This window comes from Notechis scutatus, chromosome Z, assembly GCF_049901735.1.
Source record: "Notechis scutatus isolate UNSWTSFEM ecotype Mainland chromosome Z, rNotScu1.2, whole genome shotgun sequence".
Taxonomy (NCBI): Eukaryota; Metazoa; Chordata; class Lepidosauria; order Squamata; family Elapidae; genus Notechis; species Notechis scutatus.
Genome location: NC_142025.1, coordinates 135,664,408 through 135,769,368, shown reverse-complemented (window position 1 = coordinate 135,769,368; position 104,961 = coordinate 135,664,408). Strand labels below are relative to the sequence as shown.

Genomic DNA, 104,961 nt, shown 5'->3' with positions numbered 1-104,961 from the left:
TGGAATGTATTACTAGACACAACAAAAAGCTTTCTTGTAAGAACCAAGGTTATCTCTACTGGCAACATACAAGGATGGGGAAGGAGTGCCTGGAAAGCTTGCCAATTAATTGGCCAGTGTGACCTGTGAGATTTGGGGATGGGGTTATTTCCTAGTTTAATTATACTGTAACCATGGGAAAGATTGCTGATATGATGTACTTATTAAAGAAGAACGTTGAGAAGGAGCCCAGTCTGAGAGTTTTGATTTGCTTGAGTTCATTAGTCGGAGTCTTGACAGAAGGGCCTTTTTTTTGGTCAGTCTTCCAAAGTACATTCCTCTAGAGTTTCGATCTGACTTTAATTAAATTGTAATTGTAAAGCAGAATCCTGAGGTTGTGGAATCAGGATGATAAGGAAGATCAATTCTATTTGAAATTTTACAGTTTGTAATACAGCAGCTTTCAGGGCATCCAGTCTTATTGGCATTGGTGTAACTCATGGTGTTGTTATCTTTGTTTATATAATACATCTTCTTCTTAAATGCATTGCTACACTCTAACTAATTTTTCATTACAAAAAGGATTAATTTACCAAATTACTGATGGAACCAGGCCTAATTTACATACATAATACCTCTAAGTCTCCAAGACAGATCCCTGATCAGACCCCAACCTCCCTCCCTGCTCCTCCATGTTGAAATTTGCTTGTGTTTATCTCCTATTGCTCAGGTTGATTTTGAATGGTTTAGTACTTTTCTAGCATAAACATGGAACCAAGATACATGACTCAAAGCAAGGGTGGACAACTTGACAATGTTAAGATTTGTGGACTTCAACTCCAAGAATTCCCTAGCCACCATGGCCGGCTGGGGAATTCTGGGAGTTGATGTCCACAACTCTTAACATTACCATGGGTGGAAACCCCCATTCCAAACTAATAATCAAGCCTTGTTCCAATGTTTATTTGACGGCAGATATTGGAAGAGGTCTCCTCCAAAGGAATGAGATATATCCCGCAGACAAAGAGATCTCTCATATATTTCCAGAAGGAGGGGGAAATGATGCACGCATACCGTGTTTCCCCAAAAATAAGACCCATCCTGAAAATAATCCCTAGCCTGATATTTTGGGGGGGGGGTTGGGCCTAATATAAGTCCTACCCCAAAAATAAGCCTGGGAGATGGGCATGGCCATCAGAAGAATGGTGAGCATGCAAAGGCTGCCAGCAGCAGCAGCCTGCCAGCCCCTTGGCACAGTGCAGATAAGTCTGAGGGTGGAGGCAGAGGCAGGGTGGAGACAGGCGATCCAGAGGTGCTATGTGGCTACCTGGCTCACTGGAGGCTTGCAGAAGACTTGCACGGTGGCACTGGCAGCAGACAGAGGTATGGGGGAGGCAAGCAATCTCGATGCCCTCCACGGGTGCCTGCCCTGGCATGGCCGTGAGCAAGCCAAGAGACAGTGGGACAGAGTCACTGTGTAGGGATTGCCTGCCTCCTTCCCCACTTCCATGCCTCTGCCTTCACCTGGCGCCACCATGCACTTTTTACCCAGAGGGAAATGAAGCTTCATCTGCTTGCAAACGGGGCACTTTGAACTGGAGCTAATCACTCCATTTTGAAGCGCCCCATTTGCAAGCTGATGAAGCTTCCAATCTCCATCATTTCTCCATCCAGGCAAAAAGTATGATTGCCCTGGGAAGCCCTGTTAATTGTTGCAGTCGTGGGCAAGCAGATGTGGGAGGGAGCAGGAGGTGGATCTTTGGTTATTCGGGTTTTCTCCCACATAAGATTGGAAGTATCTAGGCAACGTTTCAATGAAGTCTCATTCATCATCTTCAGGCTTGTGTCTTCGGCTCTGTGCTTCTCAGAGTAAAGCACAGAGCTGAAGACATAAGCCTGAAGATGATGAATCATCAGTCATCTGCCATCATCAGGCTTCTGTATAGTGTTCGTCTGTGAGTCAGAAATGGCACAGCAGTAGGCTAGCACCAAATTTAAAATAGAAACGGCTGTGAAAGTCTGACTCACAGACGAACACTATACAGAAGCCTGATGATGGCAGATGAGATTCTGCCGAAACGTTGCTACAACTTTAAAAGCACAACTACAATGACGTGGGAAAATACCCGAACAAAGCTGAATACCATACATGCATACACACACACACACACACACATATGACCCAGTCTTATTTTCGGGGAAACAAGGTATATGTTCACAACTAATAATGTAACAGAAGTCAGGTTACTTCCTGCTCTTCTGTTATCTACAAAGAACAATGGTCTCAGAAGAAACATTTGCATCTTGAGATTCAGGAGTTGCTATGGAAATGTTCTGATAAAACTTACCATGGGCCATTGTGAGCAGCAAGGCCGTTCCTTATGTCTCAATTTTCCCACCTTTAATTTTACAAATAATTCAGGGCAAACACATCTGATACACCTTCTTTTTCCTATTATCTCTACAACAACCCTATGAGGTGGGTTGGGATGAGAGAGAGTGGCCGGCCCAAAGTCACCCAACTGGTTTGTATGGCTTACGTGGGACTTGAATTCATGGTCACCTACTTTCTAGCCTAACGCCTTAACCACTAGACCAAACTGGATATTACATAGTCCCATTCTGTGGGATTCTGGGAGTTGAAATCTATATATCTTAAAGTAGCTAAATCTGACAAGCACTGCCACAGACAATCATAATAAAAGCCATTTTAATCTTCCTGCAGAGTTGATTTCTTAGTCTGGTCTACATAGTAGGGCTAACAGTACCCCAAAAACTGAATTATATTCAATTATGATCCTGTTCTACCTGTCAGAACTTTCCTTGAAAAACAGGAAATCTCTTATTCTGCGATTACTTACTCACTTCCACCTTTAAGGATTTCTTCCCCCCAGGGAAATGAGAGAAGATACAAGAATGCCCAGCTGTCTCCCTGTAGATCCAGCAGTTGGTGACTAGAATGTGAATGTCGAACCATTGCAGATAGAGTGATGTCACAGGCAGAAAAAATTTCCTCCCTTTTACCCATTCAGCCTGAACATCTGGATGAAAATAACCACAGAAACTACAGGCGGTCATAGAGAGATTATTGAAAGGGAGGAAGGAGGGGACATGTCTCAGTCAAAATGCAGAACAAGATACATGCCAACATGTACATAAACATACTATCTTCATTTATATAACAGAAAACCAGCCTCCTGTATTTGAGATGAGCTCTGGCTAATGTTGCATCTAACTACAAGCATTGCTCTGGTGAACTGTCTTTGCTTTAACTATGACTTATGATACAAATACACACGAGCACACGTGTGATGCAGAGTATGTATCAGTATTAATATACTGCACCCATTTAGTATGTTCCTAAGCATTTTTCACTTAATTTAAACAATAGTTTAATGGAGATTTTCTCTCTCTCTCAGCTCATTGATGTAGGCAGGATCAGGAAATACAAATAGTCTTCAACTTACAACTGGTCGCTTAGCAACCCCTCCTGGGGAGTACTTAGGGTCACATGACCACATGTGAACTGCTCAGCAACTGGACTGCCTTTATAGTTACCTTCAGTGCTTCCGGGTTTTAGCAAAACCAACCCCAAGTAAACCATTGGTTCTGTTTACAACTGCCCTGTCCACTTAACAAATGCTGCAGGGGGGGAAAGGTTGTAAAATTGGGGTCTGTCACCTAGGTCACCTGCTTTATGACCATCAAGATTTATGACCATGATGGGTGGGCTCATTGTAAATCAAGGGCCACCTATAATGTGGGAATAGATTGGACTGTGTTTTAACATGGTAAAGGAATCGTAACCAAATCTTGAAAGTCTATTATATTCCACCTCTTACATAACACAATCAAGGAGTTGTGTTAAGTTTCTTTCTCACACTTTCTCTGTTCCTAAGACTCAAAGAGCTTTTCTTTACCAGCTCACCATTCTCTTCCTTCTCTGAGCCAAAATTCAGCAAATTCTATCACATTTTCCCTGAAACTCAGCATAAAACTGCAGCCATGTTATTTCTTTTTCCAAATATGCCAAACATTTTCCAAGCTCTGGGTACTGTAGCACAATCCCTATAGTTATATTTAGTCCATGAAATTTAAAAGCTACTGGTAGCAAAACATACTTTTCCACGTAACAAACATACTTTTCCACGTCTAGCAGAAACAGGCAATAAATCTGTGTCTGGTACTTGCAATAAACAGTTTTGGGGAGGAGGGTGGTATCTACTGTACCTGTGGTAATGATGTAGGGTGGAAACAGGAACATAACATACTAAAAATGGAAGGGCCCAACTGAGGCTATCAAGCTCATCCCTGCTCAGTGCAAAAATCAAAAGTAAAGTATCCCAGAGAATTAGTTATCCAATCTCTATTTGAGCATGCAGTAAAGAGGAACCCACACCATCTAGTTAGAGGTAGACCTTGCTTAATGGCCATTTGCTTACTCTGCCTGCCACCTAGGTACTTACAACTCAATTTTGAAGTAGTGATGGCCACACCCCATTTCTGTGATCACGTGATCACATTGTGAGTGCTTGGCAACCCACTAACCTTTACAGCCATTTGCAGAGTCCTGCAGTCATATGACCATTACTTTTGACATTTTTTCCTGTTTTCCTGTGTTCCAGCAAAAAATACCCAATGATTCACTTAGCAACCATGGTGTTCACTTAACAATCATGGTACTTGTTTAATAACTGCAGTATTAGCTTAATGACCACTAGAGAAAAAGTCATAAAATTAGGAGTTGTCACATGGTGACTCACTACATGACAGCAAATATGACTGTTAATTCCAGCTCAATTAAAGTTACAAGTCAAGGAGTAACTATAACTGATCATATTACACAGAATGTTTTTTTCTTTCTCTTTTAGGGAAAGGGACCTTTGTAAAACCTATTCTGAAGATTAAAATACGGTTCTCCCATATTCCCTGCCTGAAAATGGCATGACATTGGGTCAGCAATTTCCAGCTATTGTGGTTACAAGACAGAGGCTACCTTAAAAGGATTTGGTGATCATATATAGTTGCTCACTCCTCACACAGTGATGCAACACATAATTGTACTCCCAAATGCCTGTCCAAAGAAGTTTGCAAAAATTGCACCCAGGTTGAAGATTTTAAGATTGCCTCATCAATCTTACCTAAGATTATGTTATCTAATAAAAATTATCTAATCTAAGACTGTATTACTATTATTCTTCTCATCATTCCTATTCCCTATCTCTTCCAACTTATGATTATAACCGTGTCACTTGTATTTTTACAATTTATAGTGTTTATTTGTTCTCTTGTGTGATTTGACTGCTTATTAGTAACCTATGACTATCACTAAGTATTGTACTTATGATTCTTGATGAATGCATTTTATTTTATTTTTTCTTATGTACACTGAGATTTTATGCACCAAAGACAAATTCCTTGTGTATCCAGTCACATTTGGCCAATAAAGAATTCTATTCTATTCTGTTCTATCAAAGAATAAGAACCTGATTGGCTGAGGAGGCTCAACAACACAACCCTACAGAATTTCACAACTCTCTTGTTTCTCTTCTCAACTTTACTCTTATAGTTATGGCTGTGGTGGAAGGATTTAGAGGATGAACAGCATCAAGTGCTAAAATTGTAAAGAAATGGGAGTTACAGGTATACTGTAGTGAATCCCAGATCTTCACATGCTGGTTCAACATCTCCCAGCACAATAGACCATGTCGTGGCCAACATAACCAAGGATCAAGAATCCTCCTGAGCTCTTTTTGTCTGTTGTGCTTGTTGTTTTGCCTTCTTCGGTTTCCTGGCCCTTCCAAGCCAAGATCAGAATCCACAATACATAAATTTATGAATGTTTGAAGAGAACGATTCTTAAAAAGAGCAGTGAGGAAATCCTCACCTGTTTGATTCTGTTATGTAGCTGTTCTGAAAGCTAGTCTTTTCAGAGGTGGAAAGACCCAGAAGGGATTAATTCTTCCCAAATAAGTGGGGGGAGAGGGGTGGAGGGAATACTGTTTTTATCCTGCAGTACCCTCTAGTGTTCATAAGCCCTAATTACACCTGTTCCAGGAGGAAAGAATTCCATTCCTGACTAATGCAAACTATATATTTTTGTTCAAGAGTTAAGAAAAAATAAAAAACCTTGGATTCCAACCTCCAAAATTACTAGAAACTGTAAAATCAAACAAACTTGTTTTTTCCCCACTTGAGTCTTTTTTTCCCCATCATCTTTTCAGAGACACACCAAGTATTTATTATGCTGTGATACTACAGCAGTCTCATACACAGAATAAAGATGGTAGTCCAGACATTCCACCATCTTGGATTGTCCTTGGCATAACTAACCAGACATGATGTCCACCCAAATTTTACTGCTCTTATCTTCCTCATGTAACTAATACAAGCCAATGCCTTTTATCCCTTACTGTGCACATGGGAGTAACAGATAAATTCTTTCACTTAGAACTACAATTGTAATTTCTATTATTAGGCAAAGGTGTTGTTCAGTGAGATGTGCCCAATTTTATGACCTTTCTGGACACAATTATTAAATGAATCACTGCAGTTAAGTGACTCATGTGGTCATTAAGCAAATCTGACTTCCTCCATTGACTTTGCTTTATAACACTGCAACATTTGTGAATACATGCCAAGTTGCCAAGTGCCAAACACCCAAACTTTGATCGTGTGATTATAGGGGTGCTGAAATACTCATAAGTGTGAGGACCAGTTGTCACTTTTTTTCCAGTCCCATTGTGTGAATCATTGTTAAATGTGATAGAAGAAAATATTCGTAGCTCAAGGCTGAACTGTGGGGGTTCAGCCTTGAGCTACAACTATTGCTCTCTGAGCTTGGTGGGCTCAGAGGAGCCACAGCAGGGACCCCACGGCTGCCAAATGAATGGTTATTAACCCTAGAACTACCTTTATATATTATTTTGTATTGTAAAATGACTCAAAACAAGGTACCCTAGGTAAGGAATAAAATGGAGCCTGGGGTGATGTTAAAACCCATTTATATTGGGCTGTGTTCACAGTCAGACGTATGACTGGCTGCCCTTCCTCTTTGAAAATGCTTTAAAATAAATTAAGAGCCTCGCCTTGAACCCCGTATGGCTGTGGTATCCCACATCATTTGCTGTCAAGTTATTAATGGGGAGAGCAGAATAACAGAATTGGAAATGACTTTGGAGATCTTCTAGTCCACCCACCTGCTCAGCCTTCTACCTCTCCTTCCAACTCTGTCCCATTAAGAGTTTGTTGATGAATGCAAAGGTCCTTTTTCCAAAACTTTTTCTTCCTACCCAAGCCCTCAGGAGCATTTCCAAGACTTCTAAGGCATAATTTTCAAGATATAATTTTCTCCCCCCTCCAGCAGCCATGAAAATCCAGTGCAGGTAGTCCTTCACCTTCAACTCTTCATTTTGTAGGTTGTGGGTGGCTTCTATTTTAAAAGAAACCTTAAAAAAATACAGGTAGTCCTTGACTTACCACCATTCATTTAGTGACTATTCAAAATTACAATGGCAGTATAAGATGACACCTGGAATACTACATCCAGTTTGGGTCACACCACCTTATAAACAAGATGTAGCAGCTTTGAAAAGAGCACAAAGGAGAACAACAAAAATGATTAAGGGACTGGAGGCTAAAACATATGAAGAATGGTTACAAGAACTGGGCATGGCTAGTCTAGGGAAGAGAAGGACCAGGGGAGACATGATAGCAGCCTTCCAATATCTGAGGGGCTGTCACAGAGAGGAAAGGATCAAACTATTTTCCAACCTGAAGACCAGACAAGAAACAATGGGTGGAAACTGATCAAGGAGATTCAACCTAGAAATAAGGAGAAATTTTCTGATAGTGAGAATAATCAACCAATGGAACCAAAAGCAATGGGTGCTCCATCACTGGAGGTTTTCAAGAATATTGCCACTTGTCACTGGAAGAAATGCTTGGCCAAAAAATAGAGTTCAGACCAGAATTGTTCCTACTGGGAATTACTGAAGGAAAATATAGCAAAGGAATGATATACTTAATGTTGCATGTTATAATCGCAGCAAGATTGGTTTATGCCCAAAACTGGATTAAGGTAGATATCCCCGAGCAAAGTGAAATAATAAAGAAAATTTGTACAGAGATGGACAGGCTAACACTGGAAATTAAAGATAAGGACAAAACAGAATAATATGAAGTCTGGAACAAACTCTGTTTATGGTTAGATTCGAAAAAAAGAAGTCGGAACAAAGGGGGGGAAATTGTGACGCTATATAAGATGGAAGGTGGATGAACTTTAAGCTAAAGACAATGTAATATAGTGGATATGACTATGTAAAAAGAATGTGAAAGGAAATTAGGGTTGTAATTAGGAAATTATATACATTTATAGCACCAACTTAGTAATGTAAAATAAGGAAAAGACTAACTGTTATAAGTGATTATATGTTATAGCATGTATGGCAAAATAACTGCCAGGAAAGTCACGCTATGTTCAATTGTTTTTAGTGCTTATTCAATAAAACTTTTCTATTAAAAAAAATATAGCCACTTGTCACAAACGGTATTGGGCAGTAGTGAATAACCTTTTTCAGGTCCTGTGCTGATAATTGTGCATGTGCTCACGCTCGCGTATGCCAGCACCCAGAAGGCAATGCATGCTGGGGGGGCCCACACCCCCTGCGCATGCACGCACGATCCCCCATGCGCCATGCATATCTATGCATGTGCACACGATTTCCCCTGCGTGTCCTGCATATGCACATGCATATGCGCTCCCCCTGCACACCATGCATCTCTGTGCATGCGCAGACGAGTCCCATCTGTGCATGCATGCACGATCCCCACGCGCACCACGCATCTCTGCACATGCACACACAATCCCCATGCACACCATGCATCTGTGCATGCGTGTCTCCCATGCATGCCCACACCCACGCGTATGCGCGCCAGTTACCCAACAATTGGCTGTCAGGTGGCAACACATATGCATGCACAGTGGGGCTCTTCCAGGTGAGCTCTCACGTGCCAGAAGTGGCTCAGCATGCCACTTCCGGCATGCTTGCCATAGGTTCGCCAACACAGGTATAGGGTGTCCTGCTTGAGGAGGAGGTTGGACTAGAAGACTTCTAAGGTCCCTTCCGTTATTCTGTTATATAGGCTTATGACTTTTTCACACAACCATTGTAGCATCCCCATGGTCACATGATCAAAATTTGGATGCTTGGCAACTGGCTCATATTTACAACAGTTGTGGCAACTGATTCATATTTACGACAGTTGCAGTATCCCGGGGTCATCGGGTCCTCTTTTGTAACCTTCTGACAAGCACGGTCAATGGGGAATCCCAATTCACTTAACAATGGTGTTACTAACAACTGCAGTTAGTAACTCGCTTAACCACTGTGGCAAGAAGTCGTAAAATGGAGCAAAACTCACTTAACAACTTTCACTTAGCAATATAAACTTTGGGCTTAATTGTGGTTTGTAAGTTGAGGATTACTTGTAAGACAACATTGGGTATACCTCAACTCCCAGAATTCCCCAGCCAGCATACAATTTGGGCCTTAAGGTTGCCATGTTTGAAAAACATTACAGTAAGGCTTCCAGCTTCTTCCAGCTTCTTCCAGTGGAGTAAAATAGTAATGACAACAAAAACTACCCAGCCAATGCCCCTTTGCATAAACAATGTGCTCGCTTGTCAAAACCCACCGCCATAGTCAGGGAAAGCTGCTACAGCCTCATTCTTTCCTCAGAGCTCCTGCCAATTAAAAAAAAAAAACCCACCCACCCACCAGCTCTGCAGAGCTCTAACGTTTCAGCTGGAAAACTAAACTCACTGTGAATTTGGAGGCATGACTGCTGAGCTGGAAATAAATGGGCTCAGCTGCTAAGCAGAGACATTATGGCATCCCAGAGCTGAGGCAATGATTAGAGAACGGTGCAGAGGCAGCTGTAGAAATGCCCTGTGTGTATGCTTACATGTTCTACTGCCAGCATTAGCAGCCAGGAAAAATTGCTGTTGCCATCAAAAGGGCAGAATTCCTGCAGGACCTTTAGGTCTACAATCTAAAATTATTCAGTTGAAGCCATTGCACGAAAATGAAGTTCTCGGAATTTAAGGGGTTTTTCCATCTAGGAAGCATATTTCAAAATGCACATCAGGAATCCCCTTATCAGCCACCCCCCAAAATCTGTAGTCTTGTCACCCGAAATATGGTCAGAAAAACAAACACAAACTGAGCATTGGATAAATATCTTTTATGTTGAAATGCATAGGTGAGTCCATTCGATTATGATATTGGCTACAGAGAATCACAAGCCAAAGAGAAGGTAGGAGTCGTGTGGGGTGTCTGATTATCCCCAAATTGGTGTTGGCGGTGATGGGGAAAGGCAAGATAATTAGCAGAGGGGGGGGGGAACGAGGCAGGAAACTGATGGAAGACTTATGCATTGTAAGGGTTGAAGGAAGAAAACCTCTAGAAATATTTGGAAAAGAACAAATTGGCACCCTCTAGAGCAGGGGTGGGGAACTATGGCCCCTTTATGACCTGTGGACTTCTGACTCCCAGAATTCCTGAGCCAGCAACTGAGCCAACCAGTTGAAGTCCACAGGTCATAAACGGGCTATAGTTCCCCTGCCCCTCTCTAGATCTTGCTCACTGCTCATGCACCCAGAACTCTGGATTCTATAACCACATATTCATTATGTACATATAAATAAATTCATTATATAATAGTTAATGCATGAAAGAGAAGACAACGTTTCCATCTCAACATCTGGTACTATATAAAGCTTGGGAATTCTCCCTTCCAGTAACTAGCTCAATATAGTGGAATCCTATGATATTTTTAAAATGTTCTATCTGCCAGAGAGGGAGAACATGAAAGGGTACCAAGCTTCAGTTGTATTGGTTTATATTTTTCCTCAATCATTGATAAGGAAAATGAAGGGGGCACAAAATTGTAGACCAGTATGCAGAAGGTTGTTATAAAGTGATGGGTTTCAACTAATGTAAAGGAGAGAAAAAACTGCCAGAAGTTGCTTCTAGGGTATAAGAGGAATTAACATGTTAATATTTCATCTTTCCTAAATATGTCCTGCCGTCAGCAGAATAAGTCATCTTTTGACCTCACCCCACCTGCCAATTAAATTCAGTTCTCTTTCATCTGTAGCACAAATTCATATGAGTAAATACTTCAAGAGTGTGAATAAACATTGCACTTTCAATGTGCCGTCTCATGACAATTCAGTAGCTGACACAGGCCACAGCAGGAAAATTTTAGTTTCCAGTAGAGTTCTATCATCAGCTAAATAAATACCAGGATGTTGTTGTTTTTTTTGCACCAAAAAAATAATTGGGAAGAATCACGAGGGGATGTTTACATTCCAATCATTAGTGATGCTCTCAAAATAGAGAGTGAGATCTCAGTTTACCATACCTCAGTTTTAAAGCTGTAAAGACAGTCAGGTGTAGCTTGGAAGAGATGGATGTTCCTTTAGAAAGATGGAAACATGGAAGGTACACATATTCATTATGTACATATAAATCAGTCCATTATATAATAGTTAATGCATGAAAGAAAAGACAAAGTTTCCATCTCAACATGCTGTTCTGTGGAAGAAGACACATATTTGACCCAAAGTCTAATACCATATTTGCCATCATCATTGCTCTCTTTCAAGGTTTTATTTACAGCTGTGGTGTTGGTGATGGGAAGCCTTGTTAGAGGGAGGTGTTAATGTTGGAAATTAAGGGCCAGGAGGTTGTGCCACATACGATGTGATGCAGCATTTCTCAACTATGGCAATTTTAAGATGTAGACTTCAACTTCCAGAATCCCCTAGCCTGCCAAGGTTGGGAAACACTAATGGCGATGCCTAGGAAGGAGAAGCAGGACTGGTGAGGTTTTCACAAGATTTTGGGAAGGAAAGTTTACTAGCAACGTGTGAGGTGCAAGTAATCAAGGTTTTAAGAAGACAAATACATCAAATATTATAATATTTCACTGTAGCAGATAAGACTAGGAAAAGCACCATGGAGGTAAAGCTGAAGATTACAATTTGCAAATGGATATTAATTGAAATGAATATCAGAAATTGTTTCAACCACTAATTAATGGAGAGAGAAGGCAGTCATTCTTTCTTGATAGCTTCCCAATTTAAAAGGCATTTCAAGAGAGAATCATTTAATGTAAACTAGATAGCCTTTGAGATAGGGTTTCCCAGCTTGGCATCCTTCAGATCAGAGGTGGTATTCAGCAGGTTCTGACCAGTTCTGGGGAACTGGTAGTGGAAATTTTGAATAGTTCAGAGAGCCACAAATACCACCTCTGACTGGCCCCGCTCCCATCTATTCTCTGCCTCCCGAGTCCCAGCTGATCTGCTGGGTCTTCTTTTGTTGCCCTGCACAGGAGAACGGAGCTGGAAAGAGGGTTAGTGAGATGCGGAGAGAAGGGGGATTTGGCAGTAACCTTTCCCTAGGAGTGGGGAGGGAATGGAGATTTTACAGTATCTTTCCCCTACCATGCCCACCAAGCCACACCACAGAACCAGTAGTAAAAAAAAATTTGAATCCCACCACTGCCCCAGATGTGCTAAAATCCGTACTTCTGGAACCACAGTTTCGAAGGAGTGTAGGAGACTCAAATGTTTTAAGCCTATGAAGAAATATCTCCTCTATACACTAAAATAGTAGCAACTAAAGAGTAAGTTATCTTCCCCCAACACTTTCTATATCAATGTAGCATTCTAAGATTGCTCTTTCTCCATTCATTACATATCCTGCTTTACGGTAGTTCTTTAAATATGGGGTTCTCTAATTTAATAAATCCATGCCACAGCATTCTCCTCCTGGAGCCCAACTCTCAGGCCGAGTTAAGCAGAGGGGGTATTGAGCAGGTTCTGAGCACTTCTGGAGAACCGGTAGCGGAAATTTTGAGTAGTTCGGAGAACTGGCAAATGCCACCTCTGATAGGCCCCGCCCCCCATCTATTCTCTGCCTCCCAAGTCCCAGCTGATTGGCTGGGTCTTCTTTTGTTGTCCTGCACAGAAGAAAGGAGCTGGAAAGCAGGTTAGTGGGGTGGGGAGGGAATGGGGATTTTGCAGTAACCTTCCCCCAGGAGTGGGGAGGGAATGGAGATTTTACAGTATCCTTCCCCTGCCATGCCAAGAGGTGGTATTCAGCAGGTTCTGACCAGTTCTGGAGAACCAGTAGCGGAAATTTTGAGTAGTTCAGAGAACTGGCAAATGGAGCCCACTGACTGGAGATTTTATAGTATCCTTCCCCTGTCACGCCCACCAAGCCACGCCCACAGAACCGGTAGTAGAAAAATTTGAATCCCACTACTGGAGTTAAGTGATTCAGTGTGCACTTCATATTTAGGTCTCCGTTTTCATTGCACAACTACATTTTACTATATAGCTGTCATTTTACTGCATTATCGATCGGGATATTTTCTAAAGCTTGGCAGCCATTTTATAGTCCTGAAATAAGAGCAGAAGATATAGTCTGGATAACTCCGAGTTAAATTTCATGATACCCCTCTCACAAAATACAGCCGTTACCCTTTGGCCAGTTATTTTTATATGCAAAATATGCATGACATAAAATTAGCTAGGTGATCCATGGTTTAACCATTTCTAATCAGATGAGTCATCCGATATCCTCACTACCTGGGGGAAATTAGGGCCACTTTATTGGAACCAGTCTTTTACTCTTTCATTCACCATTTTTTAGTCAAATCATGGTACCCAACCTGCATCATTTGAAGGACCATCACAAAAGACACAGAGAAGCTGAATTCCGGTGAAAAAATTACAAGGCAGAAGGTATTTTTACAAAATTCCTCGCATCAGTAGTCTGATAATGTGAGAGGACAATCTTGATCAAATTTCGGGACCTGCCAAAGGTTGATTGTAACAAGAGGAATTTCTCTCTTATCTAGGCTCTTAAACTTTCTTTCCCTTAATGTAGCTATATATCTATATTTATTTACCTATCTATCTATCTATCTATATAGTCTGTGGGTGTGTACATGCTTCTGAGTCAGAGGTCCCCAATGCTTGGGCCATAGTCTACTACCGGCCCTGGAGCCGTTTGGAACCGGACCGCAGAAAAGGCATGAGAGTGCAGCGCATCCCCACTTGCCCAAGCAGTGGGTGAGCATGTGCTTGCCACCCACACAGAAATATCCCCTCCCCTCCCCACCAGTCCACAAAGCCAGAAAGGTTGCGGAATTCTGGTCTGAATATTTCTCTCTCCCTCTCCCTTTCTCCCTCTCTCTCTCTCTCTCTCTCTCTCTCCCTGTCCCTCTCTCTCCCTCCCTCTCTCTCTCCACATGCACGCGCACACTTTCTCATTCTTAACCTCACCAGTTTGATTGCACCTAAGCGGGGGAAGGAAGGAGGGAAGCGACACACCAGAGAATGCAATTAACAAAATATTTCTGGGGATCACAGTTGGGATTGGGTTTTAACTTGGACTCATGCTCTCGGGAGCAGAGTCCAACAGCCAAGGTGTTGGGGAAGTCGGGTGGTTATGGATCATTCTCACACTAAAGAAGTAGGAGAAGGGATTATTGCCGCTGGGGAGAGAGGCATTCCAGTTGGGGAGAGAGGCATTCCAGTTGGGGAGAGAGGCATTCCAGTTGGGGAAAGAGGCATGCCAGTTGGGGAGAGGCTTCCCTGCCGCAGGGTGGATGGATGCACGAAGTCAGGGTTGATGTAGGTAAATCCTTGGAATTCACTCTGATCAAGGCTGGCCAGAACCAGCTGGTCTGGGGGTGTCAGCGCTGGTGGTGCCCGTGTAAAGAACTTGTCAAAGTTTTCACCGCTGCGACCACACTAGAGCAGGTGTAGAAAGAGAAAAAGAAAAGGACAGAAGAGATATTGAGGGAAGAAGTTGAATAAGAAAAATGTTATTTTTTCAGTCAATACAACCATCTCTTTCCTTGTTAACTAGCTAAGGCTTAGACTACCTAATGATATTTATGAAATTAATGATGAACACACATTCCAAATTTTATACTTATAGATTTTGAGGAAGGAAAAAACAAACAAGCTTCTGCAAAGAGTTCTTTGTCCAGAACTATATGAACTCATATAGATAGTCCTCGACTTACAAGCATTTGTTTAGCAACTGTTCAAAGTTAAAACGGCACTGAAAAAAGTGACTTACAATCGCTGAAGTATCCCCACGATCATGTGATCAAAATTTGATTGTTTGGCATCTGACATGTACAGTATTTATATTTTGCAAATACAATTGCCATTTGCAACCTTCCCAGTCAGCTTCCGACAAGCAAAATCAATGAGAAAGGGTAGATTTGTTTAACAACCTCGTGATTCACTTAATAATTGCAGTTATTCACTTAACAACTGTGGCAAAAAAGGTCATAAAATCAGGTGTAACTCACTTGACGATTGCCTTACATAGCAATGGAAATTCTGAATCCCACTTGTGGTTGTAAGTTGAGGACTGCCTGTATAACCTTCCTTTGTGATTCCTCTCTTAGTTTTCTATTCTAAAAACATGGCAGATAGCAGAATAATATAAACTCTACTTGGCGGGATAATTGGTGAGCCTGTTATCTGGCAACCAACAACTACTCACGGGCCTAGGTGTGAAAGGTGGAGCAATTTCCAGCTGTTCCAGTTTCTCCCAGTCCATCCAACGGAAAAATCCATGCTCCCGAATATCCCGTTCCCCTTCTGGTCCTGACCCCAGGCGCTTCAGGGGATGTTTGGTCAAGAACTAAGGAACAGGGAGAACTTTGCTAGCTCTGCATCTTTACTTTAAGGAATCTGATCCAATCTGGCACCAGATGGGAAGATATAGTCGCAATGCAGAACACCACTGTTATTTCAAGGAGTTGGTTAACGTATTTTGGTTTATCCTTCATATTAAGAAAAGTCTAGAAGTTTAGAACTCATTCTGAGCTAACCTGTTTGTTTGTTTTTACTCTTAATAAAGGAGAAGGAGGGGGGAATCATCATCCAGCTGCAGAGTTTTTCTTACTGTGAAAGCCTCCGTCTTTTAATTCCCATCCCAGAGGCATGTGCCACACAGTCAAGGTCAGGTCCTGCAGTCTGATCACCATAGCAAGGTCAGGTCCTGCAGTCTGATCACCACAGCCACGAAGTTGTGGTGTCAGGTTTTGGTAAAAACCTTGCGAGCTTTGCTGTTGGGAGCTTTGGCAGAGTCCCTAGCATTGGGTACTGTGGAATTTGGCCTCTTGAAGACATATTCAGAACTGCTAACAGGCTGTAAGAAGTTTGAGTATCATTTTGCTTGGTACGTTATGCTTTTAAATCTGTTTGCTTGAGCTAATAATAAATCTTAAAAATCCCTTTATTCACTGGTGTGCTTACCGTCACTGGATCCAAAAGAACCAATTGCCTGGGCATCCGATACAGTACTTGCTCTGACACTTGGCAAAACAGAAGGAGACACTGAACCAAGCAAACAAGAGTTCCCACATTCACACTGGAAACAGAGGAACACCCACGGAGCAAAGAGATGAAATAAATACTTAACTACATCCAACCATACTGATTTTCCCCTGGCAGTGTTTAATGTAAATTTGGATTACTTTTTGGTTTTAAAACCAAGCAGGGAACAAATCCATATAAGTTTCAAAGGCCAGATTTTTTTCAAAAGACAATCCATCAGTTTGGCATTCCTCATATAGTCCAAATGTGTTGGACATGATGCTGAGAATTATTTGAACTGAAGTTCAGTACATCTAGAAACCCCTGGGGAATTCTGTATCAATTGTCACTTCCCTGCAAAACTGTACAAATTAGAAATGGTTCTTGTAGCATTAGATACGTAATGGTGTGTGGGAATGACCTTGGGACATAGGAGCTAGAAGAAAAGCTGCCTAGGGAACTATCAGATAAGAGGGGGCGTAGCCTGTAGTTGCATAACAGGAAGAGAAAGGGATAGAAAAGAACCACCCTAACTTATCAGGTGGTTAAAAAAAACAGCGGGAGATCTGTACTTTGAAACTTGAGAGATTTTGTAAGTGTAGCCTTACAATGAAGTTGAATTAGCTGAACTAGTCATGTTTCTCTTCTGGACTACCTAGGAAGGCTGACAGAGCTCAATGTTTCATGTTGTCTCAGGAAATATGACAAGGGGCCCCTTCCACCTAGGTGTGACAGTTCTGAAACAAGACTCACTCCTTTGCAGATGGAGACAGCCTCCCGTGAAAGAGATTTAGGATAGGATACTGTGTGTTCCATGATCGACTGGAAGAGTTCATCCTCATCCTCCCCATCAAATGGTGGCTGCAGACCAAGAAAACACAGGGAAAATAAGCAACAATGATTCTATGCCCCCCCAGAAAGCATAGCATGTGTGTGTGTGAAATGTTTGCTCTGTTAAACACATTCTCCTACTTGGAAGTCTCAGTAGTGTAAAAAACTGCTGTACACATAACACAGATAAACGACACACGTAATCTTACATCTTTGAACCATATTTCCAGGTTTTTGTGCAAAAGGAAGTTGCAGAGTGGCACTTGGATTCATACAGAGAACAAAAGTATGCATGGCAATCAAAATATACAAAGCCCTCTGGAAGAACGAAAAGAATCTTTCCTTGTTTCTACTTTACATTTCTGAAATCGCGTGAATGCATTTATTTTCAAAATGTCTACTAAGCCCTTTCTCCAATTGTTTCTGCCCTCCCCACCAGATCTAGCAGAGAAGGTACGTTCCAGGTACCTTTTATTAAACAATGTCTTTTTGTTAGAACAGCATCGGCCCAGAAATTCAGATGGCCCCAATGACTGTTCCCCCAGGCCTTTGGGTCAGGGTAGGGGTGGGCTCTGCTGCTATGGCTAATCATTTCTCCTTGGACCCCGAGGGGGTGGTTATGTTTGGAGGGGTTGTTTGTTTTAATCTCATCAGCTGCCCAAAGTCACTTGTGTGAGGTGGGCAGCTATATAAATGACATAATTAATAAATGGAGAATTGTTCATCTAACACTAAATTCAGCGGAAACATATATTTCAGCTTTAATGCAACCTCTTTTTCTCAGCCTCAATTCTTAAGGTTTCCACTAGGCTAAGAGCCACTAAGTATCTTCTTCCCCTGGTGACTCCTAGTTTCTCATATGAGACTGGTGCACCTTAGCATCCAGGAAGGAATGCCAGTTTATTATCAGTGATTCAATGAGCAACAAATTCCCTACGCCCAAAGATCTCAACCCCACTTGAAAATTATGAAAATTCTCTGAAGCACACCCAGGAGATGGTAATGACTGAGTTTAATCCCTAATAGCCTTTGTTTCCTGATCTCATAGCTTCATGGCTATCAATCATTTCTCCAGATAATGTAAAGACATTTTTGAAGTGGGATAAATGGTAAGGAATTCTTGCATATACGTACCTGAATCCTTGCATATACATACCTGTCCAGCTAACATTTCATATAGGAGAACACCAAATGACCACCAATCCACAGACTTCCCATAGGGCTGGTAGGCTATGATCTTAAGAGAGGGGGAAATGAGAATTTCAGCCCCTTGAGATATATCTCATTTCACATTTTGATCAGGGCAGCTCCAGCTAAGCAGCTAACAAAATTAAAGATATAATTATCTACAATCAAGCCAAACATAACCAAGAAAGCCCAAAAAAAAATCAAAGAGAAAAAAAACAACAAATATCTCCATTGAGGCCAAATACTTAACCAAAAGAATAATATCTTTTCAAAGTTTGCAAAGTAGGAATCATATTTAATATAAACAAATGAATAAAGTAAGCTAGCAAGTACAGATAGTGTCAACTATAAACGTTTTTCCTTGGATGATACACCAGAGGGGTGGGGGGGAAAAGCAGGATCAAGGGTGACAGTGAATTACGTATCTCAGAATTGGCGTAGGCCCAGATAAATGCCGGACATAGAATGTTACCTTCAAATAAATCTTTTTTAGTTTTGGAAGTGCGGCTCGAGGCTCATGATTTAATTGGAGTAACTGCCGGAATCTTGACAGATAGTCCTCGACTTACAACAATTTGTTTGACAACTGTTCAAAATTACAATGGACTTGGAAAAAGTGACTTACTACCTGTACTTACACTTATGACTGTCCTACTACTCCCATGGTCATGTCATCACAATTCAGGTGCTTGGCAACCAGCTTGGATTTACGACTGGTTGTGGCATCCTGCAGTCACGTGATCACAATTTGTGACCTTTATTTTGCCAGTTTCCAGCAAAAAACACCCACTGGGAAAGCTGGATTTGCTTAAAAACTGTGATTTGCTTAATGGCACCATAAAAATCAAGTCTGTTTCAACTTACAGCCGCAACAACTTAGAAATTACAACCCCAAATTGAGGTTGTAAGTCAAAGACTGCTTGTATGAGGAACAGAGTATGCCCTGTAGAGAATGAATTCAATCCTCCGAGAATTACCACCAAAAAAAGATTTTGTCTTATATTTCTACTGTTTATACTTCCAGTGGAAATTTTGGAGCAAAGTTTCCATTGATAAATAAAATATGTATGCTGGTTATTACAAAAGAAGGTGGCTCATGAAATACTTAGATCATAGAGCATTTAAGCAGTGATAGTTGCATTTTGAACTGATAAATAAAACAGTAATTTTTAAATGGGACAGATACATTCCATGCAGTTTGACCTTGATAAAAGCCTGCTATCCTACTCTTGACATTGTAATTTTATTTTTCAAGGCTGGTTTGAAGCAAAGAGCATTGCTTTGATTCAACCTCAAAACCATGGCCACAACACAGTTAGGATCCTGGGCTTTTCAACCAATTAAAATTGAAATGCAATAAAAGGACAGAGTTTTCATTTATTCACTGTCCCCTCCATCCAAAATATTCTGAGAGTCAAACTAGACACGATGGAGCATTTCAAAACTTAAAACTGAAATGGCCTAGGGAGAACATAGCGCCTAAGAGGGAAAAAAGCAAGGCTGAGTTCCTGAATTGAAATAATTCACATGTTTAATTGTAAAAACTGGATTTCAGATGCAAAAATACACTGGCTATAATAGATATAGTCAGTTTGTATGTATGTAAGCATATGGTGTAGGAATTTGAAACCCTGAAATTTTAAAGAGCAGTAGGCTTTATGTTTATACAGAGACCAAAAAGAGATCCAGTTTTTTCCTTGTTTTGCAATTACATTTGGGCTCCACTTATCTCTTTATTTGTAGGAAAATGATATTTTATGAAACAATACAATAACACCAAACTATTACAGATTTTAAAACAAATAAAAGCAATTAAAACTAGCCAACTAGCTAAAGTGTTAGACATTTAAACTTATGACCCAAAGCCTGGTCACAGAAAGTAATTTAAGATTAATCCCCAGATGTCTGTAGAGAGATGATTTATTTAAAAAATTCAATTGCAAATAAAACAATCAAAAATAATTAAGCCTTTTTAAAAACCTGCTTTTTAAAAAATAAATACAAGCAAAACTATCCAACCAGCTAAAACCATTGATTAGCTTGACCACAAAAAGGAATTTAAGATGAGACTTCTCCCTAAACATAGGAATTGCAGAGAAGACTTGACCTAAAATCCTAACCAACTACAACCCAAAAATTAGGAACCTGCAATTGAAGATGTTTCTTTAAGTGACTTATCCATAAGTCATTGTGGACTTTGAGATCAGTAGTCTTGCCTTACATCCTGCCCAGAAACAAACTGGAAATAGAAGATGAAAGTAGAAGGAACCTGGGTGCATTATGTTTTTAAGTATCAATACTGGAGATCTGTACCTCTGGAGCAATGTAGTCAGGTGTTCCGCAAAATGTCCTGGTGGTGATGCCAGGGAAAATGTTTTCTTTACACATCCCAAAATCTGTGATCTTAATGTGGCCATCAGCATCCAACATGACATTGTCCAATTTCAAATCCCTAGAGACAATAGTATGAAGAATTGCAACCAAGTCTGTCCAATGGAGGGTTCCAATTATATGACTCCAGAATCTCTAGACCTCGCTTAACAACTTGTCATTTAGTGACTGTTTGAAGTTACAATGGATCTACTTATGATGCAGTTTGAGTTCGGAGCCCTCCCCCCCGTCACGTGATTGCATTTGGACACTTGGCAATCAACTTTACAACCATTTGCAGCATCCCATGGTCACATGACTGCAATTTTGAGCATTTTTTTGCCAATTTCCAATAAAAATCACCCATTGGGAAAACCAGGTCAACAACCACCACGTTCACTTAATGAGGGTGGCATTTGCTTAACAGTCACAGAGTTCAATTAACAACTACTGCAAAAAAAGTTGTAAAATCAATGCAGCCATGTAGTAACCCTCTTGATGAGCACCATGACTTATGACCATAATTCCAGGCTTAATTATGGTCATAAATTGAGAATTAAACTGACTCTGCCAGGAGTTCGATCCTGACTCAGGTTGACTCAGCCTTCCATCCTTCCAAGGGAGGTAAAATGATACTCAGATTGTTGGGGGCAATATGCTGACTCTGTAAACTGTTCTGAGAGTGCTGTAAAACATTACGAAGCAGTATATGTATGTTGGTATTATCTGTATTCATAGTTTGACATGGGGCAGGGGAGGGGAGAAGAAGGCTGGAGAGCTCACGGGAGGGAAAGAAAGGATTGGAGCTGTATCTTCTCAATTCTTAGAAAAACATTGGGATTTTGTAGTTAGGCCCAAAGAGTTGTAATCAAGACCTCCTTCTCTAAGCTTGGGTGGACATGGAGAAGGGACAGCAACCAGTCTCACCTGTAAATAATCCCCTTGTTATGCAAAAAGAACAGGCCAATTGCAATTTCAGCTGCATAAAACCTATAGAAGGACAGAGGAAAAGAGGGTGATTAGAAAGAGGGTGGCAAATAGCTCACTGCTACCATTTTCAGAGTGTGTTTTATGGCAGTTTCAATGGTCACATTTTCTAGCTCTGTTGGATGGTTATGACTAAGACTATTCTTAAACCAAGGCAGTCCATGTTGGGATGTTCAAATCATCCCAACATTTTCCCCAGAGAATCTTTCTTTTTTTAACCCAGTGATGAAGATCTGGCCCTAGTTGCCCTGCCAGGTGGGAAAACGTTTGCCGGGGGCAGAGCAAGAGCGTCTCCTTTCCACCAGAGGACAGTAATCACTTGCTGAGAATTATTTGTTTGTCTATGGCTGCCTTCAAGTTTTTGAGTCCTGGCCAAGATCCTTCAGTTTTCTTAGCAAGATTTGTAAAATGTGGTTTGCACTCTCTCATTCCTAGGGCTGCGAGAAAATGATTGGCTCAAGATTACCTACTTGGCTTTGTACCTAAGGCAGGAGTAAAAGTCATTACCTCCTGGTTTCTAGTCTGGCACCTTAACCACAAACTTCATTTTTTGCAAGAATGTTCTCTTTTTGTCTTTTTTTTAAATAAAAGCATTGTTCTACCTCCAGTCTGAAATTATGCAATCATCTTACTTCACAATCTCATAAATTATTGCTTTCCCACCTAACTTCATTATACATGCCAAGGATGGGAAATGATGGCTCTTTTATGACTTGTGGACTTCAACTCCCAGTAGTCTGAAAGTTGGAAGTCCACAAGTCATAAAGGGGACATTGTTCCCCACCTCTGGTATGTGAACATCAGTTTTTACCATATTTCTGACTTGGATGCTGGAATGAATCTTTACCCATGATTCTCAAAATCAAACAAAGTTTCAACCAGTGTTACTTCTTGGTTTCTGGTGGGGGAAATGCCCCATAACAATGGGTTCACTTAACAATTGCCATTAAAAAGTCATAAAATTGAGCACAATGACATGATGACCTGTTTAATTACTGACACAACTTATAACCACAATTATAGGATCAACTGTAGTTATAAGCCGAGGACTACTTATAACCTGAGAAGTGGGAGATAACTTTCCTCATATCTCTAATTTTCTTAAGTCAAACAAGGAACGGTGCTGTTTTTTGCTGATAGTACATTGCCGGACTAGACTAGGATATTAAACCAGGTGAGCAAATGATCAGCCTACTACTCTTGGGAGCTGATCATGATTGTTAAATCTTCATTTAACTTTTTCAGAGCAACTTTTCTTTGGGTTTGATGGTGGTTGACATACAGATAGCCAACTTCCCCCCAAAAAACTCACGTACATAGCATGGGGTTCCTTGAATTTCCCAACCTGCTGGATGTGATACATTAGGTCTCCTCCATTGACATACTCCATAACAAAATACAGCCGGTCCTTAAAGGAAAAGAGCAGAATATGTCCCCAGACAAATAAATTCATCTATAAGTATTCCCTAAATCAGTGTTTCTCCACCTCAGCCATTTTAAGATGTGTGGACTTCCAGAATTCCCTAATACCTTGTTTTCTCATTTCCCTAACCATCCTTTTATGTAATGGGACTAAAACCTCTAGCATCAGTTCGTCAGTTCACCAAATAAAACATACTTTGATTATATAAATAAGCCCTCGTTAATTAAAAAAAAAGTAGTGTTTTTTTATTGTTCGAATTATTTTGAACAAAATTATAAAATATAATAAAATAAAAAATATATAATATAAAAACAATTGGCATTGTCTTAAAAGCAGCCTTTCTTACAAGCATAATTTTAAAAACTTCAAGGACACGTGGTGTTTTTCAGTGCAGAACTATTGATTTCTCCTGTGTCCAAATGTAAATGGCAGGAAGAAATTATTTTTTCCAATTAAAGAGTTTATTTCAGGGGTATCCATCCTTGGCAACTTTAAGACTTGTGGATTTTAACTCCCAGAATTCCCCAGCTAGCATGGCTGGCTGGAGAATTTATGAAGATGAAGTTCACAAGTCTTAAAAGTTGCCAAGGTTGGGCACTCCCGATCTATTTAATTAAAAGGCTAATATTTGTTTAATGAAATAACTCTGGAAGACAAGGATTACCGCTGTTTGAAAGGTAGAGTGCAACTGAGTTAGGAAATGTGGACGTTCCCCCATGGCCAAGACCCGCTTTTCCACCATAGTACATTCTACATCATCATCTTGGATTATCACGTCTTTCTTTAGGATCTTGATGGCATAGAGCTCATCTGTCCCCCGACGTTCGGCCAGCATCACCTGTGGAGAAAGAATTCCAGTGTCTTGAGTCTTATTCCCACCTAACTTAAGGAAATTCTGCCTTTGCAAGGGCCCACAATTTGGCACTGCCAGTACTTGTATTTCCAGGGGTGGGATTCAAAAATCCCAACAACTGGTTCTCTGCCCAGTTGCTGGGTGGGCGTGACTGTGGTTGGTGTGGCCTACTGGAACTTCCGGGAGGGCCATTTTCTGCCTCCTCCAGAGTCCAGAGGCTTCCCTTGGGCTTCTGGGAGAGTAAAACCTGCCTCCCCCAGGCTCCAGAGGCCTTCCGGAAGCTGGAAATAGGCCTGGTTCTCGACTTTTGGAACTTCCAGGAGGGCTGTTTTTCACCTTCCCCAGAGTCTGGAGGCTTCCCTCAGGCCTCTGAGAGGGCAAAAACTGCCTCCCCCCAGGCTCCAGAGGCCCTCTGGAAACTGGAAAGAGGCCCATTTCCGAAATTCTGGAACTTCTGTTTTTCGCCCTTCCAGAGCCTCCACACAGACCGCGTGGAGACTCATGGGAGGGGAGGGGGTGGGCGGAGCCAGCCGGTCAGTTCAACTACCGGTTCAGATGTAAATTTAACATCCGGTTCACCCAAACCAGCCCACACCGGCTGAATCCCACTCCTGTGTACCTCCCTCTGTTGTGTACCTCTGACCTACTGCCTAATGGCAGACCCACCTTGCCAAAACTTCCTTTGCCCAGAACCATGAGAAAGTTGAAGTCCGAGATGTGGAAGCGGTTGATGCCAAAGAATCCGCCACGCTTAGAGTCTGTGGGACTTGGAGATGGAGATGGGATAGGACCATGGCGAACCTTCTGCAGAACAAAAGGAGGAAATGCAGGCATGGAAGTTTCTGCAGATTCAGAAGTAAGGGCATCGCAACCAGAGTTACATTAAAACTTCAGCAATCTCTGCCATTTTGAAGAGGGTGCCATGGGTGTTCACCTGCTTCTTCATACCTTTAAAATGGAAGCTGGTACAAGCTACATTTAGTACAAATGGTAAAATTCTTAGATATTACAGAATGTTTGAGAATGAACAATGAAGTGTCCCAAAGATGCTTTTTCAAAAGGCAAGTAGACTACCTTGTTTTTCTTCGAAGATGTTTCACTTCTCATCCAAGAAGTTTCTTCAGCTCTGACTGGATGGTGGGGAATGGAATGGATTTATATTCCTTGCAGACAGCTGGTCATTTGCATTTTTTCTGTGCTTTCCTGCAGAAAACACAGCTCCAACTTCTTAATGACAACACAGTCCTTTCAGCAGTTCCAAGAAGACTCCATACCCATTTGCACTACTCAGACGACCCTGAGGAAACCTCCAAGTGGCCTTAACAACTCTCTGAAAGAATGCAAATGACCATCTGACTGCAAGGAATATAAATCCTTCCTTTCCCCACCATTCAGTCAGAGCTGAAGAAGCTTCTTGGATGGGAAGAAAAAGAAGAAAGTCCAGTCACCTCTTGAAAAAGTACCTTTGGGACAATCTCGACCTGGATGACTGAGAATCTTCCATGAACAATGGAGTAACTTTGATACATAATCAGTTGCAAATCAACTTTCTTCACAAAATGATCTGTGGAGTCATTACAAAAACATGGCAGATCCACAGTAAATTAAGAAAGTTGCTAAGATTCCTGACCCAGATTTTTTAGGCAGAAAATCCTAGCAGTAATACCCAGTTATCTTTCCTTCTCTGATACTTTTGCTTCAAAAGTATTTACCACCTCCATTTTTCTCCTTCCAGCTTATGGACAGATCTAAGGATGTTTTTTCTCCAGAATTAAACACTGAGATTCAGCCAACAAAGCTCCCAAGGAGAGACATATCTGTGACTGTTAAGCACGTTAGCTAAGCACATGTTACCAAGTTCAGTAGGAGCATATCAATGGCGGCTAGAAGGGGTCAAAGATGGGCAATTTACTGCGAGCAGCCAAAAAGCAACATAATTGGTCCTAAAAGGAAAGGGCTGCATGAACATCAGTAGACTCAAGGGATCAAGCGCGCTCTTTCTCTGTTCTTGTGTCCCGCACTACCCTCTTTCTCTAAGTGAGTTTTGATGGCTGCTTTTATGGCAGCCCAAGGATCCCTCCTTCGCTCCTTCTCAAAATAAAAGGAACAGAAGAAAATATTATACCTCATAGAGTTCCAGAGGGAAGTTGCAAGCCTGGAAAACAGAACATCAAGATGTAAGAAGCTGCCTATACGGCCTCGGTTCCATCCTGCCTCTTCATTAAAATGTAATTTCTGCTGGACTACCCACCCACCCACCATTTTATAGGACCATCTCAATACATTTAGTTGTTTAAGGCAAAGGCTAAGATGCTTCTCTCCATTCAGAGAAGACAGTTGAGATTGTCTAATGGCGGGATACTGAATGCCATTTCAGCAGACTCAGGTCAAAATAAAACGCACAGATCTCCCCCCAAAAAATAGCTAGAGAGGGTTGCTAAAGCCCTCTTTCTCTGAACCATCTATCATTTGGGCTCATATTAGAGCTGATCGTATAGATCAGGGGTAGGGAAACTTGGCTCTTTTATCACTTATGGACTTCAACTCCCAGAATTCCTGAGTGAACCATAAAAGGTTCCCATCCCTGGCCTACTGGTTTTTCAGTTGTGGGGGAAATCGATTTTTGACTTGAATGGGACTGTTTAATGTACAGTACAAATGTAGTATATGTCCTACATTTGTATATTAAACAGTCCCATTCAAGTCAAAAATTGATTTCCCCCACAACTGAAAAACTAGTAGGCCAGGGTGGGGAACCTTTTATGGCTCACTCAGGAATTCTGGGAGTTGAAGTCTATAAGTGATAGAAGAGCCAAGTTTCCCTACCTCTGATATAGATCAACAGGCCTGCCCTTCAATAACACTGTGTTTGTCACAGTAGATTGTAGAGCTGTGACATACATGCTTTATGATTAGGCTAGATACAACACAGTGAGTGTAGCATACATAGCCCAAACTGCCTTTAAAAGGTAACATTAATGGGGTTGTTTGTTTAGCATATGGCAATATTACATTAGCCAGGAGAATACAATGCTAATGCAGAATAGTAGTTTGGCTACCTAAGATTGCAAGCCCTGTTTGATTCATGGTCACACACTTTTCAAAGTGCACCACAGGGGGATAGCTAGTTCCACACCAGAAAGAAAGACAAGCGACTTTCCTGCAGCGTCATCCGGGGCCCTTTTTCTCCTCCAAAGCTGTCACTCAGCTTGTAAACGGGCGTTGCAATTGGGAAGGTCCAGTGCCAGCAGTATTCTAACCATCTGTATGAAGTGCTGTCTCGTCTCACCAACAAAGTGGTACCTATTTATCTAGCTGCGTATAACATGCTTTCAAACTGCTAGGTGGGCAGAAGCTAAGTCGAGTGATGGGAGCTCGCCCCACCAAGTGGTGCTAGGATTCAAACCCGCTGAAGCAAAGACCATCTCCAGCATCATTAAACCACTGAGGCACGCACCTCATTTATGGGATAACAGTGAAATACAAAAAACATTGCAAGTGGCTCTATTGAAAAACTAGATTCTTTTTTTAGGCCCTATACCCCAGAGTGCTGTTTCTAGTTTTTGTTTGCTGACTGGAAGAGCTCTTGCCATCTCACCCATCACATCCCTTCTTCCAGTGAGCTCCTTGCACTGGGTAAAACTGCCCCAGGGGAAGAGTTCTGCTGGTGTTGTATGGCAGAGCTCAGGGTACGGCTCAGTGTAGGCATATGGGGTACCAATCCAAACATTGTCATGGAGCCACATGGTTACCTCAAATTTCTGCAGCAGCCCACAGTTTTCTGCATCCGCCACAGGGACACTATAATATTCGCCCTCCTCCTGATTGAGCAATTTGTACCTGGGACAGCAACGCAGACAGGGACATTGGGCAGGGCGGAAGTGGACAAAAGAGGGAGCGAATGAGCAAGAGGGATGATGGGGAAGAAAATGGAAGGAAACAGGAAGAGGAGAACAGAATGAATGGATGGAAGCCAAAAATGGGAGATATTTGTAGGGTTAAATTAAAAGAGAGGAGAGTGAGAGACAGAGAAAGAGGATGGTGCCAATCAAGCAACAGATAAAATCCAAAAAGACGCCAAGACGGAGAAAGAGAGAGAATATGAGCACTGGTGGCCCGCTGAGTTGCTCCATTGTTCTCTTCCATTTTTTCCTACCCAACAGATTTCCCCTTACCAGCCTTCCACGGGACCCTTGAACAGCTCAGAGACTCCAAAGGACATGGCGCCCATGAAGTCATTGCGGGTTGTCCGGTCCCAGTCCCAAACCTCAATGGAAAGGCGCCGGTCCATGTCACCTGGCTGCAAGGTGCTGGTGGGTGATAAAGGGAAAGGAGGAGATTAAAAAAAAAACTGAATAAACCATTTTTTTTATAAATTATTATTTCATGTTGTGCATCCTTTCCTGGAAAGAAAGGCTCTCCACTCAGTCACTCAAGTCTTGATCATCTCCCAACTGGATTACTGCAATGAACAGTATCCAGAAGCTTCAGCGGGTACGGAATGAGGCTGCGCAATCAATCTTGGGAGCCAAAGAATGATGCATGAAACCCCTCTGCAGCACAAGTTGCACTCGGTGCTGGAGTTGCTTCGAGGTCCAATTCAAGTGTTGGTTGTGACCTTTGAAGCCCCACCTGGCGTAGGGACAGGTTACCTATTGGATCATCTTTGTCCCATTACACCTCAGCCTTTCCCACTTGGTCCCGCTGCAACACCTTCTGTTAAAGCATGGCTGGCGGGAGAATTCTGGGAGTTGAAGTCCACAAGCCTTAAAATTGCTACGTTTGGAGACTCCTGGGTTAAAGAATTCCGATCAGCGGGGGTCAGGAAAAGAGCCTTCTGTGCTGTTGCTCCCACCCTTTAGAACATTCTCCCCCTGATGGCTTGTCTCTGCCATCCTGCTTGGAGTTCCCAGAAGAGCATACGGCCATGGGGCTGGTTAGCACCATGAAGCTCCTCCTCCTGCCATTTCTAAATTTGATAAATAAAATACATAGCTCCCTGAGACCTCTCCTCCCTGTACTTACAAAACAAAGGTTTCATTCCAGACAGGATTAAGGGTGGACCTGACGGTTCTGGTCTTTTGCTTTGTGAGATTCTTTGGGTCAGGAATCAGCTTGATTTTCACATAAGGATCAGAGAGGCCATTGGGATCCATCGGGATCAAGTTCAGTGCTTCTCCAACTGATACGGAAAGAAGGGAGGGAAATAGAAACAGTGATATCGGCTTCTAAAAAAGATTATTAACTTCCAACGGAGTCCTTGTACCAGAGGGAAGAGTGAGTGGGTAGGAAGGCAGACCTCCTGTGTTTGCTGGTGGGCTGAGGGAGGAGGAACTTCTGGCATCTGTCCCAGGCCACCTGCTGTGGGCCACGAAAATTGCTGCGGCAGCAACTTGTGTGCGTTTGTGTGTGTGTGTGTGCATGGGGGTGAAGGGGATGGTAGGGTGGGTGAGGAAATCCCCTTCTGTCAAGAAGAATGAAGCAATGGCTTTCTTCTCACCACCTACGTGCTGGTGTTCCAGAATGCGGGAGAAAGACAGCAAGAAAGTCTGCAGGGGAAGGTGTGAAAAGCAGAGGCGGGGGGGAATGTCAAGTTTTGCAGCTAGGAATAGAACCCAGGTGCCCAGCCTTCACCACCCCAATCAGATCCCGGCCTATCAAAACTGCAACTGTCTTGTTGTCATTGCCGCAATATTCTTCTGTTCTGAAAGCCCAAGTCATTCTTCAACCCTCCAATCGCATCATCTGGGCTGCCTCTGTTTTTCATTATTCTTTAATATTTTTAGTATGCATTATGCATTATTTTCATCTATTTTTCATGACAATAAGTTAATCCCTCTTCAAACGAAAAGGGGAGGTTTTGTGACTTCCAGGTCCAGCTTTAGTCTACCATAACTAAACTGAATCCTTTAAGGAGAAAGAGGGGGGGGGGGGAGAAGGAACTGCAGAAATTAATATGCATATTTCCCCAGGAAATTTCACTGGGATTTTACATCTGATATCAGAATCAAATAAAAAACTGAATATTGGATCCTAAATAAATTGTTGCATGTTTAAAAATGCAAAATGAGCAAACATGCCCATATTTATATAATTTATTCTGGCCCCCTCTGAAACAAGTGGAGGAGAAAAGCAGATTTGTGGATGTCTGCTACGTTTCATTTTGTTGCCTATATTCTGAAATTTTTATCACAGAAATATTTATAAGATGGATTAGTTAGTCTACTCATGGATTAAAGCTTGCAAAGGCATATTCATCAATGTTTTAAAATGAGGCCTTTTAATTTGTGACATTAAAAATCAAGAGTAGTTTTTAAGTGCTACACCACCATGTTGAAAGTAGTTCGTCATCTGATTGAGTTGGACAGCTATAGAAATGGAATAAAGAAGTAAAATAAAGAAATAAATTTGAAATGCTTAGGGCTCTTTCACCAGAAGACTTGTGTCTAACTGATCGATTTAATGAAATCTATGTTACTCCCAGGTAGACTTTTCAAAATATCTGTCAAGCTCCTTTCAGGTACGATAGTCACAAGCATGTTAATAAACTAAGTGATCTTATCTTGAGACAAAAAAAGAACTTATAATTTATATAGAAACTGCAAGTTCAGAAGCTATCTCTGCATATTGAAAGATGGCAAAACAATGAAAACTATTACCCAGAAATAATTTGTTTGCCTTGGGTATTTTAGTAAAGTCCTGAGATTTTCCCAAGGGCTGCCATTAGCAAAAGTGTGCTTGCCCTCATGAGTATACACCCCAAATTTGCAAATTTTATTCCTTAGAAAGAATAAATTATGTTGGGCAAACAATACTGTATCCCCACTTCTGTGCCTTCTCCCACTTTTTCAAGCTAGCTTAGCCCCAAAGAGATGACAGCCATATAAATTTGATTCATAAACAAAATAGGAGTCCCAGTTTCTTCAGCTTGCTTTCTTTTTATAAAGTTTCTAATCCTCATATTCTATCACTTTCTATTTGACGTTTAATTATAAGAGGCAGTTAATACCGGTAGTAGCATTAAAGGAATATTAGAATTATTTGAGCTCATCAAAAATCTGGGTAAATCAAATTACTGTAACTTACCATCTAAAAGACAGAAGAGCAAAGCAAATTGTTTTTGGAAGACTACCACCAAAAAGGCCCAGTTCCTGATGATGCCACCAATATAAGTTTCAACATTGAAATGTTGACATCAGGATATCTATCTAATAAGATATTAATAAGTGAGTAGACACATGTGTCCAATTTCATTACACCTCAATGCCACTCTTTCCTTACCAGTCACCCGGATCTCATCGCTCCCAAATGTCTCAATGTTAAGTTGGAGGCGTCCACGGCGTTCTGTATGGTCAACACCACACAAACTGGGAACACAATGGACACAGCGTTTGTGTACATTCATCTCACAGCCTGCAGGGGGCAACAGAGGTTGGCAAATCAGCCCAAAGCTGATAGACATAAAGAATAGATTTCCATACTCAGACACAGGTTCAATTTATTGCTTATATTGAAAGGTTTTTCTAAATATTAGTAAATAAATCTTAGGGTTTTAATTTTCAAAACCTTTTAACTTAAACATGGTTAGTTGAATGTTCTGAGCAAGGGTTTTGTTCTGAAGCCAGAACAAATAGCAATCAGAACAAATTTTACCTATTTCAAAAATTAAACAATATTTCAGAATTTCTACAGTTCAGGTCACAGGAAGCAACGTCACATCCAACCAATTCAACCTTCTGAATGTTGTAAGCCTGATATAAAATGTGTGTGTTTTAAGAGTTTATTCCAAGATTGTATAAAGGAGATTGTATGAATTTGGTATGAAACAACTGTCCTGGAGGGGCTTGTAGAAGCATTTACATTGCCCAGAGTATGAAGAAAGCATAAGAAAGAAACTAAGAAAACTACTTTGGTTTTATTAGTATAATAAAAGATAGAGAGCAGTGCAGGACATGTTTATAGTGTTTTTCGATCAGAGGAATTTTAAGATGGGTGGACTTCATGCTGGCTAGAGAATTCTGGAAGATGAAGTGAGATTGAGAAACACTAGGATAGGATTTCAAGATTCTGTTAATATATTCTACTATTATAAAGTAGCATTATTGGAATGTCAATGTTTCTTGACCTTGCCTACTTCAAAGAGCTGACACGCTAGAACAAAACATTCAATCTAGGATATTTCAAGTGGGTCTGTTTGTTCCAAGTTCAAAAGAAAACACATTTCTGCTTCAAGCACATCCCTACTTCTAATTTTATAATATGCCTTCAGTTAGTGAAATCACATTTGTTTCCCTGTAAGTTAAATATTTTAGTGCAGGAAGTTATAAATGCCCTAGATAAAAGGTATCTTTTAAAAAAAAGAGGCATTTCTTTTTCATTCATTTATACAGGAGGGAGTCCCGTTTAGGAGAATGCCAGCTTACAGCTTATGGCTGGCTGTATCATATATACTGTATCAACGTATACTTCGTTTTTTTAAAAAAAGATTAATCACTGCAAATCCATATCATTAATTAACTAAGATGCTTCTAATGAGATAACAGTCTTCTTTGCTACATGCAAACATCTTGCTGATATTGCTCTTGAAATGGAGAAGCCATTTGGCTGTGTTTGCAAGCCTAACTCAGAAAAAGCATAGGTCAGATTCAGCAAATTAGCTGAAGGCTGTTCACCATCTGTTCTATAACTGATTGCAGGGATCCACTCTAAATCTTAGGGAGAAAGCAAAATCATAATATTGGCCACATCTTCCATTAAAGAAACCAATTACTGCCCTTTAACATAATTACACATTCAGGCACCCACATTTGATGCAATGGCTTCTCAGTTATAATTCCGAAATTCTTAAGACACTGGCTGCACTAGATTACAGAAAATTTCTTTTTTAATTTATGTATTTTGATGTTTCTACATCCCTCGGGGTGCAATTTCAGATGATTCTACTTCTATACCCCAGAATTTATAGAGCTGCCTTGCTGTAATGAAGTTACAAAATTGAATCATATTTTCTTTGTATGCAGATATAAATAGTGTCATGTATCCAGCTAATGGTTATTTGACTATCACTGAATTCCACAAGGCTTATAATTTTAAAATCGCTTAATCTATACTTTCAAAAGCCTATGATAGTAAGATTAAATAACAGGCTGCAAATACTGAAATCATAGATGGAGGGTCACCGTTTAATATTTTCAAGAAACCTGAGAAGCTCTGTTCATGTAAAAAAAAAAAAAGTTGCCAATAAGCAGATAGGCTCAATATCAATACAAGAAAAGTACTAGAATCTTTCTCCCTTCTAGTTTACTTGATCACATTGTTTACTTGAGGCAGCACACCAAAGTTGTATCTCTTTCCTATCTAAGGTGCAATAGTCTACTTTACAAACTCATTTTGACACACAAAAGGGAACAACAGGAAGAAAGTAAATACTTCTTCATCACTTTTTAAAGCGTGTATCAAGTGTAGAAGAATAAAAGAATACGGCTTTGATAAAATAAATAAATAAATAAATAAATAAGGTAGTCACTGAACTAAAATTGATTATTGAAAGCATGCAGTTCTTCTAGCATATGCTATGTACAGCATTTTAGATGAATGCTATGTGAATGTCACATATGAATGCAGACTCTCTTGCAATTATATTGCTGCATTACATGTGTTATTACACACAGATAAACACACACAAACTACTAGTACTATAATAATATTGGAAGTATATTTGAAGGACTATTAAATACCAGAAAGATCAAATTGGCCTATAAGAAAGACCAAATAGGAATAGAAAAGAGACATGGCAAGGCAAGGCCTACATAGCCAGTACATTAAAAAATAATAGTAAGCAAAGCAAATAACAAGTCCTATCAATGAATAAAACCAGGAAAGCTGAAGAAAGAAACAAAGGGGCTACAAATGCATACAAAGCCATTGTTGAGAAGACAGCAACAGATAGCAAGTGCCGTCTCTGTAAAGAAGCTGAACCAACAGTGGATTACCTGCTTAGCTGCTGTAAGAAGATGGTACAGACTGACTACCAACAACAGCATGACAAAGTAGAACAATGGCACAATAGGAATGTCTGCAAGAAATACCACTTGCTTGCAAGCAAGAATTGGTGGGGCCACAAAGTAAAACAATTGTAATAGTAAATGGACAAGCTAAGGTGCTCTGGGACTTTTAAAGTCAAACAGACTATCACCTGCCATCCAGAATTAACACATATCAATAAAAAAGAAAATAGTCTGAATAGTGGGCTCTGCAGTAGCAATGGAGACAACAGAAGAGAAGAGAAAGGAATGGGAGGAAATCACAAAATACAAAGACCTGCAAACATTAAGTAGAACAACTGTGGCAAAAGAAAGCAATGATAGTAACCATAGTCATAGGCACTTTTGGGTGCAATCCCAAAATATCTGGAGAACTTCTAGGACGGCTTTACTTGGAACAGCTTACAACCTGTGACAATACCTTTAATACCATTGAATAATATTTGCTTATCCTAGATCTATGGGAAGGACTCGAGAGAGGAATAAAAAAGCAAAATCCAATCTAACCATTTGACTGATTGTGCAACCAACCATACTATTAACAATAAAAATATGATTTATCTGCTTGCCTTGTGTATTCAGGAGGGATATAATATTAGAAGCTGGAACTTTTTCCATGCCACAGCAGCCCTTAGTTGAAAGAAGCTTTTTGTGACAATCATTTCTGCTGTTTAGCTAACAGCATTTTAATTCTCCTTTTTATAACAATTCACACAATCCTAGAGAAAAATTAATGGTTACTCACAGGTGCATTTCATCCCCTGGTGCACTAATCCGTACAGAAGTGAGCCACAATGATCACAGAAAGTGGGGCTGCTGTAGCTATGGATTTTGAACTTATGCTTATTCCGGGGATCCTGCAAAAGAGAAAATTTATGAACACATGTAATTAGCAAAGACAATTATCCATTATTGTGTGACAGCCAGAAAGCCACAGTTTTATCTGAATTCTTACCATCATCTCTAAAAAGTCTACATGCACTTTTCTCACCATTCAGAAAAAAACCATTCGTTATAGTGGTTAAGATATTGGCCTAGAAACCAGGAGACAGTGAGTTCTAGTTCTGCCTTCAGTTCCTCTCTCTCAGCCCACCCCACCCCACAGGGTTGTTGTGAGGAAAGTAGGACAAAGAAGTATTAGGTATGTTCATTGGCTTGAGTTACTTAGAAAAAAGTAATAAAAGCAGGATAAAACAATCTAATAATAATATAAATACAGAAGAGACAATGAAATGGTTCATGGCAGATAACATCAAAAGTTGCGCTCTACCCATTACACTATCCAACCAGTCTATGTATGTGTGTGTGTATACGTGCTTGTGTATTTTCTCCACAGTAGAACAAGTGATGTACATAGAGAAATATGTCTGCATCTGTACAACATAAGTTTGCCTTTGCACAGAATGGCTGAATATAATCCCAAATTTTATTCAAGAAAAAAAGTTGGCAAATTTTGTTCTTTTGAAAGAGAAGAGGCTAATTTTTCTAGTTTATTCCCTAATATTTCAGGCCAAGGGCAACAGAAATAGGACCATGCCAGCTGCTGAAAGTATCCCTCTGTCAGCAGTATAAATAGCAAGGAAACCAGGACGTTCACCTGGAATGGAGAGACCCACTGTCCAAGTTTTTAAATATCTCCAAAGTATTTTTTTTTTCTCACCACAATCTGACATCTCTCAAAAGATACTGAATTCTGTAATGAAAAAGGCACTTACATCCGTCTGGGGCCCTTTTCCAGCTCCTGGACACTCAAAAGTGACAAATTCATGACATCTTTTATGTACGACAAAGCTGCATACTGAGAAAGGGGACACAGAAGAAAAGTGTTTAATGAAAAATATAGGTCTGATGTGGAAAAAAGCAATTGGGCAAAGGAATTAATAAAAGAAAGAAACAATGGAAAAGCCCAAGATATACTGTATTAGGGTCAAAAACATTATTTGTAAGAAGAATGCTACTGTAAGATTACAGAACCTAACAACAGAGAAAAGGAACATGTGAAGTTGTGTTATCTTAGTTCATTACTATCTGCTTTGAAGGCAGTGGGTCTCTAATATCTTCAGCCACACAAAACTGAAGATGATAGAACTGCAAATATTTACAATAAAAGATATGCCCTGCTCTCTTCACCTTACAGTATAATCTTTTCGTCCGTAATATAATATGTTCTTTCCATGTTACATGTCCTTTTTTCACTCATAAGACAGGGTGGATGGACATTATTTTCAAAACCTAATCAAAGATGTGCCAGACATGAAAAAGAAATTAAGTCGTAATTCATAGTCCTTAACTTACAACCATTCATTTAGTGACCGTTCAAAGTTATAACATCACTGGAAAAAAAGGGGATTTACGACCAGTTCTCGGGCTTACGACCATTACAGCACCCCCACATTCCGATAATCACAGTTCGGGCTCTTGGTATGGATTTACAATGATTGCAGCATCCCAGGGTCATGGGATCACCATCTGTGACCTTCCTAGCCACCTTCTGCCAAGCAGTCAATGTGAAAAACCAGACTCAATCACAACTGCAGTGATTCACTTAACAACTATGGCAAAAATATTTTGTAAAATCATATGCGACTCACTTAGCAACAATCTTGCTCAGCAACAGAAAGTCTGATTCCAACTCTGGTTGTAAGTCAGGGACTACCTGTACTATAGTCACAAGACAGATTGGTCTGTGCTCTACACGCATGTATAAAAATCCTGTTTTTCAACTTCCAGGTTAGTCTTACTCAAGAATGCATCAATTTTTGCTACATGTCAAAAAAAAAAAAAGAAATCAAGTTTAAAAAGTATTCCAAGAACACAGGGCTGCATCTGAGGTGTTATTTTGGTAGATGAAACTTTAAAAAAAGGCCTAAAGACATTCTGAGCAACATACCAAATTGCTCAGAAAGCATGAATTCTGAGCCAACATGCAAGGCATGACATTTTAAAACGACACCTGCAGTTGTTTGTCTGCAAGTCAGCAAATATTTTACAGTATTGATCTTGAGTCTCCTGCTCAATGCAAGCAACTGGAACCTATTGAGAGAAAGCCAAGATGCTAATCCAGGAAGGCAAGTGTGGGGCGAGAGAGTGACTTTCTTCTCACCTACAACCCCCCTCCCTCCCCACCTCTTCTTCCTTCTGCAGCTTTAGGCCTGAGATTTGGAAGAGGGTCTCTATGGAAACAAGCAGGGACAATCTCTGAGTATCCAGCTCAGCGGGGGAAGAGATTGGACCACATTGGAGGCAGGAGGAGAGAAGATGTTTGCAAAAGCGTGGTTCCAGATGGAGAGTTCCTTGCTGTCTAATCAAAAGATACTTTGCAGTTACCCAAACCTCGCCCCTTAACAGATTTTGTGTGGTATATTAAAAAAAAAAAAGGTGGGGAGCACTAGAAGGTTACAAACATAAGACAATTTGCTGCAGGACCTCAAAAAGTTCCAGGAACAAGGCAAAGCAGCTGCAGATTAAAAGCTTTATCCGGAAAACAATAGGAAACTTTAGCTACGGAGCTCTCACTCCAACTTTAACTCCATCTCTTTGGGCTGAGGCAACTTATTCTTTTAATATTTTTACATTCATGATTTTTAATTGTAAGCCGCTCAGAGTCGCTCTGCAGTGAGAGCATATAACTCTAGTGAGGGGTCCTCGGTGCTCTCTGAGCTTGGTTGTTTTCTTACAGACTTTTCATGACCCAAACTAATATCATCAGTGCTAGTGATTATGATGTAACCTAGTTTGGGTAATAAGACATCTGCAAGAAAACAACCAAGCTCAGAGAGCACTATGAAGCCCTCATTGCAACCCTGAGCTACAAATATTCTGCTTTATTCATACAACTGTAACATATATTAGTTTTCCTCTGTTGTTCTCACTAGCTTATACACACACACACAGCCCCAAACAAATATATTTGTAGTTAGACCAATTCATCAGAGATTTGACAAGGGGCCATGATATATCCCTTTATTGTGAGGTTTGGGTTTTTAAAGAGCTGCAAAACAAAACTGACCCTCATAGCTCTTTCTTGTGTATGAAGTTGTGGAAAGATACCTCAGAAACAAGACAGCATCAGGATCCCCTCACCAGCAGTCCGCCTTATCCTCAATCCCTATCTTTGGCTGAGCCATTTCTGTAAACATCTCTGGGTTGCCATAGTAACAGAGATCCTAGCTGAAGCCCCTCCATAGGTGGGTCTCCAGCCTCCGTAAGGTAAGCATAATGTGTAAGTAATGTGGTGGTGGGGGGATATATGTGCTGGTCTAGAAGAGCTGGGAGGGGGAATTGCTCAGGGTGTCTACCGTGGATCTTCTCCAGGAAGTTAGAAGACAAATTTTGGGGGCACGAACATTTGGGTGCTCAGATGCTGATGGCAGATTTGAGTCAGGCACATTCAGAATGAGACGGGACCGCAGTTGATTGGCAGGTGTGATGTAACTGGCAAGTGAGGAGTGGGGGGTCGCTTAGCGATCTCCCTGAAAGCCCTAGGGTGGTTTCTTAGCAACCATCAAATCTAGGAAGTGATTTCTAAAACGTCATCCCAGTTCAGGGGAGGGGGCAACGGGAGATGCCTCACACACACACACAAACAGCAGTGCCTGTTTGAGAGGGAGGGAACCCAAACCTGAGGAACATGATAAGAGCCAAATATCTCAACTAATACAATTTTGAAAGGTGAAGATTTTTTTAAATACTCAGGTGGAACTATACAAGGGAACCTCTCAGTGAATCTGTTCACCATGAGTGCAATGGGCAAAGAAAGGAATGGGCAGAAGATGCCAGGCCTGAGATAAGAAGCATGCCCCTCGCCCTGAGGTATATAGCGGGACAGATGGCATAAAAATATTTGTGAGGATTTTTTTTCACCTGTTTGTATGCAAGATGCTGAACGTATGAAATATGGAGCTGCTTTGTATACATTAGACACACAAAAGCGGAGATGTTAGCAATGCTGAGTGCAGAACATACAATATCTCATGAGTCAAGGGCAACATTTGTGCACAAAGAGGGAAGGTTCCTTTATAATCTCACCTTCCTCGTCAAAATATATAATAAAATTTCAGTGGATTTCTGCCTTATGTACAAAGAAACCTTAGTTTGTGTGTCTCCAAGGTGCATACAATTCCCAACCCATGAATCATTCGCCCGCCTTTCCTTTATGAAATGCAGATGGGAAGCTATAATTTTTCATGGGAAACTGGTGCAGGGAAAATGCTTCTTAAACAGCTTCACCCTGTCTGCAATGGAAGAAAATATATAGGTTTCTATCCCAACCCCCAGCGTGGGATGAAAAACAGCTCAGCAGGAAAATCTCTGAAAAGATAATAATGACGGGGACTCTTCCTCTGGTCCTCCACAAGGAATTAGAAAATTTGCATGTAAATGATTGTAAAAAAAAAAAACACATATTGGTAGAAACGACTTTTGATTCACTTTAATCTGCAGGGATTCTAAAAATTAGGATCCTTTTTCGGCCTGGGAAATGGTATACATAAAATAACATACTACATAAAATCAGGGCTTTGAGGTCATCTAGTCCAACTCAATTGAAGAATCCTACATAGGTAATCTTTGATTTATGACCCCAATTGAGCCCAACATCTCTGTTGCTAAGCAGTTGTTAAGTGAATTTTGCCCCATTTTACAGCTTTTCTTGCCACAATTGTTAAGTGAATCCCTGCAGTTGTTTAGTAACCTGCTGTTAAATGAATCTGGCTTCCGCATTAACTCTGCTTGTAAAAAGGTCTCAAAAAGGGATCACGTAACCCTGGGGCACTGCAACCGTCACAGATATGAGTCAATTGCCATGCATCTGAATTTTGATCACGACTATGGAGATGATGCAACAGTGAAAAACAGACATAAATCAGTTTTTTAGTGCCATCGTAACTTCAAATGGTCACTAAATGAACTGTTGTAAGTCAAGGACAACCTGTGCCTACAACACCATTTAGCCTTTCCTTAAACATCTTCAGTAAAGGGAATCTGCTCACCTGCTAAGGTCTCACTGTCTCACAGTTCTTATCAGCTTTATGAACAAGAAATAATATTTGCATAAATATTTACCTGAAATTTACCATCCGCAATTTCCTAATTCTGAAAATAGCTACCCTGCTAGGAACAATATAATCAAATTGTTTCATGCTGGATTCACACATTGTGCTAAACCCAAGTTCAATCACACTGTTGAATAAGCTATTGTAATTTGATTCACATATAATACTAACACATAAATAATGGGTTAGAAATTACAATAGCAGCTTTTCACATTGCATTAATCCCAAACCAAATAACTACATTATAGCTCAATTCAATTCAATCCGTAAATATAGAGTAGGATAAAATAGAATTCTTTATTGTCATCCATCTAGGGCTCGTCTTGGGATAACTGTTAAAGTTATCAGCCCTATTCCAGGATCTTTTCCTGCCAATCAAATTTCATTTCTCTCACTATTCTTATTCTTCTACTTTAGCACTAGTCAAATGAGTCTTACTTTTCCAATTTTAAATGTTCCAGCATGTACCCAAATATATATGCCTAATTAAACCATCTAATTAGTTATAGTGCTGCATCCCCTTCCAGTTTTATTCTCTGATGGATAGCTAGACTATGCAGAGTCTCTGGCTCCTCAAACTGTTGAAATTTATTTATGAAGAAGCAAAGAATCAATGGTAGCCGAGAACAAGAAAACAGAAAGGCACCAAACAGGAAAAAAAAGTGTGTTGGCACCACACCAAAGTTCAGTAGGAGAAGTGGTCACTCATATTGGCCAAGAGAAAGAAGGTAGAGCAGCTAGTGACACATTACCCAAAGCGAATCTACATATGGACAAATTCATCCACACTGCATCTGCATAGTTACCTTGTACATAGTATGAAAATAGGGCATGAAAAAGTGTGTATCACAGTTGGAGAATTTATTCTATTATCAATGGTCTTTTGGGGTGAAAAAAGAACTGCATGAAATATGTTAAAAGCAGATTGCTGGAGTGGCAGCAATCGATACGTGCAAAAGATTAAACTTTCCTAAATTCTCCTGATACACTCCCATTATCTCCAATCAGCATGCATTGGGCGGGGCATATTAATTGCTAGTCTTGGTGGGATAAAACGGCCCCTGTAAATGAACAAAGAGTGAATGAAATAAATGAAACAAATTAAATGTAAAAGTAAAAAAGTGTTTTATCCTTGGGGTGAGCACAAACACAGACACAAACTAAGCAACATATGTGCAGTACAAAGCAGTGAGCGGTGTGTAGATCTGTACATTGGAAAAACAAAACAACTACTTCATAAATGCATAGCACTATATAGGAGAACAAACCCATCAGGACAAGATTCAGCCGTCCATCTGCATTTAAAAGACAAAAGCCACTCTTTGATGACAGCTAAGTCCACATTTTGGACAGAGGACCACTGCTTTGAACGAGGGGTCAAAGAGGCCATCTATGTCAAAATGGAACAGCCTTCTCTCAAGAGAGGGGGAGGGATAGGACATCATCTATCTCCAGTCTACCACACAGTCCCTTCAGCAGTTCCAAAAAAAAACTCCACACCCATTTGCACTGCTCAAGTGACCCTGAGGACACAGACAAACCTCCAAGTGGCCTCAGTGACTCTCTAAAAGAATGCAAGTGACCAACTGTCTGAAAGGAATATAAATCCTTCCATTCCCCACCTTCCAGTCAGAGCTGAAGAAGCTTCTTGGATGAAAAATGAAAAGTCTTCAAAGAAAAACAAGAAAGTCCAGTTGCCTCTTGAAAAACAACCTTTGGAACAACTATAATCTGTTTGACTGAGAATTTCCATTGATGATAAAAATAAGTAAATGAACAGTAAATGAACAAATATCTATCAGGGAGATGGATGGTTTAGAAATATGAAATATAAATAAATAAATAACAAAATGTAAACAGGAATATCTGGCCACATCAGAGGTGGTATTCAACAGATTCTGACCAGTTCTGGAGAACCGGTAGAGGAAATTTTGAGTAGTTCGGAGAATCGGCAAATACCAACTCTAGCTGGAGATTTTACAGTATCTTTCCCCTGTCATGCCACACCCACAGAACTGGTAGTAAAAAAATTTGAATCCCACCACTGGACCACATGTTATATGAATACAAAGGGATCTCAAGCCAACAGGAGAAGTGAAAAAATGAAGGTAGATTTCGACAGAAAAGTCAGGCACGAGGGTAGTGTGGTAGATGTGTATATAAAATATACAAGAAAGAGACATTTCACAGTCCTAAAATAGCCCAAAGGAATGTAGTTCAGAGAAACAATAAAACTGATCAGGGACTCTTCTGTGTGTGCAAAAATTGCTTGATTAAAATGGGAATTGGGGAAATTAGAGGCAGCATGGCCCTGCCCCCACACCCTTTGCTCTTCCCTTGCCATCACAGCATCTAGCACTCCTCAGTCCCAGCTATCTCTGAATAAGATGTTAACTTGATATACAGTATATCCCAACGTTTCTCAACTTTGGCAACTTTTAAGACATCTGGACTTCAACTCCCAGAATTCCCCAGCCAGCATATGGTTAAGTCCCAAAACCAAGAATTAACCAAACCATTGTCTCCTACTCTTCCCACAGCTTGTGGTAGTCTTTTCTACTCAAACAAGAGAACCTATTCAGCTTTTTCCCCAGTAACTCGTATCTGTTAAGTTGCAAACCCTCAACATAAGGCTGTCATTTCCAAAAATTACAAATCCTGCTTACAAACCCTCTTTTAATCAAGAGCAAGCTGTGAGCCAACCAAACTGACCAGGAGAGCTTCTGAGCATGTGCAGAGCACAGTTCTCCTTGTAAACAACGGCCCCATGTTTTGGGGACTCAAGGAGAAAGGAGTGTGGCTGCAGCGCCCACATCTTCTCCTTCCCCTCCAAAAACCCTGCTGCTCTGTTCCATAAGGCTGATTGTGCTTTCACACCATGTGGCACTCTAATGGGGAAAAGAGCACCATGCCAAGAGCATTGTCAAAAGAAAGGTCTTACCTAAGCACTGAAGTCCCTGCTTTCCAATCCCCCTGCAGGAAAGAAAAAGGAAAAGAAATGGTTAGTTTACACAAAGCGTAGGATGCCTGTTTAAAGAGCTCTGAGCTAACAAATGTCTTAAATGTGGCTTTAATAAATACACATGTATGCTGTAAAAGAGAAGGAAGATAAAGAAAAGATTTTGCTAAATTCTGGAGAAGATATTAATACTCGGGGAGTTAGAATGCCTGGGAAAATATATGGCATCAGTCTCCAATCTTATCCTCCAGATGTATCGGATGTTAGCTCCTTGCATTCCCCAAAACAGTCATTTCTTATATTTTCAGAAAATTCATCAAACATAGAATGCTAGAGTTGGAAGGGACCTTGGAGGTCTTCTAGTCCAACCCCCTGCTCAAGCAGGAGTGCAACGCCACTAAAGAGCACCAGTTGGGGAGATGGAATTCAGAAATGCCAAAATCTGAGAGGGGGGAAATAAAGATTTATATACCTTTTATCCGTTTAAGACGATGCTTGTTCATCTTTAATAAAACCTGCCTAAGGTTCTATACGCTCAATTAAGCAAAAGGACCGAACCAACCAGTTCATTACTTCGTGATTGATGTTGCAGCTATGAATGCTTAGTTAGTCATCCCACTGTGGTCAATGTGGCATGCTTAGAGCTATATAGCAACCAGGGTGAGAAGATAGGTCTCATCGATGGCTTGTCATCTCCAAGGCTAAATATCTCCTCCAACAGTGCATGGTTCTTAAGAGACTGGAGTTGAAGGTCATCGGCAGGAAGGTGAGCCACTGATCACATACTCTTTGTGGATTTTCCAGACACCACTGATCACTGTAGGAACAGAATGCTAGATCTTGGTTGATCTAACATAGCTTTTCCTGTTGCAGGAGGAGAGGCAGAGCGTGGGAGCGGGGTCAAGAGAGGAATCAGCCTAGAGTTAGATTGCCACAAGTGGTCCAAGTCCAGCCCCACTTGAATTCCATTACCTTATCTAGTGCTAATTTAGTACTATCAGTTGAATAGATTGTTGTGTATAGAGGCGAGCAATAAATCAGTTTAACTGGAACTTAATGAATGGTCCTGATTCTTCACGCCTGACATCTATGTTGCTATGAACTGCAAAGATCCCAGCATTCTGAGCTACATAAGAAATCAGCTAGTCAAATTCATCTCCCTGTCACCATCTTTGGCAACTAGAAGTCGGTTCTTTTAATATTTTGCTAGTGAGATCAATTAATACCTAGAGAGGCAGACTGGTGAATGATAAATTGGAAAAACTTATGTCAACTCACAAGGAGAAATCCATCTCTCTATCTTTGTCTCTATGGACTTATCAATATGCAGTATTTACTCGCTTCTCCCATCTTAAATTTCAGCACTTGGATTTATATTTAGAAATGCACAGAAGGAATAAGCAAGCCAAATAGGTTATGACAGAAACAATTCCACCAAGGAAAGCAGACAAAAAAACACAGGCTAGAAGAACGAGGTTTCAAGCATTTAAAAATCACACACAAAGAACCTCACATGATACCTTGCGGTGCATTTTTAAATGGTTATGTCCTTCAGAGGGACAACATCTGAGCTGTCAAAGGAGGTGGAACTCACGTTTAGAAATAACAAGATATTAAAACATGTTGGGAAGAATTAAGATGACAGGGTCTTGGATTCTAACAAAATTTGTATGGGCTGTATGTCTTAAACCCACAAAGCAAGTTCTCCCAGCTTCTTCTCCTGTATGTAATATGCCCCGCTTACCTGATTTGCCAGAGCTCTGAACAGGTATGAATTCTTGCCCTGTACCCTAATTCTACATTTTCTTGCAGCTTCCTAATTTTTAAAGAAAGAAACACTGTTCCGTGTATAAGTGCTTATCTTGATCTCTCCTGATAGAGACCTTCAGAAACTGGGTGACACTATCGACATTCAACAAGTCAATTTCGTTCATCATCTCACCTTAAGATTTAGCTATTCAATGTCTGCAAACAGTAAAGCAGGAATGGGGAACCTCTGACTTGCAGATTTAACCCAGCCCATTTGCTCTGGGGAAGCCCCCTCCTCAGCAGCTGGGCTGCTAATGCTGTGCACTGCCTCCCGCCAGCTTTCTCAGGAAGAAGGGGACATGTTGGCCATTTCATAGACAGTGTCTTCCCAAAGGTGCTTTTTCAAGAGGCAATTGGACTTTCTTGTTTTTCTTTGAAGAAAACAAAGGACTGAAAGAATTGTGTTGTGGAGCTGTGCTTTCTGCAGGATGTTTTCTGCCCTGTGTCCCTTCCCTGTTGAACATAGACGCAGGCCGTTAGAGATGAGTGTGTTGTCTGCATCTCACTACACACTTTGAGATGAACACCCTTCAAATAGTGCAGCAGTATGAATGGGTTTTAGAAAAATTGCAGACTACAGGAACCATGTGCATTTCAATTTGAGATGCAGACAACACAAACCAATCCAAAACAGACTGTGCCTGTCTTCAACAGTGAAGGGACACAGGGCAGAAAACATCCTGCAGAAAGCACAGCTTCACAACATAGTTGGCTCCACACCTATTTGCACTACTCAGGCGACCCTGAGGAAGGATTTATATTCCTTCCATTCCCCACCATCCGGTCAGAGCAGAAGAAGCTTCTTGGATGAAAAGCGAAACATCTTCAAAGAAAAAGAGGAAAGTCCACTTGCCTCTTGAAAAAGCATCTTTGGGACAACAACTATCTAGATGATTGAGAATCTCCATGGACATTACAGAGAGCAAATCCAGGAATTTTCAATTTGTCCTGAAAAGTCTGCCTTTTTATGATTTAAGACAAGTGTTTTTCAATTTTGGCAACTTTCAGATGTGTGGACTTCAGTTCCCAGAATTTCCCAGCCAGCTATGGGTTATCCAGTGAATTCCTGGTTTAACTTTCTATGATGTGATTTCAGTGCCCAACATGTCTCCTCTTCTCTGAGAAAGCTATGCTGGCTGGGGAAGTCTAGGAATTGAAGTCCACACATCTGAAAGTTGCCAAGCTTGGAAAACACTGATTTAAAGCATAGAGTTCTTTTATGAAGGAACAGCAGCATAAAGATTCCCACCTATCAGGAGGTACAGTGGGAGAGGAGCTTGTGTGTAGGAGCAACCCTATAAAAGTAGCTTGCCTCCTGAGAGAATAATCTAATTTTTCATGGCCTTCCAGAAGCTAATAAAAACCTATTCTTTTGGAGGCTTTTGGGATTGAGTTATGGAGCTACTGGTGGTCTGTATAAACTAATGCATTAATGGGATTATAAACCATGGCTATTATTACCATAATTTATTAGTGTTTCCTCCTGTTGTTTTATTACGTTTTTCATTATCTGTACATTACTTAGCCTCTTTCTGGACTGAGGTGGGGAAAACAGCGTAAATAAATAAGGCTGCAAATGTGAGGGATAAGATTTCTATGACAAAGAGGTAGCTGGCCCTCCTTTTAATTAAAAGTACAATCCTATATGAATTTTCCTGGAAGAAAGTTCCACTGAATTAAGACATAAAATGGATTGTACGATGAATCAAAATTAAGTACCATCTCCTTGGGTTAATCATTACCAGCAAAGATTTGAAACGGTAACTGTGTTATGCCATGAAGTAATTCAATTAAATAATTATAGCCTTCCCATTGGCTAAAACTGCCCATATGCTACAGGAGTTTGCTCATTTGTCTCTGGATGAGTCACTGCTCTTACTATATCATTTCTTGTCACTTTCTGCTAGAATTGCATTCCAGATCAGATCAACATGTCTCTAAATACTTGATCAGGGACAGCCAGTCCATCTCCAGAAACCCCACAGGTTCTGGGCAGTATTCTTCAGAAAATGGAATGGAGCAATTAAAATAAGGCTAATTTCTGCAGATTTGACAAACATTTGAAAGAGACAGATTTGAAACCCATTTTCTCTTAAGGAAGGAAAGATCAGTGGAAAAAAGATTTGACTTTCTCATTTCTGTTAGCAATCTTCCTAAAAACTCCAGAGTGTTTTTATGGTTTAGTATGGCTTGATACTCTAGGGCAGTGTTTCTCAATCTTGACAATGTTAAGATGTGTGGACTTCAATTTCCAGAATTCCCTAGCCAGCATGGGAATTCTGGGAAATTGAAATCCCCATATATCTTTGTTGCTGAGGTTGAGAAAAATTGTCTTAGGGTATCCCACCTCACAGACAGCCCTCTTAGATTTCCAAAAAGCAAAAAGACCTGATGTTGGTCTCAGGCCTGAGGTGATATGTATGCAGGGCCCGTGGTTTGGGTTGGGTTGGGTTGGGTTGGGTTAGGTTGGGTTGGGTTGCTGGTGTTTAATTATTTTTGTCTGGGTTGCCTGTTAGGTTGTATGTTCCAATGTTTTTCAACTTTAAGCTATATGGACTTCAACTCCCAGAATTCTCGGAGTTGAAGTCTATACATCTTGAAGTTGCCAAGAAAACTGAAGCTGTTTTATTGTACAGTATTGTATTTGTAACCTGCCCATTGAGGTGGGTGGCTGTAATAAATTTAAAATCATTATTATTGGATTATGATCCATTGGTTTATTATTCTCCAAAAACATATTGCAGACAATCTACTCCACTTCACCCAGCCCTCCTAACAATAGTTTCCCTCTCAAAAATCTATTTTCTCTCTAGCTTAGGTTATGAAAGTTCTTTCACCCAATTGCAGTCTTCATGTACTGCCATATGCACTACTTTTAAAACCAGGTAAAATCAAACCGGGGAATTTTCTAAAAAGTGGAAAAACTAAACAATTGCACACTGAACATCGGTTTCATGCATGAGAGTTAGAGGAATAAGAATGGCATGAAAAATGAAATTTGACTGGGAGGTAAAAAATCCAGGAATAGGGCTGATCACTTTAACAGCTATCCTAAAGCTATTTTCGTACAGATGGAGGTGCCTGCCAAACGATAGAAAGTGCATGGTTAGTTCACACATTGAATTGAGCTATAATGTAGTTATTTAGTTTGGGATTAATGCAATGTGAAAAGACACTATAGCAGTTTGTAATCCATGGTTTATGTCTTACATTATAAGTGAATCAAGCCACTACAATTTGTTCAACTGTGTGGTTAAATCAGGATGTAAAATTGATAAATGGCAAATCCTCAAGAGAATGATGGGATAGCTATGCGCACTGCTTCCACAGGAGATTACTGAATTAGATAAGTGTTATTTATACATTTATTTTGGCATTGTTTTTAAAAAATCCAGGCTTCTGTACATTTACAAACTGCAAATCTGATTTAAAAGCAAACATGACATCAACATGAATCTGCAGTTGTAGCACTACAGTATTGGAACTGATGTTTTTTTTTAAAACAAAACAAAACATGGCTTTTATAATATTTCCTACTCCCGTGGTTGCAAGATGTGAATTTTAGCAAAATGTGGAATGAATGTGAATCTCACTCCACATTTCAAGTGGAGTATTTCCCATTTCCCATTCTCTCCTTAAGCAGCTATATTTTAGATCAAACTGCCACTGCAGAATTGTACATACATACAAGGGATTGTATGTGTATATTCTGTTCTTTTAAGATAAAAGACAAAGAATAGTTATTTAATCAAAATATATGTTTATTTACATAAGGAAGAGTCTGCTACATAGATGTGATTTCAGGAGCTGCCTATAACTTATTTGGGGGAGGGATATACAATTTTAACTAGGAAGACCTTAACTAGGTCTTCCCTCAAGCTTCCTTTTACACTTACCTGGTCAGTAACCTAAAGAGATACTGAAGAATAGACAACGTTTTTCTTCTCTCTGGCTTTTCCCCCACCCCAGATTTTATAAATCTTATGCTTTTTTTAGAATAGCAAGACATAAGTATTTGGGCTGTATGTGAGTAGGTGGAGCACATTTCTTTTGTCATGCTAATCCACACACAGCCAGATGTTTGACTCACTTAGAGGCTTATTTTTGCTTGGGTTTGCATGTTTTTAAAAGGTGATGCCAAAATAAACTGGCATGCCTGTGTGCACCTGCATGTACCTGTGTGGTTTGTATTGCTCCTATTTTATTCACCCGAATTTACTTTAAAGCCAGGTGATAATGTTTCTCTTCACACCTTAACATTTTTTCACCAGCTTTTATCTGAAGATAAAGCTACTGTTAAAGCTAGAAGAATAGGCTATGGTTTTTTTTTCTAGCAGCTTGTGAGAAGAAAAAGAAAAGTTGGAGGGAGGCGTATTTAAATAGTTGGATGAGTGTGCATAGATATCTATTTATTTTGCTGCCAACCGTGACAATTTCAACAGAATCTGAGGACAGTGCTTGTGTGTTAAAATACACTTCTAAAATAGAGGTCCCTCCAGCTACACTTTAAAGTCAATAACCAAATTCCTCATGCATATTTCATCTTCTAGGCCAGTTAAGTATGCGAGAATATGTTACAAGGCTGCGCAAAGGGAGGCAGAGACATCAACAGCCCCGCTCAAAAGCCAACCACTTTCGCTGAGGTCCAATTCGTCTCCCTCTGTCACCAGGCAGCAAAGAAACCAGCAATTTTGCTGGTTTCCATTATAGCTGTTTATGAGATGAACATTAATAACTTCTCCCAATGTTACAAGTAGTCATTATCAGAAACTGCTGCAATTTAGAAGTGGATTTTCGGCCCTTTTTTCATTCCCTATCACCTTTTCCATTTCTGTTACGTCTTTCGGGGCTTGTCAAGAAAGGACAGGAACTACACTATTAATATCTTCTCATCAGCAAAAGAGCAAATTAAATAAGTACAAAGCAGTGGTAAATTTTCAGTTAGACTTCCATCTTTTTAGAAGAAGTTGGCCAGGCTTTTTCTTATGTGCAGTTGCTGCCAACTGAAATGCTTTTGCTTTCTCTTGTCTTTACCAATCCGCTCTTTTAAAGTTCACTACTGTGCTATTTTCCTCCAAATTTATTCCACTGACTTTTCTTGGAAAAGGAAACCTGACATTTCACATTTTCTTTACTGCAGGCTATGGTATTAAGTCATCCAATTTTTGCTTCTGTCTCAGATTTTTAGAATCCCCTCCCTTTTCATTATATTTACCTGAATTTCAAACTATGAAAGATTTATATATGTAATACAGATCCCTTTGAGGACCAAATATGAATTACAGGTAGTCCTCAACTTATGACCATTCATTTAGCAACTGTTTGAAGTTATGACAGCTCTGAAAAAAGAGACTCACAACCTATCCTTGCACTTATGATCCTCGCAGCATCCCCATGATCTTATGATTAAAATTAAGGTATTTGACAACTGGCATGTATTTATGATAATTGACAGCCCTGGAGTCATGTGATCTCCATTTGAGACCTTCTCAGTCAGCTTCCAACAAGTCAACGGCAGAAGCCTGATTCAATGAATGCACGATTCGCTTAACAACTATGGTGATTCGCTTAACACCCTCAATATAAAGGTCATAAAATTGGGTACAATTCACTTGACTACTTCACTTAGGAGAGGAAGTTCTTGTCCCAACTGTGATCACAAATTGAGGAACAGCCGTACAGAAGTGTCAGAACTGGTGTTTAAGGGGCAAATCCTAGTTGTCCCTCCTCAGATGGAAATGTTGGTTGGCAGAGTTGATCACTACAAAGGCTTGTTTCTATGCTGTCTACAAGGTGAGTCACAAACCAAGATGGGAGGTTCAACAAAGGCCTGACACGTGACTCAATGCTTCTTCCTGCCATGTAGCTGTCTTTCTCTCACATTTCAAATAGAGTTTTTGCTTCTTCCGCCAACATTTTTCCCATCATACTAGGCCAATCCTCTTTATTGTTGCTTTAGTGGCGCTTGCTGAGTTGTGGAGCCAGTCGCATAAAGAATCCCAGAAGAAGCCATCATAAAATGTACTCTGCACTGAGCCCTATTCGGATATCCTATGGACAGAAAGCAGAGTCAGGAGAATTATATGCCAGTGTTTTACAGCAACTTGAAGATATGTGAACTTGAACTCCCAGAATTCCCCAGCCAGCCATGGGGAATTCTGGAAATTGAAGTTCACCCATTTTCAAGTTGCCACGGTTGGGAAGCTCTGGTATAGAGAAATAAAAAAAGAGATGTAGCATGAAGGCTAACTGGGACAGAATGTCAGAGATCTATGATAGGATCTGTGCTTTGAAATTTGAATAAATTGTGGCAGCTGATAGGCAAAAGGAGAGATTTAGATCTATGCTGGGACACAAAAACAGATGCAATCTATGGATATAACAGCTTTTGGCCTAGCAAGATAAAACGTATCGGTACTCATATGATGAACTGTTAAGTTTGCTCTCTGGGTCAAGCAGCAATATTGACGCAATAGTAGCTTTAATGGGGGAAAGGGGAGGAAAATATTGACTTCAGCCAATAGAGGGTAGACAAGGCAGGTCTCTATATTTTGAGTTCTATCAAATGAGAAATGTTGCTGGAGAAATTAGTTGGGAAAAACTTCTACAATGAAAAGAGTTAAGCTGCATATGTTTATATTCTCTCTCATGCACGCACACATGCTGTACACACTTCTCTCACTCCCTCACACATACACCTTCTCCACTGACATTCTTAGCCTCCAATGCTGCTTTCTTTTAAATAAAAAAGTGACTATAGGTATCTGTGAAATAAGAGGGAGTCACCAGTATGCCTGGCTGAACCTCAACAAAGCCAAACGTTTTCAGCTTTGTGTTAAAAAAACAAACACAATCTAACCCTTATTAAACCTATGTGTGTTCAATAAGGGCGAAACACCCTGGTTTACATAACATATTAAATCTTACTGTGGTTTTTTTTCTATTTTAATTTGTTTTAGATTTTTATCCTGCCTTTATTATTTTTATACAGCCTAATATTCTTTCCTCCTCCCATTTTTCCCACAACAACAACCCTGTATGGTAGGTTGAACTAGAGAGAGAGAGAGTCAACAAACTGGCTTTGATTCCAAAGGGGAGTGGGGATAAAGTATAATTCACCACCTCCTGGTAATTGGCCCAAATTCACCCAGCCAACTTTCATGCCTAAATCAGGATTAGAACTTACCGTCTCCTGGTTTCTAGGTCACCACCTTAGCCTCTACAAACTGGTCACCAAATTCATTAGCCACCCAATGTAGTTTAGTCAATAAACAGCATTTTTACAGATCATGACTTTAGCAAAGCTTGAGAAATCTTGTGGCAGAATGGGATGGCCAAGGGAACCTATTAGAAAGGAACAGCTGCTAACATTTCCCCAAATCACTTTGGTCTGTTCTGGCTTATTTGTCTCAATGGGAGATGGGTACTAAACGCTTTTTCTAAAGCTGTACTAGAAGAATCAATGGGAGACAGTATCAAACCAATGATCTGGAGATAGTTCAAGGTCTCAAGAGGCACCAAACAAAACAAGCTATACCATTTAAGAATAGATCTTTTTTATTGCTGATCTTAATAGAACTAGAGAGGTGATGGTCACCATGAGGGTGTACTCTGCTTTGAAAGCAGAGTGATGAGAAAGAGAGGATTGGGAAGTTTATCAAGTAGATAATCACCTCTGATATTTAAGTGAGGACCACACACCTGTGCTCCTTGTCTTGCAGGTACCCATCCAGTTTTTTTTATTTATCCTGCCAACTTACTAACAATGGATTGGCATCTACCTAGTGGCCTTTCCTACATTTCTCTATCCATTATCAGCCGAGGAAATAAAACATGTGTGAAGCTTATCGCTATTTTGTTAGCGACTGGGGTTTGGGGAGGGGGAGGAAAAAATTTAAGGACATGCTACTTGCTAGAATTAATTTCCCAGTGCAGATTTGCTGTCCAAGGGATGCCCCGTGGAGGGAGGTATAATCAGGTCACATTGTTCTTTGCATTCTGCAATCTTCTTATTTTATCTGTCACACCCACTTTGAATGCTGGAACTATCCATGTAGAAATGGAATATATACAGATCATCAGAAAGGAAGGGCCCGTCTTCTATTTCCCTATTTAACACAGAGGAGGTTCATTGTACATGATTTTTTTTCAATGATAAGAAGCCCATATTCTCTCAAAAAGCCTCTTGAGATTCTGTATGATCTTCTCCATGAAAGCAGTTAATGTATCTGTAGCTCATCAGCTGATTAATTAGTAACATATCAGTCCCACTGCCTTACTTGTGTGCTTATCAGCTCTAGAAATATACTATATACTGTGGGATAAAATGGAGGATAACATGGAAGATAGCATTTTGAGCAGAAAAATGACCAGAAATATCTAGTACTTCAATCATGGGATATAAGATGAAGTATCCAGAGTGAAGCCTCTTAAGCAAATTATCTTGTTTATCATAATACATTGTGGTATACTTTCTATATCTGTTACATAATTAAATTTTCAGAAAGCAGAACTCTGACTGAAGCTGAGGACACACCTAATTCAGTCTTTAAGATAAAATCATGGATGGGATCAACTACAATTAGGTAGAGCCACAGACTATAGGAGAGAAAGTGGGCCAAATGTATCACAAAGGTTTAGGTGACTATCAGAATGAAGAACAGATAAATAGGATTATTGAGTCAATGAAGTAGAACTGTGGACTGGAACAGAAATGGAAATATGAAATTATGGCTTGAAGAACAGAAGCCTCAAGAGGCAAAACTAAGGAGGTTAAAAGTGGTAGAATTAAAGCAGCAGAATTATAAATTTAAACTATCAGGTTGCACCTCAAAAATCTATGAGCTGCAGAAAAACATAGAGGAAGGAAGGAAGGAAGGAAGGAAGGAAGGAAGGAAGGAAGGAAGGAAGGAAGGAAGGAAGGAAGGAAGGAAGGAAGGAAGGAAGGAAGGAAGGAAGGAAGGGTACATACAGGCATGAAGCCTTTAATTGAGGCTTGACAAGATCATTAAAGGCAACACATTAATACAGAAAGTTCCCTTATCAGCAAAGTGTACCTTAAGTGTAAACATCTTGCCTTATAGAATTTTACAAGCCAATTAAGAATGTTTTTTCCTCTTGTAAATCTCTCATGTTTTTCTATATTATCCATTATCCATATAGAAAATCTTGTAAAGATGGAAAGGTGGTATCACCATTCAATATATTTTGGCTTAAGAGTGCTAGGACCTGTATTACTGGAAGCACTCATAGAAACCACTGGTTTAATTCAACATGGGCAGCAAGTAAATCCTTCTGAGCTGACATTTTGTAAATTCTCAGCAAGGATCAGTAAAATCTGTGACCTGACCAAATTCTGCATCTTCTTGCATTTTTTTTATTCAGGCTTTTAACTGATTGACACACAAAAAATTAAAAAATCACAAGCCACCTCAAACAAAAAGCCAAACCTTCTTCTGATTTAGAGATTTCAGTAAGGTTGGACCTCCCTAAAGAGGAGTAGAAACTTACTTAAGATGTGCAGAGGAAGGCATGTATACATTCAAAAATAGATCTATAAATAATAATAGGACAGCCAGCCTGCTAAATTCTGCATCTATTGCTCAGTTCAGCACTTTTTCAGCATCTGGCACGGAATTTTAAAAAGATAGCTTTTTCAAAGGAATAAGATCCGAATCGCTAACAGGATTGTAGAACATGAGGCTGGGTAGTAGGAAACGGGCCACAAGGGTCAAGGCAAATGGGGGTGGGGGAGGGATTTAGACGCTGAGGTTTCTCTCACCAGATGAAGTCTGTGCAATGGCTGCAGAAGGTGGGCTGTTTGAAGAAGCGAGCGGTAAACTTATGGCTCTTCACCTCGTGGATAACCTTCTGGCGGAGCGCCCCCTTGCGGCAGAAAAGCGGCTTGGTTAAGCACTCGGTCTCGGTGGGGGAGCTTAGGAGCGCCATGCTGCCCCCTGGGGGAAGCACCCGTGCTCTAACCCGCAAAGGCGAAGTGGTGCCGGAGAAACAGACTGCGGGGAAGAGGAGAGAAAAGACCCGCCACCCAAAGAAGGGAAGCGGGAGATGTGGATCGATGAAGGACAATTAAGAGGTCGGACGGAAGATGAATGGATGCTTGGCAGAGAGAGAGAGAGTTTGCAAAGAAGGGGGTAGCAGAAAGGATGGAGGGGAAAACCCAGAGATGCGGAGGAAAGGATGGGAGATGAAGAGAGCAATTGGGTTGAAGAGCAAAGAAGTGGAGAGTGGAGCAGAAGGAAAGGAAGGGAAAGAAAACGAGAAGAAGGGATAGGAGAACACGGAGGAAGACGCGGAGCAGCAGGGACAGGTTCGGAGCGCGCGAGAAAGAAACAGGTTGTGGCTGAGCTGCCTCTCTTTCTTCCTCAGGGAGGTTTGGAGGGGGAGGCTGAAGCTAGGAAGGAGGAGTTAAGAGTTTAAAGAGGAAGCACAACGGTTGTCTTTCTCCAAGGAGCCAGGAGGACACGCGCACGCACACACACACACACACGCACACCTCTTTCTAAATTCCCTTTTTATTGCACCTCCTTAGAGAACCCGGGTTCCCAGCCTTCTCCTGTTAATAGACCCCACGCACTCAAAAAAACCCAAATGCCCATCTCTTCAGAGCATGTTGAAAGATAAATCAATAATAGGTGGAACTAAAGCAAAGCGGTTGAGGGGGTGGGGAGAGAGTATCTCCTGGACGGGGTTGCAGAAGAAGCAGAATTAGGAAAGACTGGGCAGGGAAATGGGATGTTGTGAAAAAACAACAACAACCAGGCGGGTCAGGAAGTTCTGAGTTTGTTCCCTAGGCCTCTTCCCGGGTAAATGATGGGGCGAGTGGGGGGGGGGGTGTGAATCCGATGAATGGAGAAGTTGGAGAAGTCCTGGGTCCATCCCCATCTCCTGATCCCTGTTTTTAAGTTCAGAGTTCCCGGTGACAAATGTGGAAGCCATCCTGCCCTTTGGCAGGGCACTCTCGGGGCCATATTAATGAATAACTTGGCCGCGGGGCTGAAGAAATGGATATATAGTTCCAAAGGAGATGGGTTTTATGCAGTGATCCTAAGCCTATGAGGCAGACTCCTTTTTCTGCTCTGCACCCTTCAGAAGAGAATTCCAGATCAATCCCTACGGCACCCAGGAATCTTGGGTCATCAGCCCTTTCTTCCACAGGGCTGACCCTGACCACTGCCTACCCATTCCTCCTCACCCTCTGAAAGCAGTTCCCCCTTCCCTCCCCACACTCAGGATTCCCAAGAAATTTCTTGTGCTTGGTGACACCATGTCTGGGTTTGCCTCCCTGCTCCTACTCCTGCTTCTTTCTTGCCATATCTCAGAAGGCTCCAACTCAGAAGGTGAGTCCCTTCCTACCTCTTCTGGGGGGGGGGTCCTACAATTGCTCGTTTTTAACACAAGGTGCTAGGTTAGGAATACAGGAGCTGCTTTTTCATTATCGTATCCGAATGACATGATGAACCCAGCCACTTTGTGACGTTAGTGAGGCCAGCCAGCTGTGGTTTTTAATTCAAGAGACCATGAATTGAACAACACAAGGCTTAAAGCAGAGCTGGTTATTCTTTCAACATCAACGTCAGCTCTGACCAATCCTAACTTGACTGCTAGCTTAAGTGAGCCGTATTCAGCCCTAAATATTTTTAAGTTGCATTGATGGAGCATCAGCTGTGACACTGTAAAAGCTTCTGGATTGTTTAAAGCATAGTTGTCGTGTTTTGGCTTGCCTGAGCCTCATTGAGTGAAGAGGAATTATCTTGGGCCGCATATAAAATATATAGTATATTAATGTATATAAACAGTAAACTTCATTTATTTTTGGCATGTTTTTATTATCTGGGGGTGGGGCTGCATTGCTAGATGCCCAGGGCCACATGTAGCTCATGGGCTGCAGATTGGGCATACCCGATTTAAAAGGTAGCCAAATGAAAAATACAACTACCTTCCATTGATTTGCCTTATCAACTTTGTAGCTCAAGTTGGACATAGGAGCAAAAACAATTGTGGGTCCTTCTGCCAGAAGATAAGTTAAGGACAAGTGTTTAATTACCTGTTTATTTTCTTCCACCCAGGTGGAAATAAATAAAATAATAAATATATAATAAAATAATAAAATAAATAAAAATAATATTTTTATTAAAGACTTGAGATATTAGATACTTTTTAAAAATGCTTTCCCTGCAATAGGATACAACACACAAAGCAAACTGCCCTGAATAAAAATATCTTACGGGGATGTAATCATTTATTCTGAAAAATCTATTAAAGACGTTCAGCTTTCTTCAAGCTATTTTACAGATAGAAAATTGAAGTTTCCCAGAGTGACATTTATCTACTCAACTGTCCCAGATCTTGAAAGCCACATTCTAACCATTGAATAATATTGCCACTCTGTACTTTTTAACTTCTACATTGCACACTTTCACATGTTTTCTTTCTCTGTCCATCCAATGGTTAATTTCTAAAATGCAAATATTGCTAAAATGAAGGTATTTATGCCTCATTTAACTTTCTAACAGTATATGAAATCGATGCATTCATTTGTCCTCAGATATACTCAAGGTGTTTTCCATAATCACATTTACATTTATGTGTGTGTGTATCTGTAATTATATGTTATAATTACATAATAACTGATTTTCTACAGAGATTTAATGCATTTGAGAAAGATCCAGAAATATTTAAGCTATTTTAGGGAAGTACAAGCTTCATCATGTATTCAGAATGTGTGTGTGTGTGTGTGTATAAAATCAGACTATGTGCAGGCCATTTTCCACCAACATCACAGAAAATATCTTAACCACTTAGTCTAGATTGAATGTGGCTATATGAAGTAATATGGTGGTGCAATTGATATGGTTCTATTGTTTATTTGTGGGGCTACACAAAATAAACAATGGAACACGTTGCAGATCATCAGCTTAGCGTGCATCTAGTTTCATAACTGCATAAAATAACATTCAATCAATAGAATTACTGAGAAAATAATAATAATTGTATTTATCTGTTTGGTATACATTATACACAATAACTTTTATTATGTTTCAATGCTTGGTTTATTTATCCCCAAATGACTAATCTTTAAAATCTTTATAAATGTGCAAAATATGAAGAAATACTCCAGAATACATTACTGCCCAGAGATTCCACAGCAGTGGAATCTCTGAGAAAAAGAAATGGGCTAAAGCACAGAAATAGCTAACAAATAGGTACAGGACATATATGTGTGGTGGTGGGGGGGGGGGGCGGTGTTTCTTGAAAATTAATATAAAACTATCAGTTTTAGAATATATTTCTCCATCTGGTGGCCACTGACAGTAAAGCAACTTTCCTCTTGTATATTAAAAAAATATATTTTTTGTTTGAGCTTGAGTTATTTTTACAGTCAATTTAGAACTTTAAGCAGCAATATGGAACTGACCTTCTTCCCAAGTATTTTTGAACTCTTTAGCCCTAATATTTACAGTAATTAAATTTTCCCTGACAGACCTGATTAGGTCTGACCCAGCTTAATTTATTAAAATCATGTTGGGTATACTCCAGCTGGACTCTTCTAAATGAAAATGGAAAAAAGATCTGCTTAATGAACAAAACCTACTTTCTTTCTTAACCGCCACACTTTCCCCTTCCATATAGGATATATTTAAAGTGCAGTCTCAGGGATTTTTGAAAATGGGTGTTACTTCTTATTAGCATCCTATTAAGAACTGTCACCTTGTTCACAATTAAGGTTGTGCGCAAGGGCAGGTGATTTTGCTTTATATAGACATGATAATTTCTTAGACATTAAAAAGCTGTTAAAAGCACAGGAACAACAGTTGTGCCTCCTGCTCACAATCAATAACACTCTTTTGCTCAAGCACATGAAGAAGAGGGAAGTTTAAATGTGTGCAATCTTGGATTGCAAATACTGTACAGGCCCAAGGGCGATAGTTAAATTACACTGATCTGAGCTACTACAGGTAGTCCTTAACTTACAACAGTTCATTTAGTGACCTTTCAAAGTTACAACAGCACTGAAAAAAGTGACATGACCCTTTTGCACAGTTACGACCTTTCCAGCCTCCTCATGATCATGTGATCAGAATTCAGGTGCTTGGCAGCTGATTCATACTTATGACCGTTGCTATGTCCCAGGGTCATGTGATCCCCTCTCGCGACCTTCTGACAAGCAAAGTCAATGGGGAAGGCAGATTCACTTAACAACTGGGTTACTAGCTTATCAACTGAAGTTATTCATTTAACAACTGAAGCAAGAAAGGTAATAAAATGGGCCAAAATGTCTCACTTAATAACAGGGCTGAGTTGTGATCATAAGTTGAGGACTACCTGTATTTTTTTACAAGTATTGATAGAGATTGTTTCCATCACACACACACACACACACACACACACACACACACACACACAAATCCTCACAAACTGTGGTTTAGTTTACAGAAGGAGGTATAGACCAGAAATATAAAAATAAAGCCAATTTAAATACCAGTCCTTTTTTTTTTTTCAAAAGTCAACACACATTTTCCCCTGGATTATATTTAAACCTGACAGGATGATCGCTACTTAAATCTCTGTAATAGTAGATTGAGTGAACATACCAGCCAATTCAGAAGGTGATTTATTTAGGTTTTGGCTTGATGTGTTACACCCAACCATTCTGGTTTATAAACCATGATTTATGGCAGCATATTGTATGAACCTAGCCAGTTGTGGTGCACTTAATTTTCATTAAACAATGGTTTAGCATGATATATGAATCCATCAACCATCTAGCAAGAGTGCTCCAAAATTGCAAAATATGTGTCATTAAATGATTACCAAAGATTTTGGAGCAAGCTGGTAGCCAAATATTTCAAAGATCTGTTTAGGGCCACAGAGACCTAGATATTCAATTTGGGAACACTAAGAAAAACAGAGAGACGCCCACAGCTTGGGCTTGGGATTCTAAAATAAAATTCATTGGAAATGCAAGAAAACTTAGTTCTCAAGCTAATTTGCTTGTGGATTGATTATTTTCCTCTCATATGACTATATATTTTCCATATTAATGAGGATTTCCAAAATTAAAATACTCAAACAGAAAGCTTTGATAATTGTTCTGTATGTTGAACCAGTTTCACTTCTCAGACAAGTTGAACTTTGAAGAAAAGGTGTAAGACGTCATGTAAGGATAAAACCGCAGGTAGTCCTTGACTTATAACCAATAATTTAGGGACCATTCAAAGTTACAACGGCACTGAAAAACGTGACTTATGATCCTTTTTCACATTTACAACTGCGCCAGCAACCCAGTGGTCATGTGATCAAAATTAAGACACTTGGCAACTGGCATGTATTTATGATGGTTGCAGTGTCCTGGTGCAAAGTCAATGGGGAAGCCAGATTCACTTAACAACCATGTTACTAATTGAACTTGCAGTGATTCACTTAACAACTGTGGCAAGAAAGGTTGTAAAATGGGGCAAAACTCACAACTATCTTACTTAGTAATGGAAACTTTGGACTCAATTGGTATCATAAGGGAAAAACTTCCTGTACTTTTAGGAAGTATTGTAATGTAAAGTTCCTGTATTTTAGTGTTGTAATAGATGAGACCGTTCCTTCCCAGCAACAATAGTTTTGTCCTTCTTCCATACCTGCCGATTTCTCCTTGCCTCCACAATTTATTTATTTATTTATTTATTTGATTTGATTTGTCAATTGTTTACAAGATAATAAGTATAAGTGTATACATAGTTATGAATACATGAAATGGGTACATATAAGAAAAATAAAAGAAAAATATAAGAAACAATAGGACAGGGACGGTAGGCACGTTGGTGCGCTTATGCACGCCCCCTAGAGACCTCTTAGGAAAGGGGTGAGGTCAATAGTAGACAGTCTAAGGTTAAAGTTTTTGGGGTTTGGGGAAGAAACCACAGAGAAACCACATTCAATCCCTCTTAATAACTGACAGAGCAGGAAAGCTTTCAGCCCATTTCACACTTTCTACCTGGCTACTTAGGGGTTCGCTAGACTCTCATAATCTTGCCCCATAAATCATCTCCTCTGGGTTATTCCTAGTTGTCAATTTTTTAATCAATAACTCCACGACACCATTTCCCCTCAGCAAAACACTTAGGCATTTTTGTCCTTAAGATAGGTAGCTCATTCATGTTGAGTTCCAAGTACCTTTTGATCAGAATTATGTAAAAACCAAAGGGTAGACGTTCAATCTTGGATTGCAGCCTACTTGAAGGTGCTCTTGTGGCCTCTGAGAGCTGTGATAGTGCAGGCATCTTCTTGAAAAATCTTCAGAAACAACTTGGCTGAACACCTCTACCATTCAGCTTGGAGGACCCCAAAGTTGAAATGTCTCTGAGATATTCAGGACCTTCTTAGAGGAAGGTGGAAAAACATGTTTTTCTTTACAAGTAGTCCTTTCCCTTATGGTCCTAATTATGCCCAACAATTCCACTGCTAAGCAAAGCAAGTGTTTAAGTGAGCCACACCCCATTTTATGACTTTGGTTGTTTGATGAATCACTGCAGTTGTTAAATGAATCGTGGTTGTTAAGCCCATCTGGCTTCCTCCATTGACTTTGCTTGGCAGAAGCCAGCTGGGAAAGTTGAAGGTGGTGATCATGTGACCTTGGGACAGTGCAGCCATCATAAATACATGCCAGTTGCCAAGTGTCTTAATTTGGATCACAAGACCTTGGAGATATCTTAAATGCAAAAACCAGTCATAAGCCACTTTTTTTTCAGTGCCGTTATAATTTCGAACGGTCTTTAAATGAATGGTTGTAAGTCAAGGACGTCCTGTACTTTCTTCATGGAAGATCCATAATAGGGGCCTGGGACAAGTAATTTCCTCCCCAAATTGGAGTATGTTTGATCTAGTGGCAGATATCCTTTCCCTGTCATCTCTCTTCCGGTTCCTTTTCTCAGAAGAAAACTGGGAAGAATTTTTGACATTAGCTTTTCCTCTTAGAGAAGACCAAAGCCTCCATTTGAATTAGAAGAGGGAGAAAGTCCACTACATCTATTGGCCTCTGAGGGAATTGAACTAATTTTTAGCTTTTGTGGTGTGTGTGTGCGTGTGTGTGTGTGCGTGTGTGTGTGTGTACGTATGTATAGCATATTTGTTTATTTCTGACCTTTTTTAAAAAAAAGTTTCCTTCATTTTTGTATTGGATTTTAAATAATTTATTGCCTACTTACAGATAGAGGACTTGGGAAATACATTGAGAAAAGGGGGTCTGGAAATATTAAAAAAAAAAAGATGATTACAGGTAGTCCTCAATTTATGACCCCAAACTGAGCCCAAAATTTCTGTTGCCAAATGAGATAGTTGTTAAGTAAGCTTTGTCCCATTTTACAACCTTTCTTTCCACAGTTGTTCACTGCAGTTGTTCAGTTTGTAACCTCGTTGTTAAGTGAATCTGGCTTCCCCATTGACTTTGCTTGTCAGAAGGTCACAAAAGGGGATCACGTGATCCCAGGACGCTGTAACCGTCATACATATGAATAAATAAATATGAACCCATTCACAAGCATCTGAATTCTGATCATGTGACCATTGGGATGTTGCAACAAAAAATGTGAAAAAGAGTCATGTTACCTTTTTCAGTGCTTTTGTAACAAAAGTCACAAAACAAATGGTTGTAAATCGAGGACTAACCATAACCTGGCGTGGAACTTGAGTTATCACTCCATCGTTTTTTAAAATTAATTCATTTATTCAGTTTGTATGGCCATTCATCTCAACCAGTGAAGAAGCTTAAAATAAATTCAAATCACCAATACAAAATTAAACTATGCAGCAGGTGAGGAAGGAGTTTCTGGCTGTTTTTTTTACTATTGCTTTTTCTTATTTATTCTTATTTACTCTTTCGGTTTATACATCTGACCATCCAGACGATACCCCACAGCATTTTGCTTTTAAGCAGCATTTATTACACAGGAATCCAATTTTTGTTCCTTCATGTTCTGTTCACACCTTCATGCCTTCTGCTAGACTATGGGGAAAAAATGAGCTTTGATTTGAGTTTGGCTTTCTTTCTTTTCAATTTAGATTAAGTTTCAGCTTGACATCTTTCTTGTTGGAAAATCTGCAGGAACTTGCTCTGGGGGAATGAATCAAAGCTAACAACAGGCTAATGAGGCAGAGCTTAAAAGGTTCAGCTGAGGGACATTTAAAAAGTACACAAAGAGGAAATGAGCCCAAACACATAATATTACCTTATGTGTCACAGGATGGAGAGAAAAAGCAAAATCACGCTTCCCACCAGAAAGCCCAGTTGGGGGCAAAGTCGCACTAATAGACAGCGTAATTCCTGGCAATTTTCTGTTTTAGCTTTTGTTCTATTGGCCTAATGCACTACAATGCCCATCATTCTCGGATGCCTCATCTAGATTAGAAAATGCCAAATGGGATACTTTCTTCTCTCTTTTCTAAAACTCACAATGAAAAGGGAAGATATCTAGAATTATTTTTAGTATGTTGGACTGTATGGGACTTTGGCTTTTCCCCTGCAGTTTCAATCTTAAATGTTATGAGATAGATAGATAGATAGATAGATAGATAGATAGATAGATAGATAGATAGATAGATAGATAGATAGATAGATAGATGATAGAGGTAATCCTTGATTTACAACTGCTATTGGGATTGCAATTTCCACTGGTGAGCAAGGCTTAAGTAAGTCACACCCAATGTTATGGCCTTTTATGCTACAGTTGTTAAGTGAATCACTCCCCTCCCCCAATTGACTTCGTTTGTCAGAACCTGACTGGGAAGGTCCCAAATGATGATCACATGGCCCTGGGATGCTGCAACTGTTGCAAATAGATACCAGTTGCTAAGTGGTTTCTTATCAGCTTGGTATCTTTATCAGTTGCTAAGCTGAATTTTAATGATTCTACCATGGGAATGTTGCAACAGTCATAAGTGTGAGAACCAGTTGTAAGTCACTTTTTTCAGAGCTGTTGCCACTTCAAATGATTGCTAAATAAAGGGTTCTAACTGAGGACTACCTATACAGATAGGTATGTATGTACGTGTGTGTGTGTGTGTGTGTGTGTATGTGTATGTACATCTGTATCTCTGTATCTATAGCCACATATACACAACTCAAAGCAATAGCATACCAATATGCCTTTCTCCTCCTATTTTCCTCACAACAACAGCCCTGTGAGGTGAATTGGGCTGAGAGAGAGATTAAGGAGCCCACAGTCATCCAGCCAGTTTTCATACCTAAAGTGGGACTAGAACTCATAGTCTCCTTTTCTCTAGGTCAGGGTTGTCAAACTCAATTTCATTTAGGGCCACAAAAGGGTTGTGTTGGACCTCAAGGGGCTAGGGTGGGCGTGGCCAGGTTGACATCACGTGTTGGGGGCGCCTGTGGCAGCCTCCGCCAGCGAATATAGGATTCTGATCTCCATTTTCAGCTCCTCCTACAAGCTTCTGCAAGCAAAAACGGAGCTCTGTTTCACTGACCGAGGCACTGCAGGCCGGTCCTTCCCTGTTTCCAGGGCGACTCCGCGGGTCAAATCTAAGCACCTTGTGGGCTGGATCAAGCTCGCAGGCCTTGAGTTTAACCCCTCTGCTCTAGGGGAGCACCACTGCACCAAACTAGAAATAGATTGTCCATTAGACAGGTGTTTATTGCCATTTTTAAAAATCTGGTTTTGTTCATAATTTGTTTTTTGCTGTTGCTGCTGTAAATGCTCTGTGTGGGTTTTTTCTAAGTAAACAAAATATTTTTCTAAATCAGGTGTAATATATTTGGATTTCACCTCCTCCTGCTGCCCCCCTCCAATCTCTTTCAGTTGCATCTTATAAACATTTATTCTTTTGACTTTCTTCAGCAAGGAATATCACTGAAACCAAGTGTCCTTCACGGAAAAAGAATTTTGCAGTGCGTATAGGACACGTTTGTCAGAGGAGCTGCGAACGCCGCCAATGTTCAAAAACCAGAAAGTGTGCATGCGACGGTAAATGTGGACTGAGTTGCATTTCTCCAGGTAGGCATATACTGACATTACTTTTAGGGCCCCAGGATTCTGAAATAGTTTGCAACAGTATTTCTCAAACTTAGCAACTTTAAGGTGTGTTGGCTTCAACTCCCAGAATCCTCCAGCCAGCCATGAATTCTGGCGGTTGAAGTCTAAACATCTTACAGTCATTAAGGCTGAGAAATACTGCTTTACAGTCTTCATTCATCTCCCAGATAATCCCAGTGATATTATTCTTATTCTAGTTGGCAGTTAATTTTCCCACATGAGAAACGGCATTGTTCTGCCGGACAACCATCTCTTCCCCCTGTCCCCACAGCTGCCCCATTCTTTTAATGCCCCACCCCCTCCAGTCAGAAGCAGGCTGGGAAGGTGTTAAATTGTGGCCGTATGATCCTAGAACACTGCAACCACCACAAATGAGTTTCGGTTACCAAACACCTGGATTTTGATCATGTGACCATGAGGATGCCGCAACGATCGTGTGAGGACCAGTCATAAGCAAAAGCACTTAAGGTTTATATACCACCCCATAGTGCTTTATAGCATTCTCTGACCAGTTTACAACATCAGCATATTGCCTCCAACAATCTGGGTCCTCATTTGACTGATCTTGGAAAGATGGAAGGCTGAGTCAACCTTGAGCCAATCATAAGTCACTTGTTTCAGCGGTGTTGTAACTTCAGATCATCGCTAAACAAATGGTTGTAAGTCGAGGACTATCTGTATTCTTTCAGCACTCTTGTTGGAAGCTAACTCAGAAGGTCGCAAATGGTGATCACCTGACTCCAAGGCATTGCAACTGTCAAAAATATATGCGGGTTCCCAAGTGCCCAAGTTTTGCTCATATGACCACAAGTCACTTTTTTTAGTGCCATTGTAACTAAAAAAAATGGTTGTAAGTAAAGAATCGGCTGCCTCTGAGAGGAGGGCAGGACATTCTGCCAAAGTTAAAGCCCTTCTGTGTTTCCTCTCATTACATCTTTCCTTATCTTATAAGGAATCTTCCAGTTTATCTTTCAAACCAGTAAACAAGCATTAGATCGGGGTGGGCAAGTATGGCCACTTGGCGACTTGTGGACTTCAACTCCCAGAATTTCTCGGAGACTCAGGAATTCTGGGATTTGAATGCTCAGGTCGTAAAGTGGCCATAGTAGCTCACTCCTATATTAGTCTTCCATCCTTGGCGGGCTAAGTGACTAGTTCCTTCCTGGTTGTACCCGTGTCATTCATTCTATGTTCATCCAAGCCTTAAGATGTCCATGGCCTGTGACAGTAGATAATGCCGTGACACACTTGGCCCAGGAATCCCACATGTTTGGAGACTTCATGACAGTGACCTGCCAGCCTGGATATAGAATACTGGATGGACAAGAAATGTCAGTCAGCCGTTGTCAAGGAGACGGGAAGTGGAGTGTCACTACACGCTGTGAAGGTACTATTTCCTAGTTATTAATAATTACTCAATACAACCAATCTCATAATCTTGTCTTGTCTAAAAATCTTTATCCAATCTTTGATCCTCACCTTCAACTCTTTGAAAGGATCCTGACTAGGAAACAAAAGTTATATGAATGCTGATACTAATTTTATTATGAGGTAGCAGGAACAAAATCTTGCAAGTCTGAATGTGTCTTCTCTCTCCCTGCTTTTACGTTCAAGAAAAATAGGAAAATGTGATTTTAAAAATATTAGAATGTGCAGAAATGGATAGATTAACATTTACAATTAAGGAAAGTGAAGAAACTGAATACTTTTCGACTTGGGACTTATTTTATCAATGGTTAGCTGACAAAAACAGAAGTTAGAAACATGGAAATATAAGAAAAGGATCAATGAAAAAAGGGAGGCTTGTTAAAATGGATAAGCAAGTATCAGTAATATTATTATGATAGAATGAATATCAATGCAATGAACATTGTTGTAATCATTTGATGATTATTTCCTAAAACTATTAGTACTCAGACAACACACTGTTTAACTAAAAATGGAACTTTTATATGTTATAAAATAAAAAACTTTATGCAAAAAAAAAAGAAAAGAAAAATAGGAAGAATCAAATCTGACCCGCTTTGCAAATTAAATTTCTGCTTTGGACTCAGATTTCTCTTATCTGACTGTCATCTTGGTTGCTGTTCCTCAAGGTGATTTTCACAGCCTATGACATTACCTCAATATCTTCATCAAAAGGCTAATGAATGGTTGACCTAGTTGACTTTACATATCCTTGACCTTTTCCAGATGTTCTTAGTTTTTCAAATGCTTGCAAATCTCCTCCTGAGATTGAAAATGGATACCACGAAAATGGTCCTTATACCATAGGAAAGGAAGTGCTATATACATGCAACTCTGGGTGAGTCCAGTACGCTATTTCTTCAGTGAGGGCAATCCTAAAATTCTAAGCAGCATACTTGCCACTTCTCCTATCTCAGTGTTTCTCAACCTGTAATTTTAAGATGTTCGGACTACAACTCTCAGAATTCCTCAGCCAGCATGCTGGCTGAGGAATTCTGGAAGTTGAAATCCACACATCTTAAAAGTTTCTCAGATTGAGAAACACTGTCTAACTAGTAGACCTACGTAGGAACAACGAAGCATTTGTAACTTTTGTATTAGCATACCAATGGAGTTGGACTCTTCTCTTCATCATCTCAAACAATTTTATGTCCTTTTTCAACTTGCAGAAAGACCCTGGAGATCCCATGAGCAAATAGGAATAATGATTGCCCACTTTCAGTTTCTAAATTTGAATTTCTAACATCCCTTTGAGAATTCTTACATACCATAAAATTTACCTCAGAATGTGAAATCTTTGTCTTTGTGGCTCCTGGTTGTTTACTTGACTTCCTTTCCAGGAAAGCACCATAGATAGTCCTTGACTTATGACCACAACTGAGCCTAAAATTTATGTTACTAAGTGAAGCAGTTGTTAAATGAGTTTTGCCTCAGTAAGCCTCACAATTCAGTAGGCCACACAACTGTGGCCTACATTTTGCCACAGTTGTTAAGCAGATCACTGCAGTTGTTAAGTGTTCATTAAGGTCATCTGGCTTCCCCCATTGAGCTTGCTTTTCAGAAGCCAGTTGGGAAGGTCCCAGATGGTGATCCCATGACCCTGGGACAGTGCAACTGTCATAAATACATGCCAGTTGCCAAGCACCTGAATTTTGATCACCTGACTTTGGGGATGGTGCAGTGGTCATGATTGTATTCATGTGTTTTATTTATTAATTAAATTTTTAAGCCAACAATCTCTACTGCAGTGTGACTCTGGGCAGCTTACCAGTTATAAAACAAGTAAAAATAATTAAAATAATAAAACATTAAAAACTATGCAGATTAAAATATTAAGTAAGTGTGAAAACCGGTCATAAATCACTTTTTTTCAATGCCATTGTAACTTTGAACCACCACTAAACAAATGGTTGTAAATAGAGGACTGCCTTTATTTGAAAGTATGAACGATTATTCCCTAATAGTGCCAACTTTCTCTTTTTCTCTCTCCCTTGCTGTATAGATATTGGTTGCAGGGGTCCAATTCACTTCGATGCCAAGAAAATAAGGAATGGTCAGACAATGCTCCAACTTGCCATCGTAAGTAGTCAAGACACAACAGCAAAGGAAGATAATTATAACTTATTTCAGGTTTCTTAAATGTAGTCAGGTAGAAATATTCTGTTCCATGTCCATAGTAGTAATATGTCTTACCACAAACTTTACATAAGAGTGACCAGGCATATACACTTAGATCAACCACCTGTAATCCAAAACATAACACTTGTCAACATTTGCCTCTTTCTGTCCATTTTCATACTGAGAGATCTATGTATTCATATCTATTCATATATTCATTATAAGAGCTAGTGCAGTGATTAGAATGCAGTATTGCAGGCTAACTCTGCCCACTGCCAGGAGTTCGATCCAGAGCAGTTCAAGGTTGACTCAGCCTTCCATCCTTCCGAGGTTGGTAAAATGAGGATCTAGATTGTTGGGGGCAATGTGCTGAAATTTGTAAACCACTCACAGAGAGTGCTGCAAAGCACTATGCAGAGGTATATAACTGTAAGTCAGCAGTAGGATCCTACCTGTTCCTACCAGTTCGGTGATCATGTACGCACCTAATGCACACATGCAGCTTTCCCCACACCAGTCAGCTGAAAGGATAAAGAAGAGAAAAGTGCAGCGGTGTGTGGGAGGGCCAATCCTGCGCTTTTCTCTTCTTTATCCTTTCAGCTGATTGTCCAGCTTTTTTTCTTTCCCTCAGCTGATCGTGGGAGGCTTTTTTTTACTACCGGTTCAACTGAACAAGTTCAAACCAGTAGCATACCACCACTGCTCTAAGTGCTTTTGCTATTGCTATTATCCTTTTAACCATTAAGCCGCAACTCCCCTCTACATATCTTTCCATCTAAATAGACATTTCATACATCATTCTGTTGAGGTAATTCCCTGTTAGGAGAATGAGTGCATACAGGGAGACATATTTGAGAGGAGTGTTTGAATAATACACACAGAAGGCACACACTGTACAGTAAATGTAGGTTTTTACTTCCAGAAAGATTTAAGCAAAGTCCAAAATAAGCAATCCAAAAGTCATTCACAGGTAAAATCAGTCAGTTTTCATCCAGGGATAATCAAATTCCAGTGTCAAAAACAGTTCAGTATTAGACTTACATTAAATCCAGTAATATCAGTCAATTAGAAGAAATGGAGCAACGGCAATACTTTCCAACAGAAGGAAACAGAGATACACTCACACTCTCTTCTGAGACTCAGACTAAACAAACCAGGTTTCTCGCTCCATCTTATGGCCGTTTGAGAAACCACACCTAATTACAGTTTTGCATTTTCTTAAAGTTACACTTTTAAAATGTTTATCCTGGTTTATATATTTCTAACCCAAATAGCTGTTAGGTGACTCATATTCCTAATACATTCCATGCATCGATATAAGTTCTCTTCCATTGACTTTTAATTAATCCATCCATTTAATTTGTAGACTTATCTAAGACTTTCTTTTTCTCTCATCAGCTATTACCTGTTCCCGGCCACCCAACATTGCACAGGCAACACTGGTGGCTGTACACCAATCTGAATACCCTGTAGGAACTGTAATCTATTACTTATGTCAGAAGGACTTCTTCCTAGATGGTTCTAACAGAGCCATCTGCCTGAAAAATGGAAGCTGGTCCCAACTGCCTTATTGTAGAGGTATCTTTCTTTTTCACCTTCTTCCATTCCTGTTATATAGAATATTTTATCAATCACCCATTAAATTCCACCTCCAAGTTTTGTTTGCCTTTCCAGATGATGATCCCTTTACTTGTTTCTTTTCCATCCTAGCTCGCTGTCCCGTCATTGCCCAAAGGAGCCGGATGATCTACCATGGACACAAAGTTTGGGCCTATGAGATCCCAAATGGTCTTGTTCACCATGGTGAAACTGTCACGTTTTTTTGCCGAAGTCAGAATAAGACCTGTAATTATGAAGCTGAAAGCCGTTGTTTTGATGGTGTATTGAAGATGCCTGATTGCTATGATGGTGAGGAGTAAAAATAAGATGTATTAGGGATCAACATAGTACATTCAGATTACTATATCATAGCTTCTTAACTTTATTGGGATATTTGAGAAAGAATAGAATAGAATAGAATAGAATAGAATAGAATAGAATAGAATAGAATAGAATAGAGCTAATCCTCGAGTTAAGACCACAATTGGGGCAAAAATTTATGTTGCTAATTGAGACAGTTGTTAAGTGAATTTTGCCCCATTTTGCGACCTTTCTTGCCATAGTAGCTAAGTGAATCATTGAAGCTGCTAAGTTAGTGACACAGTTGTTAAATGAATCTGGCTTCCCCATTGACTGCTTATCAGAAGGTCTCAAAAGATGATCATGTGACCTTGGGACACTGCAATTTTCATAAATATGAGTCAGTTGCCAAGCATCTGAATTTTGATCATGTGACCATGGAGATGTTGCAACAGTCGTAAGAGTGAAAAACAGTCATAACTTGTTTTTTCAATGCTGTTGTAAGATTGATAGGTCACTAAATGAATTGTCAAGGATATCTATAACATGGAATGGAATGGAATGGAGGGGAGGGGAGAAGAAGAGGGGAGGGGAGAAGAGGATCATTTGGTTGGAAGGACCTTTATTATTTATTATGGTTCATTGCACAATCAGCCAGATGTTTATAGACTGAATTTGGCATTTTTATCCACCTATCGAGTCCTTCCCAAGGATTGGAGATAGGCAGACATGGAAGCATGATGGTATTAATTGTTTATGGTTATTATTATTTTGGTTTGTCAGCCAGATGTTCAGATTCTATTTATTGTTATTTATTAAAAATAATAAGTGGATGCTGGCTAGGGCATTGGAGAAATTGAAGTCCATACATCTTAAAGTTGTCAAGGTTGAGAAACTCTGCTAGAATAACCAATTTAAAGAAATAACTTTAAATTCTTGTCATATAAAATCTGGTTCCTCATTCCAACAAAAATAACAGACATAAAAATCACATTTTTACAAACAGCAAATCTGTGCTCATTTACACCCTCATGTACATTATTAATTGCAGTCACTAATTGGTGGTTTGTGCTCTAGAATGTTTGTTTCTCTCAAAGAATTTGAGTTGAGAAGTGTGTTAACCAACTTGTTATTTCACACTTTCTTCTACCTTCCATAGGTAGGTAGAAAGATAGAAAGACGGATAATTTGAGGGAAAGGGCCCCTATACTTACTTGTGTATTACTTTAGATAAAGTTCCTATTTGCCTTTCAACCACTTTTTTTGATAATTTCTCTTCTTCCTTTTTCTTCCAGAACCAACATACTTGCAGTACCATCTCTTCCCCAAAAGAGTTGTATCCGAAATACGTGCTTGTTGAACATCTGACCAGTCACTCATCCAACAATGAGATCTGTCTCCTTGTTCAAGCTTGAAAGACATCCTGGAAGTCCAAGGGGAGAAATGGAAATGAGAAGATTAATACTAAGAAAAGATGTCAACCAAAGGGTTAAGAGAAGGCAGGGCTGTTGTATTAAAATGCTACAGCTGGCATTCTTCACAATGAATAGTTAGGTATATGTTTTATTTATTTTTATCAGTTGCTCATTAAGTGGGCATCAAAATTCTTTCAAGCCATCCCAAACCACAACTTAATTTCTCCTGTATTTTTTTTTTAAAAAAAACATTTCTTCCACAAGTCATATGGTTAAATTCATCCAAACTATCCTCTAAATAGAGAGGATTTTAAACATGAAGGAAGTTTCATTTAAAGCCCACAACAAGAAAAGGCATATATCATTGTAATCCTAAAGGAATTAATCTGCAATATTCCTTTATCCAGTTTGATCTAGCGGTTAAGGCACTAGAAATTTGGAGACTGTATGTTCTCGTCCCTCTTTAGGCATGAAAGCTGGTTGGGAAATTTTGTGCCAATTACCAGAGACTATGAGTTCTAGTTCCGCCTTAGGCATAAAAGCCAGCTGGATGACTTTGAGCTAGCCTCTCTCCCTTAGCCCAACTCACATTACAGTGAGGTTATTGTGGGGAAAATAGGAGGAAGAAGGAGTATTAGATATGTTCACCTGCTTGAATTGTTTATTAAAAAAATAATAAAGGTGGGATTTAAATAAAAATAAATAAACCATAGTTGATTAAGAAAAACTGCCTTCGAAAACAATGCTAAGAACTGTTTGCTAAGAGCTGTAGTGGAGGCTAGATAAATTTGAGCATGAAGTCCCTGACTAGCAGTTTTTTTTTCTTTTTGGAAGTGTGCTACCATAGCACCCTTTAGGCTTAGAAAATATTCCTCTTGGGCACAAGGGACTGCAGCAAGCAAATAAAAAAGGAACAGACTGATTGCAATTGAATTCATTATTGAACACGGAGTTCAGTAAACCCAAATGAACTCAGAGAAATGCGTAAGAGCAAACAAAACAAAAAACATGACCCCAGATTAGGTATCCTATAGCAAACAAGCTGGAGCCAATTTCCATACCATGCTGGTGAAATATTTATCTATAATTCCCAAAGCCTCTGACTGTATACAGTACTTACATATCCGAGTGAGGGATTGGAAGAGTTATGGCAAGATGGTATTAATAGAGGAGAATATTTGTAGCTTAGAGGTGAACTGTGGAGTCCTTGGCATTTTCTGAACTGGGCCATTTTCTTGCAGACATTCTGTTTCCTGACTAGGTAACATCATCAAATAATATAAATACCAGACTGGTATATTGTTCCCATTATCCCTTAGTTCAGGACCCTGAGGTCCAGACTGAACAATAGGATGGTAAAAGGAAAGCAATTGAAGAATGATCCTACGAGAAGAATGATATGAAAATATTTTCCTGTATACTTATGTAGATTGATTTATATATAATAAACTGAATTTGTTATATAAAATGTGATCTTGTGCTTCAAAACTAGGATGGGTCTCTGAGGTGAAGCTGGCTTCATTGATTTATTAGATTTACAGTGCACATCCTCTGCATTGTTGTGTATATTTATAAATTCACATCACACACACACACACACACACAGAGAGAGAGAGAGAACGAGAACGAGAGAACAGTAAATACTATGTCAGTCTTCCCATTTTATTCTCCAACTGAGTGAAGCAATTATTGGATTGGATGTCCCAAAATGGAGAGGTCGCCAATTTTTATTTTTTTGACTGGTGTCCCTTAACACAAGGTGACCTGCCCACCCAAAACCTCTACCTGCTAATGTAACTTATTACGTTGGTATGCTGAAATGTCTCTCCTCTGCCACCTGTATTTTTTTTCCCTGAAAAGTGGGCGAACTGCACCATTGGCATTGACAAATTCACCACCAGTCAATTGCAAAAGGCAGCTTTATTTGGAACAGCTTACATCCTGCGATGACAACTGTAACACCCTTAAACCAACATCTGCCTACCCCAGGTCTTTAGGTAGTACTTGATAGGTGGATAAAAATGCCAAATCCAGTCTGAACATCTGCCTGACAGCGATGAACCATAATTTCCCCTGCGCTTATTTCATTCTGGTATGTGAAAAAGTGACAACACTTTCCTATGAGAGCTGTCTTAGAGTATCATTACCCCTGCTAGATTAGCTCAGAGGTCTCCAAGCTTGGCAAATTTAAGACCTATGGTCTTCAACTTCTAGAATTTTGGAGTTGAAGTGCACAAATCTAAAAGTTGCCAAGTTTGGAGAGCCCTGGGTTAGCTCAATGAACTTCTTTGGGGAGGAGTTCAGATCACCGTGGAAAACACTGGCTGGTCCTCATTCTTTCTATCTAAACATATTTTGACAGGAGTTCACCAGACATCCCTCCATCAGCAATATCAATTGGATTGACTGCCAACCTTCTGCTTTTCAGGGAAATCCGCTACTTATCAAAAAGCTAACATTGCAAACTTGGAAAGACACAGTGCTCCAGAACACATTGTTGAACTAAAAGAAGACCATGCCATGAGAATATTCTGTACAGTGCTGTTTCTATATTTGTTTGGGGTTTTTTCCTTATTTTTATTTGGTTTTAACCCACATTACGTATCTGATATTAGCACAATTGAGAAAGTCCAGAAATATTTCACAAGAAGAGTTCTCCACTCCTCTACTCGTTGTAGAATACCTTATGCCACCAGACTTGAAATTCTAGAACTAGAAAACCTTGAATTACGCCGTCTTCGGTCTGACTTAAGCATGGTATATAAAATCATACATTGCAATGTCCTACCTGTCAATGAATACTTCAGCTTCAACCATAACAACACAAGAGCACACAATAGATACAAACTCAATGTTAACCGCACCAAACTTGATTGCAGGAAATACGACTTCAGCAATAGAGTGGTCAATGTCTGGAATACTCTACCCGACTCTGTAGTTTCTTCCCCAAACCCCAAAAACTTTAAACTTAGACTGTCTACTATTGACCTCACCCCTTTCCTAAGAGGTCTGTAGGGGGCGTGCATAAGCGCACCAACGTGCCTACCGTCCCTGTCCTATTGTTTCTCTTATTCTTCTTTTATTTTTCTTATATGTACCCATTTCATGTATTCACAACTATGTATACACTTATACTTATTATCTTGTAAACAATTGGCAAATCAAATAAATAAAAATAAATAAATAAATAAAATAAACTGTTGGCCATCCAGAATCATGGGTAGGAGATGGTTGGCCAATACGTTATTAAATTGCAGAATGGAATCAGATTGTTTAGTCCAAACTATTTTTAACATAGAATAATACTGAATTTTTCAGTATCACTGAGGGTTTGAACCTTGGACCTCCTGCCTGCAAAGTGTCTATTTTGCAAAGTACTTATATTAAATAAGTCATGCCCAGTTTTATGTTATTTTTGCCATGATTTTTAAGGAAACCCCTGCAGTTCTTAAGTGAATCATAATATGGTCATTAAGAAAATCCTACTTCCCACTGACTTCATTTATCAGAAGCTGGCTTGTGGGAAGGTCATAAATGGTGATCACATGATCTTGGAAGGGCGCGATCATTGCAAATAGGTGCTGGATGCCATGCTCCTGAATTCTGATCTCGTGACTGTGGGGATGCTGCAAGGGTTGTAAATTTGTGGATGGTTTTTTTAGTGCCATTGTAACTTCCAACAGTTGCTGAACCAACGATTGTAAGTCCTGAACTACCTGTGCAACAAACGATGGATGCTTGCACTGGAAAAGTTGGACTTGCTAATGGCCGCTTTATTTAAGAAAGAAGAAGAAAAGCAGGGAGAGGTGCCTCTGATGTAAGAAATGACAGCTATCCCAGCAAGCAAAGTTCATATGTGCAAGCTTTTATATGTGTTTTTTTTAAAGAAAACACTTAATTGACAATATTTGCGTAGGTAACTTGTAGTTTTGAATAGAGGAAAAATAAAAATGCAATTGACAGTAATCAGTTCGTTTTTTCTTCTTCTTGCCTGCTAATTGCAGTTGGCCAGATCATAAAGTATGGCTTTCCTCTGGGAACTCAGTCAAAAATTGGCTCCCTGTGGCCAGGAGTGCCCCATTCTGAATGCAACGTTGGTGTATGCTCACTACGGTTTTGAGTCTCCCACTCTCTGCAATCTACTAGTTTTTCCCTCGAGTTTGATTAGGGTGAATATCCTCTTCATCATAATTGGGATGTTACATGCTTTAAATATTCCCCTTTATCAGAGACGACCCTGATTTTATTTTCCTCCAGCTCTTTATAAATAAATGTTTAGAATGAATTTCTAGAAAGTTGAACAATGTCCGGATCCTTCTCACTTCATTCCTTTATGATTTTCTGATTTTGGTTTTAACACAGCAGAGTTGAGACTGTATTGCATGGGATAAATTTTATCTTTTCCCTTGCAGTTTCCCCAGAATTAATAAACAGACAGAATAACAGAGTTGGAAGGGAACTTGGAAGTCTCACTCTTTATGATTGAGAAGGTTGTGTCCAGCATGCATTTTTTCTGCAAATAAAAGTAGTCCTTGACTTACAATTACAACTAAGCCCAAAATTTCTGTTGCTAAGGAAGACAGTTGTTAAGTGAATTTTGCCCTATTTTACAGCCTTTCTTGCTATAGTTGTTAAGAGAATCATTGCAATTGTTAAGTTTGTAACATGGTTGTTAAGTGAATCTGGCTTCCCCTTTGACTTTATTTGTCAGGATTGTTATGATATGTACAGAATAACCCTTGAGTAACAAGAATATGCACATGGAAATGTTTATGAGAATAGTTATGAATAATTATCCAGCCACACACACAGACACACTAAATTGAGTTAAAGTTTACTTTAAGAAATAGCACAGTCCAATAAACGGTCCAGGTCATATACGTTTAACAGTCCAAAGAATATCCAATTACAAAGTCTTCTTACCAGTTGTCTTTGTCATTTACTGTAAACAAAGATAAAAAAATATAAGCACAGCATAAATACAACAGAGAACCTTAGATAGCAACAGAATGTCAGAGATACAGAATGTCAGAGAGACAGAATGTCAGAGAGAGCAAGCTATGATCTCTAGTTCCCTCTTATGGTAGTTTGCAATATAATCAAACAATCGGAATATAGTATAAATCAATACAGTGATTTTGTCTTAAAGCTACAAACATACATTGTTGATTTATATATTGCCAACCCAACTAATTGGTGGACAGATTCCTAACAAGGATATCTCAAAAGGATTCCATAACCCCAGAACACCATAACCATCAGACATATGAGCCCACTGCCAAGCGTCTGGATTTTAATCATGTGACTGTGGCGTTCCGCCAACATTTGCAAGTGTGAAAAGTGGTAACTTTTTTCAGTGCCTTTGTGCTTTGAATGGTGGTAAGTGGAGGACTACCTGTATACAGGAACATGGGAAGCATGATTGGAAAGTTTCAAAAATTGCAGCTCGCTGCCAAGAAATATTCTTTTTTGCTAGACTTTTCCAACCAGATTGCTACTTAGATGTGTTGAACTGTGATCCTAATCATCTACAGATGGAGACGAGTTACAGCAGAGCAGCTGGGGAGATGAAGTTGCAGGTCAGAATTTATGGAAGGCGTTGTATTAAGAAATATTTTACAGAGGTTTTCCAAACATATCGTCCACTACCTCCTAACTGAAAACCAGAGCACAAAAAAGGTTTTGGCACAGACAGCAAAAGAATAAATAGCCCTCAATTTACAACCGTTCATTTAGCAAATGTTCAAATTTACAAAGGCACTGAAAAAGTGACTTAAGACTGGTCCTTGCTGTTATGTCCATTGTAGTATCCCCACAGCCACATGATTATAATTCAGATACTTGGCAACCAACATATATTTATGACTGTTGCAGCACCCCAGAGTCATTTGATCACCGTTTGAGACCTTCCCAGCCAGTTTCTGACAAAGTCAGTGTGGGAAGCTGGATTTGCTTAATGACCCTACAATTCACTTAACTGTAGTGACTCGTTTAACAACCATGGCAAAAAAAAAAGTTATGAAATCAGGCATGGATCTCTTAACAAGCACCTTGTCTAACAATAGAATTTTTACTCCCAGTTATGTTCATAATTCAAGGACTACCCATGTAATGCTAAAAACAGGATCAATTTGATTGTTTATGACAAAAGACTAAGGGAGGGAAGGTGCAAGGGTGAAAAAAATCTTAGTAAACAACTATTGTCAAGAGTGAAATCTGAGAAAAAGCAGCAATGGAAGGAAAGGGGGGAAAGAAGAGGGATAAAGTAGAAGAATTACAGCAATAGAATGAAAAAGTACTAGTTTAATTTCTCAACAGATGAATGGAAACTGAGATAAGGAAAGAGCATTGAAATTGCTTGGGAAAGGGTGATAAGAATTGTCACAGAATGCCATACTGGAGGCTAAAACATACAAAGAAGGGTTGCAGGAATTGGGCATGTCTAGTTTAATGGAAAGAAGGACTGGATGGTGACATGATGGCAGTGATCCAATATCTAACGGGCTGCTGCAAAGAAGAGGGGGGTCAACTTATTTTCCGAAGCACCTGAAGGCAGGATATGAAGTAATGGATTGGAAACTGTTGTGAACTGAAGTTTTCACTCTGGTCCACTGTTTAAGCGGGAAGAGAGGTTTGTTCTGATTGGCTGTCCCGTCTGACAGCTGACTATATAAGGAGCGCTGTCAGACGGAGCCAGCTGTTGCTGTAAGCTGAATGTAAGGATTAATAAATTGTTCGCAACGTTATTCCTTGTCACCTCCGTCCTTCCACCTGCAGTATTTAATAAAAACTAATCCGGGAAAGAAGCAACTTAGAACTAAGGAGAAATTTTCTGGCGGTTAGAACAATTAATCAGTGGAACAACTTGCCTCCAGAAGTTGTGGATGCTCCAACACTGAAGGTTTTATGAAGAGATTGGACAACCATTTGTCTGAAAAGGTGTTGGGTTTCCTGCCTGAGAAGTGGGTTGGACTAGAACAGCAGCCCCTATCATTTCGGGTACCATGGACTGAAGAGAGGTTTTTCCATGGACCAGAGGGGTCATGGTTTCACATGCTGTCTGCATCCCACAGTTGGGGCTTCGCATGTTCGTGTGGCCCGGTTTCTGACCTGTTGTAGACCGATACCATTTCACAAACTAGGGGTTTGGAACCCCCAAAGTCCCTTCCAACTTTATTATTCTGTTAAGTGTGTGGAGTTATAGTGAACATATGAAAAAGGATGTTTGGTGGAACAATGAAGCCATAGAAACCATGCATGAGAACAAAATATATATGAGAGAATGATTGGTACAAAAAATGACAGAGGTAGTTTTTACAATCTCTTGCCCTTGATATGCACTCACAATTCCTAGCCAGCATGGAAAAGGATGATGGGAGTCAGCCTGACATATCTGCAGAGGCAGTAAGCCAAGATAGCCTTGTCCATGCAATCTACGTAAATAGAGGACAGAACAACGGCTGGAAACTGTCTGCAGAGCAGAGCCCTGAAGGATTTCAGGAAGTCTGTTGAACTCCACAGGAGAAGGGGAGGAATAGCAAGCATATCTGAAGGTCATTAGCTGAGCTGATTTAATGCAACATGACCAGGCTATGCAATAAGCAAATACAGTTTCCCAGAACAAGTTCTGATAAGTCACGATCCCATGCAGAAAAACATCCTGAAAATGTAAGAATTCCGATGCTTTGATGGACGTGTCATTAGGGAAAAAATGGGGAAACCATCTCCTATCACACGAAGAGCAGCTGGGTATGTTCCTGTACTCCTTCCTTATTTCAATGCTGCTTAGCCTTGTAACCTTGTAAGCCAATAAAATGGTTTTGCTATACCATTTGTGGACATTTTATTTTTGACCTTCTATACCATCAACAGCTGGAAAAGTTAATCAGCCAGGATAGGGAGGAGGATTTAAAGGCAAGGTCTCCTGATGCGTGTTAGTTCTAAGTAATACAATAATTGGAAGAATATTTTACGGACTGGTGCTCTCCATATGTGCGGGATTACAATTCACAGAATTCCTATTTGGCAAAAGGCAGCTGTTCTACCTGTTGATAAAAGTCTTACTCTTGGCGAATTGTTGTAGGACATCTGATAGAGGCCTTTCCAGGAGTTGTTTCCCATTCTGTCCTTGGGTTTGTTAATGATTTACAAGCCCAAAGTAAAGGAACAAAGTGTGAAATCATTGGGGAATTGAGGGGGTGGGACTCTGTTACCCAAGAGCAGGTCAACTACTTCCCCATAGCTCTTTGGAAAGGTTTCCTAAAGGACCAATCTGACCTCAGGTGAAGGATCTCTGGATAAACAACTAGGTTCAGATTGGACAATGGTTATGTTCATAGATTTGCATTGAGATGGTCGACCATATTCGTGATTGCAGACCATGAGGCCAAACAGCTGTCTTTGCAGATTCAGGGGAAAAAATCCTATGTAAACACAAATGCAGTATGTTGGACCAGATTCTGCTGATTCTGAGTAAGCTTTCAACATTCAAATGCTTTTTTTAAATTATTTTTTTCTGCTGTCTCCTATGCATATGCAAAGTCAGACTTGGAAGTAGCCAACGGTGGTAACTATGAACCATCTCCAGGAGATCAGGTGAGAAACCCGTATCTGTCAGGGACTTCCCACAAAAATCTAATTTTCTAATTTCTAGCTTAATAGTAGAGCTACAGAACTATTCATTCAGAAGTCTGAAACTAGTTTAAATATGCATTGGAAATGTAGGCTCAAAAATTAACTCAAATGCAGATCCAGGAAGAAAAAAGGATGGTTTTTAGCTCTGTATATATTCCTGTATCATATCAGAAGACTGCAGCACAATCTATCTGATTTGGAGACTACAGGGTTATCTACATAAGCTACAGAAACGATGATGCAAAAAATCATTTTGCAAAATGGAATCTGCAGAAAAATAGTGCTGCTACTTCAAAGGTTTGACAGACCTTCCTGTTTTTCTCATCTTCTGTCCAAGCAACGGTTCTGAGAACACCTAGAAACAAGGAAGTATATTACTAGAAGCAACATAGGTTTGTCAAAACAGATCATACTAGACAAACCATATTGTATTTCTTTGACAAAGTGACTAAATTAGCGAACCAGAAAAATGCTCTGGAGTCTGGACATGTTTCAGTAAAGCATTAGACAAAGTAGATCACAACCTATTTCTCGATAAGATAGAAAAATGAAGGGTAGACAGCATCACCACCAGATGGATTCATAACTGGATAACAAACTGTACTCAACATGTAGCTCTCAATGAAACTGCATTTACATGGAGGGAAGCATGCAGCGAGGCACCCCAAGTTTCTGTCTTGGTGCCAATACTCTTCTACATCTTCAGACATGATTTAGATGAGGGGATTTGGTTTTAAACTTAGGCAAGAAAAACAAAATACACAGTTATAGAATATGTGGTAGTTGGCTCAACAGCAGTAACTGTAAGAGGGATCTAGGAATCCTAGTGGACAATCACTTAAATATGAGCCAGCAATGTACCAAAAAGCCAATGCAGTTCTACAACAGAGGAATAGTATCAAGATCACATGAAGGGGTAATTTTGCTTTATGCTGCACAGGCAAGACCACACTTGGAATACTGCATCCAATTTTGATCACTGTAATATAAAAACGATATTGAGACTCTAGAAAGAGTGTAGAGAAGAGCAACAAGGATGATTAGAGGGCTGGAGGCTAAATCATTTGATGAATGGTATGTCTAGTCTAATGAAGAGAAAGACCGGGGTGACATGATAGCAGTGTTCCAGTATCTAAGGGAGTGTTACAAAGAAGTGCGAGGGGGGTCAACCTACTCTCAAAAGCACTTGAGGGCAAGGCAGAAGTAATGGGTGGAAACTTAGCAAAGAGAGAACCGACCTAGAAATTTCCTGACAGTGAGAACAATTAATCAGTGGAACTGATTACCTTCAGAAATAGTGGGTGCTCCATCACTGAGGTTTTCAAGAAGATTGGGCAGCCATTTGTCCAGAATGACATAAGGTCCTCGGCTTAAGCAGAGGGTTAGACCAGAAGAACTCCAAGGTCCCTTCCAACTCTACTAAAGACTTCCACAGGAAGTCATTTTAGGGCCATTAAGTCTATGCAGTCCTCTGGTATTTTAAAACATTTTTATTTTTTGCAAATCCTGGACTTTACCTGAGCCTCTTTTTTTTTTATTTTCTGATGTCCACATTTTATCACCCAGCATTCAAAATTTTAGTCCATGTCAATATGCAAGCTGGATATTTTGTTTAAATGTTGTCCAAGTAATAAAACTCAGTGGCAGAAGGAAGAGTCAAATTTAGATATAGTCCTCTCTCTATTGAACGAATTCATGTCTTATGTATTTGCCCTGTTTGGCAGAGCTGAACTGAAGCATCTCCTGAATATCTCCTATCATTGGCCAGGAATTGAGGATCAATGCTGCAGGATCCAATCTGGGTTGGTCAATGGATCAGTGTGTTCTGGTATATGTATACCGAGAAACAGGGAGACATATTGGTCCATGTGAATTGTCTCTGCCATATGATTTATCAGCTCTGGGGTTCACAAAGTCTTTTGGGATAGGGTGCATACTTGCTGGAAAGATCCTCAAATTTCCGCTTGTTCTGAAAATGCTGTCAATTCAGGCATGATTTTAAAGCCACCCTACAAACAAATTCAATTTAACTTCCATGCAAAATGTTAATTCAAGCATGCATGCTCATGTCACAATAATTCAAAAGCATGGATTATGAAACTCTAGCCAGAAGGTGGTGCTATGGCACCATGTTCTGAGTATATATCTTGGCTAAAAACCTTAGAGGGGCCCATTTTTGCCTTATATTGACCAGAAAAAAATATAATTTTCAAGAGATGGAGGAGAAATCTTCAGTCGTGGCATTCCATTCATTTATGAAATAGAGTTTGGGTTCCCACACTGCACTTGGTAATAATGTGCTTTGTTTGTTTTTGACTTAATGTTTCTTATGTGAGAATCTATGGTTTCTTAGCTGCTTTCTGGATTAGAGTATCCAGCACCAATATTTTTTAGCGTTTTTTTTTAACATTTCATATAGTTTGGAATAAAAGGGGAAGGTGTAATGTAAGAACTGAGATTATTGTTACAAAATATCCTTATAATTTCTCATTTAAACTGAGTCATTTCCTCTTTTTTTTAACTAGAATTTTCTACGAACCCTTGTGTTTGAAATCACAAAGCACTAGAATGATAGTTAACCATTAAGGCAGTGTTTTTCAACCTTAGCAAATTTTAAGGTGTGTAGACTTTAACTCCCAGAATTCCCCAGCTAACCGTGCTGACTGGGGAATTCTGGGATCAACTCCCAGAAGTTCACGCACTTTAAATTTGCTGAAGTTGAGAAACACTGTCCTTGCTAAGAGGTTTCTAAATAAGTGATCTACTTCACAAGGTTAGTCCAAAGTCTAACCAGCTGAAACATTTTTGCAATAATTCCCCATTAAGAGGATTATTCCTCCATTCAAAGTGAAATTTGTTTTTGTTTTTTTTCCCTTTTTTGTGATGTATGCAGCTACAACCTTGGGCTGACATGCCATCCTGCTGAGCTAGTTGCCTTAGTTTGGGCCAACGTTCCAGCCATAAAATTGTTTTCCCCCCCTTTTCTTTTCCTGTTCTGCAATCCATTAGCAGCACTCTTGGAAATTACTTCTGAGTGATTCATCCTAGAAAGGGAGGCAACCTCCCATTTAGCTCATAGCCAGGCCATCCTCACCCCATTTCTCGAGAGACCAAGATGCATCTGCCCCTCCCTCTCTCTCTCTCTCTCTCTCCCCCTCCTTCCCCGCTCTCTCTCTCCCCATAAATTTATACAACAAGACAAGGAGCCAGGGAAGGAAGTAACTCTCTCCCCTCCCACCTGCAGCCTGCGAGGAAAAAGAAGGGGGAGATACTACTACGCAGAAAGCTTTATTCTCCAGTAAATACATTGGTGACTGCAGAGGGAGAAATTAAATCATGTCTTCTGTGCTTTCAGGAAATTCAACCCAGCCAAATTGAGGCGGCTGCAGCTTCAGATTGCAAGCCCGTGAGCGGTCTAGTAAATCTAAGTCGTTCAAATTATCTTTCTTTCTTTTATTCCTTCCCACAAGCGGCATTCCCCACTTCTAATAAAGGAACAGGCACATTCATAAGGGGAAACAGTAGAGATACTGCAGATGTGCCACCTCTGTACCTCAGAATAACGGTGATTTGCTATGCATTGCAAATCCTGCACCGTCTGCAGGGGAAGTGAAAGAAAAAATATGCAAAGTAAATACACCGATTAGTTAGGCTCATACAAACATCTCACCTTACGGACATCTTCAAAACCGATTTGAGTCTCTGCAATCGAAGGAAAATAAGTACAGGTCGTCCTCAACTTACCACATGCAACAGTTCATTTAGTGACGATTCAAAGTTATAACACTACTGAAAAAAGTGGCTTATGACTGTTTCAGCATCCCCATGGTGATATGATCAAAATTCGGATACTTGGCAACTGGTTAATATTTATGACGGTTCATATTTACGACGGTTCATATTTATGACGGTTGCAGTGTTCCTGGGATCATGTGATCCCCTATTGTGACCTTCTGACAAGCAAAGTCAATGGGGAAGCCAGGTTCACTTAATGACCATGTTACTGAATTAACAACTGCAGTGATTCACTTAACAACTGTGGCAAGCAAGGTCGTAAAATGGAGCAAAACTCATTTAACAAGTGTCTCACTTGACAAAATTAATAATAAACGTTGGGCTCTATTGTGCTCATAAGTCAAGGATGTATATCATTTCTCTCTCCCTCTGGTTGAAGAGCTAGCCGTCACTAGAATCTGCACAAATGCCGGAGTTGCCAATTTTTGCTATAATTCCTACATCTGTTATTTTTATCCAAATAAATTTAAGATGAAGAGCACTCAGAATTGCCTCCAGGGTCTAATAATATGTGGGTTGAGCCTTGGGAGACAGAAGAAGGAGCTGCAGCTTAGACTGAGTCCAAAATAGCACCTCAGAAGGGACCCTCCGTTGTTTTCGGCAAAGTAAAGGAGGAGAGAGAGACCTTCAAATTTGGAAGATTCTGTGCCTGTGACCTTACCACACAGGTTGTCCTTGACTTAACAACCAAAATTGCAACCAGCATTTCTGTTGCTAAATAAGGTTATTGTTAAATGAGTGATGTTTGATATTATTACCTTTGGGTTTTTTTGCCATGGTTGTTAAAGGAGTCACTGCAGCTGTTAACGGTAGTCATTAGCAAATCCAGCTTCCCCCGTTGACTTTGCTTGGTATCTGCAGGCTGGGAAAGTTGTGAAGAGCAATTGCATGGCCCAGTGTTGGGATTCAAACATTTTTACTACTGGTTCTGTGGGCTTGGCTTGGCTTGGTGGGCGTGGCATGGTGTGGTGAGTGTGGCTTGGTGGCCGTGGCAGGGGAAGGATACTATAAAATCCCTAGTCCCTCCCTACTTCAGGGCATACTGTAAAATCCCCATTCCCTCCCCAACCCCGCTAACCTGCTTTCCAGCTCCGTTCTCCTGTGCAGGGCAACAAAAGAAGAACCAGCCAATCAGCTGAGACTCAATGGGAGGCGGAGAATAGATGGGGGTGGAGCCAGTCAGAGGCGGTAGTTGCCGGCTCTCCAAACTACTGAAAATTCTGCTACCGGTTCTCCAGAACTGGTGGGAACCTGCTGAATACCACCTCTGGCATGACCACAGAATTCGGCAACTATCACAAAATACATGCTGGCTGCCAGTGCCCGAATTTGGATCATGTAACCGTGAGAATGCTGCAATGGCTGTAAACGCAAAGACAGATGGTTAGTCACTGTTTTCAGTCCCGTTGTAACTTTGAACAATCGCTAAACGGATGGTTGTAAGTTGAGGACTAGTTGTAAAGGTATTGTTAGGACTCGTGGTTAGTGCTCTCTGTCTGAGCTACCTCAAATGGCTATCTCATAGCTAGATTCCTCTGGGAAGTTACTAACTTAACAAATTGCAGTGATTCACTTAACAACTGTGGCAAGAAAGGTCGTAAAAAGGGACAAAATGTCTCACTCAGCAGCAGGAATTTTGGCCTGAACTGTGGGGACTAGCTAATATTTGATAGAAGAATGCCTTTCAACATAGAGGCTGGCTTCGTCCTACCATCCCAGTTTATTCAAAGTTGGATTAGAATGAAGGAGAACTAGATAAAAATGCCCACTCAAACTCACCATTCCAGCCACCAATGATCAGCTTATCTCACAGATAAGCTTAACCAGGGAGGGAAAATATTTGCCTGCCCCCATGGAGCCCCTTTGGGGAAAAGAGAGATAAAATGACACAATAAATACAGGACATTCAGAATACGGCCTGAAATACTCTTCTAATCTTGTAAAATACAAGGAACTGCGATGTATTTAAAATAACTTTAGTATTTTGTGGTAAATACTCAGTTGAAAAAAAATTGTTCTCACCCTGACTTTAAGTAGGTTCTCATTTATGTTTGGGTGAGCTGTAATTCTCGCAGCAATTAGACATGACACTTAGTCTCATTGTTACAGGCAAAGTTATCGATCCATTTGAATCTCCCTTGAGCAGATGGAAAAGTTATACATTTTCCCCTCCTGTCTGAGCGATGATAGAACAAAACTAACAGCACTGTAGAAAGTTCCTGTTTATTTTTAGCTTCTAGTTTCTAAAAGACTTCGTGCAAGAATAGCTAATTTCTGAATTCTTAGGGAAAGGGGGCTGATTACTTTATGAATGGTGTATACATATACATATACATATACATATACATATACATACACACACACACACACACACATACATACGTGTGTGTGTGTGTGTGTGTGTGTGTGTGTGTGTATCTTTGGTTATTCGGGTTTTCTCCCGCGTAAGATTGGAAGTATCTAGGCAACGTTTCGATGAAGTCTCATTCATCATCTTCAGGCTTGTGTCTTCCACTCTGTGCTTCTCAGAGTGATGTGAGCTTGCAGCTGCTTCTTCCTTTTAACTGCTAGTGGGGGTGTGACTTGATTGGGTGGGGGATTGGCTGTGTTCTGATTGGGTGGGGGTGTGTTCTGATTGGTTGGGGTTTGGCTGTGTTCTGATTGGTTGGGGGGTTGGCTGTGTTCTGATTGGCTGGAGGTGTGTTCTGTTCAGGTGGGGGCTTGGTTGTGCTCAGGTTAGAAAGATTACCCACCTAATCCAAAAAGAAACCCCAACCAAAATCCAAGATATATAAAAGGCACTACAGACAAAATCAGCAAGATCCTCCAAAAACACAACATTAAAACAGCATTCTGCACAAACAGAAAAATATCCACCATCCTAAGAAACCCTAAAGACAAAATCGAGTTAGAAAACCAAGGGGTATACGAAATCCCGTGCACCGCCTGCCCCGCCACATACATTGGACAAACTAACAGAAGAACATAAGAACTCAATCAAAAAAGAAGAACCGACCTCTTCCCTGGTCCAACACCTCAAAGCCACAGGACACGAGATTAACTTTAAAAATATCAGAACTATCGCCAAAACCGAACACTTCAACAACAGGTGGCATGGTCACGGAACACCATTTTTTTTCCGAGTCTGCAGTGCGTGGACCACTTCTGCCACACCTGTGCTGGCCAGGACATCACCGCCTCTGTCATCTCCATACCTCCTGAATTGACAGACTTCACGGATGTGTTCAGTGAGAAGGAGGCGGACCGGTTACCCCCCATCAGCCCTATGATTGCCCAGTGGACCTTCTGCCCAATGTACCACTGCCAAAGGGACATTTGTACTCTATGTCCGAGTCCGAGCTGGCCGCACTACAGGATTTTTTGGACAAAAACATGGCCCGAGGGTTCATTCGGCCTTTGTTGCCCGCTCTCTCAGCCCCAGTCCTCTTTGTCAAGAAGAAGACGGGAGACTTACGCTTGTGCTGTGATTACCGCCAGCTAAACACCATCACAGTGCAGAATAACTCCCCCTTGCTGCTCATTCCGGAGTTGTTGGAGGGGTTGCGGGAGGCCACTATCTTCACCAAGCTCGATCTTCAAGGGGCCTACAACCTGGTGCAGATGCGAGAGGGGGACGAATGGAAGACAGCATTTGGCACCCGATACGGCCATTTTGAGTACACTGTGATGCTGTTTGGGTTGACCAATGCCCCCGCAGTCTTCCAGCATCTGATGAATGACGTGTTTCGGGATATGTTAGATTGGTTCGTGGTGGTGTACCTGAATGATATTCTGATCTATTCTGGGTCCAGGGACAGCCACCTTCAACACATTCATCTGGTCTTGTAACGCCTTCGAGAGCACCAACTTTATGCGAAGCTGGAGAAATGTTTCTTCTTCCAGACTTCCATTGAGTTCCTTGGGCACATCATCTCTCCCAAAGGTATCGCCATGGACCCACGTAAGGTGGAAGCCTTATGTAGTTGGGAACCCCCTCGTGGCGTGAAGGACGTTTAATGCCTATTGGGGTTCGCTAACTATTACCGGACCTTCATCTTGGGTTTTGCCAAGCTGACAGGTCCAGTAACTCAGCTCCTTCAAAAGAAGGTCCCGTTCCAGTGGGGCCCCCCGCAGCAACAGGCTTTTGAGGCCCTCAAGAATGCTTTCGTCTCAAAACCCGTCCTGAGGCACCCCGATCCGCATCGTCCTTTTGTGGTGGAGATGGACGCGTCCAATGTGGCTATTGGGGTGGTGCTGTTGCAAGCCCCAGTGGATAGCGCCACTCTTTTTCCCTGCGCTTATTATTATTCCCGGAAACTCACTCCTTCCAAACGCAACTACACCATCTGGGAAAAAGAGTTACTGGCTATCAAGGCTGCGTTTGAGGCTTGGCGACATCATCTTGAGGGGGCCTGACACAAGGTTGAGGTCCGGACGGACCATCAGAATTTAGAACACTTGTCAACGGCAAGAAAATTGAACCAGCGGCAGATCCGGTGGTCGTTTTTTGCCCGGTTCAACTTTTCTGTGACCTATATCCCCAGTGGTCACAATCAGAGGGCAGATGCCCTGTCCCGCAAACCTGAGTACCTTTGCCCCGAGGACCCCCTTCCTCCACGGATGGTGCTGCCAGCAGAATCCTTGGCTGCAGTCCAGGAACCGGTGGACTTGCGGACTCAGGTGCGAGAGGCGCAAGGCCTAGATGCTTGGTCGCAGCAGAGGATGGGGGAGATTGGACCCGGATCCCCATGGACTTTGGAGGAGGCTTACTCAAGCATCGGGGCCGGTTGTACGTACCCACGGGGCCGCTTCGAGCCCTTATTATGACTCAGTGTCACGACAACCCTGCAGCCGGCCATTTTGGGTTTTTTAAGACCCTCCATCTTGTAACACGGACTTTTTAGTGGCCTTGAGTACGGCATGATGTCCACGCCTATGTCACATCCTGTGTACCATGCAGGCAAGCGAAAGCCGCGACGGGTGCGCCTCCTGGTCTTCTCCAACCTCTTCCGACTCCAGAAAAACCATGGGGAGCGATTTCCCTGGACTTCTTGACTCATTTACCCTCATCCTCAGGATTTACGACTGTGCTTGTGGTGGACGACATGTTGACAAAAATGGCTCACTTCATTCCATGTCATAAATTGCCATCGGCCCGTACAACTGCCCGTTTGTTCTTGCACCATGTTTTTCGTCTCCATGGTCTGCCAGACAGGGTAGTTTCTGACCGCGGTGTACAATTTACAGCCCAATTTTGGAAAAGCCTGATGACCGCGTTACAGGTGCAGGTGTGTTTGTCCTCGGTGCACCATCCAGAAACTGATGGTGGGACGGAGAAGGTCATTGGCATTCTTGATCAATATTTGCGTTGTTTTGTAAACCAATGGCAGAACAATTGGGTTGATTATCTCCCCCTGGCAGAGTTTGCATTCAACAACTCCCAGCACACCTCCACCCAAATGACACCATTTTATGCTAATGTGGGGTACCATCCGCGGTTCTTTCCATTGACACTCTTAGATTCCCCTGTTACCGAGACTCATGAATTCCTTTCAGAACTACACTCAGTTCAGCAGTTAGTTCGGCAGCAACTGATACGGGCCAAGGAAGATTACAAGCGGTTCGCAGATCGCTCTCGACGGGCAATGCCTCTGCTGGCTGTAGGAGACCGTGTGTGGTTTTCCACAAAACATCTTCAGGTTGACCGCCCGATAAAGAAGCTGGACCATCAGTTCATCGGCTCATTTCCCATCGAGACCGTCATTAACCCCATAGCCTATTGACTGACTCTACCGCGCTCCATGCAAATTCATCCAGTCTTCCACCATTCCCTTTTGGTCCCTGATGCCCCTTCGTGTGATCTTCAACATCCCGCAGCTGATGATCCACCACCTGTGCCCGGTGAAGATGACGCAGTAGACGGCAACGTGGTCAGCATTAGGGATTCCCGCTGGCTGAAAGGGTGGTTCCAGTATTTGATCGAGAAGCAGGGGGATGGGCCAGAGGCCCTTTCCTGGGTGGATGCTTCCACGATCCACGCCCCGGACCTTATACAGATGTTCTATGACCATTTCCCCTTGAGACCACATCCTGACCGTCAGACTCGGGGGAAGGGCCCTGCGGTGAGGGATAGTGTTGTGGCTCCGATTCCCAAGCCTGTGCTGTTAGAGGAAGAGGACTCGGAAGATGAGGAGGAGGAACTGGGAATGCCTTCCTCCCCAGGACCTTCCTCTCTGGCAATGCCTTCCTCCCTGATGATGCCTCAGGTTTCATCAGACAACCGAGAGGAACAGCCTGAGATTAATCAGGAGGAAGGCATATTGGAGCAGCCCCTGACAGGGAGTCAAGAGGAAGAATGTTGGCTTGATCCTAGGCAGCGTCGTAGGGAGAAACTTGATCAGCAACGTAGGAGGCGTGGGACGGTCAGAGAGTGAGCTGAGTCATTGAGCCACACCCCACAGGGGATAAAAGTGGGTGTGTTGTCGGCTGGAACTTTGTACAGGACAAAGTTTACTCTTACTTCAGGTTTTCGTTGTGAATTATTCTTGTGGTCTGCCTTGTAATTTTCAGTGAGTAGCTTTTTACTTGTTATCAATTCGGACTTGGCAGGCAGAGCGTGTTGGAATGCCAAGGACATTATCAGTTCCAAAGAATTAACTCTGTGAAGTCCGAGTCAGCTTGCCTGCCTGTGTTTGTGTGAGTTTATACTCTTTCATCTTTTTGGGAAAGAAGAAAGGTGAGACAGAACATATACATACATACATACATACATACATACATACATACATACATACATATATACATACATACATACATTTGTTTTCTTAAGTTTTTGCGGGTACTTACATGTATGGTATTCAGCTTTGTTCGGGTATTTTCCCACGTCATTGTAGTTGTGCTTTTAAAGTTGTAGCAACGTTTCGGCAGAATCTCATCTGCCACAGAAGCCTGATGATGGCAGATGAGATTCTGCCGAAACATTGCTACAACTTTAAAAGCACAACTACAATGACATGGGAAAATACCCGAACAAAGCTACACACACACACACACACACAGACCTACACATATATACACAGATACATACACACACACACACACACACATATATATATATATATATATATATATATATATATATATATATATATATATATATATATATATATATATATATATATATATATACATATATATATATAAAGCAATATGAGATGTTAGAATTAAATGCATCATTCCAGACTATAAATGGAAAATCACATCTGTCGGTGCTTCTATGTGTGTGTTTTAAATCACTCTGCAAATAGAAAAATGGCACAGCAAGCAAAGGAGTAGGCTGAGCTATTCTCCCTAATGTAGTACATTCCCATGTACAAGATGAATCTTTCATGAGACAGAATTTCTTTATATTTATTTAGCTTTTTATTGTAAAATTGATCCATGTTTTTCTGTTTGTAGAAATAATCAAGGTGGTTTTAGAATGGTTTTTTTTAAAAAATGCAGTGTAAGAAAGAACAGTTAAAATCAATACAATTTAAATCTGAATAAATTCTGCATCACTGAAATCCATTTGCGGCTTAAAAATTTGGTAAAAAGATGCCCTTTGCCATATTCTTCTTTAAATAACAGGAGGGAGAAAAGCCCCACAACAGAAGGGCATTTACTAGTATAGATAGTCCTCATTTCATAACAGTTCCTTTGGTGACCATTTAAAGTTACAATGGCACTGAAAAAAAATGACTTATGACTGCTTTTCACACGTACGACCATTGCAGCATCTCTCTAGTCACGTGATCAAAATTCAGAGGCTTGGCAACTAACTCATATTTATGACGGTTGCAGTGTCCTGGGGTCATGTGATCCCTGACAAGCAAAGTCAATAGGGAACCCAGGTTTGCTTAACATGTTACTAACTTAAAAAATTGCAATGATTCCCTTAACAATTGTAACATAAAAAGGTCGTAGAAAGGAGCAAAATTAACTTAACAAATGCTCAGCCAAAGAAATTTTGGGCTCGATTGAGGTCATAAGTCGAGGACTACCTATAGTCCAGCTTCTGGCAACAGAGGCAATTTCAAAAGGACTTCTGAGAAACCTATCAGCCGGTTCATAGCAGGAGAGGTGGTCCTGCAGTTATTCAAGCCCCAGGTCTGTTTTAGGGCCTGGTCAATATCAATAGCCCTTGGCTGATAACCACAATTGGGAACAGAATTTATGTCCTTAAGCAAGATGGCTGTTGTGTCTGGTTTTATGACCTTTGCCACAGTTGTTTCACTTCAGAAGTTGAGTGAATCTGTCTTCCTTTGTTGACTTTGCTTGTAGAAAGCCTTCAACTTATCAGATCCTTTAACTTCTTCCATTAAAACCTCATTCAATAATTGTCGCTTGCAGTGGCGGATTAAGGCCCACTGGTGCCCTAAGCACTGACAAATCTTGGTGCCTCCCTGCCTTTGTGCATACTGTACAAACGAAGCCATATTCTCAACTTTGCGGTTCCCCCTTTGGGCCTGGTGCCCTATTCACGTGCTTAGTCTGCTTAATACGCCACTGGTTGCATACAGCCAACATTCACAGTTATGACACTGATGAAAAAAATAACCTTTGTGACCAATCCTTACCTTTACAATCTGTGCAGGTCCGTAGAGCAAAGCGAAGCTGAAGGAAGATTACAAGCAGAGTCACAGTTTCACTTAACCACTGCTTCCTTTAATAACTGAGTTGCCAATCCAATGGTCCAATGGTCACTAAATGAGGACTACAGGATATACAGCTGCTTCACATACTGCACCAAATCATAATGTGGCTGGCTTGATTGTGGTTCAGTGTGTTGTGTAATACCAGCTGTTGTGATTTGTGGAACATGATTTATGACTTAATGAGTAGTGCAGAGTCACCAGTTTGATTTATTCAATAAACCATGGTTAAGCAAGAGAGAGATTAGTTTTACATCTAAACACAGCCTTGGCTGCAGTCTCTTCAGTCCCTGCCTTATGGAATATTCATTCGTTTCCTCTGCTAATTTAAAAATCAGGATGGCATAAAAACCACTCATTTAAAAATCAAACCAGGGAGAGAGTTTGTTTTCCAGACAAGCATATATTTCAGTCAACAGCTGCTGCGGATGAGATAAAAAGCCGTGTACCTCATGATGCCTTCCTTTTAAAATAAAATAAATTAGAGGTGAAACATTTGCAGGGCACGAAGGTTCATTTATCAATATGTGTATTTTAGAGACGTGATCTATTTTGCCGACTGCTGAAGTTTCTAAAAAGCCGGGTAAATGATGAAGAGTGAGGATAAGCTAAACCACAGGGACAATATTTGAATAAGGAAACAGCGGGAGATAAAAAATGCAGATAACAATTCCCAAAGCACAGCAGCTACATTTGGAATAGAGAGAGTATCCCTATAATTTTTTAAAAATTGTAAGTGAAACATGAGCAAAGTTTACAAATTGGGAATTTGACAGCCTCTCCTATAGTATAAAATGTGCGTATCTTTTTTTCAGGCCCAGGTCGCAAATGAAATGTGGTGCAATTTAATTAAAACTAAATCAAAATAACAAAATGCCATGAATACCATTATTCTTTATGTTCAGTAGTTTGGTCTACTATTTCCCTACTACTATTTCAGTAATTTTGTCTACTATTACCATTCACATACACACAATTGTGCTTATGCACAAATATAATTTAATGACAACATCTATCTCCAAATATATAGGACTGCAAAAACATGGTGACCTCTAGATGGCAGTAAAGAGATACAGAAAATTCTTTACTATTATCCAGTGGTCACCTGAATTTTGCAGACTGGACCAGGTAATTCTAGATAAGGTAATGAAGGCTGCAAGGAAGGGGAGGGGGAGGGAGGGAGACCCGTGACAGAATACAGGTAGTTCCCGGCTTACAACCGTTCATTTAGTGACCCTTGAAAGTTACAACAGCTCTGAAAAAAGTGACTTATGACTGTTTTACGACCGCTGAAGCATCCCCGTGGTCACTTGATCAACATTCAGATGCTTTGCAACTGACTCATACTTATGACGGTTGCCGTGTCCTGGGGGTGTGTGTCATGTGATCCCCTTTTGTGACCTTTTGACAAGCAAAGTCAATGGGGAAGCCAGATTCACTTAACAACTGGGTTGTTAACTTATCAGCTGCAGGGATTCACTTAACAACTGTGGCAAGGTCGTAAAACAGGGCAAAACTCACTTAACAAATGTTTTAGTTAGGTAGCAACATAAATTTTGAGGTTGTAACTTGAGGACTACATATATATATACGTATACACACACACACACACACACACACACACACACACACACACATACACACGCACACGCACACACACATGTATTACAATGCAAACTTGGTCCTTTACTTCTGTGCAATGCTGTGTGATGCTACTACAAAAGCGCAGGGCTCTTGTCACCACAACACAATGCTCATTTCATCATTTTGACAGAATCATGGTTAAAAGCAGACCTTTGCTTCCATATATAGCTCTGGATTTCATGATATGTATTGGGACTGTGCGATATTTTAATTGGATTCTTAAGAAGTCACTTTGGACCAGGCAGAAGCAGGAAAGTAGGTTCTGCTTTCAACTCTTTAAAGCAGCCACATCTTTTCCTAGGATCTGATGGAACTGTGTACCTGAAAAAAAAGATTCAGTGCTTTAAAAAGTTGCAGACAAGTGTCACGTCTGAGTGGGATTTGCAAAATCATTTCCAATCTTCTATACAGTCCTTTTATATACCATGATAATTAGCTGTGTTGGTAGGTCCATTTTAACATTTATTGGGGATCTGTGGAGATTCTCATCCAGGTCACGATTGTCCCAAGGGTGCTTTTTCAGGTCTTGTTTTTTCTTTAAAGATGTTTCGCTTCTCATCCAAGAAGCTTCTTCAGCTCTGACAGGACAGCAGGAAATGGAAGGATTTATATTCCTTGAAGTCAGCTGGTCATTTGCATCCTTTTACGTCTATTCTTTGAAGAAACGTCTTGAAAGAAAAAAAACAAGAAAGTCTAGTTGCCTCCTGAAAAAGCACCTTTGAGGTTTACTGGGGATGTTAAATCCAAGACCCTATTGGCATGCTCACATCAGAACTGTTGTCTTCTGTTTGGAGCATCCTTAATCTTTGTTTTCCATTTTTTTAAATCTGTTATACTTATTCTAAAGACGTTGCCCCAGAGATTAAACAAATGTTATCTTTTAGGTTGCACCATATCCTTTCTGAAAGTAGGCTGTCTATAGCATAACTGTACAGCTGAGATTACTCAAACTGGTGCATGGTTACCATTATTGTCAACAGCCACCCCTGCTCATGCCAGAGAGTGAAACAGGAGGGACTCTGTTTTGTTGTTTCAAATTTTAGGGTCACAACAAGGCTGTGGATCTTGTTTTGCGATGGTCTTTTGAGCCCACCTCAACTGCATCCAATTCTGGTCACTACCATTCAAAAGCGATGTTGAGACTCCAGAACGAGCATAGAGAAGAGCAACAAAGATGATACAGAATCTGCAGGTTAAACTATATGATAAATGATGGAAGGATTTAGATATTAGAGAAGAACTAGCTGATAGCTATGATAGTTGCCAATATGGTACTTGAGGGGCTGAGATAGAGAAGAGGAGGTCAACTTATTCTCCAAAGCAGGACAAGAAGTAATGGATGGAGGTTTGTCAAAGAGAGATCAAACCTAGAACTAAGGAAAAATTTCCTGACAGAAAGAACCATCAGTGTCTTCTTCTCTGGATTCCACTACATTTTGGAATCTCAAGTATGTAGCAGCCTTGTCCATCTCTAGGTAGATCAGTGAGTCCTCCATTTCTTTACTCACATTCTTTAATTCTTCATCTACTCTTTCTAATTTCCTTTCGGTTCGTTCAGTCCTTTTCTCTACCTCTTTTATTGTTGCTTCATTTTCCTCCAAGGCCTGCTGTAATAATCCAACTTTGTCCTCTACTTTGGAGATATCCGCTTTCATTTCTGCTTTTAATTTCCCCATCTCCTCTTTAAGTTCATTGATATCTGCTCTCGTCTCGTTATGGTTTTTCATCATTGTTTCTTGAAGCTTCATCTTCGATTCCTGTAAAGTCAGCAAAATTTATTGGATGTTGGCATTCGAGATGTTAGCTTGTTTCTCCACTGGTAATGTTTCTTCTATGGTTTTTTGTGCCATGGGCGAAGTTGTTGCAGATGTAGTTGTTAACGTCGGGGTGACCTTTCTTCCAGTTTTCAGAGCTGTAGTAGTTGTGGAAGTCATTTCTTTTAAGATTTGTTTCTGTTGTTGTACTATATTAATTATATTATCCCAAATTAACATTCAGTGATAGAATCTCTGTATTAGGATTGACCAGTATCTAATTACTTAATCTATCTATCTGCTGGATAGCTGTGCTCTTAACTGGTTACTGGAGTATAAGTACTTATATATAAAAATATTATCACTGTATTATTTTAAATCCAAATTCTAAATCACATATATAATTTTGTAAGGTCTATGCTCAGCCTCTATACATAACTTCATGTAATAATATATATATATAAATATAAATATAAAGTATAAATATATATATATATATATATATATATATATATATATATATATATATATATATATATATATATATATATATATATATATATATATATATATATATATATAATATCCAAATCCAACTATATTTAAATATTATAAATAAATATGTGTATTTATCTAACCTTATTTTAAATATTCTTAAACACAAACAGTATTACATTCATTCCCAAGTGGATTAATTGTGATCACACAATAAATTATAATATTAATACATAAAATCCTATACCTATTAATTAAATAATACTTAATGTTCTTACTATTTTCCCTATATATCTAATCAAAGTATAACTATCACTATTATTAATAAATCAATTAAATCAATTAATTCAATTATTTAACAATCAGTTACAACAAGCAATTTTCCTTTCCCCAGTATGCATATTTATAATCATTATAAAGAGAGAGTAAAGAAGGAAAGATAGTTCATCGTAGCACCAGATGATGAGGGAAAAAGAAGAAGAAAAAATTGAGCAAATGTATACAGAAAAAAGGGAGTAAAAAAGTGGGGGGAAAGGAATTTTGAAGTAAGTTTTTAGCTTTCCATCTCTAAGTTTGAGAGCTTTCACTCCAAATGCACCGGAAGTGGGGAGGTAAAAAAATGCTGAGTAGTGACTGCAATTACACGGTATCTCCACACATTCGGAAGCTTCCACTTTTACTTTTTGTCTTAGCGTTCCTAAGTTCAATTTTCCTGATTTTCTTCAGATGGAATCACCTCCTCAATTAGATCAGTATGCTCCCTAAAGGGCTATTAAGTGGTTTATATCAGTTATATTGTTACGATGGCTTCAGGGTTTCTAAATATCGCCTGTGGTGCCACACTGTCTCTGTTCCGTCAGCTCCGATCTTCTTCCCATCTCCGCTTTAATAAAGTCTTTTAGAATAAAAATCAAATGAGATAGTCCAAATCCTCCACAACTTCCAGGCACCTTCCAGCCGCTAGTCTCCCAACCACGTAAACTTCCCTTTTTACTCGTTATTGTCCTCTCTCTCTTCTGTCTGCCAAGCCCTTTCACTTTTACTTGCCTCGCATCCGCTTTTTAGCCACTTTCTTTTAGGGCTCCGGACAGACACTTGTAACAGCCTTATAAAAGTCTATGGCATTCCAATCCTCCTCTCCGCTACTAATTTTCTCTGCCACACTCTTCCCCAATGATCTCACAAACTGTCACTCACTCGCTTCTTTACATCAGTGGCAGTCCGGACTCCGGAGCCGCCATTGATAGGAGGCTGTTTCTTGCTCGTTGGGCTCTGGAGGGCTCCTCTTCGCTGCAGGGGGGTTGCCTTCCACACACTGCAACCCGAGTCTCCCCCACACCAGCACAAATCTCTCCGGGACTCGTGCACCCTCAAAGGATCGCGCCAACCGCAAAAAGAGATTAACTGAAACCACAGACGGGCTTCTGCACCTCTGTTCGTCCTTGCCTTGCCACCGGAAGTCCTCAGCCGGCCTGGAAGTTTTTAAGAAGAGATTGAACAACCATTTGTCCAGAAAGGTACAGGGCCTCCTGCCTTGGCAGGGAGTTGGACTAAAAATCTCCAGGGTCACTTCCAATTTTATTATTCTATGTTTATTACACTAATCAACATTCTCTCTTCTTTAAACATGCAGTTACATTTTTTTTCTACTGTCCACTCCTAAACCACCAATATATCCTGTTGAGTTTTGAGGAGTTGTGCTACTGTGGCTGAACCCACCCCCTTATTACTAATAATACTTATTTTATGTTTGCAAGTTGTCAGAATACAGTTGCTAGCTTGTCTTCAAAAATACTGAAGAACATCTGTTTCACAAACCCTTAATTTAGCTGTTAGTTTAATTTGAGAAGTTGGTTTGCTAGTTTGCAGCTGAGCCACAAAGTCTCAATAATTGCTTTGTTGGTTCAGAGCACTACTATAAATTACATTTTCATGTTTTTTTTACAATAATTTGGGACCAAAGAGTGCTGACTTCATAGTGTAAAAAGACAGTTCATCCCATAACGAAGGAGCAAAGAGAGCCAGCATGCTACTGGGTCCAGGCAAGGAAAGGGAACAAAGGGCTTCCCCCAACCCAACCAAGGGTCAATTCAGTGAACAATCAGGATTACAGATGTGACCACATGACATGGACTACATTTCCCATGATGCCTTAACTACATTTACCATGATGCATTCCCTTAAGGGGACAGCTCCCAATTCTAACTTAACTATCTCAATTCCCAATTACCTACCATGTTTCTCCAACAATACGGCCTCCACCAAGAGGAAGCCCCACCATGTTTTATTGGCATAAAATCAAATTAAGCCCCTCCCCCCAAATTAAGGTCCATATTAAACATGCGAAATGGGGGGAATGGTGGGGGGGCTTGCGTTAGGAAGTACTTTTGTTGCATGCCCAGATATGGTGCTGCCTGCGTTGGTGGGGCACTTCATATCGGGAGACCTTCCGCCACCATTGCTTTCCCTTCTCCCTTGCTGCTGTGGTGTTAGAGCAACGCCATGGCATTTGGCGCAGCCACGTGCAGGCAGCCAGGGCTCCTCCCTGCAACCGGAGCCCTGCGGAGACACTTGGCTTCAGGTGCTCCTGTCGCCGCCTTCCCTTTGCCTTCGAAGGTAAAGCAAATTATTTTAAAAACGACACCCTACTACAACAAAGCCTCCCCTGCCCAAGAGGGCAGCCCAACCCCACATGGGGAGGCGAATCTCCCGGGGCCGCAGCGTAGGATCAGCCCACCTCGGGAGAAGCACCCAGCCGCCATCCCTGCCTGGCACTGGGCAGAGCGTGAAGAGCTTCGCCTGGGGCACCCAGCACAGCTGACAGGCGGGGCCTCCTGCCCAGCAGCGGAGCTCTCGCCAAGACAGCAAGCGCCTCCCGCCAGGCCCTCCGCTCATCCCGCCAGGGCCGCGCCGGAGCCGTGCGGGGTGGGCAGAGCCAGGAAGCGCCTGAAGCCAAGTGTCTCCTCAGGGCTCCGGTTGCAGGGAGGAGCCCTGACTGGCCCACGTGGCTGCGTTCTAACGCCATGGCAGCAAGGGAGAAGGGAAAGCAACGATGGTGGAAGGTCTCCTGAACATCCAAGCTGTCACTGCCTGCCCACCTGAGGATGCAATGGGGGGGGAATTAAGTCACCCCCAAAAAGACAGCCTAGCCGTTTTTTCGGGGGTCAAAAAAAAATAAGGCCCGGCCTTATTTTGTGAGAAACATGGTATATACTGTCTGGACAGCACAAAGATCCTTCTAGATCTTCCCAATCGTAATCTTCCCCATCTGATTTTGCTTACATGTAGGACTACAGTTTCCATCCTACTAGAAGTATGGCATGTGTTAAGAAAGAGCTAGGTTTGAGAAGGTTGCTGCATTTGTTACATTGCAAATGTTGCAGAGCAGGGGCAGTTATTCTATTGATAGCCAAGGGCCATATTTCTCTTTTTATAGACAAGAGCTTCTTAGGTGTGTGAGAATTCAAAATGGACAAGAGCACCATTTACGAGTTGCAAATATTTGAATTACCACTAGCAACCACATGGAGGTACAGACATCTCTAATTCTTTGCTGCCACCCAATGGTTGTCTGGATTTTTGGACCTCAGATATAGTTCCCCTAGTTTGGTACCATGTCTATGGAGATCCTCAGTCCTCCAGGTCATGGTTGTCCCAAAGGTACTTTTTCAAGAAGCAACTGGACTTCCTGTTTTTCTTTGAGGATGTTTCGCTTCTCATCCAAGAGGCTTTTTCAGCTCTGACAGGATGGTAGGGAATGGAAGGATTTATATTCCTTGCAGACGGAGGGTCAATTGCATTCTTTTAGAAAGTCACTGAGGCCACTTGGAGGTTTTATCTGTGTCCTCAGGGTCACTTGAGCAGTGCAAATGGCTGTGGAGGGTTTTTTTGGAACTGCTGAAGGGACTGTGTGGTAGACTGGAGATAGATGATGTCCTATCCCTCCCCCTCTCTTGAGAGAAGGCTGTTCCATTTTGACATAGATGGCCTCTTTGACCCCTCGTTCAAAGCAGCAGTCCTCTCTGTCCAAAATGTGGACTTTGCTGTCTTCAAAAGAGTGGCCTTTGTCTTTTAAATGCAGATGGACGGCTGAATCTAGCAGTCCTGAGGGGTTTGTTTTCCTATGTTGTTCTATGTGTTTATGAAGTGATTTGAAAGAGTTATTCTGTTATTCTGTTAAGCTTATATGGATAGTCCCTTTTTTTCTCTCTCTCTTCCTTTCCCTGTTTGCTCCTTCTCAAAGTGGCAGTTTAGCCTTACCCTGCAAACTTCATTCAGAAAATATGTGTGTATTTATTAAAAGGCAGTACATATCAATATTTAAAATAAATAGGACGTGGGAATGCAAAATAATATCTCATAATAGCTGTTGGGAAAGCCGAGGGCAGCCAAGAAGGTGCTTTTATATATTTCACAATGGAAACCCAAAGGATCAGGTTCTACTTTCCAAACAGAAACCAGCATGCCAGCCCTGTCCTGGGGCATGGTAATGGCTTGTCATGAGTCACAGCGGCGTCAGGAAAATACATTCCTAGCAGACATACAAATATTTATAGATATGAGCTCAGACTGAGGTGCAGCTGCCAAGAGAACTATTGGAATAGAAGCAGCTGTCCGGGAAGTTGGAATCCTTTATACAATGGTGGAAGAGAAGATGACTTTCATAGTCTTTGGAGATGAAGTTATTTTCATAAGCATTTTGTAGCAGGATTGAAGGCTTGGAGAAGATCTTTGATTTGTCCAGGATGGCTAAATATAGAGGTTTCCTCAGATATCTGGCAGGAAGATGGGTCATGGATTCCCTAGGCTGTTTCTCCAAACTTCCAGATGTGCTATATCAAAAGCCATGCCTGTATTTTACACATACATACAGACACACATTCTGCTCTTTCTTGTCTATGCGCCCAACACATTTCAGGAACAACAGCTGTGTTCAGTCAGCTTTCCAGAACGGAAACTCCACAGCACATGAGGGAGGATTTCCATGGGGGTGAAACTATCCTGTCTGCGCTTTTTCTCCTGCCAAATTCAGCTAAAATCACGAAGTTAAGGAAAGAGATGAAAAGTGTGTTCCAACATGTATATATTTTTGTCCATGTGTCCCTTCTCTTCTACCTAGCTAAAAATCAGCCAGCCAGATTGCAGTTCCAAACCTGCATCAAAATGGCTGGTTTTGAAGAGAAGACCTGAAGGCCATTTTTAAAAAATGTTCAAGACTGTTCAGATGCCATCAGAACTGAACAGTGTGACTCTGTTGTTTATCTTTCTTTAGGCTTTCAGTCCCAGGCTCCATGAACAGGAAAGAGGGCTGATACTTGGTATGAAAAAAGAGAGGGAGAAAAGAATCCACAGAGCCAAAACTTTTAGGTGTTATACAAATTAATAGAATACTTTACTGGCCAAGTGTGATTGCACACACAAGGAATTTGTCTTGGTGCAAATACTCTCAGTATACATAAAAGATACATTCGTTGAGACTCAAGAATAATAAGGTACGACACTTAATAATAGTCATAGGGTACAATAAGCAATCAAATCATACTAGGATACATCATAAGGATACAAGCAACAAAGTTACAGTCATACAGTCATAAGTGGGAGGGGATGGGTGATAAGGAGTGATGAGAAAGTTAACAGTAACAGTAGTGCAGACTTTGTAAATAGTTGGACAGTGCTGAAGGAATTATTTGTTTAGCAGAGTGATGGCATTTGGGGAAAACCTGTCCTTGTGTCAAGTTGTTCTGGTGTGCAATGCTCTATAGTGTCTACCACCATTTTTACGGTTTTGAGTGTGTTCAGTTCCAGATTGTTCCGGTTACACCACGAGGCAAGTTGTATAACCTTCTGTCTGTATGCAAATTCATTGTATGAGACCAATCACTGTTGTGCCATCAGTCATGTTGTGTCATTAATCAAAAAGTTTGGAGTTTCGAAGCTCTCTTTCTGAAGCAAGGGGATGAGAAGACCCCCCAACGAGTGGATGTTGTGGAAAAGAAGAAAAAAAAACCCGGAGACCAGTAAAATAAGGGAGGATCTTCAGAGATGCAAAATGGATCTCAACAGATCCAGAGTGGTATTACAAAGCATTACAAATGATGCAGCAAACGAAGGTTGAAAAGCTGTGAGCTTTACAACCTATAATATAGGTAGTCCTCGACTTACGACCATTCACTTAGTGACTGAAGTTACAACGGTGCTGAAAAAAGTTGTTTATGACCAGTTTTTGCACTTATGAGTTTTGCAGCATCTCTATGGTCACGTGATCAAAATTTGGGCGTTTGGCAACTGGTTTGTATTTATGATAATTGCACCCTTCCACAATCATGGGATCCCAATTTCTAACTTTCTCAGCTGGCTTTCAACCAGTAAAGTTAATGGGAGGGGAAGCCAGATTTGTTTAACAACTGCAGGCTTCACTTAACAATTGCAGTGATTTGCTTAACAACTGTGGCAAAAAAGATGGTAAAATGGGGTGCAATTCACTTCAGCAATGGCCTTGCTTAGCCACAGAAAATTTGGGCTCAAATGTGGTCCTTAGTTGAGGACTACCTATAGTGCAATGGCAGATTCCACCTGCTGTTTTGTTGTTTTTTAAACCCAGTACCAACAAACATGCACATATGCACACTTCTTCAATTTAAAAAAGTATTGTGTATTTAGCTCCATGGTGATGTCCATCCACTGTTGACAAAAATAAAGATGCAATTTCCTGCCAATGAGATTTTCCCCTCTGAAGTTCAGCTCTTGAGAATTAACACTTAGATTTCTCTGATTGCAACAGTGAAGGGATATATTTTGCTTTCTTTTAGCAGCTTTATGCTTTTTCTAGAATACACACGTGTTCCTCCAGCCACCCACTCCATTCCAACAAATTTTGTAGTCATACCCATCAAGTAAGAGTTATAGCTCATACAACTGAAATATATACCCGTTTATGTGGAAGTGCACAGCAGCTATAACCATCCCAAAGAATCATTATCACAGCTGCCAGGGGAAGCGGGGAATACTGAAGGAAAATAGAAAGACAATTTTGTGCCTGACCAACTAAATGAGACAGGATTTTAATAATACTTATTCAAATTGTACTGCCAGATCTTGGCTGCAAAACCTCAGACTACCACTAGGGGCCAGTATTGATAGGTCTCTCTGCTGCCATCAGGAGGTCATCCAGAATTTTGCCACTCAGATTTGCTAGTCTCTAGTCTTTAAAAAGTGGGAGTGGGAAAGGGGAGAGAGCGCCTCCAAAGTCTCAAAAATGGCTGAGTATTAGCACCAGATTTATAATTTGCTAGTGTAGTAGATAAAAATGAATCCAGGAGATGATTTAAACCTCCGATGGAGAAGGAAATGATGTTTCATTAAGCCACGTTTAGAAAATTCACACCCATAAAATACCTTCTTCCATAAAAGGGTGTTTCTGACCCTTCAAAAGTTTTTCCTCTTCAAATCTGCCAACATGGGAACAAACACAGAACAAGCAAAAATGGCTATTCCACCAATTTTATCAAAAAAAAAAAATCCCTACACAGTAGAGAAGGAAAAATATTTGCTCATACTGTGCACCCATCTATAATCATATACAAAAAGTCTACACACAAAAATCCTCATGGTCCTGATGGAAAGGAGCTGCAAAGCTGGCTGGCTACCCTTCCTTCTCCAAGATCTGGAGTGCAGGCGGGAATTCCTCCAAATTGTTGGTAGTCCCCCACCAATGGCAAGAACAGAGGGCCAAGGATAGAGATGTTTTTCTATTGTGGCTCCATATATCTATCCCATAGATTTATTTAACAGATGACAGTAGCCCAGTGTTTTTCATTTTGGCAACTTTAAGATGAGTGCATTTCAATTCCCAGAATTTTTTAGCCAGCCTGGCTGGGGAATTTTGGGAGCTGAAGCCTATTCATCTATAAATGTTTGAAAAATACTACTGAAGAAGACATCAAATGGAATAGGGCTCATCCAGGGGTGGGATTCTACAGGTTCGCACCTATTCGCTAGAATCGGTTGTTAACATTCTAAGCAGTTCGGAGAACTGGTTGTTAGAAGAAATTACTGGCCTAATCCTGTAAGGAAGG

The 104,961-nt window shown here is 40.5% G+C and overlaps 3 protein-coding genes and 1 long non-coding RNA gene across 5 annotated transcripts in view; 2 read left to right on the top strand and 2 right to left on the bottom strand.

Moving 5' to 3' along the window:
- Positions 1–10,209: 10,209 nt before the first annotated feature.
- On the bottom strand, positions 10,210–54,925 carry PRKCG (protein kinase C gamma). Of its 2 annotated transcripts, XM_087944885.1 has the most exons (19): positions 54,694–54,925; positions 43,086–43,117; positions 35,807–35,889; positions 34,837–34,948; positions 31,330–31,461; positions 29,074–29,230; positions 28,224–28,358; positions 27,801–27,888; positions 26,174–26,203; positions 24,715–24,852; positions 23,860–24,033; positions 23,089–23,180; positions 21,713–21,775; positions 20,729–20,867; positions 18,384–18,464; positions 17,150–17,257; positions 15,579–15,719; positions 14,626–14,809; positions 14,394–14,583 (listed from the first exon to the last, which is right to left on the bottom strand). In XM_087944885.1, the coding sequence occupies exons 1-19, from the start codon at positions 54,858–54,860 to the stop codon at positions 14,516–14,518; spliced, it is 2,124 nt and encodes a 707-aa protein (XP_087801011.1). In that variant the 5' UTR covers positions 54,861–54,925; the 3' UTR covers positions 14,394–14,515. The 2 variants fall into 2 exon arrangements, with proteins under 2 accessions (XP_026533199.1, XP_087801011.1); XM_026677414.2 differs by having other exon boundaries at positions 10,210–14,809.
- A 558-nt stretch (positions 54,926–55,483) lies between these two features.
- Positions 55,484–73,339, top strand: LOC113418513 (beta-2-glycoprotein 1-like). Its single transcript, XM_026677413.2, has 8 exons — positions 55,484–56,269; positions 64,778–64,933; positions 66,174–66,359; positions 67,166–67,277; positions 68,442–68,518; positions 69,956–70,135; positions 70,268–70,465; positions 71,752–73,339. The coding sequence occupies exons 1-8, from the start codon at positions 56,197–56,199 to the stop codon at positions 71,814–71,816; spliced, it is 1,047 nt and encodes a 348-aa protein (XP_026533198.1). The 5' UTR covers positions 55,484–56,196; the 3' UTR covers positions 71,817–73,339.
- A 3,370-nt stretch (positions 73,340–76,709) lies between these two features.
- LOC148129317 (uncharacterized) lies at positions 76,710–82,178 on the bottom strand. The gene is made up of 3 exons (XR_015745551.1): positions 81,792–82,178; positions 80,814–80,860; positions 76,710–76,813 (listed from the first exon to the last, which is right to left on the bottom strand). It is a non-coding gene; the product is annotated as an uncharacterized LOC148129317 (long non-coding RNA).
- The window catches only part of EMP3 (epithelial membrane protein 3 (MAM blood group)), a 112,980-nt gene continuing 88,344 nt past the window's right edge, over positions 80,326–104,961 (top strand). The window contains exon 1 of the mRNA XM_087944895.1: positions 80,326–80,466. The gene's annotated coding sequence lies outside the window, so the exon portion shown is untranslated. The remainder of the gene's footprint in view (positions 80,467–104,961) is intronic.

Bases quoted from the DNA above. Each gene is read 5' to 3' on its own strand.
- PRKCG (XM_026677414.2), bottom strand. From the start codon at position 54,860: ATGGCGCTCCTAAGCTCCCCCACCGAGACCGAGTGCTTAACCAAGCCG. The intron at 28,359-29,073 runs GTAAGTACAGGG...ATCACCCACCAG, and splicing joins TGGAATGAAACCTTTGTTTT to CACCTTGCAGCCAGGTGACA. The intron at 20,868-21,712 runs GTGAGACTGGTT...TATTGTCTCTAG, and splicing joins AACAAGGGGATTATTTACAG to GGATTTGAAATTGGACAATG.
- LOC113418513 (XM_026677413.2), top strand. From the start codon at position 56,197: ATGTCTGGGTTTGCCTCCCTGCTCCTACTCCTGCTTCTTTCTTGCCAT. The intron at 56,270-64,777 runs GTGAGTCCCTTC...GACTTTCTTCAG, and splicing joins AGAAGGCTCCAACTCAGAAG to CAAGGAATATCACTGAAACC. The intron at 70,466-71,751 runs GTGAGGAGTAAA...TTTTTCTTCCAG, and splicing joins GATGCCTGATTGCTATGATG to AACCAACATACTTGCAGTAC.